Genomic DNA, 144179 nt, shown 5'->3' on the forward strand with positions numbered 1-144179 from the left:
AAAAATTGTGAATGCTGCACAGCTGTTCCCTCCAATGTGTTTTCTTTACCACTGCAACTCTGTCCATCATTGGCTCTAACCAGTTCTTATTATCTTTTGCTTAACCAAGAATTGCATCTTCTTCCCTAGCTTTGAATTTCACCTTACAGGTTATGAATGTAATGCTAACGGCTCTTCTGCATATAATAAGCACAGGAGCAAGGCTCTAAATAATGCAATACTAAGCTCCAGATTAATCCAAAGGTTCCACAACTACAGGTCTGTGACTGAATCTCTAACTCGCATGTGTTTTACCACACCAGTATATCCTGAATAAAGGAGGATACATTTTCATTAGTGATTTTATTTATTCTTATAACTGTGGCTTTGAAGGGAATCTCTTATTAGCTGCTAGTCAGTAGAAATGAACTAACACAACAACCTGTTACTTACATTATGACTAGCCAGAGGTAATACTGAAATATTTCCTTTGTGTGAGCAATTAGAACTCTCCAGTACCTGCACTCAAAACAGATGTAGAAAGTTAATCTGTTAATTAATGGCTTATAATAATCTGTGTTAAGACAGAGCATTTGAACAGAAGACTATCTACTGATTTTTCGCCATATCTCCCTCTCTTTGTAGTCTCTTAGCAGAATGGTTTCCTGCAGATTCTTTGTTTGTTTTTTTTCCAGGAAATTTCTACCTACCTTATCTCAAAGGAATTTTTACTAGGGTCACCTGCTCTGGCTGTATGCTGTTTGCAGAAGTGTGTTTATCCTTATAACACAAGCCTTATTACCTGACCTGTGTCTTTTCAGTTCCTTAAAAAAAAAAAAATAGCATAAAGGTAATAATAATGAAGAACTTGGGTCAAATTTTCAGAAGTGCCAAAGTGATTTAGGGGTCTAAATCCCATCTTCAAAGTGACCTACACAGCCTCAGATTTGTAAAAATATTTAGGCTCCTAACTCACATTGATGTCAATGGGAGTTGGCACCTATATAACTTTGAGGATCTGGACCTTAGGAGCCTAAGTCTCATTGAAGATCAATATGGATTAATTTGCAGGGTTGGGCCCTCTGTAGATGTTTCAAGGAACAAGCACACTTTGTATTAACTTGTTTTTGTTCTGAGAAGAGAGGAGATAAAGCAAAGTAAATAAAATTGGGTGATTGATTCTGAAAAGAAAACAGACAAATATCTTGTGTTTGAGTCACACCTGCCACACCTGTATTTTATGGGCCCTATTTGTAAAAACTGGCTTCCATTTCTCTACCCATTACTATCTGAAGGTGACTTGTGTCCTCTGAATATGTCAGGACTCATCCTTCAGAAAAAATAGAATGTGTACACATGATTAAAGGCTCTAGCATAACACATATATATTTTGCACAGCATGAAAGCAACCTTAGTTTTGGAGCATCCTAGTTTTCAAGTACTTGACTTTGCCACTCAGATATTATATTACATTATAGTAACTTGCTTTTTGTATGTAATATGTAGAGAAGAAAAATTACAAATGGCATGTGAACTTATTTAAGACATTGTTTGACCTTACATTATATCCTTGGTGTAACCTTTCCTTTTTGAAGGGCCATAATCTTTCCCATTAATGGAAGTTCAAACTGTGCCTCCCTTCATTAGCGAAGGACACTGCAATTGGTAGAGGGGGGGGGTTATTTTTATCACTGTCTTTCCCCCAGTGGTTCTGTAAAGGGAAAGTTTTAATCTCTCACAGCTTCATAGGAACCTAATCAGTAGAGGCTGCACAGATGATGTACTGTATCAGCATATGTCCTGACTGCATCCCTTCCCAGCCAGAGCAGACCACTTTAGGGGCTGCACAGGGTGACTACAGGCCCGGCCTCACTCACAAAAAGAAGATTGACAGCTCATAGCATTATTAGAACCCTCCATTGGGCAGACTTTCCACCACCCCAGACTTCCACAGAGTCTATTGTAGCAAAAGCATCGTGGATCAGAGCATCGGGTGATTCCAGCCCACAGACAGCATCATGTTAGCATAGATATTACAGTTCTAAGTCTTCAAGGACAAAAAATATACATTTTCCCATTATGTAACTCATGTGACAACAGCCTAGAGGACAAAACTAATTACCTTGAAAACTGAGTTTGTTTCTTTAGGAGTTAATGTGTTTGGTTTTCAGCCAAGCTCCATCTGACTGTGGATGATTTTTTACTTTCTATGACTGTGACGACCCTAAGTTTTTTCTCTTGGCACAGTCAAAAAATAAAAATAATAGGCTGTCCTCTGCTCCATACTTTAATTTTCACTTTTTAAAATAAGCTTACACTGTTACCAGTATGTACAAGTGAGTGTTTGAATATAATTAATTATATTCTTCTTCTCTTCTTTCTATTTCTCTTCTTCTTCTTGCTTGTCTGTTTGAACGGACTGAGTCAAAAGACACTGAGCTAAATTCAACAGTGATGTTAATCTAGAAAACAGCATTTTTTGCCCACTGCTGCCACTTCTGGGTTGAATTTTTGGGCAGAATGAGGGCAGCTGGTTTCAACAGTGTTACTAAGAATGCTCAGTCTGTGTGAGCATGCTCAGTCCAAACCAAGCAGCAAATCTGGGGGAGCATGTGACCCCAATGTCCCCCCCTCACACAACTTGCCTCTGCTCATGCTAGCTTGAGGAGAGCTAACGCGGGTATAAATAGTAGTGTAGCTGTGGTAATATGGGCAGCGACTGCATGGGTCAACCATGCTGAATACATACACAGGAGGATTTGTACTCAGCATAGCTAAGCTGTGCCACTACTGCTATTGCCTGTGTTACCATGGCTACACTACTATTTCCACTCATGCTAACTCTCATCGAGCTCATATGTGAGCTGGGATCATGCACCTAGCTTGTAGTGCAGTAGACATAGCCTTAGACACATATGAACATTCACATTTCACCCTGACCTTATCTTCTCTTCACTAGACTCAAGGCTATGACTTTTGGACCTGTATCTGGGAGGTACTGAACACCTTCTGGGAGACCTGGAGTACCTTCAGCTAATAGTGATTCCAGAAAGACCTTGCAAGAGCAGGTCCTTTAACTTTCACTGCTTGGGAGCCTTTCAGGCAAGCTGTTCACTCCTCAGTGATTTCAGAAGGGCCCTCTAAGGAAGACATATACCCATTGTTAGTTTGCTGGCCAGAGCAATAATAGGGACATCAGCGGAGTGAGATGTAGACAACAGCACTCACAAGCTGACATTTGTATTGAATGAACCTTTAAAGGATTAGGGATTATGAAACCACAATATTTACAGTACTCTCAAGATCAAGGGAGTGATGTAGGAAGCTAACACTTTTTTTAAACGGACCCTTTGAAAGGCAAAACATGTAGCATGGTGGGAAAATAGCCAGTCTTTAACCCTGCTCAAACGCAAACATGAGTAAAAGAAAACACTGACTTTGGCTCTTGCATAGCTTTTTAAGTACAAGGGCATCATATGGCCATGTATTTTTTCTAAGACAAAACAATTACCGAGGAATCCATATTATGCAAATAACGTAGCAAGCCCAATGATATTACTGGAATGTATCAGAGCAACACATATTTTGCAATATACATTTCATTTTTATTTAAAGAGCAAAGAATCACATACTCTTAGAACTGCCTTGACCAGCTGACTCAGCTGCAACCATTACAACAGCAGAGCAGGGAAGAACTCGCTTGCTCAGATTTTGGTTTCTGTTGTTCTCCAGTCACTGTTACGTTGGGAGATCATGTACACAGGACAGATAAAATCTAGCAGAGCTCATGTACAAAGCCACAGTGAGACAAAGCTTACTTGTCATCTTGACCTTCCTGGTTTATTTATGATTGCATGTCCAGACTGCATTTATCCAAAGTGGAAACATTTAACACTGACAGATTTTTGGGGCTGGCATAAAAGAGCAGAGCTAATCGCAGCCACATACAAGCATAGAATCTGTGCAGGGGTGGTTGAGAGGTGATACAGTCTGTGCTTTGAGCTATCAGAGAAATGGGCTGGATCATTGTAGGAATTTGCTGAGAGGGGATCAAATGTTCAGTTCAGCCGCAGTACCTGCATTTCCCATCCACACGAACACTGACCAGGTTCAGAATGAACCAGTGTGGGTAGAATTGTTTATAAAACTTGCTAAGAGGTGGTGCAATTGGCCACACTTATGAAATAGGACCACTTGTGTGTGTGAGCATGGAGTGTCTCACAACTGCTCCAAGTGATTGCACCATAACTGGAAATGCAAAATTCTCTAATTCTACACAAGCAAGAATAAGAGGAGATAATCAAACTGAAGGAAAGCCACTCCTTTATAGACCAGAAAAGCATTTCAAAAGTGTTCCACTAATTACAGGCCTGTATCTAAAGCTATTTCTGTAAGAATTACCAACAGACTTTTGGATCACCTAGGAGACATCTGGGTGTCTCTTCACATAACATGGAGAATCCCCCGTGATCATCCCTTTCTTCTTTCAAGTAACTCCAAGGAACAGATGTTTTATCTTAAGTCTTCAACATTTTCTTAGGGTCTGTCAGGTCTCTCCAGCTTTCCCTGAACACTTCTTCTGCCCATCAGTGAGGAAGGGCAAGTCTTTCCCCCAAGCACCTTGGTTGAGTCCATGGTCCACAATTCAAGTGGCTTCACAAAAAAAGGTCCTTTGAATGAGCATGACTTTTGTCTAGGAGATGCAATGAGAATTTCTTTACAAATCCTCTAGCCCGTGGCTTGCACCTTTCTACACCAGAAACTGGCTTGATATTTCTTAAATAAACCTTTCCTGTTTCTCCGCAAACAAGGAATCTTTTAGTGCTATGATACAGAGGGACTTCATGATCTGATTTACACCTTGTAAATTTCCAGTTTGTAAAAATTATAATGCATCAATGAAAAAGGGATTTTTCAACTATCTAACTGATTCTACACTAGTACATTAGGTATATTTATCTGGCTAAGATATTTTTAAGCACCTAGCACCTTGGTATCCAAGCAGCAACAGATAACCAGCAGTAGGATACAATGCTAGAAATAAAAGCTTAACCCAGCTATCCACAAAAATGTTTTACACAGTATTGGTCCAACGGAGGAACTCCAAGCAATTTAGGTTATTGCTCACATCATTTCAGGATGTTTTTATGAATACCATCAAATTATGCACAAATTATGTGTAATGTTTATTCTGTCAACTTCCATTTTCCAAAATGAGGAGACAAGGATTTCATTTTCCAAATCTAATCCTCCTGTGTAGAAATGACTAGCTTGTTGCAGACAGGGCAGGACAGAAATTCCAGCTCTTACCTGCTTCTAAACCACAAGCCATAATTGCTAATAAATCTTGAATGATCAAAACTGTAATCTCATTGTATCCTTGATGCAATAGTCAATGGTAGGTCCTTGAAAGTTAAATGGGGTAAAGTGTCCATGTGTTACTCTAGAGATACTTGAATCTTTCTCATTAGCTTCTCAGGGGAATGGCTAGCTTCAATTCCAAGCAGTTCATATTTCAGAGGATATCATTTTGGTAGGAGATTTACAAGAACACGTATACAAAACGAGATGGTGGATGGCATTTGCTGGTGCAAAAGGCTATGTAATGAACAGTGATTACCACGGTGATTTTGCTTGGGGAAAAAAACTGATAGAATCAGTATGTATTATGCCATCAATATTTAATAAGCATGCCTGTAGGAAAACAGAATATTGCATGGGGTTGGTTAGTCCCAAAGTAGGTGTGGTCCACATGTAAACCAGTGTAAGTACACTACTGTCAAACTTGATTGACTAATCCTGCTGTGCAAAGCATCTGAGTAAGTTATTCCATTACTGAGATGCTAAGTGGATCCACGCCTCTACTTATTTGCATGCTGATATTTGGCTTGATTCTAATCAGATTCTGGTCACAATGCAATATTGTGCTAAATGGCTATGCTTATGTCACTCTTGGTGGGTGAATACCTAAGTTGTTACAATAGGTGGCCAGAATTTGTCAAATAATGAAAAAAAATATTCAGCCAATTTATGTTGTACACCCACATACAACCCAGACAAATATAAGATAAATCCATATGCAATTTGACCTACAAAATGTATTGAATAAATGCTTGTCCCAAATGAGAAAAAAAAGTAAGTTAAGATTCACCTTTGACAAAGAGATTTGAATTGAAGAATGCACTGTATAAACAAAGTAATCTTGAAAAACTGCTAGAAGGTAGAGGATAGCCAGACACAATATTACCAGGGACATAAAGGTTTCATCAGCTGATGAATATGGAGACATCATGGAGTTATATCTTTTCTTTATGTCCATCTCCTGGTTTTCTCAATGCCTAGCTGAAATTAGCAATGGGATGAAGAGCAGTAATCCATGCATCTGTGACCTCCAAGCTTGATTACTGCAACTCAGAACTAATAATCAATCTACACACCCTCATAAAGCTCCACCTGGTACAAAATGTAGAAGTCCATCTATTTAGAAACACGGGTCGCTTCTCTCTCTGCAATAACTCCATATTCAATACAGAGTCTAGTTCAAGGTCTTGGTCCTGATATTCAAAGCCCTTCATGAAATTAGTCCTAAATTTTGTTGCTCCACAACCATGTCCTCCCAAGATAGCTACATTGCACTGAAATCGTGAGAGTAACACAGGGGGATTCCTGAGCCTGGGAGACAGAACTTCATGGGCCTGGGAGACAATGGGACCTAGGCAATAGAACTCACTAGCTGAAGAGGAAAGAATGACCATAGGCCAAAGAAAGATTCACCAGATGTCAACAAATATATGGGGAAACGTGCAACAGGGATTTGTGATCAAGTTGGGGTTTGTCAATACAGATTCAAGGTTGAGTGTTTCCGTTTGCCACAGCCCTTCTCAGGGATGTGGCAGCTGTATTGCAGGCTGGAAAGCACCAGCCACAGAGATGCTTTCACCCGTGATGTTTATATTACAATCCTTATAAACAGAGCAATGGTACTGCATTACACCAAGTAAATGGAGGTAGATCATATCATTATTTATGATTAAACACAATTAAAGACTGAAACAAATATGTAAGAATACCTATGCCAAATACCATGCCAACACAGCTCCTAACTCAGGGCTAGATTCAGATCTAGCTTAGAGTCATAGAATCATAGAATTCAAGGCCAGAAGATCCCACCAGATCACCTCATCTGACCTCCTGTATATCCCAGGCCCCCAACACCACCCAGGACCCACATGCTAAACCAAACACCTGAAATTAAACGCAAATATTGCAGCCCTCAGGAGATTAGACTATTTTGTGCCACAGGCAGAGAATAGGTGAGACCGAGGTGCACCAGAACTCAGGCCCCTGAAATGGCAGAGAAATGATTGAGTGAGAGACACCCAGAAAAACACCCAGAAATCCTGGCAAGTGACCTGCACCCACATGTTTCAGAGGAAGGCAAAGAATAGTCACGGTCACTGACAATCTGACTTGGGGGGAAATTCCTTCCTGATCTCACATAAGGCAATCAGTTAGACTCGAGCATGTGAGCAAGAACCAGCCAGCTAAGCACCTGAGAGAAAGAATGCTCAGGGCCACCTCAGAGCTCTGGCCTTCCCCATCCAGTGACCCATCTCCAAACGTGGCCATTCCTGATGTTTCAGAGGAAGGAGATAAAAAAACAAAGCAAATAAACACAAAACAGAATATGTTGGGTGTAGGGGAGGATCCCTTCCTGATCCCTGCAGCTGAGCAACTGAAATGTTGAAGTGTGTGCTTTTAGGAACATAAGATATAAACAGAAAGTGAGCCCAAAGGCTGTTGAGCCCTGCCCCTACCATCACAAGCAATCCTGTCATAGAATTGCACTCATAAATTTGTCCATTTCCCTTCAAACTAATTAAGTTGTTTGCCTCCACAAGGCTGTTCCAGAACCTTACCCCTCGGATGGGTATAAACCATCTTCTCATTTGCAGCCCAAATTTGTTCAGTTAAATTGTTCCAGTTTAAATTAATGCTTCTTGAACACGAATGATCAGAATTTTACACAATATTTCGAACAAGGCCTTACCAGTGCCTTGTACAATAGTATTATTGTATTCTACTTCTCTCTGGAAATGCCTCACCTGATACATCCTGGGATTGCATTTGCTGTTTTTACAATTACATCACATTGTTGGCTCATAGTCATCCTGTGATTGACCCACAAATCTAGGTCTCTCTCCTCCTCTGTTGCTTAAAATTGATGATCCTCCACCTGGTAGCAGAAATTCTTTCTTATTAGACCCTAAGTGCATGATAATTTCATCCCATTTCTGTCACTCTAGTCTTCAAGGTCATCCAGATCTCCCTGTGTAATATTCCAACCCTCCTCTGTGTTGACGATGCCTCCCAACTTTGTATCAGCAGCACATTTCATTACCACACACTCCTTTTTATGGCAAAGTCATTAATAAAAATATTGACTAAGATTGGTTGCAAGACCCATCCTTGAGGAACTCCACTGGTAACCTCCCTCTAGCCTGATAATCCACGTTTCAACACAACCCATTGCCTCTTCCTCTTTACTCAGTTCCTAGTCCACCTGGCATTTATTCCAGCGTCCAAGACAGGAGCTGTGCCCACCCTCTCCCAGAGAAGGCACTAGAGAGTTATCGCCTACTACTGTATCCCATCACATTGAGGACTCCAAAAGGATACCAAGGCAGTGAACTGACCTGAGAATTGGAGATCAGATGTCTTCTTTAACTAATTCCCTTAATTTCCCAAAGTCTGCCCTTTTGAAATCAAAACTCATAGTTGATGAACTGATTTTGATTATCATTCCATTTCATTTAATTGAATCAACTCATGGTGTAAATCAAGAGCAATACCAGTGAAATAACTAGAGTTAAAGCAATGTAAAACTGGTAAAAGTGAGACTCTGCCCATCTGTGTTTGCCATAAGCACTTTAGAAATTGCAGTCTGCTGTCGTTATAGGCCATGAACAGGCAGTCTGAATATAAGATGGAAAGAGGGAAGGCAGCTGATGAGAGCGAGGCAAACTATGTGACATTATATAATAAAGAATGAGGTAGACTGCTGACTTTGGTGGAGATTAACATGCATATTTGCCACTGGAAACTAAAACCAACTATCAATATTGTGAATGGAGATTTTTAAGAGGCTAGCGAGAAGGCTGAAACTAAGCCTATGAGTTCAAATTGAATATACAAAGTGCATCCTGTTTAAGTCTTTATGTCAGCAAGGAAAAGGTGATTGCTTAGCTGAATATGTCTGCTATGTAAAAAAACAACATTCTTATATTACAGTTGCATTTGATCAACACCTAGTTGAACCAATTCTCTTCATAGTGATTTGGCACTCTACCAAAATAGGCAGTGTATTGAGAAGTTATTGTGAAGATATAAAAATAAGTTTGCCAATGTCAAGAAAAATCAAGTCTGATGAGTTTTATCTACTCTGTAACCTAAGGCTATGGTGCTGTCTGTGCAGTAGCATCACTTGGATACTGATCCACAGGAAGTAGGATAATGAGTAGTTGTGATACATTAACAGAAAGCAACCATATGCTAATGATTAATATTTCTTTATCAAAAATAGCCTTTTTAAAAGAAAATTTCATCAAAAATGATGTTCTACATTTTATGAGGTTTATGAAAACTGACAAGCCAAAATTTGTTTTTTTCCCCCTCTTAGCCCATTTCCCCCCTTTTCAGAATGGAAAAGAAGTGGTGAAAAAAGGTGGAGAAAGAGAGGGAAAACTGAAAATCAAAAATTTTAAATAAAAACATTTTGTGAACTAAATTGAAAAAAAAATCAGTTCTGTTTCCACAACCTTGAAATGAGCATATTTTCAAAGTTTTCAAAAGTTGTCATGATTTATTTATTTATTTATTTTCCCCATCTCTACTACCAATATACAAATGGCCAAAAATTCTAGAAAGTGGAATGTATGAAACCTCCTCCTCCTCCTTCTGACACCCCTTCATCGGAGCACCCTACATTTGGGGCTCACCAGAATTTTGAGGGGACAGGGCCACCTGAAGCTGGGTAGAGCCAAGAAACAACCTTTTTAGGTCTCATTAATTCATCCCCAGGGTATATGGCCTCCTTGGCAACCTGAGGATTTTCTGACAGAAAAGCTTTCCAAAATTAATGCTACTGTTTGCAGCATACATTTCTCCGTGACTTTTCCCAGAGAGCAAGGATTAGGCCACAACAACAGATTGAAACCATTGGCAGTGTAACTACTCCGAGAATTATGGTGGGAAAAACAAAATCTGGGCTGCCACTCCAAATATTGGTCCAATAATGCCCTCCTCACAAAAACTCCATGGAAGGCCCAGAAAATTCAGGACAGAGTTTCAAAATGAACCTGCTCGTCTGTTTTTTTCACAGTCATGGGCAATTATTGATGGTAGCAACATTTACACAGAGGCTCAGTGTCTCTGTGCGTACAGTTGGCGACTTATCAGCATGAAGTGGGATTCCATTTGATATAGTCCTGTGGATTTGGCAGGAAGTGTTGTTGCTGAAAGTGGCTATTCCTTGCCAATCACAAATCAGAGCCATCATGTTCATGGAGATTATTTCTGCAGAGTCAAATGGAGAGGAGATGTTACACGCATTCCTTCTAACAAAATATAGCTCAGACCAGCTTGTTTTTCACTGATTTATTGCCTTTCAGGCTCAAAAAGCAGAGGGCATGATCTGGCCCTTTACTTACTCAGCACATGCTCCAAAGCCCATTGAAGTCAATGGGAGCTTGGCTTTGGATCCAGCCCATCCAAACGTATATTTTATACCAAGATATTAAAAAGTTCTCAGAAAATGGCTGTGAGGAAATGCAGTCTGGAGACAACTTCTTTCAGGGCCTGCTCCAAAGCCCATTGGAGTCAATGGGACTCTTTCCAATATCTTCAATGGGTTTTAGATCCGGCCTTTAAAGCTTTTTGTGGCAAAATTGTGGATATGGTATTTCTACTAGTATTTTCCACGGTTTGATATTCATATGCCTTAGGTTAGAAGATATTCAGGATATGCTTTTGACAGAGTATCCCAAATGTACATCAAAATATTTGACATATGTTTCATATACAGCCCAACAATATATTACTGTAAGTACACAGAATTTTTGTGCCCAACATCCCATCTATTTTAATAAATCTATTTCAGGGCTCTCACTCAGCTGTTTGTAGGAGTATTGCATTAGTGGCATCAGGGAAATAACATGAGCCTTTTGAACTAAACACAGGCATCTGGTGAGGTGTGACTAGCTTTCAGTGCAGCCCTTTTCCTTTGCTGCTGTTTACAGGTGAAATAGGAACAGTGTTGTTGGCACTGTAGCTAGCTTAATTGACTCAAGGCAGCTAGTAAGCAAGTGAAACAGAAACATGGCATTAGTTGGTTTGTTGATCCCCTGCTTTGTGATCAGCTTTGATGTCACCCACTCTTGCCAGAATGCTGACAATTTTGTGGGTGCCAGTTCTCCCGGGGACATTGTCATTGGAGGTCTGTTTGCAGTTCATGGCAAAATGCTACATCCAGAAGAACACCCCATGAGACCAGTGATTCAGAATTGTGCTGGGTGAGTAACATTGCAAATAATACAAATGAAATACAAGATGATATCACTGGAACCACTCATGAGCAGACATAAAAAATGCTTGATAAATTGCATTTCTGAATAATTATTTATTAAAAACAGGTTAGTCTTGTGAACCCTCCCAGTAAGGGGGGGAGGGGTGTGCAGAGCACAGAGTAGTGTAATAATATGCTCCCCAGAAGATACTGTGACCAGCTGAACTTGGGGGTGACTCTTCCTCTGATCACCTGGATCTATTTACCCCTAGAAGCAAATGGCATTGGAGGTTGGGGATGAGTAATCTTTTTCATTTCAATTATCATTTTAGCTCTGATTTGTTTTTATTTGCCTAAACAGTACCCTACTGTATTATTATTTATTATCAGTAGTGCCTAAGAACCCTAGTCCTGGACCAGTGCCGCACTGTGTTGGGGCCCTGTACAAACACAGAACAAATAGACCTCATAAAATTTAGAAAATCATTTTTGATTAAATATTCTTTTAAAAAGGCTATCAGTGTAAATAGGATAGGATCTGAGGCTAAAATAGGGAAAGAACAAGTAGTCAAGTTAGATGTCTTCAACTTGGCAGAGCCTGACAAAATACATCCTAGACTGCTTAAGGAACTGGCCGAAGAGATCTCTGAGCCATTAGCAATTATCTTTGAGAGCTCACAGAGGATGGGAGAGATCCCAAAGGACTGGAAAATTATCTATCTATAAAAAGGGAAATAAGGACACAGGGAATTATAGACCAGTCATCTTAACTTTGGTATCTAGAAAGATAATGGAACAAATAATCAATAGTCAAACAATCTATTTGTAAGCATCTAGAAGATAATAAGGTAATAAGTAACAGTGAACATGAATTGATCAAGAATAAATCATGTTAAACCAACCTAATAATCTTCTTTGACAGGGTAACAAATCTTGTGGATGGGAGTGGGGGAAAGCAGTAGATAATATGATATTTCTCAACTGTGGTAAGGTTTTTGATACTGTCTCACCTAACCTGTTCACAGGGCCGGCTCTGGCTTTTTTGCTGCCCCAAACAAAAAGAAAAAAAAAAATCTGCGGCGCGGCTGGAGTGGCAAAGCAGGAAAAAGAAAAAAAAAAAAAACGCAGCGCGGCCGGAGCCAGGGTGCAGGGGGATTCCCTGCACTGCAGACGTGCCCTGGCTAGCGGGGGGGGAGGGAGAGGGAGCAGGAGGAGAGAGAGAAGGGGGGCGGCCAGGGCTTCAGTGGGGCACTCGCCATGTGGCCCTGACCGCTGCGCCGCCTGCCGAGAGGGCTCCGCGCCGCTCCGGTCGACGGGGAGGGAAGGACCTGGGCTGCCCTGCCGGGCTTGCTACAGACCTGGCACCAGCTGGGGCAGACAGAGTGCGCAGCCCACTCCTAGCAGGGTGCTCCCCTCCTCCGCGCTACCGCCCCCTACAGGGCGGCCGGAGCGGCGAACAACAACAAAAAAAAGCGGCTGTGCTGCCCTAGGATTGGGCGGAATGCCGCCCCGTAGAATCTGCCACCCCAAGCACGAGCTTGCTCGGCTGGTGCCTGGAGCCGGCCCTGCCTGTTCATAAGCAAACAAGAGAAATACAGCCTAGACAAACCTACTATAAGGTGGGTGCACAACTGGTTGGAAAACCGTACTCAGAGAGTAGTTATCAACAGTTCACAGTCAAGCTGGAAGGGCATATCAAGGGGTGTGTGCAGGGAGTATCTTGTATCCAGTTCTATTCAATATCTTAATTTGGATAATGGCACAGAGAGTATACATATAAAGTTTGCAGATGATACCAAGCTGGGAGGAGTTGCAAGTGCTTTGGAGCACAGGATTAGAATTCAAAATGATCCTGACAAACTAGAGAAATGGTCTGAAATAAATAGGATGAAATTCAATAAAGACAAATGCAAAGTACTACACATAGGAAAGAATAATCAATTACACAAATACAAAATGGGAAATGATTGCCTAGGAAGTAGTACTGCAGAAAAGGATCTGGGGTTATTGTGGGTCACAAACTGAATATGTTGCCACAATGTAATAGTGTTGCAATAAAAGCAAACATCATTCTGGGATGTATTATCAGGAGAGTTGTAAGTAAGACACAAGAAGTAATTCTTCCACTCTATTCAGGACTGATAAGACCTCAGCTGGTATACTGTGTCCATTTCTGGGTACCACACTTTGGGAAAGATATGTACAAGTTAGAGAAGAGTCCAGAGAAGAGCAACAAAAATTATTAAAGGGTTAGAAAACATTACTTATGAGGAAAGATTGGGGAGGGGGAGGTATTTTTAGGCTGGAGAAGAGAAGACATGAAAGTACATAACAGTTTGTTATAAAGCGGAGGGTGATAAATTGTTCTTCTTATCTACTGAGGACAGGACAAGAAGTAATGGGCTTAAATTGTAGCCAGGGAGATTTGGGTTAGACATTAGGGTAATTAAGCACTGGAACAAATTACCTTGGGAGGTTGTGGAATCACCATTGGAGGTTTTTAAGAATACAGTCTTAAGTATGTATTTTAACAATACATGTCAGGAACGGTCTACTAGGAGTATTATGAATAGGACATTAACAAACAGCAAAATAAATGCATAAATTAGGTAGCTGTTTGAAGTGTGTAAAATTATAATCCATTTTCACGTGAAAAAATATGTATTTGAAATACAAATAATGTGTGTTTGAAACATAAAGTATTAGTTTTTTTCTTTATCATTTATACATTCAAAATGAGATCCTTGAAATAGTATTTTGTTGAATTTCATAAAAGACCCAGGGTGGGATTTTGAAGAGTACCTAATGAATTAGGAGCAATGGCTTTTAATGGGACAAGTGATCCTAACTCACTTAGGTATTTTTCAAAATTCTGCCCCAAATCTATAGCCAGATACTGAAGCTCTTCATTAATCAAAGTTCTCAGTGGGTACTTTTGCTGAATAAGGACTGAGCAAGGATATTAAGATTTGGACTGCAAAAGTGAAAATCATAGAATCATAGAACTGCAAGGGACCTCAATAGGTCATCTACTCCAGTCCCCTGCACTGAGGCAGAACTAAGTATTACCTAAACCAGAGGTGGGCAAACTACGGCCCGCGGGCCGGATCCAGCCCGTGAGCCATTTTAAACTGGCCTGGGGTGCAGGATTGGGGGACGCACCACGGGGCTCCCAGAAGCTGTGGCATGGCCCTGCTCCATCTCCTATGCGCTCCAATGGCCCCGCTACAATGGGAAATGTAGGGGCGGTGCCTGCAGACGGGGCAGCATGCAGAGTCGCCTGGCCGCACCTCTGTGTAGGTGCTGGAGAAGGAACATGCTGCTACTTCCGGGAGCCACTTGAGGTAAGCGCTGCTCAGAACCTGCATCCCTGCGCCTCTCCGCATGCCCCAGCCCTGATCTCCCTCCCGCCCTCCAAACCCCTCAATCCCAGCCCAGAGCACCATCCGACACCCAAAACCTCTCATCCCCAGCCCCACCCCAGAGCCCACACCCTCAACCAGAGCCCTCACCCCCTCCTGCACCCCAACCCCAATTTTGTGAGCATTAATGGCCCGCCATACAATTTCTATTCCCAGATGTGGCCCTCGGGCCAAAAAGTTTGCCCACCCCTGTCCTAGTAGCTGTTTATGACTACAACTTTGTCAGACACAGTGGTTTTCCTGCATGCTTTTTTTTAAAATCCTAGTACAAACCCTCAGTTCTCACTTTGAGTTTTGGGTTCAAAGGAACACAAAATCTGAAAGTGCAAATCAGTTGAAATATTCAGGTGTCACCTGGTTTTGCATCACAATTAGACAAAATTGCAAATTTTGAGCAATTTTGATGCAAAATCATAAATTCATAGATTCATAGATTCTAGGGCTGGAAGGGACCTCGAGAGGACATCAAGTCCAGTCCCCTGCCCTCATGGCAGGACCAAATACTGTCTAGACCATCCCTGATATACATTTACTCTTAAATATCTCCAGAGAAGATTTCACAACCTCCCTAGGCAGTTTATTCCAGTGTTTAACCACCCTGACAGTTAGGAACTTTTTCCTAATGTCCAACCTAAACCTCCCTTGCTGCAGTTTAAGCCCACTGCTTCTTGTTCTATCCTTAGAGGCTAAAATGAACAAGTTTTCTCCCTCTTCCTTATGACACCTTTTAGATACCTGAAAACTGCTAGCATGTACCCTCTCAGTCTTCTCTTTTTCAAACTGAACAAACCCAATTATTTCAGCCTTCCTTCATAGGTCATGTTCTCTAGACCTTTAATCATTCTTTTTGTTCTTCTCTGGACCCTCTCCAATTTCTCCACATCTTTCATAAATTGCTCCACTTGAAATTGATTCCAGCTTCACTTAAAGCCTTGTGAACCTTACAGAACCTTGGCCAAGTGTGGAGATGAAGTAGTCTTATTGTGAATATTTTGTACATCTCTACTTATGATTAAGGGTCTGATCCAATGAGAATCTTTCCACTGACTTCAATGGGCTTTGGATCAGGCCCTAAGAGCATCCACCCAAATGCTATATGGGTTTCAGATTATAGTCTCAGAAATGTTTATTTCCCTAGAGTCTTTTCTCTTTCTGTTTAAGACCATAAGAACATTACTGCTGCCACACTAGGTTAAACCGATGGTCCACCTAGCCCAGTATCCTGTCTCGGACAGTGGCCAGTACCAGAGGTTCTGGGGCACTCAAAGATCAGGGTAATTTTGGAGAGATTCATCCCTGTCTTCCCCTCCTGGCTTCTAGCTGTCAGAGATTTAGGGTTGCCCAAAGCATGGGGTTACATCCCTGACCATCTGGCTAATAGCCATTGATGGACCTATTCTCCATGAACTTATCTAGCTCTTTTTTGAACAGTTATATTTTTGGCCATTACAACATCCCACAGCAATAAGTCCCACAGGTTAATTGTGCATTGTATGAAAAAGTACTTCCTCTTCAGGTGTATGTTAAAGGAAAATGCTTCAAATGGAAAATTATGGCCAAATTCTCAGGTGATGTACATTAGCAGAGAGCTCTGAATTCGACAGAGCTTTGCTGATTTATACCAGCTGAGGATCTGGCCCATTAATGTATATAGTTTGACAATTGAATAGCAAGGTGTATTCTGCTTCTCCATGACATGCAAATTCTTATTTACATTGTATTAATGGTTTTGTGTTGGCTTCCTAAATCTCACATTTGAATGTGACACAAAATAATCTAAATTTAATATTTTCCCCCAAAACCAAACAAATCACACGTAATAACAATTTTGACATTTCATTTTAGTAAATGTCAGGGGCTAAAGAACTGATTTTGTTCCAGCCTTGATTCTGCAAATCTTTACTTAAAGTAACAATTCTGTTTCATGACAGTTTCGAAATTCAAGTGTTTCTTCAGACTCTTGCGATGATACATGCCATTGAAATGATCAACAATTCAACGCTGTTATCTGGAATTATACTGGGCTATGAAATCTACGACACTTGTGCAGAAGTTACAAAAGCCATGGGAGCAGCTTTGAGGTTCCTGGCTAAATTCAATGCTTCCAAGGACACAGTAGAATACAAGTGTAACTATTCAGACTACATACCAAGAATTAAGGCTGTCATAGGTTCCAGCTACTCTGAAATAGCAATGGCAGTTTCAAGGCTATTGAATTTGCAACTAATCCCACTGGTAAGTTTGGGGCAATATTTTCATTTTGAATAGAGGACCAAATTTAGCAATGGTATAAGCAGGCACTGCCCCAGTTGAAATGAATGATAGTTGCACATGCCTATGCCACAGTTGGATTTGGCCCAAAGATTTGTCTGTTGTCGTCAGGAATCAAAGAGGGAAAGTGCTTCCAGTGCTGACACTGCAGTCACTCTCTTTCAGTTATTCAATGGAAGGACATAAAGCAAGAGCTCTGAAGGGAGTTGTTTATTTGCCCTCTAAACCACAGAGCAGTGGTACATGATGATTTGGCCCCATCTGTCTAACTAGAAGGGCTGGGGAAACTGAGGGCCTGATCCAAAGCCCACTGAAGTCAGTGGGTGTCTTACTTGGTCTGGGGTGACTGTGTTAGCGTCTTGTCCTGTGCTGAAAAAAGACGAAGATCTAGTTTGGGGATAAATCTGGAAATTCTCCTCTCCCACTCCGTAGAGCATCCAAGGATTGGTGGAGCACATGGTGCCCAAGCCACATCCTCACTGCAGCCAAATATCCTTCTCCATCCCTGACATGGAAGCCGTGAAACTGGAATGTTTAAATTTAGGCACATGCTTCAGTACCTGCCTTTGGAATGCTCCAGTGTTGCAAAAGGGGTGGAGTTGAGGGCCAAGATCTAGTCCTGAATATACTGCTAACAGTACGGAACACATCACTTTGACTATATGGTAGGACATAGTAATTAGAGAGATGGGAAAAAGACATATAAGATCACTAAATCTCTCCTTCTGCAATGATAGGAAGGGAGCATGCTCTCCAACTCCCTTATTAGGCATGTAACAGATATTAAACTGATCCTAAACTTGATCTTAATCAAAAGGCAGGTTATAGGAACAAGTCATACATTGGCACAGGGAGATGGGAAAGATGACCTAATAGAAGCTTTTCCCATCACTAATTTCTATAATCAGCTAACAACAATAATAGTTGGTATCAACCAGCCTGGTCATCCTTCCCTTGTTGGCAAGTTTGTATTTATTTTTGACAGTTAAGATGCCAAGGAGTACAGGGAATATGTGCAAAGGAAAATCCACAAAGACAAACAGAGATTAAAAGTTACTTTGGTTTAAGTTAAACTTTTCCACTCATAGATATCTGAGTTATATTCCATGGAATCAGTGCATCAACTAGTTATAATAAAATAATAAAATAATAAAATAATAATAATAATAATAATAATAATAAATTTATTATTTATTATAACTAGTTTTATAAAAGAGTTTGTCTCACTCTTTCTGGAACTACACTTTCCAACTATTTGCTACTATTTTCCCAGGGACGTTCCTCCAGTAGATATTAAGATTGTATTTTTTTTTAATTAATTGAAGTTCTGATAAATGAATCTGTATCTGTGCAAACAGTTGTGCCAGGCTTGGTGATAGTGTTGCCCTACAAAGACTAAGGATATCAACAGTTTGAACAGTAACTATTTGAATACTTCAAAAAATTTTGATTAATGTTTTTTTAATAGCAGGTTGATGTCATCTGAACAAAGTTTATCTGTAAAATAAAATGACAGTACTGGCATAGTTGTCATTTCTTCTTTTAAAACCAGATCCTCAGCTATCATTAAGATCGCTCTGTGCCACCAGAGTAGGACAAAGGACCAGAACCGTAAAGGTATTAAGATGCCTAAAGATGCAGATAGGTGACTAGGCACTGTTGAAAATCCCACTAGGCACCTGTCTGCATCTTTAGTTCCCTAAATACCTTTATGAATCTGGCCCAGAGTCCTCACACCAGCCCTAAATAGTCAGCTGATCTTTCCCCTGACATAGAGGAATCCTCAGCTGGCTTTGTATCACCCAAGCCAATTGTCTAGCATACTGGGGAATGTTGGGGACAGCAAAGAGATAGGGAGGAGGGAGGTTCAGGTCATGACAGGGTGGATGTGGAGTGTGATGAACTGGGTGATCCCGGGCTGCTGGGAATGTCTCTGAAGCCCCCAGCCAGCCCCAGGATTGGGGGAGGCAGAAAGATGGCTTAAAGCCACCTTTGCCTCTCCCACGCACAGCTGCATCAGGCTCAAACTTGGCACACCTGAGGATTAAACCTTTAGTACAAAGCACAGCTTTGGATCTCTTGGCATCTACTCAGAATTCACAGTTTCTGTAACTGAAATATTCTGTCCCTTCCTAGGTTAGTCACGCATCAAGTGCTGAAATCCTCAGTGACAAAATCCGCTTTCCTTCCTTCTTACGCACTGTGCCTAGTGATATTTATCAGACACGAGCAATGGCCCGCTTGATCCACAGGTCTGGATGGAACTGGATTGGATTAATAGCCACCGATGATGACTATGGGCGATCTGCTTTGGAAAGCTTTGGGATACAGGCCATGGCGAACAATGTTTGTATCGCTTTTAAAGAAATGTTGCCAGCCTATCTCTCTGATGGCACCATTAATGCCAAAGTTAATCAAGCACTTGAGAAGATTGTCCAGGAAACCAGGGTAAATGTAATCGTTGTCTTTCTCAGACAATTCCACGTGACGAAACTATTTCGAAAAGCAATTGAGAGGAACATACATAAAATCTGGATTGCAAGTGATAACTGGTCAGCTGCCGTCAAGATTACTACCATTCCCAATATCAAGCACCTTGGAACAGTCGTGGGATTTGCATACAAAAGTGAAAACCTTTCTACATTTCATGACTTCTTGAAAACCCTGCATTTGCAACCCACTGAAAACAACATGTTCTTAAAAGAATATAGTGTGCTTTTGTTAACCTGTGCACATGTGGAGGACCAGGATTTGAACAAGTGCATTTCAAATTATTCTCAGGAGAATTTGATCTACCAGGCTGGGATACGCAGTCAGATCTGGAGAGATGATTTTCTGAGGGCCAACATTGAACCAGGATTTATCCAGAGTACTATGCTCGCAGTCCACGCTATTGCATATGCTGTACGGGAGCAGTGCAAAGACAGAGACTGCAAGAATCCTGTTGCTTTTGCCCCCTGGGAAGTACGTTTATGATACTTCTGCATTTCCTCCTCTATGAACAGCATTCATTCCCTAGTTCTTCTTTGTTACCGATATTCACTAGCTGTGCACTTCTGTCCTCTTGTTACTGTGTAACCTACTCTTTCCCACCAGAAACCTGTTCCCTGAATTGAGGCACATGGGTACATGTTTAGTCCTTCCTTCACCACTGCTATGCCAATTTAAACCAAAGTTTGTATACTAGAGATTGGTCAGACATCTTAGATACAATCAGAACAATCTAATCAATCTATTTTTAAGACGTTAAACAGCCACTACTTTAGTATCTGAACATCTCCGAGGTACTAAAGACCCAGAGGCTGCATACCAATTTAACAATATGCAGTGGATGCTCTTGATAGACAGGATTATTAGAGAAGAAAGAAGTTCTTCAAAGCATTTCCCACTTCCTCCCAACATTACCTCCATCTTGCCTGGGTTCAGTTGTCTTTCATCTGACATGAACCTTCACCTGAAAGTCAAACTGAAGCAAACCATTCTTTTGAATGTGTATGTGTTAATCTTGATTTTACATTGGAGTGAATGACAGGAAAAGCAGGCCCTGGTATCTTTGGGATGGGTGAAGTATTCTGCCTAATACCCATCTGTTTTGGGGGGTGGGTGGAGTGGGGAAAGAGCAGGAGAAATCAGACAAATAAACCTGATGTGACCTTTTACCGAAGTACCTGGTCAGGCCTATTCACTTCTACACACTTTTACTGAGATAGTTAAACAAAGGTCATTTAAAAGGCAAACAAACTCTGAAGCACCCTGACCTGTTGTGACCTGTTATCCCAGGGCAGGGCAGGTCAAACCAAGATAGAGGGTTTTTGTATAAGAAAATGTAATGACTTGAAAGGCTGTTAACTTCAAAATTCCCTCTCAGCCCCATCCTGTAACCATGGCATTAGATGACTTGTTTTAATCAGAGTCATAGTTGAAAAATGTTAGAATTGGACATGGATCTGAACAATCCCAGAGCTTTGGGAGAGTTTGGATCTGGATCCATATCTGAGTCTAAACTCTGTCCATCTACCTCAGATACAGCTGAACAATAATGGCTGGCATCAGCCAGAATAAGGTCTGTACAAGAGGATTGTTCTTGAAGGCCTTCTCCATTGCTTGTCAGCAGGACCTTCTCCTTTCCTCATTGTACCAAATTGTCACATGCTGGATAGGCAATAACATGAGCATTTGTGTGATTATATAAAGTAATGATAAGAAAACTGCTTTTAATGTATATACGCCAAAAGGGACCTGTATGATTGTCTTGTTTGGCCTCCTGCCTAATGTAATTCTATGGCCTGTGTTATGTAGGTCATATGAGATGATCATAATGGTTCCTTCTGATTTTAAGATTTTTATGTTCCTAAAAGCAGTATATCTTATCTTTATGCAATCATATAAATGATAAACTAGATCCATTTTACCAAACTGAAAGGAAATTGATGTGTTTGCTTATTTTTACTGCTACAGCTGCTTGAAGAACTTAAAAAAGTAACATTCAATGACAATGAAAAAGAAGTTCACTTTGATGCCAAAGGAGACCTTAACATGGGATATGATGTACTTCTCTGGAAGGAAATCAGTGGCCACATGGTGATCACTGAGATAGCAGAATATGACCTGCAGAAAGATGACTTTATCTTCAAGGATGAGGAGAAAGAAATGGAGTTTCTGAATTTAAAGGTATCTGGAGGACACACTGTGTTTGTACTGTAAAATGTGAAAGTGTTAGTGAACAAAATATGGTTTGGGAAGTTTGTTCCATGCCCTTGCCCTTCTCCTGCAGAATATAGCACTTGGGGTATGTATTTACTATTCTCCTCACATGTACTTAGTATTATTAGTGAAGACTCCTCCCGGACGTCATGGTTCAAATGCTCCATTACTTTAGAGACAGATTCTGCCACTCTGGTTTACTCTGACTAATACCTTGATCTGCGAGTGGTCTCAATTATTTCAATTGAAGCATTGCTGAGATCCAGCGCCTCCTATAGATGCTTTCCTATTGGACAATTTACAAATTACATCTGTCCTAAGACTTCTATTGAATAACTTGATAGTGTGGTTCTAATTTAAAAAGTAATTATGTAGAAAGGTCAACTTCCTATGCAACGCATCTATTCTTTTTATTTATGGTCACTTTAGTGACAAAAATAAACCTTTGTTGCTCTTTGCTTCTACTAGCCTTGCAGAGTCAACACAGCTAAAAGAGAGTGTGCTAAAATTATGTTCCTTCTGGTGCCTTATCGATAGAACTGTTGTCCAACCCCATTGCTGTTTTGGGGGATTGTGTGGGAAACAATCCCAATCAGTTACACCTGGGCAACATTATTATCTTCAGTGGAGTTGCACAGATGACACTGAGGGCAAAATTTGATTGCCCAGCTGTGATTGAACACCTAATCTGATATAAAACCTTTATTACTGGTGATGATGCAAAAGAAAGTACTCAAAGGTCAGATTCAGGGTTAAATTTTCAAAAGCATCAAAATGACTTAGAAGCCCAAGTCCCATTTTCAAAAATGACTTATGGGATTTGCGAAGTTATCAGTTAGAAACTCCCCCATATTTTAATTGTAAAATGAATACATATAGAAAGTATTGAGACAATAAACATGGAGCCCTACAATGCAATGTTCACAGAGTCATTTGTAGGTTGTATTAAAATGCTGTTTAATAGCAAAGAGTTTGATCAAACCGTAGAATGACCCGAGTGATTTTATTTTAAATGGGAGATGTTCTAGTTATGCCTAGTTTGTGTTTTGTTTGTTTTCTCCATAACATTGCAGAAAATTAAATCAACATGCTCAACGAACTGTAGACCAGGGGAAATGAAGAAGGTTTCAGCAAGTCCACACACATGCTGCTATGAGTGTGTGAACTGCCCAGAAGACCATTATACTAATCAGACAGGTAATGAATTATGATCCAAATAAAGCATTTGTTTTATTCATGTACAGTATATGCTTTGGAAATCTGGAAAAAACTTGTAATGAGATAAATATATTTGTCTACATTCAGTGCCCTAAATACACAGGGCAGGAGTATTCAGCACACAACTCAGTTCACAGGGCAGGAGTATTCAGCACACAACTCAGTTCACATTTTTCTTTTAAATCAGTTCTTCCAAAGCTAAGGTGATTAGATGCCCCAATTCACTGGGTTTGTTCTGGGATTGTGAGACAGTCCTGCTACCATATATGGTTCTGTTTAAGGTAGAAATGGCTTGAACCCAAAATCTGGATCCAAACACCCTTGAACTTTAAGAAAATTCAGATCCAGATTCAAACTGACCCTTTATCTAACCTTACCTCTCTAATGGACTGAATCAAACCTCCAATCCAAATAGCCCCAAATTTAGGATCTGATTCTACAACTGGATCCATGTAAGTGGAGGTTTATTGACTTCACTGAGGCACTATTTGGGCACAGGGCATTGATTACGTGGATCCAATGATAGGATTAGGGCCTAAGTTTGCATCTCTGGATCACTTCTCCTTAAAACTAGAACTGGGTCCTCCTAGTCATTCTGCAGTACATCCATTTCAATATAAGTACTGTGAGTATTAGTTTTGGTTACCAAACACGTTTTGTCTATAATGGGAGTACTGTCAGGTTAGGGTATACAATAATATCTCCTAGATGCACGTAGGATGAGGACTTCAATACTGCCTTCAGTACCAATACCTAGTTTTAATAAAGCTTTTAAAAATGGGGAGTGAAGAGTAGAAGAGGGAAAGGAAAAACGTGGTCTTAAGAAATTGTTCAATACCATATGATAGCAACCAGCAGTAAACTACATTCCACCCTCTTTTTATGCTGATCATAGAAACCAAAGCATTTGCAAAATTTCTCTGCAAAGAATTTTACAGATATCTTCAACAGAGCTGTGCCAAAAGGTAGCCCAGTTACAATAAAGTTAGACTTTTAAAGGGCAAACTACAGTAGTGTCTGTCCTCACTATTGTATTTTAAAAAGGTGTCCGTAAAATGAAAGTTACTGTAGGGTATTCAGAAGTTTCCCACACAGTAGAAATAGAATTTCTAAAGGAATTATAGTTCCAAGTATCCAGGAGGTAATAGGTTTAATTTAAAGGATATTATTTTGGGTCCCAGATAAAACAACATTTGTCCTGTTCTAGAGCTCAGAACAAACCCTCTATCTCTGATAATTGGCCTACTTTGGGCTTGCTCAGTAAACTCCACTTCTCTCCTTTTAGATATGGATTACTGCTTTCTGTGCAACAACAAAACTCACTGGTCGCCTGTGAACAGTACTACATGCTACAAAAAGACAGTTGAATACCTCAGCTGGAATGACTGGTTTGCTATTTTGCTAATAATCCTCTCTGGCCTTGGAGTTGTGTTGATTTTTGCAATTAGCACAATATTTACTAGAAACCTGGATACCCCTGTCGTAAAGGCATCAGGTGGTTTAACTGTTTGTTATGTTATTCTCCTCTGCCACTTCTTCATTTTTGCTAGCACTGTTTTTTTCATTGGTGAGCCGAGGGAATTCAAATGCAAAACCCGGCAAGCTTTCTTTGGCATCAGCTTTGCACTCTGCATCTCGTGTATTTTAATGAAGTCACTGAAAATTTTACTTGCCTTCAGCTTTGATCCAAAATTACAGAATTTTCTGAAGTGTCTCTACAAACCTGTTCCTATTGTGGTCACCTGCACCGGAATTCAAGTTGTCATTTGCACTTTTTGGGTAATATTTAGAAGCCCTTTTGTTGAGCAAAATTTCTTTATTCGAAGAGTTATTATACTGGAATGTAATGAAGGTTCTATTGTGGCTTTTGGGGTCATGTTAGGCTACATAGCTGCTCTGGCCTTTATTTGCTTCATATTTGCCTTTAAAGGCAGGAAATTACCTGAGAATTACAATGAAGCTAAATTTATAACCTTTGGCATGCTCATTTACTTCATAGCTTGGATTACATTCATCCCTGTCTATACAACTACGTTTGGTAAATACCGGCCAGCAGTTGAGATCACTGTTATTTTAATATCAAATTATGGAATTCTATGCTGCACCTTCCTTCCTAAGTGCTACATCATTCTTTATAAGCAAGAAACAAACACAAAATCTGCATTTCTCAAAATAATTTACAACTATTCTTCCAAAAGTGCAGGCTGCCTTACGGTTAGCCAAATTTCTTTGGCGTCTAACTGTACAGCCCCCCAGTATCCCATCACAAACTCTTGCTGTAAATCTGAAAAAACCTCTGTGAATGGCACCTGCCACTTTGAAGTCTCCAAACATAGTCTGATAAGAGAGAACGTTCCTCCGAAAAATACCACTGGGACAATATCAAGGAAGAGATTGTCTAGCATATGACTGTGTGGCATTGGAGCAGCTAGATAGGGAAAGAGTAATTTCAGTAAGCCAGCTCTTCTCCAGGTCTCCTGTCCCTTGGCTCTCCCCAAGGCCCTGTCCAGCCCACAAGGGATGTGGTCTTCTAGGATGCATTAACAGCTGCACATTGGCATGACAATTCAGGAGAAGGCCAAAAAAATAAATAAAAAAAACCAACACAAAAACTAATCACCAGCAACCATCACATCCTATCCTCAGGCAGAAAGAGGAGAGTGAAAGTGCTCAGACGCCAGGGTGATAAGTAACTAAAAAGACAGACTTGTATCAAAAAGAAAGCCTTCCCCACAGTTCTGTGTCTGCATTTATTGTCAGTCCCTTTCTCTCCCCCAAATCCTCCCACACAGACTGTAGCTCCCATGCATGAGGAGGGAAGAATATGTCAAGAGAACCTGTCCCAGATTGCTTGTCCAGAGGTGTCATCTTTCTCCAAATAAGGAAACTCTGTGTTAAAACATGAGTTTTACTTACTTCAACACTAAAGAATTCCCCCATCTCATTTGGATAAATCATTCAATGGCTGGGATCAATGAAAAATGTCATGAAAATTTTAGCTTTTATAATACTAGTAAAGAAGTCTTGAAAGAAAAATGACAATGAACTCTTTCTGACACCAAGCAACAGCACAACGTTTGACTGATATTAAATAAGATTGTAAAGAATAGTTGGTTAGTTATGCCATTAACCTGCAAAATTGGAAAATATCACTTTATATTTTTACTTCTATGCAATGGTAGTCCAGAATTTCACAGATTTAAATAGAGGGTCCTGTGGCACCTTTGAGACTAACAGAAGTATTGGGAGCATAAGCTTTCGTGGGTAAGAACCTCACTTCTTCAGATGCAAGAAGTGAGGTTCTTACCCACGAAAGCTTATGCTCCCAATACTTCTGTTAGTCTCAAAGGTGCCACAGGACCCTCTGTTGCTTTTTACAGATTCAGACTAACACGGCTACCCCTCTGATACTTGACAGATTTAAATATAACTTTTGGATAGTGGGCCTCACTCTCACTTATACCAGCATAAATCATAAGTAACTTGAAGACAAGGAAGATCAAAATCAGGCCCATTGATTCCAGTGTCATTTTACTTACATCTCTATTAGCAATCTACTAAACATGATAATAAATACTTTTATATTATACTTTTGTAGTGTTTTAACAGTGTCTATTAAAACAAACCTTTGATTTTTGTGCTAAAATAGGCAATGCAGTATGTTATTTTTCTTATTATAGATCACTTTCAACTATAAGCCTATACAACACAGTGATTTTGATACAAAAATGTGCACTCATTTATAATGAGTGTGAATTATACAGGTGCAACTTATGTACAGGAATGAGCAGTTGTGCGTATAATTTCTGAGCCTGATTAAAAGTATATATGTATATATAATTGTATATATGATTGCTGCTCATACATCACAATGTGGTAAGAATTCTGTTCTGAATGTAAAACATTTTGTATTGTAAATCTGAAATTGCTGGAGTTTAGCTGCTTCTGCAACAGCAAAACTCATGAAAAAGAGAGAGACAAAGCTCATGCTGGTCACTTTTTAGCATCTGGCCAGTCAAAGGCATATATGTTGAAGGCCACTGTAGGCATATATGTATGTTGCTTTCAGAAATTTTAAGACTAGGATGTCTTGAACATATAAGGAAATGGTATGATTAATGTCATAAAATGTATTATTTAAAACAGTGTTTGTTTGCTTTATTTTCTTATCTCTCCCTCGGAACTTTTGCTCAGCTTCGAATAAAAAGAATATTTAGCTCCAATTTATTATTAATTATTATTATTACTTGTATTTCCATAGTGCCATGGGACCAGAACCCTATTGTGCTAAGCACCGTACAAACACAGAACAAACACTGTACGAACATAGAAAGCCCCAGCGCTTTCCACCCATACATATCAGTGTATTTTAGGCAAAATATCATATTGTTTAAAAGCTGAATGTGGTTGAGGACAGGGGCAAGGTGTGGGGGTGGGAGCAGGGGGCAGGCCATGAGGCAAAAACACATTAAACCATAGAAAACATAGAAATGTACAGCTAGAAGGGATTTTGAGAGGTCATCTAGTCCACTTCACTGAAGCAGGACGAAGTATAACTAGACCATCCCTGATGGGTGTTGTTCCAACCTATTCTTAAAAACCTCCAATGACAGGGATTCTTCAATCTTTCTTGGAAATCTATTTCAGAGTTTAACTACCTTAGAGTTTGAAAGTTTTTCCTATTACTTAACAAATATCCCTTGCCGCAGATTAAGCCCGTTACTTCTTGTCTGACCTTCAGAGGACATAGAAAACAATTGATCACAGTCCTCTTTATAACAATCCTTAACTTATTTGAAGACTGTTATCAGGTCCCCCCCCCCCCCAGTCTTCTTTTCTCAAGACTAAACATAAGACTTTTCTCATTTCTGTTGCTTTCTTCTGGACTCTCTCCAATTTATCCATATCATCTCTAAAGTGTGGCACTCAGAACTGGACACAGTACTACTGCTGAGGCCTCACCAGTGCTGAGTAGAGTGGGACAATTACCTCCCAGGTATACATATAGCACTACTGTTAATACATCCCAGAATGATATCAGGTTTTTTTGTAACTGCATCACACTGTTGACTCATATTCAATTTGTGATCCACTATAACCCCTAGATTCTTTTCAGCTGCACCACCTGGTGGTTATTCTCCATTTTGTAGCTGTGCATTTATTTTTTCTTCCTAAGTGAAGTACTTTGCACTTACCTTTATTGAATTTCATCTTGTTGAATTCAGAGCACTTCTCCAATATGTCAAGGTCATTTTGAATTCTAATCCTGTCTTCCAAAGTGCTAGCAACCCCCCACCCCCATCCCCAGCTTGGTGTCATCTGCAAATTTTATAAGCATACTGCCTACTCCATTATACAAGTCATTAATGAAAATATTCAATAGTACCAGACCCAAGACTGACTCCTGTGTGACCCCACTAAATATGCCCTCCCAGTTAGACAGCAAACCATTGATAACTACTCTTTGACTACTATCTTTCAACCAGTTGTCCACCTTATAGTAGGGTTATCATCTTTTTAGTTTTTAAAAAGGAGGACACTCCATGGGGACCCAGCCCCGCCCCTTCCCCACTCTCCCCCTCCCCTGCTTCCCGTGAATCAAATGTTCGTGGGAATCCTGAAACAGGGAGGCAGCAGGTAGGCTGGGGCGGGGTGCGGCGCGGCCCAGTCTGGCCCCCCTGGCTGAGCGGCTCCCTTTGGCGGCTGGCCCGCCCAGGCCAAGAGGCTCTGGCCCCGGCGTCTCCCTCCCGGCTTGGCTCGGGCCCTGGGGCACCGGCTCCCGGCCCAGCACTGCGACCCCGGCTCCCGGCCCGGCCCCGCGCCCCCGGCTCCTGGCCCAGCCCGGCCCCGCACCCCCAGACCCCGGCCCGGCACCGCGCCCAGCCTGGCCTGGCTCCCGGCCCGGCACCGTGCCCCTGGTTCCCGGCCCGGCACCGCGCGCCCGGCTCCTGGACCCCGGCCCGGCACCGCGCTCCCGGCCCGGCACCATGCCCCCGGCCCCACAACCCCGGATCGGCACCGCACCGGCACCGGCCCCGGCCCCGGCCCCGCACCCCCAGCTCCGCCGAGCACCGCCGGCCCTGGCCCGGCCCTGCACCTCCGGCCCCAGCCCCAGAGGCCCCGGCCCGGCCCTGCACCGCCGGCCCCAGCCCCAGAGGCCCCGGCCGAGCACTGCCGAGCCCTCCTTCCCTCCCTATTTTCCCGGACATGTCTGGCTTTTTCGGATTTCCCCCCGGACGGGGATTTGAGCCCCAAAAAGCCGGACATGTCCGGGAAAATCCGGACGTATGATAACCCTGTCTTATAGTAATTCTGTTAAGACCACGTTTTCCTAATTTTCTTATAAGAAGGTCATGTGAGACTGTGTCAAAAGCCTTACTATATCACATCTACTGCTGCCTCCCATCCACTAGGACTGTCAAGAAAGAAATTAGGTTGTTTTGGCATGATTTGGTCTTGACAAATCCATGTTGGCTATTCCTTATAACCCTATTATCCTCTAGGTGCTTACAAATCACTTGTTTAATAATTTGTTCTAGTATCTTTCCACATATCAAAATTAGACTGACTGGTCTATAATTCCCCAGGTCCTCTTTGTTCACGTTTTCAAAGATGGGTGCTATATTTCCTTTCTACAGTCTTTTGGGACCTCACCCATCCTCCAGGAGTTCTCAAAGATAATTGCTAATGGTTCCACGACTGCTTCACCTAGTTCCGTAAGTACCCTCGGGTGAATCTGATAAGGCCCTGCTGATCTGAACACATCTAATTTATCTCAGTATTCTTTAATCTGTTTGTGATGTTATAAGTATAATATTTCATTGAAAGGTGACAGGGCCAGAAAGAGTTAATTAACTCACAGACTGACCTAACCCATGGACTGGTTAGAAAGATATGTAAATGAATAGAGCTTTGAAATGCAAGTCTGCATTGTTAGAGATCTCAAAGGTAGATGTTTGCTCAGGTCTTGTGATGTAAGCAAACAAGTCTTGTCTATTGCTATAACTTTAATTCAAAGATCAAAAAAGGAATATTAACTTTTATGATGATACTTGAGTGAAATAGTATTATTGTCTATATGTCTCTTTGAAGGTTGTGGTAACCTGTATCTGAACTGTTTAATGGATAAATTACCCTGTGCTAATTGCCAGGATGTTTGGAAGGAGAGTTAAGCCTATTGTTTTCTCAGACCGAAAGGCTGCTGGAAATGTATAAGAACCCTGGGACACGATCCTACTTCATCTCAGATCTGCTTTGGGTTTCAAGAGGGGGAACCCTTAAGCCACAAGGATTGAGATCCCCAGTCATTGACTGGAGCCACCCTGAATATGGACATTGGACTATAACCTATGGACTATATCTAAAAGGACTTTTGGCAACTACAAGCTCACCTCTGCTATGTATCTGAACCTCAAGAATTGAATTCAAGTCTGTATGTATATTGATCTTTTAATCAACACTCTCTCTCTTTTCTTTTTTAATAAATTTTAGCTTAGTTAATAAGAATTGACTATAGGGTGTATTTTGGGTAAGATCTAAGTTATAATTGAACCTGGGTATGTGGCTGATCCTTTGGGATTGGAAAAACCTTCTCTTTTATATGATGAAGTAAGATTTTCAGTAATCATCATCATATCTGACAGGTGTGTCTGGATGGAGGCCTGAGGCTGGGTACTTTAAGGGAACTGCTTTGTTTGGACTTCTGAGTAACCAGTGAGATACTATAGAAGCTGTTTTGTGCTGGCTTGGTAAATCTAAGTATTGGAATAACCACCAGCTTTTGGGGTTTGTCTGCCCCCTTTTGTTTGCAGTTCATCCTGATTGAGTGACCTCAGCTGGCTCTCACGGGCAGCACCGTCACACTGTTCTCTCCCTGTTTTGGCTTCTGTTCCTTCCCCTGGGGGCTGTGGGAGAGTTTGGGAGCAATATGTTTTGGGGGGTCATAGTGGTAACATGTCTGGAGCAGGGGGCTGTAGGATTAGCCTAGCGGGGCAAGCATCCATTTTGGGAGGGATGGGGATGGGTAGGGATGTGGCAGATTTTTATGGGGAGAGCATGAGGGAGATGTGGGGCATGGGTGGCCAAAGAGAAATGGAGATGAGTTGTACCCTGATGAACCTCCAGGCTTCAAGCACATACACTGCTCCTCCCTCCAGGATCATTCTCCCTCCACACACATCTCTGTTCCACCCAGGCACTGAATCCCCTGTCATGGCCTTCTGCTCCTCAGCCCCATGACTGCCTCCCTGGCTCCCCAATTCTGTGCAAGGCACCACTTGTAAGTCCAACACTGTAGCTGATAAGGCTTGACAATTCTGCTGGCTATTCTTAGCAGAACTAGTAGAGGATATGCCAAATTATGTTAAGTGATATGTGGAAATGTCCAAGCAGCCTGTCTGGGAGAAGTCATCAGGCCGTACATGTGTGTGCCATGCAGAGTTTATGGAGACTGTGGTTCTTTAACTAGGGGGAGCTGAAAAAGGGGGAGATGCTGAAGGTTCAATTTCAAAAATGGAGTATTTTTAAATGTTTCCTCTGCCAAGGGCAATGTATAATAATAATTAATAATGATTTGTATTCCCATAGCACCTAGGAGCCCCAGTCATGGACTTAGAGCCCCGTTGTGCTAGGAACTGAACAAACTCAGAACAGTCTCTGCCCCAAGGAGCTTACAATCTAAGTATAAGACAAAAGACAATCAATGGGTACAGACGGATAGGTGAGTACAAGGAAACAATGAGTCAATATTGGGGGTGGGATTAGTTAGGAGGGGATCAGATAAATGGAAAGAGAAGGGAAGGGAAGGGGATGAGGTGGACAGGGCAGGGGAGAAGATGGTAAGTAGAGCATGTGTGAAATGAAGCTGAGATGAAGAGACTGTAGGGAGGCGAGAGGGAATGTTGGAGCAAATAGCCAGTCAGCAGAGAAAGAGAACACTCAACAGTTTTGACTGAAGGTGAAAAAGGTCCCTGCTTCTGTGGCTACTGGTTAGAGTCTGGCTGGCATCTCTTCAGAGTTCTCTCCCAAGGCCATGTGGTTTGGGGGGGGGGAGGGCAGGAGAAGGGAGGCACCACCTGGATCCCAGAAACAAACAAACAAAAAACTAATAGAACATTCAGTTGCCCTAGGAAGAGTTAATGTGTCAGTTTTGGAGGCGCATTTCCGCCACAAAAGTGTGAAAAACAAGGATTTTATTCCCGAGTCAAGTCCAAGTCTGAGCACAACCTTACCTATGGAGTTGTTGTCTGTGTGTCAGGCTGTGTGCTGTTTATTTTAAAACAACCTCCACTCTCTTAGTGTGAAAGGACCCTGCCCTTCATTGTCACAATGATAGCTGATGTTTTGGGATGCTTTTAAAGACATGCACTTGTAACAGCAGCAGGAGTTATACACACATACACACCTGCCCCCACCCCTTAAACATTATAATGACCACAGAAAGCTCCAGCATGGAATTTTCATTGCTTGAAGTTAGCAGGACATTGTTCTGTTAGGGGAATGAAAGAAAAGCTAATTAAATGACAAAAACTCTCTTAGCTTATTATAACAAGCCACTAAATAATTGCCATTTGGAGCCATATATAATCACAATACACAAGATCTCTGGGGGGGGAATATTAAAAACAAAAAACCCTTCAAATATACATAATGTATATTGTACAAGTTACATGCTACCTGACTAAACTCTGATTTGGGAAATAAAGTTGACTCAGATACTAAGGCATTTAATGTCTCTTTCCCTTAACTATAGATTGATCCAAAAATAGCTGTCCATGTTGACATGTAGCATAGGTGAGGGCAAGTACTCAAGAACTAGGACATGATCATTCAAAACAGTGCACTGTTATGTCAACAGGACAATACAAGAAAAATTGTACCTTGGGAGCTGTCCATTTTGCTGCAGATCCTAATACCTATTCCAGTCAGCATTTCAGACACAAGGTTCAACTAATGTTACAAACCTGGAAAACTCGAGGAACGCTCCAGTCAGAGTGGATTTTTGTTGTTTCCATGGCCCCCATTACTGCAGGATATGAGCACTTCATAATCTTTGATGTTTTTATCCTGACAATACCCCTGTGAGATAGGAAAGTACTATTATCCCCATTTGACAGATAAGAAACTGAGAGACAAAGGCCTAGATCCTCAAAGGTATTTAGCCTCTGAAGACCTTTGAGGATCTTGACTTAATTGACTTGTCGTAAATCACCCAGGAAGTCTGTAGCAAAACAGGGAACAGAATTGGGTTTCCTTAATCCTAGGCTAGCTCCCTAACTGCTGCAACATCCTTCCAACTGGTGAGTGTCTCAACATGAGGAACTCAATTTTGTCCGGCCTGGGCCTACTTGAACCATCTAGAGCATTCTTAGGCTACATCTACACTACAGGGGGGAGTCGATTTAAGATACGCAAATTCAGCTACGTGAATAGCGTAGCTGAATTCGACGTATCGCAGCCGACTTACCCCGCTGTGAGGACGGCGGCAAAATCGACCTCTGCGGCTTCCTGTCGACGGCACTTACTCCCACCTCCGCTGGTGGAGTAAGAGCGTTGATTCGGGGATCGATTGTCGCGTCCCAACGGGACGCGATAAATCGATCCCCGAGAGGTCGATTTCTACCCGCCGATTCAGGCGGGTAGTGTAGACCTAGCCTTAGTCAGGGGGAGCCAACCTCCCTCAGAAGTCTGAAACAGCCAAAGCCTGTTGGCTTTCAGGGCATGCTACAAAGTACATTTTTTGAACGGAGCTTTTGGGGGAGAGAGATAGTATGGGAAGTGGGGTGACATACTGCAATCTGCATCGTAGAGTCTATTTAATTATGGTTATACTTTATAGAGTTGCTGTTAGTTCTTTATTTTACTGTCTTTAGTGCCCATGTTTTCCAGCAATTGTCAGGGCCACAGTGTGTGGCTCTTAAACATTTGATTTCAGAAACAGTTAAGATTATGCCTATATTTAGATTTATAAGACTCACAGAGAATTGCCTACCTCACCCTCCACCAGTGGAGAAAATTAGGATGAACTGTTTGGTAGCACTTCAATATTTGTTTTAAAGGCAATAAGCCATATTAGCAAGCATTCCAGATGCATTTCAGCAATGTTGATCCTACTTGCTGAACTAGTGTTTTATGTAATTTTTGTGCTGCTGCCATCTAGTGGTGCATTAATATTGTGGTTTTTGTGTGTGTGCTGGACAAGGAAGTTCTAGTACTGCCTAATAACTGTTAAAGTGATCTGCCTCTTTGCTGATGTATTAGAAATATTTTTAATGCAAAATTAAGTTGCATTATTATTGGTGTTGTGCTGCTGTTTGCAGTGATTTCTTTCCCATTTCTTCTAAAATCCACATATATTTGTTTCAGTTGATGTAGAGATATTAATTAGTACTACAAATGTAAATTGTAACTTTTAAAAATACAACTGATCTTCCATAATTTCACAGAATTTAAGGACTGAAGGGCCCATTAGATCATGTAGTCTGACTTCCTGTATATCACAGGACCTTAAATTTCACCCAGGTACCCCTCAAATGAGCCCAATAGCTTGAGCTAGACCAAACTGGTGCGTGCCACAGGCAGAGAATATAAGAAAGCGAGGTGCTACCACTTAGGGTTGCCAGGCATCTGGTTTTCAACCAGAATGCCTGGTCGGAAAGGGACCTTGGCGGCTCCAGTCAGCAGCCATTAAAAATCCGTTAACCCTGGCGGTCATTAAAAGTCCGGTTGGTGGCACACTCCAAACCCCTCATCCCCAGCCCCACCTCAGAGTCCATACCCCCAGACAGAGCCCTTACCCACCCCATGCCCGAACCCCTTGCCCCAGCCCTGCTCCCCCTCCCACCCTCCAAACCCCTCGGTCCCAGCCCTGAGCACCCTCCTACACCCCAAATCCATCATCCCCAGCCCCACCCCAGAGTCTTCACCCCTAGCAGGAACCCTCACACCCCCCACACCTCAACCCCCTACCCCAACCCAGAGCTCCCTCCTCGATCCCAAATCCCTCATCCCTGGCCCCACCTCAGAGCCCACACCCCCAGCCAGAGCCCTTCCCCCACTGCCCCAATCCCATCCCCTGAGCGAGCCTGGCAAAAATGAGCAAGTGAGGGTAAGGAAAGAGAGCGATGGGGGAGGGAGAATGGAGTGAGCGGGGGTGGGGCCTCAGTGAAGGTGCGGGGCAGGGTGGGGACTTGGATGAGGGGTGGGGCAGGGGGCAGGTGTGACGTTGCACTCCATATGCTTTATGGAAGTATGCTTTTGAATATGATGTAACTGGAATATGCTCTATGCGAAAGGTCTCTTGTGAGGTATCATAACAAAGGTTATAAACTACTGAATATGTTCCTCCTATTTGTATGCATGTATCATTCTTGTATCTGAAGCTAGAAATATGAAGTATAAGTCGGAGATCCTATTGTAATTATGCAAAGTGTGGGCCATTAATGGTGGTTTAGAATCTTGATGGTGCCCATTGACTAGGACAATTGGTTATAAATGGTTTATTTACCTGCAAACCTTCCTGTGTACCTGTGGGCCAACCTTGGAGGAATGGAGACTAGGGGGTCTTACAGTGACATGTGACCATGTCACCTGATAATGAAATCAATCTTAATCCTTGTACTTTTCCATTTAGTAGGATGGGTGGGGACCCAGAGAGACAAAAAATTCATGCCTTGTGCCAAAGCTATAAAAGGAGGTGGAGAAGGGCAAAGGGGGCTGCCAGTCATGGGAAAACCCCTGCTTACCACCTGAGAAGTCTGCTGGAACTAACAAGGACTGTACCAGGGGAAAGGATTGGGCCCAGACTAAGAAGGAATCTAGTCTATGAAAGAAGCTTATTGGAACATCTCTGAGGGTGAGATATTATCTGTAATAAGTTTCTTAATGTATTAGGCTTAGACTTGCGTGTTTTTGCTTTATTTTGCTTGGTGACTTACTTTGTTCTGTCTGTTAGTACTTGAAACCACTTAAATCCTACTTTTTATACTTAATAAAATCACTTTTATTAATAAACCCAGCGTATTTGGGGGAGCAAACAGCTGTGCATATCTATCAGTGTCCTAGAGGGCAGACAATTTATGAATTTACCCTGTATAAACTTTATACAGAGTAAAATGGATTTATTTGGTGTTTGGATCCCATTGGGATCTGGTGTCTGGGTACTGGCAACCTGCGGAGCTGTTTTCAGTTAAATCTGTAGCTTTGGGGGCATGGACCAGACCCTGGGTCTGTGTTGCAGCAGGCTAGCGCATCTGGCTCAACAAGGCAGGGTTCTGGAAGTCCCAAGCTGGCAGGGAAAATGGGCTCAGAGGTAATTACAGCACATCAGGTGACAGTCCCGGGGGGTCTCTGTGACTGAACCCATCACAGCAGGGCAAGGGTGTTTGGTTTTGTGTGAGTAGAAAGTTGGCAACCCTACTACCACTGCCTGAGGTCCCTGCAATTATACTACACCTCTTTGCTCTGTCAAGCATTGTAAAAGCGGAAAAGGTAAAAAGTACTTATCTGGAATAAATGTAGAAGTATTTCATTCGAATTTGCATTGTTGAGCCTTGAGAGAAGTGGTGATATCCTAGAAATAGTGATGTATGTGATAGTATAGTATATGGGACATATTGATTCAGCTTTGTATTGAAAAATGAAGATGGTTGTTCCACATCTCTTTCTGCTACAAGCACTGGATTCTAATGAGGAAAGAGATGTAGCATGCAAGTTTGCTAGAGCCAGGGGGCAGATGGAATCAGGAGTGTGGTTTCATTCAGATGCTGCTTTCCAACTGTGCACTGGGTGCCAGAGGACTTCCTAAATTGAGCCAAATGAATGAAAAATATGCAACACTCTTCTGTCCTCCAGCAGTGGAACATATTATTAATTTGATTCAATCAACAGAAATTCCTGGTACAAAAGATCCATGGCAGCTTTAAAAAAAAAAAAAAAAAAACTTTTGCCATCAAAATTCCTAGTGGAAGAGATGCATCATCAGGGCTGACCCGGAGGTCATTTCATCTTGCAATGCTGTTCCATTTGCAGCACATCTGAAGAAAAAGTTAGTTTGTGTGCCCTAAAATGGAGAGACAGAACAAGGAGTAATGGTCTCAAGTTGCAGTGGGGGAGGTTTAGGTTGGATATTAGGAAAAACTTTTTCACTAGGAGGCGGTTGAAGCACTGGAATGGGTTACCTAGGGAGGTGGTGGAATCTCCTTCCTTAGAGGTTTTTAAGATCAGGCTTGACAAAGCCCTGGCTGGGATGATTTGGTTGGGAACTGGTCCTGCTTTGAGCAGGGGGTTGGACTAGATGACCTCCTGAGGTACCTTCCAACCCTGATATTCTATGATTCTGCAGCAAAACATGAGGAAAACTACATGAGGAAATTCTGCAAGGAACTAAATAATGCAAAATCCATGTCACTTCCTCAGTTGCATTTTCAACCCATCTCCAATTTTTGCAAAAGGCACTTGGGCATACTGGGCTGCTCTTTTAGGATGTATGTGAGTTTGGACACAAATAATGTATTGTGCACATGCACAGGGAATAAAACAAAAATCTCCTCCTCCCATCCATGATATAAGGCAGATGATTTCCTGTGCAGGAAGTACTAAACATACTGCTTTCTTTGTGGAAACTATTCTCTGTCTTTTTATTAGGTGAAGATACCACAGGAAAGACACATGAAGCGCTACATTCCCCTCAGGGCCGGCTCCTGTTTTTTTGCCACCGGAGTGCCGCCCCTTGAAAAGTGCCACCCTAAGCACATGCTTGCGACGCTGGTGCCTAGAGCCGGCCCTGATTCCCCTATAAACAGCAAAGTGAAGAAAAAACGCTATTTATGGCACCCTGAAGATTTCAAGAGTTCCCTAAGGTTGCTATCATAAAGCAGCCAGAATTATAACACTCTTGTGTACCAGGGGCTAGATTTTCTAGTCTAGAGAGCTGCACTCAGTGAGGGGAAAGTGGTGAAAGGGAAGGTGGCTTTATGCCGTCTTTGGGTTCCCTCAATTCTGGGGCAGGCAAGAGGCCACTTTGGTCCCTACAGCCGCAGAGCTGCTCTAAACTGTGCCAAGCTGCCTGTTGCCCCAAAGGGACTGACTGTCTGGCAATAGGATTACCAGGACATAGAGAGCTCCCCCTTTCTCCCAGGAATGCCCCTACAACAGGAACTGCATCAGTTCTAGATCATGGAGGAGAAATCATCAGCTGACCAGTTAAGCTGGCTTCGCAGGTTTTTGAAAAGCCAGAGGAGGACAAAAGAGGCACCATAGGGCTGAGAATCCAGCCTCAGGCTTTTAACGCTGTTGGAGCGAAACACTGTGCTGGGAGAGTAAACTTGGGAACAATTTTTGCTATGTTGATCCCACAGCCTGTGCTCTAAAGAACTGTTTGCCATTTGACAAACAGTGACACCTTTTGCCAGTTCTGATATTTTTCCACAGCAGGCAAGCAAGCAAAGCAAGCACAGAAACTCACCATGACCTTCCAAGACCTTTGACAGTAATGAAGCTGCACTGTGATAACCTGTTGAGATAGTTGACCCCTCTCAGAAGGGAAAATTCTGCTGGGAGGCTGCATGAAGCAGCATTGTTGCTATCAGTTACAGCATGCCTGGCACTGCCTCCCTCAGCCACAAACTGGTGGGGTTCCTTCCAGTGACTGAGGGACCTGTGACCATAGGATTCATAGAGTGACAAAGGCAGAAGGTGGCAGAAGGGGTACAATGTATAATCCAAGATCTTTAAGAAAAATCAGTGATGACTTTTCAGTCCTGCAGTCTGTTAACTTTCATTCACAAGACCATTTTTACATGGCAAAGGACTAGAAACATAATTTATCAACATTGAGATTAGCCCTGATATTTTGAAGCTTCGGAAAATTAGCTGTTGGCTTTGCATGCTAATGGGTATTTTACACTGCACTGGTACTAGTTGCTAGAGGCAAGAAGGTGATTTATGAGTCCCTTTTAAACAGAACATCTAAATTTTCTTGTTGGTCATTTCATGCGTATCAGAACATGATGAATTCTCATGTTAGCAAACCCTTTATTTGTGCTGATGTTGGCATTTTCCTAGAATGGCAGCAGTGAGAGTCTATGCAGGGACAGGATCTATTGTTATTTTATTTGAATTGTGGTTGATCTAATGGTGCCATTCAAGAATCAGGCCTCCATTTTTCTAGGCATTGTGCTCACTGGGGCAGTTACTTGCACTTCATGACTGGCAAGAGGGATGTCTGATGTGCAGGCACTGACTTTCAGCCCCCTTTCTCCCTCCCCCCATTTGCTAATTTACAATGGGTCTATCTCACATTGGTGTGAAGTATTTTCTGACCACAGGCCTTTACCAGTGTGTAGCAAACGCTGTTGTTTCTCTCTCCTTCACATTTTGCCAGCCTGGATCAGCCCTCTCAACCCTGGCCCAGCAAGAAGCAAAATCTTCCCTGGTTTCTCGCACGCATCAGATCCAGCTCATCGGAGCAGAAACGAGAGACTTTCTGGGGGCAGCAGTTTGAGGGGGTAGCAGGTAAGTAGTCACACTTCCCGGCCCAGAGGGCAGGCACATGGAGATGGGGCATCTTAATGAGCGAAGAGAAACAGCCCCCTCCCTCCTTCCTGCATAGGAGATGAGAGAAGTGGCAGCAGCATTCCCCAAGGGGTGAGAGGGAAGCACCAGCCACTTGCTTGCTGGACCAGAGCTGCAGCAGCTGGGACTAGCAGTTTCCCATGGGGGAAATTATGGGGCGGGGAGGGCGAAGTGCCTGGGGGCCTGGTGAAGTTCGCTGGGCTGGAGGGAGGAGGCAGATCCCGAGGGGGTTGCAGCCCTGAGCTGGGCTAGCGAGCGGTGTGGGGGCAGAGGCTGGGAAGAGCTGCTGGCGCTCCCCGGCCCGGAGGAGGGGGCGGTCGCAGGGAGGCTGCGAGGTGCTGGAGCTGGTGCCGGTTGCTCTCTGGACTGCAGGGGGTGCGGGGTCCCCTCTCCGCGTTGCCTGCCCAGCCTCAGCCGGCTCGGAGGCGGCAGCCAAGCAGCGCGGTCCTCGCCATGCTGGCGGCAGCTGGGAGCCGCGTCTGCCTGGGCCGGCTCCTGGCCGAAGGGCAACTGCACGCCCCCCTGCTCCGGCCGGCAGTCCGTGGGATCGCGGCCACTGCAGCTTCCTCCAGCAGCGCCCACAACCGAAGCCCAGGGCCCATCAGCTCGGGTGAGTAAACGGGGAGCCCGGGGCTCCCCTGTGCTGTGACTCACAGAGACCCTCTCTCCGCTTCTCCGGCTGGCAGGCTGCTTGCACCGCTACGCTGCACCCTGCCCCAGGGCCCTGGCAAGCCCCGGGGCTCCCCGCTGGGACGTGTCCTAGCGGAGCGTTTGCAGCTCTGCCCAGCGCTCCGGCTCTCACTTCTGCTTCAGGCCAGTAAAGGGTGGGGGTGGGAGAGAGAGAATAAACGCTGGAACTGCCTCGATCCAGCCAACGTTTGGACTCAAGCCCCCAAATTGTACCCTTAACACAGATAACACAGCTACTGCTCCCCTCCCCCCAAATAAAACCACCCTCCAGCCTGCCCCAGAAGGAGATGGCAGGGGCTACCTTTTGATGATGGAGTAGTAGAGGCATTTGTTCTCGATTTTGAGGGCAACATTTATGGAGTTGGGGCCAAAATTTGCCAAGATGCAGCAGCATGATCTGAGCATTTAAGGCAGTGGTAGTGGGACCCCAAGTGGTTCAGGAGCCAAATTGGCAATCAACATTACCCAAAAGAGCTAGAGTAGTGTGAATTCATTGGTTCGTTTAGGCCCCCCCAGCAAAATGACTAAGCACATATTTTACAATTGGTTAATAACACATTAAAAGCATCCTGATCGGTTAATTAAATCAGATGGTTTTTTAATATCATGTCCTGCAAAAAGCCCTAAGAAACACATTGAAGAGCCACTTGTGGCTCCCATGCCACAGTCTGAATATCTAGTTTAAGGTGCTGATGCAGTAGGATGTCCCTGGGGCTGGGTTTTTAAGATGCAGCAGAAACAGCTGAACATGTTCTCATGTTAAACTGTGGAATTTGGGCGACTGGGGCCAAAGTCTTGCAGGATCCAGCTACCAGATCCCTGCTCGAGCAGCTGTCATACACCCAGGCTGAATTAACATCTGGATGGTTTTGCTGGAATGGAAGCAGCTAAACTTGTTCTCTGATGAGGCTTGAGCATTGGGAGTGGGGTTAAAAATTGGCTGGAGGCAGGTGTGGAAATGAGGTTTTACAATACTCATGTGTCATGGTGCAGCAGGGTTTACATTTTTGAGGTGCAATAGGAGCAGGAAGACTTGTTCTTTAGGTTGATGGTACAATTCAGGCACATGGGTACAACAATCAGCAGATTCCAGGTAGATCCAGTTTCTACCCAGATCAACAAGGGTGACCCAAAAGGAGACACAAGCTTTTCAGCTCCACCGAGCTCTTCTTCCACGCTCTTTCAGCAACAGAAGTCGGTACAGTAAAAGACATTACCTCACCCATTTTGTCTCTCTAGTATCCTGGGACCATCTTGGCCACACCACCACTGCAAACATAGAGAACATAGGTGATTTGAGGAACAAGAAAGGTTACTCAAGAGTAAAGGTTAAGGTCTTTACCAGAACAAAAAAAGCCCTGAACCCAGTAACAGAGATGGACCATGGCTAGGGACACTCCCCACCAATCCCATTATCTCTCCAGTGAACAAAGTGATGAGGGGCTTTTCTCTGGTTCATCTTTCAGCTGAGAAGATGTACAAAGTACCTGGTAGTTACAAACCTTCCAACTTTGACAAAAAAATCCTCATGTGGACAGGACGCTTCAAGACTGAAGAAGAGATTCCCTCAAGGATCCCGTAAGTGCATCATTGGTTCCTCCTTTTCAAACTGCCCCAAAAGTTTGAATCTGTCAACGTTTTACAACATTTGAAAGGTCAATGAAAAATTAGGAGACAGACATAAGGGACGGGGAGGTGCTGTTCCCCCTCTTCCTCCGCTTCCATATCACCTCCTCTCTCCCACCCAGTGGCTTCTAGTCTATTAGGTCCCAGCTCCATTTGCACCCCAGGTTGCCATTGTATTCTCACTTGCTGGGAGTCAGGTGGCTGCTGAGGGATAGAATCTTGTATCCTATTGTGGTGGATTCCTGAGACAGAACTGGCTCCTTCATTGAGCAGCCCCTTATTTGTAGCCAGATGCTTATTAGCGGCTCATGACAGAATTTCCAAGAGAAGCCAAGCACATACTATCAAAACAGTTAATACGTCCAAACAAGGCTAGGTGCAATCAATGAGAAGGGTGTTAAACCTTCAATATATGATCTCTGAAATTCGGAAAACTCAAAACACTAAAATATAAGCCAATGGCTAAAAGTTTTCCAGATCTCTCCCTCCCCAAGTTTCCCTTGAGGATTTCAGGTATTTTTAGATGATTTTACAGTTTACAGTTGCTCATCATCATCATCATAAGTAAACAGAACTACGCCCCTGAGCAAGATAGACAGGATTTGGCCCTGAGTGCAGTAGTAGTTTGAGCTTTGGTTGTATTTACAGACCAACTTGTTTATTTGCTTGGTTTATCTAATGTGTAATCAGAGAAAGACGATCAGTAAATGGTATTTTCTGTTTACTGATTACATAAACAAAATATATCTTCTAACTTGTTTGATGTCATCATTTAGTGATCATCCATTCCATACACTTTATTACAAGGCAAGGAAGTATTTGAGAAAGAGGGCGGGAGGAGAGATAGAAGCATGTACTTACTGCCTGTTAAAAAAATACTGTACTTTAAAAGAGGTATTTCTAGTACAATACTGAATACCCTGAGAGTAAGTCTTGATGCCAAAATATTGCTCCCGCACTAACCACCACCAGCGCAGTTCATGTCACTGACAATTCTTCTCCCTTTTCCCTCCCTAAGTAGTTAAATATAAATGTGAAGTTCATGTAACATTAATGTTCATTCCTCAGCCTCATTGATACAAAATGTAACTCATCCACAGAAAATGTACTTTTTATCACCGGCCTTCATCCCTAGTTGGCCATATATAATATATTGGACTTTATTGAGAGAGTTTCAAGGATGACTCCAGGATGTTTCCTTTGTTCCCAAGTTTCATTCCTACTGCAGCTGAGAAAATAAGCAAGAGCATCTCTGCAAGCAACAATAGCCCCAACTTTTGTCTAATATTAATCCCATAGCTGTTCCCTACTCATCTCACTCTTGTCAGAATTTCCTCCCTTACTGAGAAATCCTGACCTCTTGAAGTCAATGGCAAAACTTCCGTGACTTCAACAGGGCCAAAAATTCACAATGTCTTCAGTACAAGAGAGTTATCCTTTAGAGAGAAATAGGAGAGCAATGTAATATGTATTTTTGGAAGATTCAAATGTAAAGCAATTAAAAACAAAAATGATTAGCTATCAAAATGGCCCTTTGCAATGGCAAAGCAAATGTTACATGTGAGTAAAATCTGTTCCTGTAAGATATTTGGCATGAAGGACCAAATCCTGCAGTCCTTATTCAAGATTTGCTTAAACAAATCTCCACTGATTTCAGTAGAAGTTTGGCTTAAGTAAGGATTGAGGGATACAGTCCTTAATGAAAGACTACAGAAAACCATAATTAGATCTGTTTCCTTGAAACAGTGGCAGAAAGCAGGTAGGAATTGGGATTCTGCTTCAGAACAGCTTCAATTAGTGCATTGTGAAATATGATTAAGGCATTAAAGCAAACAAGTAATGCATTTATATTTTGGCTTCTGCTGCTCCAAATGGATCCTAGATTAATAGTTTTATGTGCTAGTCTGGTTTTGATCTCATACCTAATGTGTTTAGCATTATGAAATACAGCTACAGTATCCTCACACTGATGATCAAACCTGCAAGCCCTGACAACCCCCTTGGAGGTGCACTACACCCTCAACTCATAACCCTCATTTACAGTAAGCTCAGTTGCTTGTAAGATCTGCCATTATGTGTGGTGTTAAGTTTTTATGGGCTGAAGGGAAGCACTGCAGGCCCCACAATTTCACTATACCCTTTCCCTTTTAAAATTGTTCTATGTTAAGGTAGATTTTGCAGAGCTTGTTACTAAATGCTTTGTCTGCTAGTAATGCTGTCAGGTTCTCGTGTTTGTGCACTTCACAGGGTTATTTTTTGGAGGGAAGGTGTAAAATTGTAGTCTAAGCTCATTAGATGTAGTTTTCAAAGTCTCTCCTTTCATATAGGATGCCTTTTAGAATGTATTTTTTAAAAAAATGAAGAGCCAATTAAAACTAAACTGAATTTTAAAAGACCATTTAATGCAAAAAGTGAACAGATGAAATTGGATGGCTTAAACACAGCAAATCCTGCATCGTGACAAGGGGTTAGACTAAATCACAGGTTCTCAAACTGGGGGGGCAGGGATGTATTCTGGGGACTGGGGGGCATGAGAAGCTTTAGGAAAGTGGCAGCTGCCGGATGGGCGCCCAGTTCTGAAGGCAGTGCTGTGGCCAGCAGCAGCAAAGTAGTAAGGGTGGCAATACCATACCATGCCACACCTGTGCTGCTGGCAATGACATTGCTTTGAGAGCTGGGTGCTTGGCCAGCAGCCGCCACTCTCTGCTCTGCCTTCAAAGCAGGGTGGCAGTATATGCAGTTGTGTGGCAGGAGGCGGGAAGGAAGTGGCATAAACTACCACAGACAAAGAAGGGGGCACGTTCAAATAAGTTTGAGAACCACTGGGCTAGATGACACTTGCAGTCCTTTCTAACCCTATGATTCCCGATCCTGCAGATGCAAGGGTAATCTTTAGAATACTGTTTCCAGGCCTCGTATCCAGCAGGCAAAAGGGTGAAATCAAACTTGGGAGACCATTTGTGTGTGGTTTGGAGAGATTCTCTGTTTTTCTGCTTCCCAGCATGTATTTAGTGCATGGTCCACTAGTGGTTCCCAATTATTTCAGGAACTAGAAAGCAGAGAACGCTAAAATCAGGAATGCACACATTGAGAACAAGAAGAGAACCAGCAAGTGATGGGGAAGATCTGAAGCAGGGGATGGGATTGTTGAAAGCCAGGATAAGGAGGGAAGAGGGTGTTGGGTTTTTTGGTAGGTAAAAAGCTGTATTTTAATGTAAGTGTGGCAAACACCTTTCAAGGAAAGACCTGTCTATGCTCTATGGAGTCAACAAATCAAACTACCTCCGTCATGGCCAGCACGATGATCTGCTCTTTTTTAGGCACGCAAAACTGAAAGCATGCAAACGTTGCCTGTGCTAATTTAATACCAAAATTATCCTTTTAAAAATAAATGGGTGATACATAAAACTAAAACCCATGATGGTGTGAAACTGATCAGTTTTATTAACATAACCAAATAAATGAAATCCCAGATCTATAGTAGATTGGATACAGTCAAAACTTTAAGCAGTTTTTGAAGTGCTGTTTAGGTATTACAACTAATACATACATCTATTTCGGAACAGTCAAGAGAACGCCTCACATCAAGCAATGTCAGTTCCCTCCTAACAGAGTCCTTTCATATATGTGGAAGTATTTGAAATTCACCACATCACTACTGACCAGTAACTTTAAATGTGGTTTACGCCCTGCTTATCTCAAGCATTACAAATAGTTATAGGAAAGATCAAGAATCTCAAATCCATTTGCATTGTTTACAACTAGAGATGGATTAGGTTCTACTGTGCAAAAGAGTCAACAGTTAGACAATGCCAAGTAATAAATGCCAAGCCCACAATGGTCACATATTAGCAGCTGGAAGTTTATTCCTAGCTATCGGGTATTTAATTTCTGTTAAAAAAAATCAACCAACCAAAGTTATATCTGTGGTGTGCTGAACTAACTTCTTGATGTTTCATGCTAATTTTGTTCAATCCAATTTTAATTGTAGGCCAGAAATGCTGGACATTGCAAGAAACAAAGCTCGGGTAAAAGCCTGTTATCTAATGATTGGACTCACAATTATCGCCTGCTTTGCTGTGATTGCATCAGCTAGAAGGGTGGGTATATTGCCATGTATTTTTAAAAACCAAGGTGATAAGTTCCATTAATATTTACAAGAGATATATAGATCTCTCTCTCTCTCTATATATATATAGATAGATATATACAGTATATAGATAAATTGTCGCTACTGACAAATTTAAATAAAATTTATGTATTTTAGTTAATACTTCTCCCTCCACAAACCTGTATTCATAAAGCACGAGATAAACATTAGCTACTACCATGATGCAAGGTTTTTCTTAAGTGTAATTTAGTGATTCACAGGACACTACTCTTAAACTGATTTTTTTTTTTTTTTTTTTTTTTTTGCAGACTGAACACCATGAGTCCCTAACAAGCTGGAACCTAGCAAAGAAAGCCAAGTGGCGTGAAGAGGCTGCAGTATCAGCAGAGTTTAAGACTAAATAATATTTCTATTAAAAGCTGTGAATTTGCTAGTAGGAGCAAACACCACAAAAAAACAAACAAATGTTATTTGGCATAATTAGTGACTGTAACTAGTTAGCAGACTGCTCTGTTAAATAACAACACATTGGAGCCCAACAATGTTGCACTCAAAAAAATGTTGGGAACGAAGGGAATAGGGTGTCTTTTTCTACATTACACAGAGATATTTTCAGTACTTGCAGCAGATGACCAAGGTCAGTTCAAATCTTTAGAAAGTTCTAATAATTCCTTTTTTGCCTCAATTTGATAAAAAATATGTAACTGTCCACAAAGACAACACATACATCACCTACCCTGTCCTGAAATCTCTTCCTGTTAGATTTGATTCTGGAGATTTTTCTATCGACACAAAATTATATTACTGACAAGAACCACCATTTGAAAACTGTTATATATTAAAGAAATTAAAACATACTAAAAAAATTGTGCAAGCCAAAAATCATTTAAATACTAGGGAAGCCAGTGACTATGTAGTTGGAAAAATTAATAGCATCCCTACAGTATCTCTGTTGAATCTCGTTTACTAGACCAGGCTGAACTGACACAGTTTACTTATAGTGTTGTAGCTATGTCAGTACCAGATATTAGAGAGACAGGGTGGGAGGGGTAATCTCTTTTATTGGCCCAACCTCAAAAGCTTGTCTCTCCCACCAACAGAAGTTGATCCAATAAAAGGTATTACCTCAACCACCTTGTCTCACTAAAGTTTATACCTCACCCACCTTGTCTTGCTAAAGTTTACTTAGTTCTTTTGCAAATAAAACACAATAAGCAGCATTTTAGTGTCTATAGACTTTTCCTCTGAAAACTCTTGGGAAGTCCCATTAATTTTGCAAATGAAAAAAGGATGGAGGATGGTGATGGTCAGAGGCATGGGATGCTTAGAGAGGAGATATTTTCAAGGCTAGTTTTAAAAGTCACTTCATGCAATATTTTGTTTAACCCCTCTCCGTAAAGCTGATTTTTCTAGCATGGCACACTATTATATAGCATGGAAGTCAGCCACAGTTTTTACTTAATTCAGCTCTTACATTAGTATAGAGATTGTATTTATATTTGCTATTTTCTAAGAATCAGGACTAATTTTAGAATACTAATGAATACACTCACCACTGTAAAATAGCTTTTATTAGTTTTTGTATAGTATTCTGAATTGAAACATTCCATAATATTGCATACTTTTCACGTGTTGGTTTGTAGAGATACACAATAATGGGCCTCCAGTTTGGATTAAAAGATGCACGATCACTCTACTTAAAGTCAATATAGGCATTTTAGATTCATACATTACATAAAACCATAATGCCATGAATGAGAATGAAAAATTTCTCATTTAAGATTTCAATTAACCTTTGCACTGGTTTCGTGCTAAGCAGCAGGCATTTTACCCTGCATATCAATTTGAACTTTAAAAAAAAGTCTCACTTACAAAAATTAAATCATAAGATTGAAGACAAAAACCCAACTGAGGTAATTGACCATGGAGGAAAAAGGATAGTGCATCTTTTACACATAGACCCAGTAGAAATCATTTTTCCAAACTTGTTCTACAGTAAAGTTATTTCTGCACCAACATTATTACTATTTTTTGTTTTCTTCTTCTGATTGCTGCTAGCAATAGTGTTTAAAGGAAATACTACAAAATTAAACAGCAGTATGAACAAAGTTCTGAAAGACAGAAAGTGCTATGATAAAAATTCAGTAGAAAATTAGTTATGATTTAGTGTCCAACAGTTTATGAAACTAAAACAGATGTGGCATATTTGCATAGATTAACTCGTCAGAATTCAAATTCAAACAGAACAAATGGTACGCTATTTTGAAAAACACTTGTTTTTTGGAACAAGCTGCATAACTAAAGGGACACTTTAGTACTTTGTCTATTATTTAAACAAAACCCCCAAACTTGTAATAGCCTTTTAGATAAAACCAGTATGGAAAAAAAATCTAGTTAGCAAACACAGCCCCTGCTCAATCCCCCACTCCTAAATGCTTTCCACAGCAGAGATGATTTTTTTTCTGTCAGTGTCATTGTTTTCCTAAGCATCACTGAAGCCATCAGTGTCAGTTCTGACAACATGTTTTGTTAACTTGTGAAAACATTCTTATTCCATGATCATTCATTAACAATAGCTATTTAAAAAAATAGTGTTCCCAGTGAGACTGGTGGATTTTAGATATACGTACACGTAGCAACATGATAGGATAATACCAGATTTAACAATTTTAGGATTAACCAAATGTTGAGATTAAATAACTAGTGTCCCTTTCAGTAACCAAAGTCCATCAATTTTAGTTCCTATTTACACTAAAAGCACTACTTTGAATATACCAGAGGCATGAATTTGTATTTACATACATAAAGTGCAGTCACTTTAACCACTCAGACATACACAATAATATATCCACAAAAATGAAGTAATCCTCTCAAATAGTATAATACTTGAAATCTCCCCCCCCTTTCTTCCATTTACAAGTCTTAATTAGGGGTTTTTTTTTTTTTTTTTAAAGTTTAGATTTGGCTTAACTGAAGAGGCTTATAAACGTAGTGTCTACGGGGTCCTCAAAATAAAAGCAGGCACAGCTGGCTTATGCAATATCAAAACAATGTTTGCAAGAAACAGTGGAATACCCTGTTACCTGAATACTTATATGATTATTCTTGCACTAAAAGAACAGTGAAAATCATAATTTAACCAGTAATCCTGTAAATTTCCAATATTATTACCCTGAACTTTAAAGAGACGATGCAAAAAATGCCAGTAAAGTCTCAAACTATCATAAAAAAGGGTACAAATACAATTCTCAAACATAAGAAAAATTTGGCTCAGCATTGTGCACAGTATTCAAACCTGCTGTATATTATACAAATCTAGGCTTAAAGTGTTTGCTAAATCTTTCATTATACAGAATTTGCAAAGTAACCACACTCCTATATTCACTCCTTTCCTCATAACATACCTTTTATTTCCAGGAGAAAAATTTCAAATGAGGATGAATTTTTTGAATTGCATCTTGCTACTTTAAGTATGTTAATAGTCACAACCGACTATTAATCTTATAAAATCTGCTTCAATTCTCACCTTGAAATTACTACACAATATATAGTGCTTTAACAGTCTCAAAGTGAAACACATTATGAATTTTAACTGAAAACAGTATTTGTACATTTTATAAACAAGTTTAAATCCAGAACACAGTATATAAATGATACCATGCTCTAATTTGGATTTCTCAGCATATCAACATTTTGTTTAGTGACAAGCACGCTACCATGGGAAGAGTGATTTTAACTGTTGAAATTTCAACTATTGTACATGGTTCAAATAGTTTCATAGCTCAAAGAAGCTTTCACTATTATTTCAACACAATATTTGACTAATATATTTAACCACAATTATACAATTTCATTAATCCAAATTCAGACTGGCTACTGGTAAGTGAGATCAAGCAGTGTGGTATAGACATTTTGAATATACAAAAAAAATCTAATGTAGATTTTCAAAGCATACAGAAGAATTGTTTCAAATTCTTAGATATATTTCTTTTGGCGGGTAGTAGCAAACAGACATTAAGTGTTTTAGAAATTAAATATTTAGCAGACATCTTCAGATTCATTTTGGTGTTCATATACTTAATATTTACAACAAAGCAAACCTTTTTCCTTCAATCAAATGGAAAAGAGATTGTTTTCCCCCAGTTGCAGCAACACTATGGATTATAACAGGGCACATTTCTACAGCCTTGTCTAAAACAAAGAAAATGGAGACATCTGACTTAAAAAAAATTCAAAAAGCGGTAGCATATTTGGTTAAAAATACAATACGTACATACAGTCTAAACTTTGTTTAAATAAGTAAATGTTTCAAGAAAGGCAAGTATTGCAAGATTTGTCAAACTTTTATATTGTTACCACATTTTAATATGGAGATAGTCACATAAACCATCTCCCCTATCATTTACAACTGCGCAAATTACCTCCTTTCTCATTTACAATTACAACATCCCTGTGGCAAACTTCAGCAACTGCTTACACAGCAAAGTATTTTATTTGTAGCTTACCTTTAATGCTGTTTAGCAGCTTGAAATAAGGAGCCAGCATCACATGACCACCCAGCTCTCTGCTGATTACAACTTGAAAACCACATAATGCAGAACAGCTTTTTTGTCACATATTCAAAGCTACATCTGGTATTTAAACAGTATATACTTAAACAAAAAATCTGCATTATGCTTTTAAATGTTTTATAAATATATTTCACTGGTCTATGCTCTATGCAAAGTATAATGCATAAAACTACATTTCACAATTTAAATAAATATTTTTCACATTCTAAATTTAGCTTTTGACAAGCTCATCTTTATTCATGCTTTAGTTCTGAAGCAACTTTTTTGCTTCAATATAGAGGTAGATTTGATATAGATTGGGCATGTCAAGTTTACTGCCAAAATGCAATTGCCAACAGCTTTACTGCAGTTGCAGAAATTGCATGAAAAATTCAGAACCACTACCTAAAATCCTACTAAAGTTATTATTCAAGCTTAACCATTCTTGTTAAATCACATAAGCCTTTATATTAGACTTGATTACTCACAGAGTTAGTTTTCTGAACATATGAAATACACACAAATACAAAAAAACCCCAAACCAAAAAACACTGAATGAAAAGTTGTATCTAACAGAAAAGTATAACAGTGCACTGGCTGCTTCTTTACCTGTGTTCTGCCAAACACATTCAAACCTCTCCTCTAACTTTGGCCATGAAGAGGAGACCCCTGAAAAGTTACAAATGTTCATATTTTTGCCTTATCTTCACTTTAATAGTTATAGCTGAAACCCTTCCATTGGTGCTTCCTGCTGCTGAAACACAAATTGCTGCTGACTCTCATCCACCTGAGGTGCAATACTGGTATCCTCTTCTTCCACACCAAAGTAATGTTCTATAAGTTCGAAAGCCTTCTGGTAGATCTCTTGGTTTTCATGTCTTTGAAGAAATTCAATTTTATCCAGTCCTAAATTTAAAAACAAACAAAAAGACATGCTCTAAATCCAACAGCTCCAAAAGATTTAAAGGTGAAGTACAAAGCCAGGATGAAAATAGAGTTAAGCACATAAATGTGTTTTGAATACTACCACTAAGTTGTGTGATGAATGAATCAAAGAATTAGGTTTTAATATTAAATATATTGGAACTTTCTAGTTTAAGAGAAAAACAACCCAGATTGAACCAATCTGTAAAATCACTGATATACATTAGCCCTGAGTATTCCAGGATTATTATTTAAAAACAAGGTGCATTTCTTCTATGCCAAATACTCCCAACAGCCTGACAAGAGAATGTATCAATCATGTACTTACAGACTTAATTTTTCTTTTACCTTTTCAGTTCAATTTGACAGTTTATAAACAATATGAAATGAATGTGAAAAAAGCAAAATAGAAGGAGGCTCAAATATCTACTTAACACAGAATTAAAAAATATTAGTATGCAATATTGATTCTGAAAGCAGGATGATTTATGAAAAAAATATGCCAGCGAAGCCCCCCCCATATCCCTATTTCCATGTTGCAGTTCCAAAAGAACTTAGCTTCCCTCCTCCAATACTCAACAACTCTGGCTTCTGTCTAACTTTATATTTCCCTACCTGTGGTGACTAAGGGAAGTCCAGTGGCTTATTCTTGCCCTTTTTTAAAGGGGTGAATAAAGAAAGGCTGAAGTATGGACACAGGACAGGTGGAAAACTTGTAATGTTTTTAGACAAGTTTCAATCTTTTTGTGGTGTGAGGGTGTAGTTATTACATCTTACGGGCTGTGATTAGCCTATTTATTGCTCTCCCATGGTTGACAGGTATGTTTTGGAACTCAGCCCGAAAGTGCTATTTAATCCAGTTATTTTCCTCTGCCTCTCAATAGTAAGGGCTGAAGATTTTAGGCACAAACCTGACAGCCAGGGCAGAACAAATTCAGCTTAGGTCCCTTTAATTCTCCCCATCTGATTAACATTATGGGGCCCAGAAGTTATTCTGCTTCCATATTAGGTTGTCGAGAGGATTCCGTAAAGCTGCTTCATCTTAAAAGCCCAATTCCCAACCCACTATCCAGGTTCATTGAAATCAGAGACTTTGCTCTACAGAAAAATGCATAATGGAATATCTAATCAGGTATTCCCCAGTCACTGAAGACAGGAGATTCCCCCTAAGAATTATTAGCCTCCTCCGAAGCACAGAGAAGCCTGCATAGATTTTGTAGTAGAGCAGCTGCAAAGACTAATTTTGCCTAGCCAGGTCCTTATGGAAGAGATTAGTTTTCATAATAACATTAAATCTATTTTTACCACTAACTTTGTGAAACCAAAAGTAATCTGCCTAAATTTCATAGATATGACCTGATTTTACTTTTGAGTTTCTGGCTTACTAACGTTTGGTACTTTAAGAACTCTTCTTTGTTCTGTTCTGCCTTAAATTAGATATTTGCTGAATTTTAACTCCAGCATATTAATTTAGTTTGGTCTGAAATATGGCTAGAAATTGGTATGGCAAATAGTAGGTCCAAGTAACTTGTAACTATGTTAGCTAAGTGTTTTACATTATTATCCCTTTTCAGTTACAAATAAGGCAACTGTAAGCACACAGCTTCACAAGAAATAATTGCTTACCATATGCTTCCTCTATAAGGGCACAGTAAGGATTAATGCCCATTCCATTTTGTTTGGATTCTTGCTCTCCAAGACGCAGAATATTTTCAAGTCCATTCAAAGCCACCTGCACTATTTTGGAATCCATCACAGTCAGGAGATCACAAAGAGGCTTAGTACAACCTAATGCTACCAAATACCTTTGTAATGATGGAGGAAAAAGAGGGGGGAAAAAGAAGGACTGATAATCAAGTACAACTTTGACACACCATTCTTCTATGGTATTGAATTCTGCTAAAAACAGTAACTAACCTGCTGAAATAAGAGCATTTCTATAACCTATGAAGGCAACCTTACTCTGAAATACAGTCAAACCTTTGTTTATCCTAATGGGACAAGAATACAGCAGTTAATCTTATAACTGATGTCTGGATTATGTAAAAATTTTCAATCCCTTTTATACATGATTCTACCTTGTTCTAAAAACATGCATTTCAGACACTTCTGATTATATAAGAAAGTTTCTCCTGTATGTAACAGTATGATGCAACATCCTCTTTTCTCGAATCAAGAGTAATATGTAATGGCCAAAGCTCTAGGCAAGTCTCTTCAAAGAGACAAGAATGTTTTTTTCAATTCAATATCAATCCATTAAAATATGAACAGAACACATTTAAATAATTCTGAAAATCAGCTACCAAAAAGGGAAGGATGTTGTAACTACAGCAAAGGACTGGGATTCAGAGGATTGGTTTCTATTCCCAATTCTGCCACAAACTTCCTGTGTGACTGTGGGAAGTCACCACCTTTGTGCTTCAGTTCCTACTATATCAGTAAAACTAAGACAGTAATGCTTACCTACATCACAGAATTGTTTGAAGTTTAGTTAATTATGTTCATAAAGCACTTTGAAATCCTCAAGGTGCCATTACTTAAGTGCAGAGTACTTAAGAGGTAAGCTCTGTGTGACAGAGATCATACCTTTTTCCGTGTTTTGTAATGTGCATTTATGGCACCAAACAAATATTTAACTTACAATCAAAGTTTCAGGAGGAATCCACATCACATATTCTATCAAATCTCCAAAGTTTTATTTAAAATAAAGGGTATTATATTTTTAAATGTTAAGTTATGAGAACAATTTAAAAAAAAACAACCTTATTTTTCTGGCATTCTGATTAGAATATTTAGCGGCTGTAGTGGTGCAAAATGGTTTAACTGTTTCCAGGAAATATACAAGTACTTAGCACACTTTTGGTTTCATAAAAATAAGCCTATTTTTGTGGCACTTGCCATTTTTGCTTAAAAAGGACTGTTTACAACACAACTATAGAATTAGTTACCAGGGTAGTCACATATTATCAATAAGTCCTTTAAACTAATAAAAATAATTCAACTAAAGGTATTCAGATAAACCAGAAAAATGTTTGGTTCTGTTCCATCACTAAAGAGATCAAAGCTATTTTTCCAAGTCAGACCACCATAATAATACAGATGGTTATCTGTGGGAATACCCTAGTAATTACAGGCCTGGCTTGACATGAGTAATTAAAAATGGGTGAGGCCTCATTTGTTGGGAGACAACATTGGGGAGGTAAATGGATCAGCAAGCTGGCAACAGACAAATAAATAGGTCAGTAAGCTAAAACACAGAATGTCTGTAACTTCCTAATATAAGGAGGGAGGAGAAGGGTGGGTGGGGAACACCCAGAGAACCATTTACAACAGACAAGGTACGCCTGGAAGGTAAGATGAGGTAAAGAATATGTCACATGTGGACAGAGCATGATGCACAGAGATTTGGGATTGATTTGGTTCTTACAAAATAACCAAAGGCATGCAATATATAGTAAATGCAATGTAATGTGTAACTGTATATAAAGAAAGAGGTTTCTATGCAACTTTGGATGCATGGTATGCTCCTTACGCACCCCCTATGTTTAAGTCTCATCAACTCAGCATAGCTGAGCATTTCCCGTATGCCAAGTAAAGATACACAAGTGACAAAAATCTGGAGTCAAATTGAGTTCTTGGAAAGCCGAATGGAAAGAAGTCTCAGAGAGAATCCCAACAGTAATTAAAGTAGTCTGAACAGATTCAAAATGATTAAGCTACATTTTGCAGCTGTAGTCAGATGTTTATTTAAAAACAATATTCTTGTTAAGTTTTATGTAACATGACTGCCTGAACTTGGAGTCAAGAATATATTTTTTTAAACGTCTCCCAATAAATAGGCATGACCCCAGTTTCATGTGGCTGTAATACACCCTAGACACACTTGCTGTTCATAAACTGCTCAAATTTTGCTTTGACAATATGACATTAGCAGAACTCTTTGTGGGGGATTATTAACTTCAGTGTTCAGAGCTTTCACAAGGGTGAATTTCACTGAGTGAAATTACAGTATTTCAGCTGTACTGCTAATTCAGTTGCATACTGTGACAATCAGGGTGCAGACACAGACACATTAAGGGAAGAACGGGGGGGGGGGGGGGGGGGGGGAGAGGATTGAATCCCAAAGAATAAGCAGTTGAATCAAATAATTATGTATAAAGTTTGTGCTATAAAAGTATATTGCGTGAGGTATTTTATGAAAGCTTGTAATGTTCTGAACTTTATAGTCATTACGAATTACATATACGTATAATTACGACTTTTTTGTATTTGTGTATAAATAAAACAATGTTAATAATTTATGCTGCAACATTCAGCTCCACTTCACAGTGGGGCAATAGGCAGTCAAGCAGGGAGAAGCTACCTCCACAACCAGAGATTAGGTCCAAGCACCTAGCATTATACAACCCAAGAAAAGCCAAATGATGGGCCATTAGATTTAATGGGAAGACAATGAGACATCCCAGCTAGAATTTCCCCAATCTGCATAATCCCCAAACTCATAACAAAACAAACCCCACCCCCGCACACACACTTTCTAAAAAAGAAGGGGTTTGAAGAGTATCCAGAAACTGAGGGACAGTCATTTGGCAGGTGCTGTCCATGAAACACTGGATTAGGCCTAGAGGGTACACTGGGAAACTGTTCAGAGGCAACAGGTAATTTGTATTAGAAAAGGGAATCTATCTAATTTGCTAGTCTAAAGCTTGAGGTTGTATCTTTGTTTATTTTCTGTGTAACTTGTATATGTTTGCTATTCCTTACTATTTTATCCTTGAAACTGTGATTTCTCTCTATTAGGTAAAAAGAAGAACAGGAGTACTTGTGGCACCTTAGAGACTAACAAATTTATTAGAGCATAAGCTTTTGTGGACTACAGCCCACTTCTTCGGATGCATATAGAATGGAACATATATTGAGGAGATATATATACACACATACAGAGAGCATAAACAGGTGGGAGTTGTCTTACCAACTCTGAGAGGCCAATTAATTAAGAGAAAAAAAACTTTTGAAGTGATAAACTTTTGAAGTGATATTTTTAAAATAACAGAACACCACTAGCTGTCACCTTCAGCCCCCAACTAAAACCTCTCCAGCGCATCATGAGAGATCTACAACCTATCCTGAAAGATGATCCTTTACTCTCACAGATCTTGGGAGACAGACCTGTCCTCGCTTACAGACAACCCCCCAACCTAAAGCAAATACTCACCAGCAACCACACATCACTGAACAAAACCACTAACCCAGGAACCTATCTTTGTAACAAACCCCGATGCCAACTCTGTCCACATATCTATTCAAGTGACATCATCATAGGACCTAATCACATCAGCCATACCATCAGGGGCTCGTTCACCTGCACATCTACCAATGTGATATATGCCATCATGTGCCAGCAATGCCCCTCTGCCATGTACATTGGCCAAACCGGACAGTCTCTACGCAAAAGAATTAATGGACACAAATCTGACATCAGGAATCAAAATACTCAAAAACCAGTGGGAGAACACTTTAACCTGTCTGGTCATTCAGTGACAGACCTGCGGGTGGCTATATTACAACAGAAAAACTTCAAAAACAGACTCCAAAGAGAGACTGGTGAGCTAGAATTGATATGCAAACTAGACACAATCAACTCCGGTTTGAATAAGGACTGGGAATGGCTGAGCCATTACAAACATGGACTCTATCTCCCCTTGTAAGTACTCTCACACTTATTATCAAACTGTCTGTACTCGGCTAGCTTGATTATCACTTCAAAAGTTTTTTTTCCTCTTAATTAATTGGCCTCTCAGAGTTGGTAAGACAACTCCCACCTGTTTATGCTCTCTGTATGTGTGTATATATATCTCCTCAATATATGTTCCATTCTATATGCATCCGAAGAAGTGGGCTGTAGTCCACGAAAGCTTATGCTCTAATAAATTTGTTAGTCTCTAAGGTGCCACAAGTACTCCTGTTCTTCTTTTTGCGGATACAGACTAACACGGCTGTTACTCTGAAACCTGTCTCTATTAGGTAAACCCTTCTTTTACTTTTACCCCAAACAGGTGTCCGGTTTGTAAACTATGTTGAGTGTGTGAACTAAAGTAAGATGTGTCTGGGGGATTGGTGTCACTGATGAAACAGTGAGGAAAAGTCCGAATGGCTGGTAGCAAAGAACTCCGAAGACAGATTTGAAACTGGAAGGGATGTTAGTGTCACCCTGCAAGGAATAACTAGGCGGTGGAAGCCAGGGTGAGATCTTGTGCTTGTGGACAGGCTACTGGTGTCAGGGGTCTGAACCAAAGCTGCTCAGCATAAAGGCACCCCAGGTTACAGGGCAGAAGGTGACAGAGCCCTGTAGTGGTCTGGGTGATCCCCAAAATTTCACACATACTTTATACAACCCATTTTCTAAGTTGCAATAAAAAAAAAATCACTGTATAAAAACAACTAGTTCCAAGAAGACAGCTTTATTTTTAAGAATTTATTGTGAATTTTGCTAGAATCCAATTATGGGACTAAGAATTTTCTCTTTAAGAAAACAACATTTGAGGTCAAAGAGAAAGGTAAGTGGCAAAATACTTAACTGTGTCTCAATTCACTGGATTATTTTCAGATGAACACTAACTGAATTTCACATATTAATACTCCTCTGAATCAACTTCTAATTCATTACCTTATCTGTTCAGGAGTACCTCCTGATGTTGCATTAGTGATGGCCCATGCTGCTTCTTTTCTGGTGCGAAATTCAGCTTTCTGAAGAATGTCAATCAATATTGGAAAAATATTTGCATCTATAACAGTCTAAAACAAGACACAGTGACATTATACAATAGGCTTTAAATGGTAACAAAAACAACCAAGCTAATATAAATGCGAGAAAGAACATTAAAGATGTTTCCAGAATAGAGAATACCACCATTCAGTAGAATCTGTCAGCCAATCCTTGTTTATTTTGAAATTATTTGTTAAAGATATTCATTCTTTAAGAGTGTACCAATCAGCCATTGTCTATTAACATGTGAAGATTCCAGTGCACACTAGTTTATATTCAAGAAGGTCCTGGAGTATCTTTCTAAAGAATATTTTACTTATAGATTTGCCTCATGATGAGAATCTCAGAAGTTATAGTACAAAGAATAGTACCTTTTGAATAAGGATGTTTAGATTGGGTCAACATATTTAAGACCCTGATACAGTCCTGACAAAATTGATGAAAATCTAGGATTTCGATTTGAAGTTAAAACTTTGAATAAAATAATTTAGCCTCAGCCAGACCAACCAGCTTGGAGAGCTTTTGTGACAAAAAGGGCTTGTGTTCTCTTCAAAAGCCACATTTCTACAAATGTATTTAAAAAACAAAAAAAACTTAGAAGATGCACAACTACACTCAGTCCCCACATTAGGGCCACTCAACTAATTACAGAAAGCCATTAAAGGAATGTTGGCTGTAAGTTGTAAATGAAAATCTGACAATTTAAAATGGTGTATTGTCATCATAATATCTGAACACTTAGGCTAGATGTCTGTGGGATTAAAAATATGCAAATACATATCAGGCTGATTATCGTTGTGCAAAACAACAAAAACAAGTCTTTCACAGGTTTGCTAGTTAGTAAAGATGTATCTTTACACTGCATACTGTTCAACAAATTTGTTTTTTGAAGTTACACTAAAATTGCAATATCTTAATCTGAAATTACGAGGCTTTTCATGGTGAGAACTAGAGCTGCTTGGAAAATGGAATTTTTTTCCTGTGGAAAATTTTGAGGTTTTGAAATTAATTTCCATATCAAAACAGGATGTAAAAATATTGAAAAAACTTCACAAAACAACAACAAAACCCCAGAAATTTCAAATCAATAAGGTTTAAATTAAAAATGTTGTTTTGAATCTACAAGTCTACTTGAAACAACAAAACTGTTTTTGATTGTGCCAAAAAAGAAAAATAAAATATCAAAATAGACATCTTCCCACAGAAAATTTTGATTTAAATTAAGTTAAATTTAAGTCTTTCACTGAAGTGAATTATCTACATGCTATAATGCACCGTCTGCCACATCAAGCTACTTTAACATGTATTCAGTTGACAGAATTTATGAATTATGTTAACAGAGATTAACATAGTAACTTGGGAAAAACAGCAACTGTCATATTAATACTGTTGAAAAAATATTGTATAAGCTTCCTTTGCATCTTTCATGTTTGTCGAATTTAATCATGTCCTTTTAATATAGAAATAGCATTTAAACTCAATTTGCTTTTCAATAACTGGGAACAACAGACCCAGTACATAATTCTGAATGTTGCATATAAAAATCCTGTACACCCCCAGAAGACTTCCATACTCTGAGTCCATTCTGTAATACACACTTTGTATATTTTTTGCAAAGCTCCATAAACATTTTTAAGCACCGGTCATTTAAAACTTTGTAAGCAAGCACTTGCACGTAAATATTCTTTGCAAACAATAATACTTAGAACTTTACATCTTTTAAATCTTCAATTCACTTTATAATCATTAACTAATTATCAGTCCCTTTAAAAAGTCAAAACAGGAATTGGTATCGTTAGCACAAAAACAATGCAGATATTCACATGGTTTTATTTTTATGTAATAAGTTGTAAACTTAGATTAGAATTTCTAATAAGCACCACAAAGGCTGGGAAAAACAAATATAAAACTCCAACTAGAACTAAAAATCAAAATGGAAGGGTAAAATATGTTAGCTACATTTTTCCTTCCGAGAGAAAAGCATTAAGTGCTAGGTCGGAAGAAGATGGTTAGATTACTAACATTTCATTACCTGAATCTGAGCTCTGTTTCCTGCAGTAATATTAGAAACAGTCCAGCATGCTTCTTTTCGAATGGATTCCTTAGGACTACTCAGCAAATGAAGGAGACAGGGTAATGCAGAGCAATTTAGAATTACCTAAAATAATTTGAAAGTTGAAAATTTCTGCCTATACAACATAAAAAGGTACAGTTCACAGTTTACAGCTGAATTCAAAACAGACAGGCTTTATAAGAATAGTTTAATACTTTATAGCACCTATCAGATACTGTATTCCAAAATGAAGGTGTTTAATGACAGCATAGTGCCACAAAAAGAGAAACAGATAATTTGGTGATTTGGGGAGAGGTGCAGTTGATTAGGCCAAAATAGGAAAGCTGTTATGGAGGGAGGGGAAGGACCAGCTGAAAGACTAGTATACAAATTGTTATATAACTTAGGTGGGCAACTGTATGCCTACTTTACACTAAAGTTACTGAAGCTAGATCCAAAAAACAAATAAATGCACATGCCAATGACAAAAAAAAAAAAAAAAGGCAGAAATAATGGAGGTACCAACCCCCCCCCCCTCCAAAAATGCTCAATGCACAAATAATTAACTATTAAGGTCCATATTCTGCACTCAGTTATGCAAATGAAACTCCTACGGAACCACTCTCTTCAACTTTTGTGGCCCTATCCTATCCTGATTCTTCTTCTGCCGCCAATTGATGCTTCAGTCTCTTTTAGCAGTTTATCTTTCCCTCCACCTTTGTGCGTGCATTTCCCTCTGCTTGGTCTTGTCTTTTACTTATCCTTTGGGAAGGAATGTACTCCACAGATTCAATAGCTATATGATGGCAACTCAAAAATCACTCTTCACACCTGACCTATGCAGTACCATTAATTCAATTTAGACACAGTTTCTTGTTTTTCCTCCTAAGTCCCCCATTTCTTCCTCCTTCCACTACTTTTGACAATATCTCCATCTCTCAGGCCTTTACCTTAAGTCATTTGACTCCTCCCCTTTCTTTTGACACATCCAGGCTGTCACAAAATCCTGACACTTTCTATACAACACTTTAGAAAGCATCAACCTTCCTTTCTATTCCATATGCTTAAAGTTTTGTCCAGGGCATACTCATCTCCAGTCCTGATTACGGTAATCGCCTACTCTCTAGCATCCCTGAAACCTATCCTGTTCCCCTCTTGTGAGTCCAAAACTGCAGTGATCAAAATTTTATTTCTAGCCAGCCTGTTTACTCTCTTAATCCACAGTGCATTACAGGACCTTGCCATTCCATTTAAATCCCTCCTAAAAATTTACTTCTGTGAGGCCCAATAAAATCACATAACTATTTAAATCAACCCCCTCTTCTCTAAGTCTTTTAGACAGTAAGCTATTTACTAGCTATTTAAAGCAGGGAATGACTATCTGCACAGCCTCAAATTCAATGTCATCACTTGACTAATCTTTAGGAAACCTTGTACAAGTGGGACCACAGGTTCATGGACAAATAATTAGTGTACCACCTAACTACTCCATTCTTGTATTTATCAGTTGCAGAGTTTCCATACAGGAAACTAAAGTGTTGGTTAATATAAAACATTCGTCTATTGCTTGTGATTTATACGGTTCATACTGAAGTAGAAGCCATAATTACAGTCCACTTTGATACTTCTGTATGAAGTTTTTATGGAGAAAGAGAGGAAGTTTTGAATCAGTTCGCATGCGTCTAAGAAAGAAACTAGAATGGCTACAAAAGACACTTTGTCCAAGTGGGTTATTATATAGATGACTCCTATTAATAATTACTGAAAACGTGTTATGTTAATACCTGGGAAGAATAAAAAAAAGAGTAACATTTTAAAATGGAATACAGTATTTTACTCATAGAAGTGGAATGACTAAATTAACCTTATCCTCACAGCAATTACACTGGTCTACAATTTTTGAGAAGTCGTCTGCTTCAGAGATAAAATGTGCTATTTATTATGTATTTTGATGTGCTGAATTCAAATATGACAATTAAAACAACTGATTGGCTACTGTTTCTAAGATATTTAAGTTTTTACATTTTATGTCCATGTATATTGTGTAGATAGTAGAGTTTTAATCATAAATTGTAAACCTAGGTCTTTTCATGTGTTTATGGTTGCTTTACATGATAATATTTCACCTGTCCTGTTTATGTAACACTTTAAAAATCAGCAGAAGAGTTACAGAAATAAAATTTACTATGAAACAAAAGGCAAAAAAACTATTATGTACATAGTTTAGTCCTATGCAGTGTCTACTCGGCACTTCTTGGCTTGTCTCTTGTATTCATTAAATGGAGCATCTCTTGTCACTGTCCAGCAATAGTCTGCAAGCATTGATGGGCTCCATTTGCCCTGATAGCGTTTCTCCATTGTTGCAATGTCCTGGTGAAATCGCTCGCCGTGCTCGTCGCTCACTGCTCCGCAGTTCGGTGGAAAAAAAAACTAGATGAGAGTGCAAAAAGTGTATCTTTAGTGACATATTGCAACCAAGGCTTTTGTATGCCTTGAGGAGGTTTTCCACCAACAACCTGTAGTTGTCTGCCTTGTTGTTTCCGAGAAAATGTATTGCCACTAACTGGAAGGCTTTCCATGCCGTCTTTTCCTTGCCACGCAGTGCATGGTCAAATGCATCATCTCAAAGAAGTTCACGAATCTGAGGACCAACAAAGACACCTTCCTTCATCTTAGCTTCACTTAACCTTGGAAATTTTCCACGGAGGTACTTGAAAGCTGCTTGTTTTGTCAATGGCCTTGACAAAGTGCTTCATCAGACCCAGTCTGATGTATAAGCGTGGTAACAAAATCTTCCTTGATTCAACAAGTGGCGGATGCTAAACACTTTTCCTCCCAGGCTCCAATGACTGTCGGAGTGGTCAATCTTTCTTGATGTAGTGGAAATCTCTTGCATGACTATCCCATTCGCAGAGAAAACAGCAGTACTTTGTGTATCCAGTCTGCAGACCAAGCAAGAGAGCAACAACCTTCAAATCACCACAAAACTGCCACTGATGTTGGTCATAGTTCACGCACCGCAAAAGTTGTTTCATGCTTCATAGGTTTCCTTCATATGGACTGCATGACCAACTGGAATTGATGGCAAAACATTGCCATTATGCAGTAAAACAGCTTTAAGACTCATCTTTGATGAATCAATGAACAGTCTCCACTCATCTGGATCGTGAACGATGTTGAGGGCTGCCATCACACCATCGATGTTGTTGCAGGCTACAAGATCACCTTCCATGAAGAAGAATGGGACAAGATCCTTTTGACGGTCACGGAACATGGAAACCCTAACATCACCTGCCAGGAGATTCCACTGCTGTAGTCTGGAGCCCAACAGCTCTGCCTTACTCTTGGGTAGTTCCAAATCCCTGACAAGGTCATTCAGTTCACCTTGTGTTATGAGGTGTGGTTCAGAGGAGGAGGATGGGAGAAAATGTGGGTCCTGTCACATTGATGGTTCAGGACCAGAAGTTTCATCCTCTTCCTCGTCTGACTCAAGTGAGAATGATTCTGGTGCATCAGGAACTGGCAGTCCTTCTCCGTGGGATACTGGGCGTATAACTGATGGAATGTTTGGATAATGCACAGTCCACTTTTTCTTCTTTGACACACCTTTCCCAACTGGAGGCACCATGCAGAAGTAACAATTGCTGGTATGATCTGTTGGCTCTCTCCAAATCATTGGCACTGCAAAAGGCATAGATTTCCTTTTCCTGTTCAACCACTGGTGAAGATTTGTTGCACAAGTGTTGCAGCATATGTGTGGGGCCCACCTCTTATCCTGATCTCCAATTTTGCAGCCAAAATAAAGGTGATAGGCTCTCTTAACCATAGTGGTTATGCTGCGCTTTTGTGATGCAAAAGTCACTTCACCACAAACATAGCAGAAGTTATCTGCACTGTTCACACAAGTACGAGGCATCTCTGCTCACTTTGGCTAAACAGAAATGTGTCCCTTTGCAAAATCAAACACTGACAAATAAGAGAGCACGACACTGTATGATTTCTAGCGCTGATCTAGGGCAATTTGTTCAGCAGAGTGATGTAAGCTTCGTTGTGATTGCATCATCCATGACTTCTAGGAATAACAGGATGCAATTCATATCATGTATGACGCAATACCAGCTTCAGATTGTATCATTCATTGTTTTGCCTAAAAAGCAAGTACTGTCCAAACCCAGTCATAGATTTATTCATAGATCCAGTCCAAGATGTGTTTTAGTCATTTCCGGTTTAAATTGAGATCCCTTTCCTTTATAACTCACTTATCCTCCGCCATTCCCAAGTCAAGGGTCGTATATCTTGAAATAGCATATCTTGAAAACTAGAGCCAATCAACAATTTTAAGCATCATTTTTGTTCTCAGTGACCCAGAATTAGTAAAGTTTGACTACATTTATTTCAGAAGCATTTTGGCTGTAGAGCAGTGTTACATGTAAAAGTCCTTGGCCAAAATTATTAATATCTTGCCAGACTGGTAATACAGAATGTGTCTTCATTCTTATATGGCCCCTTTCACTACAGTATCTGAACACCTGTTGCTAGACAAATGTGAATACAACTAATAGTCTTGATCAGTTTCCTGAATAGCAGAATTCATTCCTACACCAAAAATATTCTATGTTCTTTTCCAAATTAGCTATATTTCTCAAGTTAGAAGTTGGTCTTACCTGTGTTTGAATATCATCACCAGTCACAATATTTCCAACTGCTCTTAATGCAGGAGACACCACCTTGTAATCATTGTGCCTAGAGACAATACAAATGTTAAACTGCTTGAGGCTGCCAAACTTTATACAATAACTACAGTTGGAGGGTTTAGGCTTCTGATAGGATTTAAACTTATGGCCATGGCAACAGAAAGCCATCTCTTGCAATCTTCCACTGTTTGGCCAAATTCTCCTCCATAGCCGTTAAGTCCAATTGATTATTTCCCTTTGGAAGTTGCAACAGTGATGGTCTGTCACAGAGAATGCTATGTCTACAAATCAAGGATGTGAATGACTTCACCTTGCCTGAATTTCACAGAATAACTGGGCCTTTGGGAATGACAATTCAGTGAGCAAAATTCCTGAAGTAGCCATCTAGCCTAAATAGAGAGGCAGTGAAATTGAAAATCTCCCCCTTCCTCCAACTAGTTTTTTGGGAGGCAGACTCCCTTCTGTTCTCACAAACCAGTAGCATGGAGACACCCCCGCTCCCCCCGCAATTACCAATTAGGACAAGAGTCTACTGAACTGTCCTTCACCAATCATGAAAGAAAAAAAAATGTCTAACACTCTCTCCCTAAAAGTATACTAGCCATCTATTCATAGGGAGTAGTGCTGAATGAGCAGCTCAGGGATCCATACTCTGCTATTCTGCAGTCTCATAGTGCAGAGTGGTTTTCTGTTTTTTTCCCTCTTGGCAGACTATGAACTGTCCACCTAGTAAACTGGGAAAATGTGAAAAATAGCACAAGTCTATTTCTGGGATTTATGCACCCATTAACTGTCTATCTTTCTGCTAGTGGACCCCTTAAGTTTAATATTACTAGCAAGAAAATAAATACAAAACTCAAAAACTGAAGTTTTCAGGACAGTTCATGTCTCAAGCACAATCCCTTGCTTTCCAGGTTACAAGTGCTGTGGAGGAAGCATCTTTCACTAGCAACCTAGGAAAAATTCAAGGAGCTGATCAAGCCAGAAGTGGCACTGAAAGGCTTCAGATTGAAGCTATGTCCAGTCCTCCTCAACCAAAGAGACAGGCACTTTACATGGGCCATAAGAGAGGACAGAAAAAAATGGAGTAACCCTAGAATAGTGGCTCTCAACCTTTCCTGACTAATGTACCCCTTTCAAGAGTCTGATTTGTCTTGCATACCCCAAGTTTCACCTCCCTTAAAAACTACTGGGACAAAAGTGTCACAACACACTATTACTGAAAAAATAGCTTACTTTTTCATGTTTATTATAATTATAAAATAAATCAAATTGGAATATAAATATTGTACTTAAATTTCAACGTATCATATATAGTGCAGTATAAACAATTCATTGTCTGTATGAAATTTTAGTTTGTACTGACTCAATCAGTGCTTTTTATGTAGCGTGTTGTAAAACTAGGCAAATACAGTATTTAGATGAGTTGATGTACCCCCGGAAGAGCTCTACATTCCCGATTGAGAACCACTGCCCTGGAGGACAGTCCATCAATACTGTAGGCCCACAGTCTGAGCTCATGTTCATGTTGGCAACATCCTAAAATAGAGATTTGACTAAAGGCACTTACATAAGAAGTTCCACCAATCTTCGACAGACTCCAGAATCAATAACTGCTTGAATTTTATCATTGGGTCCATCTGAAAGGTAAGAGAGGGCCCAACAAGCATCTGCTAATACATCTGGGTCACTGCTAAATAACAGTCTTGATAAAACATTTAAGCAAGGAGCAACCTAGGTTAAAAAAAAATTATACATGATTAGATGTTTCCTCTATTTTTTGTTTTAAAATTTGTTTTCCCTGTGCTAACAGAAAAATGTGAATTAAATTACATGGTCAGATGCTAAGGATGATTGATAAACCCAAATCAGAACTCTGCAGAAATTACCTTTACTTTATCACTCAGTCTGCTACAAAGACATTGCAACCATGCAGGAATGCTAGTCTTTGCATGAAAAGGAAATGATTTATTGTGTGTTTCAGAATTTATTAATCAAGGCTTGCTTTTCAGCCTACCCACTTGAAGGAATTACATTATTATAATCACTTTACAAAAAAGGATCATATGTTTTTCAGCTGCCCATATACTATGGAGTTTTACAGAACCAAGCCAGGCAAATTTCTTCTGATCTCAGTTCCCATTCACTTGCAGTCTCTCTGGGCAGAGCTTGGAACCCAACCTCCTCCTATCACCTCTACATAGCAGTTTGTCTGATGAAGAGGCCAGTTTTAGCCCCACCTCACCCCTCATTTTTCCCCTCAATGGTTAATGTTGGGAATACTGGGTTCTTTACAGGAATTATTCATAGATTCATAGATTATAGGACTGGAAGGGACCTCGAGAGGTCATCGAGTCCAGTCCCCTGCCCGCATGGCAGGACCAAATACTGTCTAGACCATCCCTGATAGACATTTATCTAACCTACTCTTAAATATCTCCAGAGACGGAGATTCCACAACCTCCCTAGGCAATTTGTTCCAGTGTTTAACCACCCTGACCGTTAGGAAATTACGAGTCCTTTTCTCTTCAGCTGACAGTTGCTACACAATTCTGCTTCCTCTACCTCCTTTTAATGCTGCTATTGTGATGGGCAAAGGAACTACTCTGAGTAGCAGTTGCCCAGAGAAGAGAATAAGTAAGTAGCAAAGAGCATCCTTGTTCCACGCTACCAGAAAGGGCTATTATTGAAGGCAGCATCTTATAAACTGGAATAGCAAGATGGGGAAACTACTCACCATTTTGTTAACATCCCCCCACAAGAGTAAAATTAAAGTAGCAAATTAATTAATTTTCTCTATGAGAAAAGTTATGCAGAAGGGAAAACAGAGAGGCTGAGCAATTCACTTACCCAAGGTCACAAAAGCCAATGGTAGAATTGAGACTAAAATCCAAGAGTCCTGATCTCATTCCCCTCCCCTCTTCCAGAATACCCACTGATTTACTTTAATTAAATAAACTATTTAAAAGCTTTAGGATAATGATACAAAAATGTTCCTCATTTACAAACAAATATTTACATTTCAAAGATGGATTGCCTTTTCAAAGTTAAAACATCACCACATTAATACTATTCTGCTGAAGAGCTATAGCAAAATACAAGAACCTTGTTTCCTAGCAAGATACTGCAGACCAAGTTGATGAAAAGTTAAGTGACACTTTTCAACTACTTTTAATAGTTTATTCTCTTGTTTATAGAAAGCATGATAAAAGATTAACATAGCTTATGTAGACACACTGGATTTGGTTTGGTTTTCAGATAGCTAATGAATCAATATTCTTCGCACTTGCATTAAGGTCAGCAGAAATGCACAAAGCTCTGCATATAATCTGGTAACATCTACATTTTCTGTTGTGTCACACAAAATGGTGACTATTTATTGGTGAAGACTTAATTGAAATCACGCTCAGAATGAGGAGAATAGATAATATGGGTCTACTGCAAACATGTCTTCTCATAACAAAAAATTCTTTACCCCAGAGACTGACTGAGTTGACTATAAGAAGATTCTTCTCTGTATGAGAACACCACATTACAAGTGTAGTGCCCCTTCAAATTTTGTAAGTTCCTTAAAAGTGAAATATTTTGATACCTTACATACCTTACTAAAGTCTGGAGGTGGATTCTTGCCTCTACAGAGGTTTGAGAGGGCCCAGACTGCATTTCTAGTTGTTGTAAGTCTATTTGAATTTGTTAACAATCTGCCAAGGAAAAGAACAAATATCACATTAAATTCATTACCAAGGAGTGGTATTCCCTTGTTTTCCTAGGATTCTTAATACTGTCAAAAGTCTAGAAATAATTCCTATCTCCCTGCACTAGTTTAATTCCTTTCCTCTCGCAAACACTGATTTTTGCCTGCTTTGAAATATTCTCATGGCACAGACCAGTTTAACAGATTATGTGGTTCACAAGAGATACTTCCCCTTACACTACTGTATAGCATCTCTCCCCTCATTCACAATCACATAACACTGCGGTGGCAAGTACAGCAACTGCTCACATGAAAAATAATAGGAAGGTAATCAACTGAGTTTCTTGTAATGCAAGATAGCAGCTGCTAAAAGGAGGAGCCAGGAACAGCAAGTGGGAACCTTCCTTATTAACATAGGTATTTTCATTTAAAGGAACACATTCAGGTTAAGCTATTTTTAAAAAGATTGCTACCTATGTTACTAGAATAATTTTTTAAATCTAAATTTACTTTTTAAGCATTTAAGTTTGAAAATGGTAAACAATGCTGCGATATTTGGGCTGCAAAAACTGGGAAGGAATGGATAGACACGTTGTTCTGTGTTTAACATTTTCAAGTTGTCTGTAAAGTGCTGAGGTTATTTATTTTAACACATCGTTAGAGCTCCTCTACACTTGAAAGTTTATTTGGACTAAAGTAGGGTACAAATTTAAAGCACAACAGCTATTCCTGAATAACTCTATAACCCAGGAACCTCTTGGTGCCAACTGGTTGGGGGCATAAGGGTGCATAGTTTTACAGGGATCCCTATGTCACATATATTCATAGTAAGAAATTGCAGGTGGCATATGAGATGTCTACTGAGAGGCAGTAGCTCACCAGTCGTCAAAATCATGAGATTTATGTATGGATAATATTTAAGAAGTTCTATGTAGGGCCCTACCAAATTCATAACCATGAAAAACACATCACGGACCATGAAATCTGGTCTCCCCCCGCAAAATCTGGTCTTGTGTGCTTTTACCCCATACCATACAGATTTCACAGAGGAGACCAGCGTTTCTCAAATTGGGGGTCCTGACCCAAAAGGGAGTTGCACGGGGGTGGTAAGATTATTTTAGGGGGGCGGGGGGGAGGGTCGCAGTATTGTCATCCTTATTTCTGCACTGACTTCAGAGCTGGTGGCCAGAGAGCAGCAGTTGTTGGCCGGGCACCCAGCTCTGAAAGCAGCGCCCCAACGGCAGCACCGCAGAAGTAAGAGTGGCAATACCATACCGTACCACCCATAAATCAATTACAAAATCCAAACAAATTCAGCCTAGCTATTCCAAGTGTTAGAACAGATATAGGTTTTTTTATTTTTGGTGTTATTGGTCTAAGAGATTGTCATTTTTGCTTTACTATCTACATTCAAATATTTCCTATAAAAAGTATAAAAGCCTATGTAAAGTTTTTTTTAAATGCATGCACACACACACACACACACAATAACTGGAAGTGTATGGTTCCCATTCTCTAAAACCGTATGTTTTACTTACAATATTAGCTTAAACACTTACTCCAAGAGTGGTGGGAGTATTCTACAGTTTAAGACAAAGTCTCTGCATTCTGCGTTGTCACCAGCAATATTACCAAGAGCCCACACTGCCTTTAGAAAACAAAGTGCTAAAGTAAGCTAATATAAACACAATAAAAGTTTCTCTAAAATACTTTTATAGCGTAGACTATACATTATGTATTCCTCTCATGACAAATTCCTATGATGGAGTCAAAATAGCTCATGATTATAATTATTACCTGAACAGTCCAGAAAAGAAAATCCTCATTGTACAACTTTCTCAAATCAAACTTGTATACTTGATAAATTACACGCAAGAAAGGGCTTGCTAGCCTTTTAGCCAAACTTTATAAAGGCCATATAGTTGTACAAAAATCTCAAACACTTGAATAATTATATCCGTAAAGAATGGTATTTTATAATGTGAATATGCTTACACCAAAAAAAGATATCTGCATTTTCCCCGCAACGATAAAAATTTCGTATTTGCATCCGATCCGCGATCTCCAAAAATGGTCCATGGATATCCACATCCATGGAAATAAAATGGATATCAGCAAATTTGCAGGGCTACATCCATATGCAATTAAGGATAAAGTTCCCTTTGGCTAAGCAACTCAATTGCACACAGCTATTTACAATGGAGTCATTATAAAGGATGTGTTAGATCAGGAACTATTATTGCTTATCATTTTTCAGTCACTCCAAAATGAGCTAGGCAACTTACAAACGAGTAAATGACAGTCCCTGCTCTGAAATGCCACACCATAAATTCAGCAAGACACACTGGGGTGGAGGGAAGAAGTTGAGAGGAAAGATAAGGGAAACAACAAGATCATGTGGTAACTCAAGAAAGAATATGGATATCTTGGTGGTGAAGTTATTTTATTTTCTCTATTGCTATGCCTTAAGATCCCCTCACTTCTTGCAAACATCACAACAGAAAATGAGTTTTTAGGAGGAAACAGAATGAGATAAAAGATGTAGGTTGGCGAAAAGGAAGCATAAGGGGCAGCACAGAAAAAAGGCAGACATTAGTCAGACGGAAAAAAGGAGCATACAGTGTGGAGCCTTATTTTTGTAGTCATAATAAACTAGTACACAAATTCTATTGATCAAAACTTTTTAAACCATACACAGAGGAAACAGAAAAAGGACAGTTATTTAGAAATTACAAAAACACAAATATGTACCTGCTCCTGTACATCTTCATGTTCTGAATTAAGCAACTTAATAAAAACTGGAACAGCTCCAGTCTCAATTACTACTTTTGTGTGTAGAAAAGTTCCAGATGCTATATTTGTCAAAGCCCAAGCTGCTTCAAACTGTTGAAGGAGAAAGACAAACAGAAGTCATTAATGGGAAAGCAAACATTAAACAGAGTAGATTTTATGTATTTGGAATTTTTATCAGATTATCCAATTAGATTTTTCTTCTCTGATACTAAAATAAAGCTCTCCATTACTATGCTTTTACAAAGAAGAAAGTCACTAGCATTAACTAAATAATCTTAGCAAAGGAACTTGGCTTGATTACATTTTCTACACAGTTATTCCTGATTCACTGTTCCTAATTTAATTCCATGCGTGGACAGTCTTATTCTGGAATAAGACTGTCCATACAGGGAGTTAAATTAGTAACAATTCCATGTGCAGTCAAGCTCTTAGGCTTTGACAACACAAGCAAATTGCACTGATTTAACTGAAGGTGTCATTAAATCAATTTCGTTCAACTGATGCAAACCACTGAATGGACACCAATTTCAGTTTAAACCAGGTTTAGCTTAAAATTAATTCTGGTGCTACTTTCTTAGTTAGACAAAGCCTTAGGCCTGGTCTGTGCTACAGAGTTAGGTTGATAAAAGACAGCTTATGTTGACCTGTGTGTCATCGTGTGTCTACAATGTTCCTCCCACTGATTTAACTTGCCCGCTATGCCGACCAAATAATTCCACCTCCGTGAGAGGCATAGTGCTTAGATCAACATAGTTAGGTCAACATAGCATCCTCATACACTCTGCATTGCTTACATGGCCTGTTGCTGTCTTTGACAGCCCAAGGTCCCCACAATGCCCCACTTAAGTCAGTGTAAGAGCTCCAGGTGAGAACACGCACCACCGATAGAAGAGCATAGTGCAGACACGAAGAGACCATTTAATTACTGCGGTGGCTGTAGGTCGACCTATCTTAAGTCAACTTAATTTTGTAGTGCAGACATGCCCTTAGTCTGGCTTTCCATGTGGCAAGAAGTGTTGGGCGGAACTAGGTGTATTCTTATTGTTTGTTGAAAACTTCGTAAAGATTTTCTGGAGGGGCCAAATAGAAATTTTTTGATTTACCATTTTTTCCTAATTTTCTTTTACAAGATTTGTGAATGAAGTTAATGGTCACAAAAACATTTTCAAACCAGACGGTGTTGACAGGTGCTGTGTCAGCTTGCTTACACATCTATGTCAATGCCTCTGATATTCCAGTTTGAGGGCTCTCTTGAACTGAATGCCATTCACACAGAAGAAGGATTTGATAAAATGAATATAGGGAGACTAGCATGGAAGTCTCTTAGGGCCAAGTCAGGATTTCTAGTAAGTGGCAATAAGCTGGCATCTCATGCAACTGGAATACAAATCCCTGATGACCACATATTACTAAATCCAATTCTAAAGCCATATTCTCCTCAGTTTGTTTTCTGAGGTTTTTTCCCATTCCGAAACCTAAGTCAATATCAGTAATATTCACTCACTTGGAGAGTGCAATTCTCATTCCTCTCTAGAAATTTCACAAACCTCTGCACAACTCCTTGTTTCTGTATCACTTCATCTATAGGTGGATTAGGCTCTAGGGGAAAAAAGAAGGTTATTTGCACTAATGAAAATGAAAGGCAAGAGCTTAAATTACATCATAAATATAAGATTACTGAGCACAGTTCTCAGGAAATTCCTGCCATAATTGTAACCTCAAATAAAATTAGTTCCCTCATTCGTTATCTTAGGACTTGTTTGCACAGGGGAAAAAGCCTGAAATAGCTAATTTGAAGTAGATTAACCTAAAGTGCACAAAGACACTCTTAGTGCAGAATAAGAGCATCGACATGGGAAGTTAGTGTAGAAAAACGATTGCACTTTAAATTTACAACCCAGCTGTTGGAAATAATTTCCCAAGTTTATTAAGGTTTACTACTCCTCAGTTTCCACACAAACATTCCTTTATTAGTTCCAAAGGCCACTCGGTGTGTGTTTAATACAAAATATAAATATAAGCATATACACCCATATTCTATACCAAGCAACAATATAGTCATAAGCATTAGCCAAATTACTTACAACAGGTCCAGGCCAGGGAGACACATTCCCATCATGGGATGATTCCAAAGTGGTAAGGAAAAACTCAGACAAAGAACTGCTAAACAACCTTGCTTTTTAGACACAAACAAGTGATGTCATTGCTGGTTACTGGATTTTAACTAAAGTCAGCTCAAGCAGTTTAGGACACACTGAATTCAAGCTCTCTCCCCTTATCTCACTTAGCTATATTTCCCCCTAGCTATTGAACTGAACATTTCTAACTAATCATTTACCACACCTGGTGCCCAATTAACCACGTTTTCTTTATTTCTATTGCTTAGCCCAAATCTTAAATAAGATAACATTTGTATTTTCAGGGTTACTAGATGTTTAACAAGCAATTCACTCATTCTGGTCACATTCTTCGGGCCTATCACTTACGTCAAGATCCAAACTCAATTTAACTTACTAAGGTCAAATGTGAGACTATATTCCTTCACTAGCTATTTTCCTTTCCTGTTATTAGCGTCCCTGCTGACAAGCACTTAGATACAGCCCCACTAACCTACTGTAGTGTATTAAGTACCTTACTGTGTATAACCTGTGGTAATATGTCAAGCCCCCTGCGTGATGGCCTATAATCAGCTCATTGTAACACAGTTTACTCTGTACCAATCTTTCAGGGCAATGTCATCAAAGTAATCAGTCTGAGAAGTTGCTTTTAAGTATTCATTACTTCTTTTTGCTAGCTAATAGCAATTATCTAATAATTATTTCTGCTAGATAATAAATAGCTGTACAATGTACTATTCATAGCTATGTATTCAAAATTGAAGAGCCACAAGCAGGCACCTGGTCTTAAGCTGCTGTTAGGATCCCAACTGCAATCCAGAGAGAAGTCTGCTTTTCAAGCAGATCATTGTTCAGCTAAAACTTATCAGAAGACTTATGCAACTCACCAATATCCAAAAAATAAAATCAAAGCAATGAAGATCCAGAATCACGAGATGAAAGAAAATAACTCAGAATCCAGTAATAGTCAGACTACATATACAGCTTGTTAAAACTCACAGCCTGATGTGCTAATGTCATTCGACCACTTCCTTTTAGAATGTTTCCAAATGTCAGAGTCTGAAATTTTGTCTACAAGTTGTGCCCTGGGGGCTCTTTACTTGAATAGTAGATTGTACAGCTATTTATTATCTAGCAGAAATAATTATTAGATAATTGCTTAAGGGAGACCATCAGTTTAAAAACTACACTTATCTCAATTTTCTATGAACTTACTATTGTTACAGATAACATCTAAAATTACATTATAACAGAGGTTACAGGGGAAAAAATATATATATTTTTCCCTTTTGAATTTTTGTATCTGGCAGCACATTCTGTACAGTCCGTTTCAGCTTCGGCGCCAGCCAACCTCCCGGCCTCAGAGGTAAAGAGGGGCACGACCCTGAAAAGTTTGTGGACCACTCCCCTAAAGCACGACAATTCATATCCATCCCAAATTTAGTTTTAGTTATTCTTATCTAATGTAACTCTGAATGTTTTCATAAATCAATATAAAAGTCTAGGTTTTTTTCAATCCTACTAAGCTCTTGGCTTCAATGATACATCGTGGCAACAACTTTCACAAACTAACTGCATTTTGTGTAAATATATTTCCTTTTATCAATTGCTATACCAATAAAGCAAGATATCCAAAAATCCAGCTGCAACTTGTAGCTACATATTATAGTTTGTACTACAAAAAATAAAGTATTTTATAAAAATATGCTCAAGACTGAATACTTTAATTTGGAAATCAAATAGGAATAATGCAACAGGAGAATACCAAAACAGTAATGGTTAGATAGATAGATACTTTAAATAAGTAGGCATAAACATATTGAATATGGCTTCCTAATAATTTCAGTTTTCTAGGCTTCTTTTGGATGTATAATTATTTAAATATTTATAACATTTGACTCACTTTTGTTAAAGATCTGATTATACAGAACAAGTCAATTGTGTATTATGTTCCATATAAAGGAACAAATCAACATTAGAGATAGAGGACACTATGGTATCAGCCACAATCCCAACTACAATAAACTGGAAGTATATTTTAACATTAGCAGCTGAATCAAAATTGTTCAAGGAATTCAAGCATTGCAATGAGCACTGGTAAGTGTGCAATCACTGCCCTAGCTCCCTTTAATCACAAAGTCCTTGCTTTTGTTGCTTTATCTGAAAGACTTAACATTACAGTAATGAATCTTTTTGTGTTTAGCCATTATGTCCAAATGAATGTGACTACTCATCTGATTTAAACATAGCTAGTAGCTCCAGACAGATCGTTTTTTTTAAAGTTGCAAATTTAAGATATATAAATTCAATGTGACTAATATTTGTTATATGAACATAAAGCAAGCAGCATAAAAAAACTAAAATGCTGATTTACCTTTAGAAAGCAGTTTTCTAAATTTTTGTGTTGCTGTGAGCTGTTGATCAGGATCATCTGAGAAAATCATCTGTACCATATCAGCTGTAATAACTTCTTCCTAAAAATGTAAAAATGGTATCTTGTTTGCAATTTTAAGCACATTTGTAAAAATACTTTAAATGTATTTATGTATTACTTACTTCTGGAATAGGTACAGTAGAGCTGACATCAGGATCCTGGATGGGGCTTTCTACCATAGACTCTTCATTTCCCAGGAGAGAAACATTTCTGCGTTTAAATAACTAAAAGAAAAACGTGTCAAATTTTACATTGTTCTGTGTTTTTTTTAATTTATGGGATAGATATGCAAAGCATATAGAGAGATGAACTGCTACAGATTTTTTTTTTATATAAGTTTGAAGAAAATAAGTTTCCAAAAGCAGTCATCAAAACCTCTCACCAATTCTCAGAAACTTCACAGAAAGTAGTGGATCATATGAAACAGTAAGGCATATAGATTAGGATGAGTGATAGTAATGTCTCAATTTTCAAAAAAACCCTGAATTTTAACAATGACTGTATACTGCCTCTCTTCTTCTCCCCAATCACTCATGAAACTGGGGATCTTAAAAAGAAGTTTTAGGAACTTAAAGGAAAAACCCAAACACCCCTGCAGTATTTGTAATCCAGAAAGAGCTAATGTACCTTAGAGCAGGGGTTGGCAACCTTTCAGAAGTGGTGTGCCGAATTTTCATTTATTTACTCTAATTTAAGGTTTTGCGTGCCAGTAATACATTTTAACATTTTTAGAGGGTCTCTTTCTATAAGTCTATAATATATAACTAAACTATTGTTGTATGTAAAGTAAATAAGATTTTTAAAATGTTTAAGAAGCTTCATTTAAAATTAAATTAAAATGCAAAGCCCCCTGGACCGGTGATGAGGACCCGGGCAGTGTGAGTGCCACTTGATTAGGACACCGAGGGTCCATTCTTCTGACACTTCCTCCTAGTCCATGTTTTGTTGCACAGCGAACAGATGACTGATTCCACGTCTTCACCTCCATATTTAAGCATTTCAGAATGAATGCTGTCCAAACCAGGTGCCTTGTTGTTTTTCAGCTTCCACAATGCTTTTTTATTTTTTTTTTACTTCTTTGATATTTACCTCAGATAAACCATTAGACCTAGATATAGATGTATCATTGTTAAATTCCAGTCTTGTAATTGTTCTGGTTGGTCTTTGAAGTATTCCACCGCTCTATTTTCTTGTTCAGTCTGTGTTTTCAAAATTTCTCCTTGTTTCCCTTTCACTGGGACACTTCTTGAAACAGTTAACAGGATATGGATCAAAATTCAGATCATGTAGACAGTTCTTGTATCGTTTCTTTCCCATGCTTCTTCAGCTTCACTAGCCTTACTTTCTATCCAATTTCGCTTATCTTTTTTGCATTGTTTCTTTACTGCTTTGTTTTCTTCTTTTGTCTATAATTTTCCATGTTTCTTCTGAGATCCACTGTTCTCTATTGTTTCCTCTCTTTCTACCAATTATCTTTTCAGCTGCTTCTAGCATAGCTGTTTTGAAAAAAATCCCAGTATTTTTCCACTTCGTTTTCTTCAAGATCTTTAAGGGCCTCAAACCTATTCTTGACCTCTATCTGGTACTCTTTTCGTATCCTGCAATCTTGTAGTTTCTGTGTATTGAATAATCTGAGTCGGTGTTCTTTCTTTTTAAACGCTTTAAACTTCAATTTGATGTTTGCTTTCAGCAAATTGCGATCTCTCCCTATATCTGCTCCTCTGAATACGCGTGTTTCTAACACTGATGTTTTCCACCTCTAACACAGATATAGTCGATCTCATTTTTTGTATGGACATCTGGTGAAATCCATGTCTTTTTGTGCATATTTTTATGTTGGAAGGAAGAATTGCAGATGCTAAGATTGTTTTCAGCACAAAATTCAAGAAGTCTTGTGCCATTGTCTTTCGTTGTTCCAGTTGTATGTGGGCCAATGACTGTTTCCCAACCTCTTCTTTCATTCCAGATCTGGGCATTAAAATCTCCCATAATTAGGACAAGATCATGGTTTGGTATTTCTTTCATTTTCAATTAGTTAAATTCTGTATGGAATCTCTTTTTGTCCTCTTCATCTGCATTGTTTGTGGGAGCATATGCCTAGACCAAGGGTCGGCAACGTTCAGCACGCGGCTCGCCAGGGTAAGCACCCTAGCAGGCTGGGACAGTTTATTTACCTGCTGACGCGGCAGGTTCGGCTGATCGCGGCCCCCACTCGCCGCAGTTCGCCGTTTGTCTTTTTTTTTTCTAAGTTATTTTTAGCCCTTATAGAAGCAAAGGTTGCCTTGAAAAATGAACCAAGTGCAAATCACTGCTCTGTTGACTTCCTGAATGTTCAGATAGCCAAAATGATAGTTCTGAGAGACATGAACTGTCCCATCTATCTTAGTGTATTTCTCACACTTGAAGATGACTATTTAAATTTCAACATTAACTATTACATTGTAGATCAGGGGTCGGCAACGTTCGGCACGTGGCTCGCCAGGGTAAGCACCCTAGCGGGCCGGGCCAGTTTTATTTACCTGCAGACGCGGCAGGTTCGGCCGATCACGGCCCCCACTGGCTGCGGTTCGCTGTCCCGGGCCAATGGGGGTGGCGAGAAGCGGCGCGGGCGAGCGATGTGCTGGCCGTGGCTTCTCGCCGCCCCCATTGGCCCGGGACGGCAAACTGCAGCCAGTGGGGGCCATGATCGGCCAAACCTGCCACGTCTGCAGGTAAATAAACTGGCCCGGCCCGCTAGGACGCTTACCCTGGCGAGCCGCGTGCCGAACGTTGCCGACCCCTGGCCTAGACTATGGTGCACTTAATGTGCCAAGAGTGGACTCTAGCGGCCAGTAGCTTATCTGATATTGGTTGCCAATTCATAAGTGATTTTGCAGTGCTATTCATGATGATTTCTACACCTCTCTCATGTTTGGTTCCACCTGAATATAATATTGCTTTTTCTCCAACTGTTATCATACCTTGATCTTTCCATCTAACTTCACAAAGTCCTAGGATGTCTATTTTATATCTATCCATGTCTTTGATTACCTGTGCTAATTTTCCTGCACTATTTAGAGTTCGCACACTCTAGGTAGCTATGGATGTACTCTTTTTGGCCGTTACATATTAGATAAATTAAATTACTTTTTAATTACATAGTAACAGACTAAAATTAATATACATTGTTTTAATGCAGTTCACTGAGAAACTTTAAAGAAAAAAAGACATTCATTTCCAAACTGACATCACAACAGGTCACTACCAAAATATAAAATATTTACCATCATCACCTGAATATACCTAGCCTAATATATTAGCCTCCTGTATCTGTTTATATATTGGAGATACATCAACCTCAACTGTAATATTTATGCTTTAGCAGACTGTTCCTAATTTTTTTACATGTAAACAAAATGTCTGCTACTGTCTTGATTTTCTTCTAGAAACCAAACTTTAGTCTGTATCCGTAAACAACTACAGTTACTGAAAAATCAGTCCGTTTATATGAATATTATGTATAACTAAATCTTTATGAATGGAAAGCTCTCAATTGACAACCACGTTTATTACATTTTATGGTTAAAAACCTACTTGTTCTTCTCTTTTTTGTTTCCGAAGCTGGATCCCATCCTCTTCTCTCCGTCTGCGCATTTCTTGAGGATTGAGTGCATTGTTCTTGTAACTTTTCATTCTATAATTATCTTTTCCTGGACTCGCCATTGTGTCTATAACAAACAAACAATGGGATTTTTACCCTCCAAAAATCTGTATTTTGAGAGACATAAGTGCCTTCTCTTGGATTATGAACCTTTGGGGCACAGGCTGTGTTTTCCTATGTTTGTGGGCAGGACCTAGCCCATTTTGAACACTGCTAAAATACCAAAAAGAGAGAATATAGTGACTTAACAGCAGTATTTTGTAAACTCTAGCTTAGACTATTGCAATGCACTCTACCCAAGATTAACCATGAAGGGCACTTAAAAGCTGAAAAATGAAGCTGCCAGCCTTATAAGGAAGGTGAGCTGGAAAAAGCATATTACACTGTGAACCAACTGCAAGTCTCCTTCAAAATGAAATCTGAAGTGCTGATTATTGCCACTAGTAACATAGTTAAAATTTCTATTGATGTGCAAAAAAAAAATTAAACCCCACCCTCATCTCTTAGCAGCAACCACTCTGCCAAAGGGAATTGAAAGGGATTGATATTTATTACTGAAATAATCAAACAACACTGAACACACGCAAGGTGGTCTGCTGAGTAAGGTGGTACCTTTTTCACACAATTAAAAAATGCATCTGAAAAGTGACTAACCACCCAAAGGCACCACGATAAGCGCTCATATGTGGAATTCTTTCCCACCAACAATAAAGCCCAAGTTTCTCAAGAACTGTACAAACCTCTTTGCCCAGGCTTTTGCTAATTAATGTATTCAGGCCACTATCAAGTTTCCATTTTTCTGCAGAATGCTGTTCATTTTGTAACCTCATCCCTCCACCCACCTGGCTGTTTTGTCTATCTGTTGCATCCTGACACCTAGATAATAAACTTTCTGAGACAGAGACACAAAGTGGGTGGGGCAACATCTTTTATTAGACAAACTTCTGTGGGTGAAAGGGACAAGCTTTCTAGCTACACAAAGCTCTTCTTCAGTTCAGTACAGCTTGAAAGCGTCTATCTTTCAACAACAAAAGTTGGTCCAATAAAAGATATTATCTCACCCACCTTGACTCCCCAATATCCCAGAGCCAACGCAGCTATAACAACACTGCATATACCTTTGAGACAGCCACTATCATCTTTGCTATTTGGCTGTACAGGTCCTGGCACAATGACACCCAGAACGGGGTTTCTAGGCCTACTGTTATACCCTGATCTCCCCATCTCAGTCCCGTCAATTTGTGGTGTGACATGGGTTTGCCTCGAGATGTATTTCCTAATCCAGTTTCTAATCCAAACCATCTGAAGTCCACCCAAACTCTCTGGTGAGGGCAAGTGCCACTAGAAAGCAGACAGCAAAGAGGCCATGTAACTGAAATAAAAAGGGGCAGGGGAGTTACATTCCAAACATTCCGGAACTGAAGCCCCATCTCTGACCTGGGACGAGGAACCATCCGAACGCAGGCGGGGGTGGGGGGAAGAGACCACGCTCCGGGTCAGGGCCGGTTCTCAGGTGCCGGCCACAAGAAACAAGCAACTACGACCAATGCGGGGCTGCACCCGCTGCCCAGCCCCGTCCCCGGCCCGGTCCGCCAGCTCCGCGGAGAGTCTCCCGGGTCGCCCTCCTGTCACCTGCCCGGAGACCCAACTGCTGGGGACGCCGGCTCTCGCTGCGCTGAGCACCCTCGACGGGCAAGGAAGGGCGAGAGTCGGAAGCGAGTGTGACGCTGCCGCTCCCAGCGCCGGGGCGCTACGCGGGAGACGATGGGAAGGGCCCGATCCGCCGCCCCCGGGGAAAGGTGACAGGCGCCACCGAGCTCCGCTACTGGCACCCGGAGCCCCGGCCGGGGCGGGCGGAGACACCCCGCTCCCCTATTGCCCTCTCACCCATCTATGCGGCGGCGGCGGCTCCGCTTCGCCGGAGGGCAGAGCAGCGCCCGGAGAGGTTCGCAATTCAAAATGGCGGCCTCAGCCCCGCCGCCGAGTCCCTCCTTCCCAGCAGGCTTTGCGCGCCGAGCTTGAGCGAGGTTGAGCCAGTGACAAGCCGGTGGCGCCTCAAAACACTACAAGTCCCATCATGCACCGAGGGGCGGGCCTCGGTAGCAGGCGGGAGGGAAAAAACAATTGACCCTTCCAAACCGGAAGTTCTCGAGTCCGGGGATAGGGCGATGGCTCTAGTGATGTCATGACGTCAGGCGGCTGAGCGACTCCTACCGCGCATGCGCTGCGCTTAACTTGAAGTTGAAGCAGAAACGAAACCTGCGGGTGAAGAGGGGAAGCGCTGATTAACGGCAGCCGGCCCGGCCCGAGTTGTTGATCCGGCCCCTGGCCTACCCGCGCCATGCTGCTGTGCGAGCTTTGCGGCCAGGCGCTGCGCACGGAGCCCGAGATGAGGCGCCATCTGCTGCGCGCGCACCTGGAGCGCGAGCCCCGCTGCCCGCTCTGCTCGTTCTCCGCGCCCGGCTACGACGAGCTGCGCGCTCACGTGGACAGCGCGCACCCCGAGCCGGGGCCGGGCCCCGCCCCCGCGGGCGGCCCGCCCCAGTGCCCCTTCTGCGGGGAGACTGGCGCCTCGGGCCGGCAGGTGGAGGCGCACGTGAGGTCACGGCACGGCCACCTCCTGGACCCGCCGGCCCCGGGTGAGTGCGGGTCCCCGTTCTGCAGTGTCTCCTCTCAGGTAGCCCCAGGGCTCTGTGTCCCTAGCCTGGCTCCGCACGCCCCAGCACGGGTCTGAACAGCCAGTGAGGCAGCGAGAACCATACACCCGAGCCCTCCTGTACACACGGCTCGCTACGCGCCCGAGCTGTGCCGCACATACGCCTGTCTTTAGCAGAGTAGTATCAGAGCGTTAGCTGTGTTAGTCTGAATCTGTGGCTTGAGGCAAGTGCGGAAGTTGCCTGCCTTTTTGTGCCGGGTGTAGCTATGTGTAGCCTACACTCCGCCCCACGTGTGGACAAGCTCTTTGCAATTAGCTCACACAAGACAGGCTCCCCTGCCCAGTGCTCCTGCATCTGCTTAACTATGGCTGAAGGCACCATGGTGCCTAAAGCTAAGCATGGGCATGACTGAGGGCCACGGGTGATGTGTATGTATCCGAATACTAAGTACAACACTTATTGGAGTTATAGTATTGCTTAGCCATGCAAAAATGTGGCACACATAATAGTGGCAACAAAGGCTAAGGATTTTTGTGTGACAGATTAAATTACCTTTCTATTTGATTTATAAACTAATAACAAAAAATATCCAGAAATTGACAGAGTAAAGTGACATATTTGACTTGAAACTATCAAGCTATTTATGTACACTTAATGCTTGAGACAAAAAAGGCATTCAGCTTGAGGAAGAGGGCTGAGAAAGCCATAGGAGCTGAATTGGATGCAGTGTCCCGCATGAGCCTGGGAGAGAGGAGGGACAAAGGTGGAGAAGACAATGAGCATCCAGAAATCCTAGTCTTAATTTTAGTGTAGTCAAAATGCTATGGTGTAGTTAAAAGTTGAGATGGAGTTCTATTCTGAACACCAATGTTCAGTTTCTTGTACCTTCAAATATGTTTGTCCTGGCATCTCAGCCAGGAAATGATTCTTTTAAGAGTGTTTGGAGTGACTATAATACATTAGTGTCTTCAGTTTTAGAAAGCTGTCCTAAGGAACAGTGATACGTTTACATGTTATAAAACAGGGGTAGGTAACCTATGGCATGTGTGCCAAAGGTGGCACATGAGCTGATTTTCAGTGGCACTCACATTGCCCGGGTCCTGGCCACCAGTCTGGGGGGGCTCTGCATTTTAATTTAATTTTAAATGAAGCTTCTTAAACATTTTAAAAACCTTATTTTCTTTACATACAACAATATTTAGTTCTATATTATAGAGTTTTAGAAAGAGATCTTCTAAAAACGTTAAAATGTATTACTGGCACACGAAACCTTAAATCAGAGTGAATAAATGAAGACTCGGCACACCACTTCTGAAAGGTTGCCGACCCCTGTTATAAAGTCACATTTTACGTATATTCCAATGTCCAGTCAATAGCTTCAACTGTGTATATCTCAAACTGACGTTTGAGAGTATGGTGAGCAGTGGGAGCTGTAAGCATTTCAAGGTCTGATGTAGTCGGTTGTTTCATGGCTGCAGGATTTGCCATATAACCCATCTCTTGATGCAGATATGAGCTTTAGAATCCAGCTTTCATTTTTATCTTTTTTTTTTTCTAAGTTATTTTTAGCCCTTATAGAAGCAAAGGTTGCCTTGAAAAATGAACCAAGTGTAAATCACTGCTCTGTTGACTTCCTGAATGTTCAGATAGCCAAAATGACAGTTCTGAGAGACATGAACTGTCCCATCTATCTTAGTGTATTTCTCACACTTGAAGATGACTATTTAAATTTAAACATTAACTATTACATTGTAGATCGGAGTCGGCAACGTTCGGCACACGGCTCGCCAGGGTAAGCACCCTAGCGGGCCGGGCCAGTTTTATTTACCTGCAGATGCGACAGGTTCGGCCGATCGCGGCCCCCACTGGCTGCGGTTCGCCTCCCGGGCCAATGGGGGCAGCGAGAAGCCACGGCCAGCACATCGCTCGCCCGCGCCACTTCTCGCCGTCCCCATTGGCTCGGGACGGCGAACCGCAGCCAGTGGGGGCCACGATCGGCCGAACCTGCCGCATCTGCAGATAAATAAAACTGGCCCGGCCCGCCAGGGTGCTTACCGAAGGGTGCCGACCCCTGTTGTAGATCATTCCAGCAGAAACATTCATCTAATGTGCGTATCTCACAGTTCTGAACTGTATTCCCTGTTTCCACAACAGCCCCTTCTAAACTGTCTAAACCTGCAGCTTCACTCCTGACAAATTCTACAGTACAGTTGTGTACCATTACTACAAAAATTTGTGGTAGGGAAAAAAAAAAAGAAAACATAATGACAGCATTAAATGCTAGAATTTAATAAAAATAAGATGGGGGGAGGCGCTATTATTCTGATTGTGTATAAGATAACTACATCTTCCATTAATTTTACACACATACACACACACACTCACTCTCTCTTGCAGAATTCTAAAGTGCTGCATACTTTTGTTGCTGAATGTAGGTACATGGAGCATAAGAGGCCTTGTCGCTAATAGTTACGATTTTTTACTCATGGTAAGCATAACTCATTGCCATTTTCCTTCAACAACAATGCTCCATTTATTAATTCTCATATACATTGAGTATGTCCCAAGAAAGGGAATTGAGAAAGGAAAGTGAATTTTTGTAACTCTGTAAAACTATTTTTGGTGTTAACAACACATTAAAATCAAAAGAGTGATTAAAAGTTCTAAGAAAAAGTCTTTGTCAAAGATTCGTCACAGTGTCCTTTCTATGTAAATGGAATAAGCAATTCCCCATTCCAGTCTTCTGGTCCTCCAAGGAAACCTTTAGCAAAAACAGTAGGCAAACATAATATATTTTATATTTCTAAGTTTTAAAAAAAAAAAATAAGCAGGAAAAATCTCTTTTGGGTGGCGTAGGGAAACTTCCCACCTCTTTTATACATCATAAAGCAGAAAAATTACCAGCTGATTTGTTTTTCCTTTGCATGTTGGTTTCACAACTGTAGGGCTGGACGCGTGTTCTTTTGGAAACATGGGTTTCTCCCTTGACAGCAGACATTTCTTTCTTTTGCTTTTGAATGGATGTTTCAAGCTAAACATCATCTCTCTGAAAGGAAGAATTGGTAACAAATTCTGATCATTGAGTTAAATGGGGCAGGATATTATGCTTGATGAACAGTTATTTGATAGAAAAAAAGAGAATCCCTCCACCAACAGACTTGTCAGAGCTTAAGTGGGAAGAGTTTAATTTTCTTAACATACAAACTATCCATTTTAAGAGTATAATTACTCTGTACATTTCATTGGGTTATCCAGTAGGAAATTCTTTTGTTGTCAATACAAAATTAATCACTGTTGTCAACTTGAACATCCCTATCAGAATATATACTGTCAACTGTTTTTTTTTCTCATATGAAATACCAAATAATAGCATTGTTCATCACATTTAAATCAGTTCTTCTTTAAATACAGGAAATGGTCAACAGCTATATGAATGTCCAATGTGTGATCTTGTCTGTGCAAACGGTCAGATTCTCCAGGAACATGTTGACTTGCACCTAGAAGAGCACCGCTTTTCAGAAGGTACATGAAAAGATCAAAACTTGGTATTGATCAAAAGTATTTTAAATTAGTTGTCTTTCATTTATATTTATTTATGGGTACCAAAGCAAATCAAGAAAGATAGTTTGAACTTCTCAAGCATTTGTCTAGGTTTGTACAAGAAAAATTATTACTTTATTAGGCAGATGCCACTATCAACTCTGAACTTAAGGTTACACTAAACTTTAGTCAATAAGTGAGAGGTAAAACCCTGTAATTCCCTTTTACAGGTCACTTTCACAAACTACACTTAGTGCAAACCATCACAATTTATTTTTTTATGGAACCACTAAGCAGATGTAGTGTACATATTAGGCAAAATTAAAGCATTTATAATGAGACACTTTAAAAAAACTAGCCCTGCTTACCTTATGTTTTTTCCAACTCCCTAAAACATATCCATACACACTCATGCTCTAAATTTCACATATGTAGGTTTTCTATGGTAAAGTCACAATTCTTTTTTTGCCAAGAGTGGGTGCTGGTGCTGGTTGACCAGTTACTTCTGTCCTCTTATATGGGCCTCTCTGGCTCCCTAGCTCTGTATCCTTCTAACAGATTCCCATTCAGTCCCTGACACCAGGTTTCTTGTTTCTCACTTTCAGTCCATGCCACCCAACCTGTCATGGATCTGATAAAGTTTGTCTGCGGGAGTCCTGGTCTTTTGGAACTAGTAAGGTCCAACAGATTGGAGCTCTTCTCTAGCAAACTAAAGGAGAATTTTTTCAGACACAGAAGATGCCTCCTTGGTAGCATTTACGAGTGCTGTTTGTCAGGTAACAGTGCCCATAATCTTCCATAGCATCAGATCACACCTACACCAATTCTGTTTAAAGTTTTTTGTTAATAACTTAGTAAAATAGGGGAATTTTTTCCCAAAAAGAGTTATCCTATGGTTAAGTTCACTCAACTGTATTTCCTGTCAATGCAATCACTAAAAAACAAGGAAATACTAGTTAACTTCCAGACAAATTCAGTTCACATGCTTTATCATCCAGACATAACCCAAATCCACAGATGCCTTAGCTTCACAAGAGTCCCTTACAGTTCAATGTACACTTGTCCAGGGCATACCCATCCAGTTCCTCAAAATTGAACTCTGCACACATCCTAATGCCTGCTTTAATTCTTTTGTTGTCAGTATACAGAAAGCAAACATTTTAACCTCGGCATTCACCATTTCATCCTCTACCCAGCTATGTGTATGCAAACACATTGCTATAGGTAAATATATATTTTTATGTCAACCTATTGAAACGTGCATGCATCTTCTTTTCTTTTAAAATGATACTAGTAGATATAAATGTAGGTGGAAGTTTAAGTGATTTGGAACTGGCTCAGCAGCTCCAGAATGAAGAAGACAGACAGCAAGGATTAGAAGAAGCAAGACGAGAAAGAGAAGAATTCCAAAAACTGCAGGTACTGTAAAATTTTTCCATGGCATCCAAACGGTACCACTGAAAAATTTTGCAACCACAAACTGAAAACAAGTATCTTGGAGTTGTGTTTGTGCATTCTCACTTTAGCATCTCACATAACTCTTTATTTGTATCTTGCTATTTTTCACATTTTTTGTCTGGTAATTTCCTATGACACAATTTGCTAGCAATATAGTAATAACAAACTGAACAGCTATAATAGAAACTTACATTATTTTTATTTTGATAACTTCATATTATAATTCAGATTAGTTTGAGTAAGGTGAGACTTGGAACCTTTCTCCATGAGTGCTAAAATAGTCTTGCTTTTCACAGTTATGTATATCTGTGATAAATATTGTGCAGGCAGAACTGAATCTGAAATGATTAAATTTAGTAGTATCCCAGATGTGATGTACTATTGGTGCAGTGCATTTTGTACCATATGAAGAGAAAAATCATGCTTTTCTTATCTATAGTGTAAGAATAAATTCTAATACGTGGCTAGTGATGTAATAAAAAGCAGTCAAGCTCTGGCTTGGAGTAGGTTTGAACATAGCTACCATGTATCTAACTCAGGAAATTCTAGTCAAGCAGCTCTATCAGCAGGTCATACTTTATTGCTTCAGTCATTACCACATCACTGTAAACAAATTTTTGACCAATGAAATTTGAGTATATAAAAAGAAAAAGCTCAACTGCTTTGATTGGCTGAGTGACCTTTGTCAGAATCTCACTACAAAACAATAAGCTGGGGAAAATGCTTCTATTAGGAAGTCTCTAATAGGAGTGTCATGTTGAAATTCAGAGCTGCCTTTGTGGGAAGGTAATGTGGTCTTGGAGAAATGGGCAGTTTGGGAGTCAGGAGGTACTGGGTTCTAAATATGGCTTTGCCACTGACTTGATGTGTGGCCTTTGGGCAGGTCATTTCACTTTTGTCTCATTTTCCCCAACTGTAAAATGTGAATCATCTCCCAAGGATATTTTGAAAATTAGTTAGTTAAATATCTATACAGTGCTTTGATTATGCAAAGCACTAGATATATGTTAAGTATTATTATTTAATTTTATTTATTTGCAATAAGTAGCTATGTCATGTCTGTGTATAGTAACTGTCACATAATAAAGTATGAATGTAAAATTAATTCCTTTGAGAATGGGAGTTTGAGAGGTCCAAATTCAGTAAAAGCTTATGGTAGGCTTTATTAATTTAAATAAGCATAAAAATTTCAGTAATAATATTCATGTGTTGCAATTTATTTTTGTATGCTAGAGTCCAATAATAATCAAACACTTTCCTCAGAAAGGTGCTTTCCGGCAGACTGATGTTATCAGTTCAAGCTTGACATAGCTGCAGCAGAGCACAAAATGCCACATGGCAGAATTAGTTCCATGTTAAGAGCATTTCCAAATCATTGTTTATTTGTTCAGAACAATACCTGTTAATTGCATTCTTTTTTATTCACAATGATAATCAGCAGGAAGAAACACATTAAAATTATTCATATTTTGTGCTCAACAGAGACAATATGGATTGGATAGTTCTGGAGGCTACAAGCAGCAGTCACTAAAGAACATGGAACGGGAAGTAGCTAGGGGAAGGATGCAGCCTTCTGAATATCATAAGAGAAAAGCTGACATGATGGAATCTTTGGCTTTTGGTGTAGATGATGGGAAAACAAAAACCTCAGGTCAGTATTTAACCTGTGTTGCTGGAGGAGCATGGATCCTTTCATCTTTTCGGCTCAGATTGATCAAGACCAAAAGTTGTCATGATGGCATTGCTATGACTGCTACTGTTCTTGTTATTACTCATGTAGTTGGTCTTCTCATTCTTTCTAGTTACTACTATGTAGCTCACCTCCGTTTCTGTATCATGTATTTAATTAGACCGGTGGTTCTCAACCCATTTACCATCATGGGCCGCATCTAATACTACCTACACGGCCCTGAGGATGTCACATGGGTCGCAGCTCTGTGCTGATTGGGCCACAGGTTGAGAACCTGAGCTAGATAGAGAGGGGTTCCGTCTCAATTCAGGGCTGTTGGATATCGCTAGCTACTTGTACTATCTTTTAATTAGGTAGAGCCCAGCATATTCCTGACTTCTTGTTTAGTCCCATCTTTCTTCGATCGATGGCCCTAAAAATTTGGAATCTAGCTGTCTGGTCTGTCCATTTGGCCCTCTGCCTGCTTGTCTGGATAACACATGATCTAATAGGGTTTCCCCTACATTTTCAGGTCTTTGTTTTGCAGTTGAGTCACTTACATTTCTGTTTGTGTTTGGCAGGGTCTCAGCTAATTCCATCAGGTTCTTTATTTAACCTTCCATCACTAATAACGTTCACTTTCTCCTGAAGACAGTGTAGTGCTTGCTCAGTGGCCCAGGTACAGTATGTACCAATGATATAATGTAGCGAAAAGACAGCATACTCAGCTGTATTTTTTCCTTAACACTTCCCTGCATTTTATGCCACTGAAAGTTTATCCTACTGGCAGCTTTTGTTTTCTAGCAGTGATTCTTTTGGTGACAACTTCAACTTCAACTCTCCTAATTGGAGAGCACAGGAAAAGATTCTTCAGTGGTAGATGTTTACTTAGTATCTAATTCAGATAGCATTTAATATGCTAAAGTTTAGATCCCAAGCTACTTCCAGTATGTTAAGTGTACTAAAAATTACCAGTGCCTTTTAAAAAGGCATTGAAAATCCTTTCATTTTATTTGCCTGCCAAAACTAGAGTTCAAGGTTTTGTTACCTTAGCTATAGTTGGCAACTAGTGCTTACAGAAACTTCAATTCAGGCCTTTGATAGTTAAAATTTAGCTTTTAATTCCACCTGCATTAATTGGAATTAACAAATTGGTCTTAAAGACTTGAGATCGTAAAGGTGAACTGCAATGCTTTTTAAACTTTAAGGGGTAATGTTTATGGCAGAACAACAAATGAGGCAGTATATGGCCTTTGGGCACTTAAATGCACCGGTGAATGCAAAGCTACTTCCAAGAATTTCCTTGCTGCATAACAATAATAGACTTGACATGCCACAATGAGTGGCTTTTCTAATTTTTGAAAGTTTGAGTTCTATGCCACTGTTTTCTTGGACATTACTTTGGGGGATGTTGCTTGGTGAGTAATTATTCAAGGACTGCCTTAAAAAGTGAGGGTCTGGAAGAAGTGTGAGAGGATTACCGATAGTATCCATAAGGATGTTCATGGTTGAAAAGGGATAACATGATGGGGATAGAGTGTTAGCATTGTCTGTTGGAATTACTTGTCATACAATTAGTAGTAATTAGTCACATCCCTTGTATCACTTCTGTAGTTCACAATTGACCAATTATACATATGCTGTTATATTTTCATGCAGTGATGCTATATTGATCTTAGAAAAGGCACTTGATGTGGCTGCAACAGAAAAGCTCAGCCAGATTATTAAAATATATGAGAAATATGTTGATTCATCAAGTTATGGTATGTGGGAGAGAAATGAAATGGCCAGATTGTCTAATGTCTGTACATGACCTAAGTTCACGATTTAACTGACTGCTATATGCGTATTCATCAGTTCTGACCTGTGTTGTCTTTTTGATTTCTCAACCTGTTCCTAGATAAAGAGAACCTGCCCCTACAGAATATTAACTTGTGCATTGTGTAGGCTTAATATTTATATTCTAACTTTTAGGAGTCATTGAAGCACTGTGCAGGTACTATCAAAATGAAATCAAAGATGTAAGGCGTGTATGGCTTTCTACAGGAGTGGATCATTTCCATTCATCTTTGGGAGACAGAGGTTGGGGTTGTGGCTACAGGAACTTTCAAATGCTGCTTTCTTCATTATTGAGGAATGGCATGTATGACGACTGTTTGAGAGGTATGTACAGTGAGTTACCATTTTGAATGTTAACTTCTGCATACAACATTCTGATTAATTAGAAATCAAGGAGTGTAAACTTTGTGATACTTAATAGGTTAGTGATATCTATGAAATACTTTCTTTATCGTTAGCAGGTATTCTACAAATTTTCAGGAACAAATTTGAGACAAGAAGACTGAATACTGAAGGAGACCCAACTGAAATTAATATTTTAGAGTAAAGAGCTAGAAATAGAAATGTATTTTTGTAACACACTAAGGCTGTTTGATTATCTGTCATTCCTGTTTTTATAAATGAAACACTGATTAAGACTATGGCCTGGTCTACACTGGGGGGGGGATCGATCTAAGTTACGCAACTTCAGCTACGTGAATAATGTAGCTGAAGTCAACGTACTTAGATCTACTTACCGCGGTGTCTTCACTACGGTGAGTTGACTGCTGCTGCTCACCCATTGACTCTGCCTGCGCCTCTCGCGGAGCTGGAGTACAGGAGTTAATGGGAGCGCGCTCGGGGATCAATTTATCGTGTCTAGACTAGACACGATAAATCAATCCCCGTTGAATCGATCGCTGCCTGCTGATCCAGCCGGTAGTGAAGACATACCCTTAGTTGCACTTTTAACAATAAGAGACTGCTTCAGTTTATGGTATCAGCAACATAAATGTTACTTTTTTTATTTCAGATATTACTTTAATTCCTTGTATTCCCAAAATTCAGTCCATGATTGAAGATGCTTGGAAAGAAGGTTTTGATCCTCAAGGAGCATCTCACTTCAGCAATAGATTACATGGTACCAAGGCATGGATAGGAGCATGTGAAATTTATTCTCTGTTAACCAGTCTCAGGTTAAAGTACGTGAAGATTTTCAATAATCTCTTAAGAATAAGGGATGTTTTCGGTTCCAAACTAAACATATTGAGCAGTAACACATGATAGTACACTATGTTGTTTGTCTAATTTTATAATTATAGAGCTAATAATTGACCACACTTGTATGTCTCTTCTCTTCACATCACCTTTGAAGGTGGTGGAGGTGCCAAAATTCTTAGCCTATACGTATGCTGTGTTTTGTATATCTGCACACTCAAACCAATTTAGGCCATTGGTTTCTTATTTTAAATTCCTTTCCATGAGAGTGAGAACCAGGCACACTGCTTTTGGAGCTGTATAACTTATGCAACTTCATTGGCTTTAAACTTGACTGATCTTTAAACGCACATAAGACTGAAGCTTGGTCTAGACCAGGGGTAGGCAACCTATGGCACACGTGCCGAAGGCGGCACACGAGCTGATTTTCAGTGGCACTCACACTGCGTGGGTCCTGGCCACCGGTCCGGGGGGCTCTGCATTTTAATTAAATTTTAAATCATAGAATCATAGAATATCAGGGTTGGAAGGGACCTCAGGAGATCATCTAGTCCAACCCCCTCCTCAAAGCAGAACCAATGAAGAAAGGAAGCTTCTTAAACATTTTAAAAACTTTATTTACTTTACATACAACAATAGTTTAGTTATATATTATAGACTTATGGAAAGAGACCTTCTAAAAACGTTAAAATGTATTACTGGCACACGAATCCTTAAATTAGAGTGAATAAATGAAGATTGAGCACACCACTTCTGAAAGGTTGCTGACCCCTGCTGTAGACACTTATCAGAGGGATAGCCGTGTTAGTCTGGATCTGTAAAAAGCGACAGAGTCCTGTGGCACCTTATAGACTAACAGACGTATTGTAGCATAAGCTTTCGTGGGTGAATACCCACTTCGTCAGACACTGTGTACCTTACAGTGGCTGTTGGGGCTCACAGCTGTAGCTGTGAAATTGACAAGAATGTCAATTTCATGGCTGGTAGGCACCATGCTGTGAAATTGAGCCCAGTGGAGGGCTTACAGTTTGTCAATTTCACAGCTACAGCTGTGAGCCAGGCTGCCCTGCACTGAGAGCCCAACCTCTCTGTGAAGCTCCTAGGTGGAAACCAAGCTGTCCAGGCTGAGAGCCCTGTGGAGCAGAGACAATAACAGCATGAAATTGGCAAGAATGTCAATCTTACGGCTGTGAAATTGAGCCCAGTACTAAGCTCACAGCTGGGGCTGTCACCCTGAGGTGCATGGGGGCTCCAGGTGTGAGCCCCTTGCGGCTGTCAGTGCCCCTCACTTGGCTATCAGTGCCCCAATTCAGTTGGTGCAAGTGCTCCTGGTGTGGATGTGCTTCATCAGCAAAAGGAGGGTAGTATGGACACCAACAGCCAATTGAATTACTTTGGTGGCTGTAGGGTGACCTAAGTTAAGTTGACCTAATTTTGTAGTGTAGACAAGCCCTTAGTTAAAGCACCACACAATTTGTGAATCTGCATAGAACTGCAGGCAGTTATTCGGCTTAAAACTTAGGGCATGTCTTCACTATGGCGCTAAATCGGCACCACTGTCAATGCAGCAGTGTCGATTTAGCAGTCTGGTGAAGACACAATAAGTCTATGGGAGAGCACTCTCCCATCAATGCAATTAATCCACCTCAATGAGAGATGGAAGCTATGTCGGCGGAAGAGCTTCTCCCGCCGACATAATGTGGTGTAGACACCGCATTAAGTCTGTGAGTTACATGGCTCAAAGGTGTGTGGGTTTTTTATACCCCCGAGCAACTTAACTTACATTCACTTAAGTGGCAGGGTAGACAAGGCCTTAGTAAAATTCCATACCGCCTATGCATAAAACTCACTTTAATTAAAGCTTCACATTCATTAAAACTTTCACAGCCACTCTTCCTAATTGAGATCTAGTCTTATGAAAAAAAGTTTTAAGTGCAGCTATTGATTTGCATGTGTCTCAATTTACTACTCAAACTTAAAATATGATGTTGTCCTGTCACTTTGGATAACTCAAGGTGAAGGTGAAAGGATTTTCATAAACTCCCCAAATTATCTTTGAGCTGAGACTAAGGATGGAACATTTGTAACCAAAGGGATAGGTTTTTTTTCCCAGTTTTGGGCAATAGAAATCACATTGCTTCTTAAGTATAGCTTTTGCTCTAGTTGTAAAAAAATTTTAGGCATAATATGAAGGTATCTGGCTGAACTGTCATCAGGCCATTCCAGACCAGCAGGGTCTGTGGTCTGTTTCTGGTTCCACACAATTATGAAACTACTGCTAGTGCTATTTTTGTAAAGGCAGTGATAAGTGTATCGGACATTTCAGACTAAAGACTAGGCACTACAAACCATTCAAACAAAAAACCTGGACTTACTATAATACTCTGAGTTTTTATCTTAAATCTCCTCTAGGTGTCAAATCATTGACTTTCACAAGCCAACTGGCCCCTTGGGTACACACCCTCGTTTATTTGAATGGGTTTTGAGCTACTATTCTTCAAACAGAGAAAGTGGTACAAAGGTTGTCTGTACCCCCAAACCACCTATCTACATGCAGCACCAAGGTCAGCATAATCTGTACTAGTTTCTTGATCTCTTGTATAGAATTTTATTATATTTGTATAACATGGTACTATTTCAAATGACATTTCATATTCTCTGCCTCCTTCATCCCTGTATGTAGGAAGCTTCCCAATTTATTTCCTGTTAATCTTATTTGTTGTAAGTAAAGAGAAATATATAAAATAAGATTCCCATCAGATTAAAATTGTTAGTCGACTGAAGGCCAGATTTGGGGTTTGAACTGGTTGATATCAAATTTTCATTGGCAAATAGCTTGTCAAATAAAATGTTCTCATTCTTTACTTGGCCGAAGGACTTGTAGCAATAAAGGGATAAAAAGTCATAGTACCTGATGCGAGTTTTTAACTGTCATTATTTTGTTTTGAAATTAGGGCATAGCCGTACTATTGTTGGCATAGAAGAGAGGAAGAATAGAACATTATGTTTACTAATATTTGACCCAGGATGTCCATCACAAGAAATGCAGAAACTGTTAAAACAAAGCAATGATGATACCAGTCTCAAACTACTTCGGAAATTTGTGGGTAGCTTAAAAGATAAGCAGTACCAAATAGTGGCTGTAGATGGCGAGCTCTCACCAGAGGAGAAAGTTGTAAGTATTCAAGAAAAGTTTCTGTACACAGAAACATAATAGAATTAACCTTTTGTCTTAACCACTCTGGATATATACAGTTGATAATCTGGGTGTGTTGTGATCTTTTTTTCATCTTTCCTCACCCCACACTCCAGCAAAATACCCCAAAACAAAACGCCCATCTATTTATTCTTCACTAATAAAAGTAAGATCTTTAAAACACTTTAGTACATATTCTTATACTCATGTGGTTCAAGTTCTTGTAATTCTAATTAAAGGAATATTCAAATTAATATTCAAAATATATATACTAATTCTACTATTCTTAAAAACAGTTTCCTAAATCAGTTTTGTGAAGCTTGCAGCTTTGTGTATGTACATAATACTTTACATGTATACAGCATTTTCTCCAAAAGAAATACTGAGCTCTTCTCAAAAACAAAGAATACCATACCCAATTGAAACTGCAAAGAGAATTTAGTTAGATCTTGTCTACACTAAGATTAAGGCTGTAGCAATAGGTTATTGTTTTATATGTAAACCAGTGGGGGATGAGACACACATCACCAGCATGTTTCACACTGGTATTGGCTGACAGCAGAGAAATATAGTCTCATGACGCCTAGGTTCACTTCCTGGTTCTGGAAGGGAGTGTACTCAGTGGTTAGACTAGACTGTTTTTCCCTGTGTCTCCTGTCTGTCCCTTTCCCCCTCTCCCTCTGCTGCTCTTCATCCTTTAGGTCCATTCCCTTGCCCCTCTGCATTCCAGTCAGGTTGCTTTCTCCTGTATCCTGCCCAACAGTGGCAATATTGATTGCTTAGGAGACACTGTCTCTGCTGAATTCTATTGCCAGACACAGCAGTTCTCAGAAGTGTTGGCGGAGCAATTACAGGGAAAGTTCTGTTCAGTCCATGCAGCCGTATACTGATCATGCTTCAGCCCAAATCATAGAAGTTTAGGGTTGGGAGAGATCTCAGGAGGTCATCTAGTCTAAACCCCTGCTCAAAGCAGGACCAACCCCAAATAAATCAACCCAGCCAGGGCTTTGTCAAGCCAGGCCTTAAAAACCTCTAAGGATGGAGATTCCACCACCTCCCTAGGTAACCCATTCCAGTGCTTTACCATCCTCCTAGTGAAATAGTTTTTCCTAATATCCAACCTAGACCTCCCCCACTGCAACTTGAGACCATTGCTCCTTCTGTCATTTGTCACCACTGATAACAGCCGGGTTCTTTGGAACCCCCCCCCCCTTCAGGTAGTTAAAGGTTGCTTTCAAATTCTCCCTCACTCTTCTCTTCTGCAGACTAAATAAGCCCAGTTCCCTCAGGGTTTCCTCATAAGTCATGTGCCACAGCCCCCTAATAATTTTTGTTGCCCTCTCCTGGACTCTCCCCAATTTGTCCACATCCTTTCTGTGGGGGGGACTGGATGCAGTACTCCAGATGTGGCCTGACCAGTGCCGAATAGAAGGGAATAATCACTTCCCTCGATCTGCTGGCATTGCTCCTACTAATGCAGGACAATGTGCTGTTAGCCTTTTTGGCAACAAAGCAATATGTTGACTCATATTCAGCTTTTTGTCCACTGTAATCCCCAGGTTCTTTTCTGCAGAACTGCCGCTTAGCCAGTCGGTCCCCAGCCTGTAGCGGTGCCTGGGATTCTTCCATCCTAAGTGCAGGACTCTGCACTTGTCCTTGTTGAACCTCATCAGATTTCTTTTGGCCCAATTATCCAATTTGTCTAGGTCACTCTGGACCCTATCCCTACCCTCCAGCATATCTACCTCTCCCCCCAGCATAGTGTCATCCACGAACTTGCTGAGGGTGCAGTCCATCCCATCATCCAGACCATTAATGATGCAGTGCTCCATGGATTTAGAATTCTAATAGGCCTCTGCTGAGCACATCCAAACAAATTTTTCAGAGGCTTATAACTTGGCCAAATTTGGGGTGAACTTTTTGGGCAATCATTCTTAACAAAAGACACATCCTTGACACCAGGTGCCCCCCCTCCACATGAAGGTGCTAGACCTTCTCAACAAAACAGTTATATGAATTTTTTAGTAAAGGTAAAATAACTACTTCCCTAATCTCATTCTTTCAGTTGAAATTTAAACCGTCAGCCTAAGGTAGACACCCAGCATGGAAAAACTTCAGCGTGAATGTCTAAAGTTTGGTAAAGTTATAAGCAACTGCAAACAAGGTTTATAATGGAAAGAAATAGGTAACTTTAACTCTAGGTTAAAGTTGTTTAATACTTCAAAAAAAATTATAACTAATTTATAATACTGTTTTGAAATTACTTAATAATGCTCACACTTACATAAAGTATATGTTAAGTGATATTTTTGTTCTCTGAATGCATCTAATTTTTTTTTTTTTTTTTTAAGGTTCGGTGCCAGGCTTCTCAAGTGTTCACAGCAGCGAGGATTCCTTAAAAGAATGGCCTATTTGCTACTGTTCTCTGGAACTCAGTGGATGTGAAACTTTAAATGCATTTAGACAGCTTTTCAATCATCTTATTTATAATGTGTTAATATTTTTCAGCATCTTTAATTATATCTTGCCAAAAAAATGTTTGTCCTGCTAATTTTTTAATAAATATTTATAGGCTTCATGATTGTGTACTCTATACTCTGCAGGAATATAAGGTTGGGCCTTATGTTAGCCCTGTAGGATAATAAAGTGGGGAATCTGGTCAATTTACTGGAGTATGGAAGATTAGAGTGACTTGCTCTGGATGGGAATAGTACTACAAGGTTGTAACTGTAATGTGTCACTGCTGTATGACTCATCAAGGCTCTTATTTACTCTTCCACCAGTTTTTATTAGTATCCATTCTACCACCCTTTCTGTATAGGAGCAACCCTATGGGGCTACGTGTATCTATGTTATTTATAACTGCCTTAACAGTTGCAAAGTTCTTGTTCTCCTATATTCATGATGATGTCTTAGAGGTGAGGAGTTGTACCATATGGTGAGGGTCATGCACTGTACATGTGGAGCTGCTGCTTCAACATGAATCAATGTTGCAGAAAAAAAATTCAAAGGTGGAGCTCAGAAGCGCTAGTAAAATTGGAGCAAAGGATTAACGCACAGCTGGCACTCCTTTCAAAAGACGTGTTGGATGGGTTCCAGTCCTGCCTCTAGGGCCTTGCCTAATACGAGTGTTTCACGGTCCGCTTTATTCAATCGTGGTGTGACGGCGCAGCTAGTGGGGTGCTGACGGGAGGGGCAGTATTCCTGCAAAGAGCTCTGGGTGGCTGGACTCTGACTCGGAGCCATATTGTCCCGTCCCCGTGCAGACAGTGAAGGGAAGAAAGAGAGGGGTGATCTCAGCATCCCCCAGCCGTGCTCCAGCGCCAGGGGCGACGGGCCTGGCGTGAGCTAAGTGGTGTCTCCAGCGCAGGGGCCGCTCCCCTGTTGTAAGCGGGGCGGGGCGGCGTCTAGCTGCAGGCGGGGGAGACTCATCCGGGCCGGAAACTTCCGGCGTGTCCCCAGCTGCATCGAGGGAGAGTAGAAGGCAGGGGCGGGATTTAACCGGGCTGCAGTGGCCGCGGCTCTCCCCGGCTTGTGGTGCAGCCGCTCCGCCTCTCGGCCGACTCCGGCCAGCGCCCTCCCGCGGCGGCGGCATGTCCGGCGGCGGGCGGCTCGCGGGCCGGGTGTGCCTGGTGACCGGCGCCTCGCGGGGCATAGGGAAGGGCATCGCGCTGCAGCTGTCGGAGGCCGGCGCCACCGTGTACATCACGGGCCGGCAGCGGGAACCGCTGGTCCGGGCGGCGGCGGAGGTGTCGGCCCGGGGCGGGCGCTGCGTGCCCGTGGTGTGCGACTCGTCGCGGGAGGAGGAGGTGGCGGCGCTGTTCGAGCGGCTGCAGCAGGCGGACGGCGGGCGGCTGGACGTGCTGGTGACCAACGCCTTCTCCGGGGTGGATGCCATCGCCGCCCAGCTGGGGCTGCCCTTCTGGGAGAGCCCGGCCTCCTTCTGGGACCAGATCAACAATGCGGGCCTGCGGGGCCACTACCTCTGCGCCCACTACGCTGCCCGCCTCATGGTGCCAGCCGGGCGTGGCCTCATTGTCGTCATCTCCTCGCCCGGCGGCCTGCGCTACATGTTCAACGTGCCCTATGGCGTGGGCAAGGCTGCCTGCGACCGCCTGGCCGCCGACTGTGCCCTCGAGCTGCGCCCCTACGGCGTGGCCTGTGTGTCGCTGTGGCCCGGCCTCGTCCGCACTGAGGCAGTGCTGGAGGGGGCTGAGGGCTCAGGCCCGTGGGTCGTGCAGCTGCAGAAGATGATTGGCAATTCGGAGAGTCCAGAAGTGAGTTGCAAGTGCGTGGTGGGCCTGGCGTCCGATCCCGCCATCATGTGCCACAGCGGCAAGGTGCTGCTCACCCCAGACCTCGCCCGCCGCTACCGCTTCCGTGACGTGGATGGGAGACCTGTCTACAACTACGTATCAGTGCGCAATATTCTCGTGATGCTGATGCCACGGCTGACCTGCCTCTTCCGCCTCATCCCAGAGTGCGTCAGCATACCCAAATGGGCTCTCACACTTTACTCTAGCAAATTCAGTGTCTACCCGCCCCTGCAAACAGCCCCCAAACCTGGAAAAAATATTTGATAAATTAATAATAAAAAATGTGCCTGTGATGTTTTTGAATTTTCTGTTTCTTCGTTTCTTTCTGAAAATGTGTCTTGGAGTTGAAACTTTCCCCTCTGATGCCCAGCGAGTCTTCAAAAATCCTCAAAGCTGGCTTTCCCCAGAGCTTATTCCTTTTTTGGTGAGGGACACTCCCTGATTTGGATATTAATTTTAAGGTGGTGTTTATAATCTCTCCTTCTGGGGAGGAAGGGTTTGGCTGAGTGTTTCAGCGAGCTTTTGAAATCATCTTCAAAGTTTTGCAATAATTCCTGCCTTCGTTTGCTCCCCATGGCCAAAGAACAGCTATTCATGCTAGTTCCCCATAATGCGAAGACTATAGAACTTTTATTTAGTATATAACCGCTTATCCATTTCCTGGAAAAAAATTAAATTCAGATTTAATCCTTTGCTGTTTAAGAGTTTCGCATTAGAATGCTTTGGATACCCATAGATTTTGGAACAAATCTATCAACTGTGACCCACGTGGTTCCAGGACATACTGGTTTAGCAGAGGAGTTCTTACAGTACATAATAAAACAGGGATTATGTCCTGGTTTCAGTATAATTGGCTGATTGACCTTCTTACTGCCTGTAGCGGGGTGGTTACCCGCTCCTGCCCTGAAGGGTTAAAACAGCCCTGGAGGAGGGCTGTGGAAGGGCAAGACGCCTGGGCTGATTGGGAGGAAGCAGGCTCAGCTGGGGCCATGCCCCAATCAGGGCCCAGCTGGCCCTATAAAGGCTTGAGCCAGGAGCTCAAGGAGAGAGAGAGAGAGAGTGTGTGTGTGCGTGCGTGCGTGCGTGCAGGGAGAGAAGGGCCTGGCTGCAGGGAGCTTACCAAAGTGCCTAGAGAGGAGCAGGGCTGGGGAAAGGCCAAGGGAGCCAGGGAGCTCCGGCCTAGGAAAGCCCCAGGGTGCAAGTCTAGGGTAAGGCCGAAGGGGCACTTGGGTTGCAGGAGGCAGCCCATGGGTAGGCAGAGGCAGCAGGTCCAAATCCCTTTGCCTGTGATGAGTGGCTTATACTGCAGTCTGCCCCAGTGAACGGGGGCTAGATGGAGACTGGGCAGTTGCCAAGACTGAGGTGAAGTGAGGATGGTGTGTGAGGGTTCCCCTGGGAGGGGGAGACCCAGAACTGTGAGGCTACTGCCAGGGGGCAGCACCCAGAGAAAGGGGCACAAGGGTCCTGAGAAGGACACAGGGTCAGTGGCAAGGCGGATCACCAGCCTGCAGGGGGTGCTCCGGGAATTAGCTCTTCTAGCATCCTGGAAGAGACCAGCAGGAGGCGCCGCAGGGATGAGTCCTACACTGCCCCACAGTCCTGACATTGGGCCTTGATGTATCTTCCAGGTGTAGGCTGTTAAGATAAAAGGAAATGTCATTTACAGAAATTGTAAAATTAGTCAATAGAATTTCTGGGAAAAGCACTTTACTGTAAAATTTATTCTGGTGATGCTACGACCTGGTGTCTGAGTTTGAGATTGCAATTTTACTCAGAAAAGTGACTGAAAAAATAGTATTGGGGGAGTTTTATTTGTGTCTCAATTTTTTTATCCATATACTCAGTTTACAGATAAAGTTCTGCTTTGTTTTAATAACTGCTACCACTGTAAACTCAGTCTGAGAATTAAGCGCTAAACTGTATTTATTAGCTTTCAACTGGAATCAAGTTTCTTCAAATCAAATTATTATCTCCCACACCCCTGTGTAATCTTCTGTTATCAGTGGGATTGCACAAATGTGACTGACTGGAAGTTTGGTAATAATTCTGTTGATGATGCACATGTAATCCTTCTGTCAGGTGGAGCTGGCAACAAGAAGGGCTGGGTTCATTATCTAGGAGTTCCTCTTGACAATACAAAACAGAACGGACTTCAGCTCCCACCCAGTAATCTGGGAAAATTTAACACCACCCCTGGTCGTGTCTAAGAAGCATTACTTCCCTACTCCCAAACACGGAGGATTTATCTACACTATAAAATTAGGTCAACTTCATTTAGGTTTACCTATAGCCACCGGAGCAATTAAATGAGCTGTCATTGTTCACACTAGCCTCCATGGGCAGCGCGTGACTCCTCCATTTGGGGAGGCTGTGCACGCCCGGACCGTGGCCCTGCCTCAAGGACCACCCCCGCTCACTCTCTTTCCTCCCCCCCACCCCTCGAAGTCCTGCCCTGGCTCCACCCCCAGTTCCGCTTGGCCCCCTATGCCTGCCGTTCGTGCCTCTTCACCCCCTCCTGCAGGCCCCCCTCCCACTGGCCAGCTGGCTGGCCGCTCAGGTTTTTTCCCCTTCACTAATTTGTATTTAGTTTTTGTAGATACTGCCAGACTGAAACAGGCACCCTTAATCTTTTCTTGGCTATCTGTCACGTGATTAAGCAGGAGTTTGAAAGAAGGAGTGTCCTCTTACCAGTCATAGAGGTGTGAAATTAAATTAAGGGGCTGTGAATTCCCCTTCACCAAAACTAGTTCATCCTCTGAAGGTCTGATTGGTGGGGGGACAAGGAAACAGGAATTGGGCAAAGAGATATCAGAAAATTCTTATCCAACTTCCTGTGGCAAGGTCTCCAGGGCAGAAGAGGGAGAAGGATGCAGGGGTGTGAACACCTGGTGGTTACCACTGCTGCAGGGATACAGCAGGACTAGAGTCAGCTCTGGGCTGGGCCTTGAGCATGTGGCTGCAGTGAGCCTGCACCATCCTGTACCTGAGACTCAGCCAGAGCCACAAAAGGAAGAAGAACCCAGATCGATGATTGAGAGGGGTGGTGTGGGGTAGAGTGTGGTTGAGTGGCACAGGTCTGTAATTGCAGCTGTAGAGGAAGAGCAAGAAGCAGGACTGTCACAAACTTGTGATCATTGGATGTAACAGGGAAATCTTGAGTAGGAGTAGAGAGGCTATTTTACCTCTGTATGTGGACCTGATGCAACCGCTGCAACAGTTCAAGAAGGATGGTGAGAGGGTTCAGAGACAAGAATGATTAAAGGACAAGAAAACATGCCCACCACTGCCCTATAGTGACAGACTCACAGGACTCACTCTATTTAGTGTAACAAAAAGAAGGTTAAGGGGTGATTTGATCACAGTCTGTAAGTACCTACATGGGAACAAATTTGATAATGGGCTCTTCAGTCTAGCAGACAAAGATATAACAAGATCTAGTGTCTGGAAATGAAGCTAGACATACTCAAATTTATTTTTTTTAACAGTGCCGGTAATTAACCATTGGAATGATTTACCAAGGATTATGGTGGATTCTCTATCCTTGACGATTTTAAAATAAAAATTAGATTGTTTTTTAAAGAGCTATGCTGTAGTTCAAACAGAAATATTTTGGGGGAAGTTCTATGGACTGGGTTATACAGGAGGTCAGATTCGATGACCACAATGGTCCTTTCTGGCCTTGGAGTCTATGACCCCACAGCTGAGGGGTTGATGAGAGGACCAGATGCCGGGGGAAGCCAAGACACAGCAGAGAAGTCTGGGCCAGTACTGGAACTGTGTCAGTGGGTGCCAAATACAGCAGAGTCCAGACTTGGCATGTGTGTTTGAATTGTTCAGAGACAAGCTGGGGTGGTTTGGATTCTGAAGAACACAAGCCAAAATAGGGAAAGATCATGTTAAAGAATAGTTAGTTGTATTCAAGTCATCAGGGCCTGATGAAATTCATCTTAGGGTGCTTTAGGAACTAGCTAAAGGAATCTTGGAACTGTTAGCAATTATCTTCAAGAACTCTTGGAGGATGGGTGAGGTCCCAGAAGTGGGGTCGGATTTACACCTTATGCACTCTTAGGCTCTGCATCTTCAGCACACACCCCTTCCCCGCCTACAGCTGACCTTCATGTTTTCTGTAAAAAAATTAAACTTTTAACCCACTTTTAACTTTTAGGCACTCGTAGAATGCCGGCACCCCCAGACATGTGCCTAATTGGAAATCCAGCCCTGCTCAGAAGACTCGAGAATGGCAAACATAGTACCTGTGTTTAAAAAGGGGAATGAATTTGACCCAGCGAATTATAGACAGTCAGCCTAACTTTGATACCTGGAAAGATATCAGAGCAAATTATTAATCAATTTGTAAGCACCTAGAGAAAAATAGGGTAATAAGTAAGAGCCAACATGGATTTGCCAAGAACAAATAATGCCAAACCAACCTAATTTCTTTATTTGACAGGGTTACTGGCCTGTGAATAGGGGAAGCAGTAGTTGTGATATATCTTGATTTTTAGTAAGGCTTTTGACACAATCCCACATGACATTCTCTTAATCAAACTATGGAAATGTGGTCTAGATGAAATTACTATAAGGTGGGTGCACAACTGGTTGAAAGACCATACCCAAGTAGTAGTTATAAAGGGTTTGCTGTCAGTCTGGGAGGGAAGAATCTAATGTGGTCCTGCAAAGGTCTATCCTGTATCCAATACTAGTCAATATTTTCATTAATGACTTGGCTAATGGGGTGGAGAGTATGCTTTTAAAATTTGAAGATGACACCAAGCTGGGAAGGTTTGCAAGCACTTTGGAGTACAGGGTTAGAATTCAAAATGACCTTTACAAATTAGAGAGTTGGTCTGAAATGAACAAGATGATATTCAACAAAGGTAAACGCAAAGTACTTCACTTAGGAAGGAAAAATCAAATGCACAACTATAAAATGGAAAACAACTGGTGAGGCAGTAATATTGCTGAAAAGAACCTGGTGATTATAGTGGATCACAAATTGAATATGAGTCAACAATGTGATGCAGTTGTGAAAAAGGCTAACATTCTGGGATGTATGTAAGACATGGGAGGTAATTGTCCTGCTCTGCTCATCACTGGTAAGGGCTCATCTAAAGTACTGTGTCCAGTTCTGGGTGCCACATTTTAAGAAAGATGTGAACAAATTGGAGAGGATCCAAGGGAAAGCTACGAAAATGATAAAAGGTATAGAAAACCAGACAAATGAGGATGGCTCTTGTAAAGAGGACAGTGACCATTTGTTCTTCTTGTCCAATCTTCAGTGGACATGAAGTAATAGGAACAATCTGCAGCTAGGGTGTGGCACTCTGTACCTCAAAGCAGCCCCCTGAAACTCCCATATTCACCAGTGTCATATAATTGATATGTTTTGTACAAAATATGCCTTGGGAGGTATCATTTTAAAAGTCTTGATCTCTTGAACATTAATATCCTGTTGGATTGTATGTGTTATCGTTGTGCGGGGAGTTATGACGTTTTGCTATGTATGTGTTACTGAAATATGTTGTGAAGTTGGGGAACACCTACAACCAGCCTTTCAGGTACAACAATGGAGTAGTCAGATGTGCTGATGGCCCATTGAAGAGAATCTACTATCCCAGGAACTGTATACAATGGACACTTCTCGGAGAGGTCATGTAGACAATGGATTACATGACCCACGTCATAGCAAAAGATCTTTACAGAAAGCTGGAAAAGTTGAAGCTGGAATAGTGAATGCTGACATTTAAATGATCACCACTAGGGAATCTGAATTAACACCTCACTGAGATGAGTGGGGCAGTTCAGACCTCTTGGAGCTATTGTTCAGGGCTCACAGCAGATTCACACAGACATCCCTGCGTTGGTTACACTCTGTTCATATTTCTGCAATTGTAACTAGAGATTTACTCTTAAAAATGAAAGCTGAGTCTCGGAAGAAGAAAATAGCTTGAGAGAGATATTGGTGTGTTGTACAGCTGCATACTGATCAATTTGAACCCTAATCACAAGCAAAGAACTCATGTTACACAAGTCCATACTTCCAAAGAGCAACAAATAATGACGGGTTTCACATGTCACTATTTTCATCCAATTTTCAAATGTTCTTCTCTACAAGCAGCTAGAATTTAACTGCAGTTCAACAGTATTGATAGCATATGATAAGTGTTTGTTTCAGATAATTCTTGGATCTTAAGAGGTAAATCCAGAAATAGATTTTTGACAGAAGACTTTTTTTTTAAATTTAAAAGAAAATAAGTATTACAAAAATGTACCAGAAACAAATTTCTCTCATTGGTTTAATGTTTGAATTTCATGTATTACACCTGAGTCAGGTGAGGTAATATCTATTATTGGACCAACTTGGGTTGGTGAAAGAGACAAACTTTCAAACTATTTGGAGCTCTTCAGGTCTGGGAAAAGTACTTGGAATGTCACAGCTAAATACATGGTGGACTAGATTGTTTAGCATAAATAGTTAGCACATATTCTAAAGGACCATTTAAGGCAGTGGTTCCCAAATGGGGGTTCGCAGAACGTTACAGGGGGTTCACCAGAAAAATTTCACTAATGGCAGCCAGAGGACCCCGGGCATTGGAGGCAGCAGGTGGGACCCGATTGCAGGGCAGACAGCCCGAGCCCCAGGGAGAGCGGGGCTGGGCAATTTGGGCTGGCAGCCCGAGCCCTGGCCCCGTCAGCAGGGGAGCCTGCAGCCCAAACCCCAGCGCTCTGATCAACTTTTGGCTGAGTGTAAGAAGCGAGTACCCCCTTCTAGCAGAAAAAGCTGCTGCAGTTTTGTTACCATTTTCAACAACATACTTTTGCGAGAAAGCGTTTTCCTCCTATGCACATCTGAAAACCAAACACAGAAACAGACTTAATGCCGAACCAGACCTGAGACTTTATCTTTCTCCAGTGGTTCTGGACTTCTAAGAGCTATGCAGAGCAAAGCAAGCACATCCATCACGCAGAGGAAATTTAAACTTTTATTCATTTTTAGGAGGGGGTTCATGAGATTTCACAATTTAGTGAAAGGGGTTCGCGGGCTGTTAAAGTTTGGGAACCACTGATTTAAGGTGAAGTGGCCCATTAACACCCCTGCAGTCCTAAGACAAAAAAGGGAGAAGTTAGTGGGTTACCAGTTGTTGTAATAAGCAATAAATCCAGTGTCTTCTCTAGAAAAGTAACGAATTTAAGCTCCCAGGCTCATCTTTTGAAGGTGTGCAGGTTTCCTTTGAGGATGAGGGCTGAGATTTAGAGTGATCATTTTGTGAAAAGGGTTCAGCCACAGGTGATAGGGTGTGTTTGTCTTTTTTTTATTTTTCTGTGAGTTCATTCAAGAGCCACCTTGTCTGTCTAATATCCTGGGTCAGTGGTCTGGTCCCAGGGATCGGCAACTTTTGACACGCGGCCCGTCAGGGAAATTCACTGGCGGGCCGGGACGGTTTGTTTACCTGCAGCGTCTGCAGGTTCAGCCGATTGCAGCTCCCACTAGCCTCGGTTCACCGTTCCAGGCCAATGGGGGCTGTGGGAAGCGGTGGGGGCTGAGGGATGTGCTGGCTGCCGCTTCCTGCAGCCCCCATTGGCCTGGAATGGCAAACCGTTCAACCTAAACCGCCTTTGCTGCAATTTAAGCCCATTTCTTCTATCCTCAGAGGTTAAGAACATCCTTTTTTCTCCCTCTTCCTTGTAACAACCTTTTATGTACTTGAAAACTGTTATCATGTCCTATCTCAGTCTTCTCTTCTCCAGACTAAACAAACCCAATTTTTTCAATCTTCCCTCATAAGTCATGTTTTCTAGACCTTTAGCCATTTTTGTTGCTCTTCTCTGGACCTTCTCCAATTTGTCCACATCTTTCCTGAAATGGGGCGCCCAGAACTGGACACAATACTCTGGTTGAGGCCTAATCACCGCGGAGTAGAGCGGAAGAATTACTTCTCGTGTCTTGCTTACAATACTCCTGCTAATACATCCCATAATGTTTGCTTTTTTTGCAACAGCATTACACTGTTGACTCATATTTAGCTTGTGATCCACTATGACCCCCAGATCCCTTTCTGTAGTACTCCTTCCTAGGCAGTCATTTCCCATTTTGTATGTGTGCAACTAATTGTTCCTTCCTAAGTGGAGTACTTTGCATTTGTCCTTATTGAATTTCATCCTATTTACTTCGGACCATTTCTCCAGTTTGTCCAGATCATTTTGAATTTTAATCCTATCCTCCAAAGCACTCGCAACCCCTCCCAGCTTGGTATCTTCCGCAAACTTTATAAGTGTACTTTCTATGCCATTATCTAAATCATTGATGAAAATATTGAACAGAACCAGACCCAGAACCGATCCCTGCGGGACCCCACTCGTTATGCCCTTCCAGCATGACTGTGAACCACTGATAACTACTCTCTGGGAATGATTTTCCAACCAGTTATGTACCCACCTTATAGTAGCTCCATTTCTCCAAAATGATAATCAGACTTGAGAAATCACCAGACCGGGAGCATTCCATGGAGAGGTTTTATCTGGGAACTTGGGAAGAGTAAGGTTTCATTTTCTATTTAACCAAGCAGAGAGAGAATTACACTGGAGATGAGGATTTCTTTTTTAAAAAGGCCATGTCATTTTATAAACCAGTAACACAGAAAATGGAATTAAATGCTTGTTTAAAGGAGCCTTAATGTTTTCCAGGGTGCACAATCAGCAGTTTACATACTTACATTTTGGATGTGCCTTGTGTAGCCAATTGCTGCACATTGGGTGTAGAATGGAGCGTGTTACTGCATTTATTAAATGGTTTAAAAACAACCCATCTAAGATATACTTGGCATGTATTTCAGAAAAATTCTAAAAAGATATATAAAAAACAACAAAATATCAGAATACATTTGAAATCCTTTTGTAATTTTAAAATTTGAGAAAAGTATTGCCGGTAGAATTGTCAAAAGGAGTACTGTGGGCCAATATAAAAACACAAGCAGAAGGGAGATCAAACTTTCAACACTTTTTGTTATCAAGAATATACCCCACTGACCCCTCCAAGTACAGATGCTAATTCAGCAAAGCACAGGAACCGACTACATGGCTAACAGGACTAGCCTTCCTGCTATGCTAATTCAGAACAGGGAAAATAAAACAGCTCAGTGCCAAGGTATAGAGGGAGAAGAGGAGGGGACCCAGGACAGAGCCCTGTGGAATCCCCACAGACAGTTGTCAGGTTGATGAGGAGAATCTTCTGAATGGTGGAGTGACTGGAGAGGGAAAAGGACTGAGTCACAAAAGCTAAGAGAGGACTAGATTTCAAGAAGAGCCTGGACAACAAACAGGTTAAGGAGGTTGTGCAGTTTGTTCTATTTACTCTCAAAATGGAGCAAACTCTGCAATCTTTTTTTTTTTTTTGGTCCTTATGTCAGTGAAATTCAGCTTAGTGTGCAGGGCCAATAGCAGGCCTGCTAAACTATTTAAGCCGCAAAGCAGGGAAGGTGCTGGCAGAATGGCCAGGGAGGTGGCCTGTGGAGTGAGTCTCTGACTCAGTCTTGCGTGCAAGGGCATGGAAGGCTGTTGTGGAGGCAGGCCAGGGAAGGGATTAGGGTCTGTGATTAAGTGGGTTCAGTGGCCCTGTGCAAGTATGTCAGAAGGGCTGTTATATCCGTAGTCTAATACGGGGTTGCCTGATCTCATCTATACACTTACTCATTGTAAAGCCTAGTCATTTGGACTTTAGGATGGTGATGAAAACATGTGGGACTCTCTATATGTGGGGTAGAATGTAGGAGGTAGTCCAGGGGAGTGGCAGGAAGGTTTGTGGTTGTCCAGGCCTTCACTGCTGGAAATAGGCCCCTGGACTAGAACCCAGAGTAGAGGGCAGGCCTAGGGTCCCCTTCCAGCCACTGAGTGAGTTGCGCAATTTGGGCAGTGAACTTGGAGGCTGTCCGGGATCATGTGTCCTAGCCACTGAGAGAGTAGCCCAGCCAGGCAGTGGACTTAAGTCCTGTCTGGAATGGTGAGGAAGATGTAGATATTACCCCAGAAGGAGAGGACTCTTGTGATTTGGCCAGAGGGCTAAGCCACAAAGATGAGGCATGGCAGCACGTGAGACACGAGAGGGCCGCAGAGTGAGAGAGCGAGACGACAGACTGGGGAAGTGCAAGAAGAGGGTGGTAGGCAGAATGCTCTAGGGATTCGCTCTATCAGGAGGAGGCACCACCTGCAGTGAGGAGAGGTCCCTGTGATACTGTGCCCCACCTATTTAGAGTATAAACATCTAAGAGTAGGGACCAACTCATAGTATCTGTGTGTACAGTGCCTAGCACAATGGGGCTCTGAATCTTAACTGGGACTTCTAGTGTCACAGGTATAAAAATACTAATCTATGCACTTGATTTCAGTGTCAGTTCTTTCTGAAGCTCTGCCCCCAGTGAATAATCTTCACCTGTACATCCTCCAGTTCCACTTCCAGAGCGACAAAGAAGAAATAATGAGCTCTAAAATATAAGCAGCGGTTCCTGGAGGAAATATAGGATGGGACAAATGGAGATGAAATGTGCGACCCTGCGGTTTGAATTGTTTCCCTAGGCTGAGGGCATTTCACACACCAGTGGGGCCTTGCATTCCTCCATTCCGTTCTACAAGCGACCCTCCTATCCCCCTCTATTTCAGGACCACTGCAAACCCTCATTCTTCTCTCCTTTCCAGGCCAGGGGCTTGGGGCTCTCTGTTCCCATTCTCCACGCCCCCCCCATACCAGGGTCCACCATTCTCCTTTCCTCCACCTACGATGAGCATCTTTGAAATTCAAAAAAACTGGCACCCCGCCCCCCCAAGGCAAGCTCACTGCAACCCCAACCACAAGGCAATTCTGCAAACCCACTCCCCCTTTCAACAGCCACTTATAGTATCTAGAGAGATAACAGGTAGATAAGATTGATAACATTGCATAATCAGCCTCACTCTTGTGTGACTCAAACCTTCCCCCACACACGTGAGGTGCACTTGTGTTTTGGTGGGCAAACAGCTGCTGTATTTTCAACAGTTTTGATCTGTTATCACTTAAACTGCAGAAGTCGGAACACTGCAGCATCTTTAGCTGGACACAGAAACTTTTAACATTAGATATGCCAGTATATTGTTGTTTTGTCCATTGGAAATAGGTGTCCCTCTTTATCTTAGCTGCTACAGACATTCTGTTTCCAGCCTGCTGATTCATTTTCCTCCCTATTCCTGTCATCCAAGAAATAAGGCCTCATCCATGTCCAATTACTCATGTCAAGCCTGGCCTACAATGCTACACATCCATTACAAGACAGGAAAATAATTTAAAACACTGCAAGCTCTTAATCCCCCATTTGATGCTACTGCAGTATTTGATTTATCGTGCAGTGAAGGCTTTCAAGTGTTACAAAAGAGAATTTGAGCCAAAGGTCATGCTCCAGTTGAGCCCTGAGATTATTTGGCAGTGCCATTCCCTCATCATTTCCAAAGTAGCTTGCGGTTCTCTTCCACTGCCAAACCAGCTCTGGGGTTGCCAGCTTTTCGAAAAACAGCACGGCTTTTCCCATGGCCTTTTTGAAAAGTATGTGTGCACCTTCTGTGCACACACGACTCTAGCGTGGTCCAAACCAAACGCAGACTGCGGAAGCGAACATCAGTTATCAGTCTGGCTTTGATCCTCATCCCCTTTGCTATGCACCCCCCTTTTCGACCTGTAGGCTGTGGAAATGAAGTTAATAACTAGGCTGACTGTCCTGCACCCACCCCCTCGTAGATGCCTTTAGTCCACTAGCAGCCTGCTAGTGCTGCACCTTTGATCTATTCTCTCCTTTCCATCATGTGGTAAGATCACCTCCCTGCTAGCACCCACAGGCCCAAGTATCGTATGCCATGTAGGAATCATTTGAAAACATCTCACCACATCAAGCTCAAACCAAGACTGGGAAAAAGCCTGTGGGAATGGAATTCCAGAACTGAGGGAAAAACATGTTAGCACTGTTGACATGGATACTACAATTTGAACAATAACTGCTTGTCCTTGTCATCACCCAGTGTGAAAATCAGGCCCCTGGTGAGTGCTGAAAATTAAGTCCCTATGTTTTCTTGGCAATAAAACAAACAAATAAATAAATAAGGAGTATTCTGTGTGAAAGAAATTAAGGCACTTAACTAAGGTATCCAAACTTGAGAAGAGTAGAGAGAGAATTGCTCAGGCTTCTGCCCTGTCCCACAACATGGTAAGAAGAGGGCAGCTGGTAACACTACCAATAAATTCAGAAGTAGATAAAAGGAAATCCATGGAATCACAGTAGCAATACCACAGAGAAGGTTGCATGAAACATTCCATTCTATTTGTTACCCCTTTCACAGCATTTGCAAATTCCTTTTGGCTTCAAATTTCTCATACTATCTCCTATCAGAAACGAGGGAGAAAGTGAAAGCTTTGAAGCACCATCATGTTGATTTTGATGCTGTAGAAGGAGTAGTCACTGATGCTGTACTAAAATTTTTAAATGAAAAATGTCTGCAACAGCCAATAGCTCCCAGACGTAGCCTTGATAGAAATAGGCAGGCTGGCAGCAGAGGAGCATGTTGTTTAGTCTCTATTATTGGGATTTTGAATGTCTCATATTCATTCTTTTAAGATCCCACAACAATGGGTGCCACGTAAGCTATTGTTGTACAAATGCTGATAAGGGGGTTACCAATTTGTCCACAGTGCTCCAGTTTAGAAACCTGCTTTACAGTTTTGACCATCTCTGCATTTGAACCATTCAGCTTTCCATTTAAACTGGACTATGCAAGGACACATTTATTACTGTCGCAGGATGACTGTAATTAGCCTGAAGAGGACTGACTGCTCCAAGATACGCTGACCCAGGGAAAGGAGAAACAGGAATTTGTGTCTTGGGTGGCTAATGGCAGCTATTGCTCTTGTCATGATTCCATTAGTTTTATCCTGAGGCATGTCTTTGGGATCTTGCATAGGGGATTGTGTAACTTGCTTTGACAAAGGGAATGTGTTTTCTCTGTTGTCACAACTAACTTAAAATGGCCCGTACTCACCTTTTTTATTACAAGCTTGTTGCCTATTTGACTGAAGGACCAAATAAGACCTTGTCTTAATCATTGTAACTGTCTGATTTATGTCGTTACAGCAAGGGAATTCTGGGGTTTCCCCCCTTTGTGTTCAGGTATCTCGGTTTACATAATTTAACCTACAGTTCTGAGGTGTTGACCTCTTGCTGCTGCTGTAGCTCACTACAGTGAATGAAGGGTGGAGCAGCATCTTTTATCTCTGAAGTTCCCCTCTTCTGTGGATTTGTCAGTCCCTGAACACTATGTTGTGACCAAGTGTGTTTAGTTCTATTTAGCAACCCCAAACTGGGTCTGGCCGGGAAGGCTGCACAATAGCTCCCCGCAGCCTCGCTCAAAGCAGCAACTTGCACAGTTGAGAACACAAAGACCAGGGCCTCTCTTCACTGGACATTTGTCCCTTAAATCAGTATTTCAGTTTTCCATAATGGGAGCCCGCTACCTACACCATTGTTCTTGGAAGACCCGGACATATTGTTGCATATGTAGAGATGTCTTCGTATCTCTTCCCAAACATACACACACATATTAAGTTAATCTGGCACAGTTCTATGTTGTATTTGTGAAAGTGAAGTGCTAATAAAAGCTGCTTTCCCAGCAGGAACAAAATATTATAATCAAATGAAATCACTTCTGTTGTCTCTTAAAGCAGGCCAAGGCTCGGGGTGAGAACTCTCACTCCCTGGGGAATGATTCACAGGGCAGGAGCTGTCTGCGTGGGTGGCTCCTGGTTCTGCTGGCCCACTTTTCCCTGGCAGCTTCTGCAGTGAGCTGAATTGTTTCACTTCTTGATTTCCATACATAAATGAAGCGGGTCAGCTGGAGAAAGTGCCACTGGTGGCATTCTCCCCTTTCTAAGTAGACAGGGGGATGCCTGCAAGTGGGCAGGGCTCTAAAGTTCTGCTCAGTATCAGCCTCCTTCTCCTCAGGTGGTGCCCTTGTATCCCTGATTCTGTGCTCATTGCACATGCGGCAGCCTGTCTACATTCATCACCATAAGAAGTGCAGCATTAGCCAATTCCCCCCATGCTGCCTGCCTTACTTTGAAAATGCTGCTGGTTTGCAAACATAAGAAGGATGAGGGGGATGAAAACAAGAGGCATCTTGAGAATTAAAGCATTTGACACTAAGTCTCACAATTCACAGCACGAAAAAATCCCAGAATGCATACAGAACAGTGGCTGAACAGAATGCTGAGCGCTCATAGTGAAACAGCACCATGCTGTGAGGCCACAAAGATGGGAGGCAACATTAGGGTTACCATACGTCCGGATTTTCCCGGACATGTCCGGCTTTTTGGGCTCCAAATCCCCGTCCGGGGGGAAATCCCAAAAAGCCGGACATGTCCGGGAAAATCGGAGCGGGGCCGGGCTGGGCCCTCCGGAGCCGGGCCGGGCCGGCGGAGCGGGGCCGGGGGCTCGGGGGACGGGCCGGCGGTGCCGGGCCAGGCCGGGGGCTCGGGGGACGGGCCGGCGGTGCCGGGCCGGGGGCTTGGGGGCCGAGCCGGCGGTGCCGGGCCGGGCCGGGGGCTCGGGGGATGGGCCGGCGGTGCCGGGCCGGGCCGGTGGCTTGGGGGACGGGCCGGCGGTGCCGGGGGCCGGGCTGGGGACCGGCGGTGCGGTGCCGGGGGCCAGGGGTGCTCGGCCGGGGGCCCAGGGGCCGGGCCGGGGACCGCAGTGCTGGGCGGGCCGGGGGTGGTTGGCCGGGGGCCGGGCCCGGGGCCGGCACCCCAGGGCCCAAGCCGAACCAGGCTGGAAACGCCGGGGGGGCAGCCTGGGCCGCGCCTCCTGCCCCCACTGCCCCCCTTACCTGCTTCAGGCTTCCCGTGACTCAAATGTTCGCGGGAAGCAGGGGAGGGGGCGGAGACTGTGGGGAGGAGGCGGAGTTGGGGCTGGGGGCGGGGCCGGGGCCCCGTGGAGTGTCCTCTTTTCGGAGGCACTAAATATGGTAACCCTAGGCAACATTGACTTGAATGCGGGATAACAATGCGGTGTCTATGAACTGATCAGGGATCCCTTGTTGCAGATTGCTGAAGGCAGATAAAACCCCCCACAAAGTACCAAGTTACAAACATAGCCATGACCTAGAAGAGTTGCTGTAGTGGTAAAGGTCTATGTGTTAAGGGCCTAGGTTTAACCCATGAAAGTGGTAATTACACACACTCTGCTTGGTAATATTTAAACTGTGTAATTAGGAACTAAATTTCATAATAATTGCTCACTAAATATTTTACAAAAAGATATGTGTGTGTGTGTGAATATGGTATAGTAAACGATTTTCTCCTTTTATGAATAAACTACCTGAAAGTAAGTGGACATATTTTCAAATCTATAAGATTGTGGATAGATCATTTTCACATAATTCATCAGGGACAAAAAGCACAAATAGTTTTTCCCCTTCCATTTCATCTGTCTTCCTTAATGATGCTGCTAGTATGAAAAAGTTGGAATGAAAGTTAAAACTACAGTACTATCATTTGAATAGTTTACTGTTGAGTTACAGTATTTAATTCAGACATACTCAGGAAATTGGAGTCATATTACCATGTTTTTATTCAGACATTTTGAACTCTTTTCACATTTCTAAGAATTACCCAGTTTGGTAATCTTTCACTAGTGGTCAGCCTTCAGGTCAAAGGTTGGAAGAGATCAAAAGAAAAAAAAAAACACCCCCTTAAAACTCCAATCAGGTTGCACACCAGCTGTAAAGAAAGTATTTTCCTGTTTCCAGGAGTGAATATCAGTCTTGTTTATCAAGTGGAAGGCAGGAGTGTGGGCTTGTGTCTTGGAGCAGCAGAAATAGAGCAGAGAAGGTAAATATTATTTTATTACATAATATATTAGTAAAACATTTCCATTGGTAAATCTGTGAATGAATTAAATATCGTATAAGCTTCCGCAGAGAACTGTATGCATTGGAAATATTTTCCATCACTGTTCTTTGGCAATAAGCTGAGTGGCATGGGAATTTGATCCTGAAATGCTTTGTGTGTGTGTGTGTGTGTGTGTGTGTGTGTGTGTGTGTGGTTATCTAACGAAGAAGTCACAACAACAGTGTGTGTGAAAGAGGTGACTGGTGAAAGTAAATGTAATTTAAGCCATCATTTGTTTTACAATATCAGCATGATGATGGAGTTTTTAACTGGTAGTTGATAGTTTCTGCTGTGTCAGCAGAGGTGGATGGAAAAGTTAAGGGAGAAACAGGTTTGTGTACGAGTACAACTGTTGCACCTGGCTGGCCTGATGTCATTCTACACATCACTGTTGGAATTTGGGATTTGTAGAAAGGTTGTAACTCCTGTACTGCTGCATATGAGTGACCGCCCTAGACCAGCCCTTGTGCAGTGTCCATCAAGCTGAAAACTTCTGTAGAGCTTGTAGTGCAGCCTGAAGGGTAAAAGGAAGTTGAAATTTTTTACATTGAAAAAAAATGCAAGTAATAAAATAAAATTAGCAAGGGGGCTGATTGCATTCAGAAAGCAGGAAGGGGAAGAATCTTCAAGGTAACTGCAGCCCTGCTAGGTGAGAGCATATCATTCATTGTGTTATTTTTCTAATTTATGTAGTAGAATGAAGTTTGTTTTATCTTATGACCCAACTATTTTATCACATGGTGCTCTTCCATAGACACATCTAACTGTAAAAAAACAAAAAACAAAACAAAAAACAAACAAAAAAGATTATTCCTCAATCTGATTTAAAAGCTCCATTACTAAACAGGGAGATTAGCAGATTCATTGGGCAAAACCAAAAATATAGTATCAAATTGAACATTTTGAACATTTTATGGGGTCCCCAAGAGAGAGGATTCTCTGGGCACTGCACATTGGTATGGTTCTGCCCCTAGTGTGCACATGGGAAGCAAAATGATAAACTCCCCAAGTCTGGTTCTTGCATGAGTAGATGAAGCTGGTTGCTCCCCAGATCTTCTTGCTCATAGGGGCCAACTCCGTGGGTGCTCTGGGGCTGGAGCACCCATGGAAAAAAATAGCAGGTGCTCAGCACCCACCGGCAGCCCTTGATCAGCTCCTCCTCCTCCGTCTCCCGCTCCCCCTCCAGCCTGCTGTGGATCAGCTGTTTGGTAACGTGCAGGAGGCACTGGGGGAGAGGGGGAGGAGTAGGGGCAGGCAGAGGTGGGGTGGGGGCGGAGGAAGAGGCAGGGCGAGGGCTTGGGGGAAGGGGTGCAGTGGGGGCCAACCCCGGAACTCAGGATGTCAGCGCCTCTGCATAAGCTGCCTTAGGTGGACCTAACTCTGTAGTATAGGCCAGGCCTAGAGGTGAAAGTAAGGTGGTACGGGGCGATACGGCGTACCATTAAAAAGTGGCCCCCAGTCTGTACCCAGCTGACTTTAAAGCGCTGCCACGGCAAAGGACCCATTCCGCCTTTTGGTCCCACTCTCCGGCCACTGACAGGGGGGAGGCGAAAGGAGCAGCTGCCCCAGGCTGGCGATTTAAAAGGGCCTAGGGCTCCTTTAAATTGCTGGTGGAGCACTGGTGGACACGGGCCAGGTAGCGCGTGGATGGGCTGGCTGGGGGACGCAGACCCTCCCAGCCCCGCCACTTCTCCCCGAGGCCCTGCCCCTTCCGGGGGCCGGAGCTGGCCCCCGTACCGGTAAGTCTTTGCCATTACCTTCACCCCTAGCCAGGCCGAAGTCATGTCACTGAACTCACATGCGGGGGAGGGATAGCTCAGTGGTTTGAGCATTAGCCTGCTAAATCCAGCATTGTGAGTTCAATTCTTGAGAGGGCCATTTAGGGATCTGGGCCAAAAATCTGTCTGGGGATTGGTCCTCCTTTGAGCAGAGGGTTGGACTAGATTACCTCCTGAGGTCCCTTCCAACCCTGACTTTCTTGAATTAGTCTTTTTGAGCCTTGTATGTTGTCTAATGACACTAACAAGGGCTTTTCCCCCCCACATACTTACTCTTCTTTGTTAATTGTATACCACAAAAAAATAAATCTATTATTGGAAAGCCTTAAAGAGAGAGACCTGGGTATTAATTCACTTAATCTGATAAACTACATGGAGATTTCTTAAACCTGTTCCAACTCAAATACTGTAACTGACATACAAGGTGAAATCCTATAGAAGGTTATTTTAATCCAATTTTATTGTCTCTCTACTGTTGGAAGGATGTAGCCAACAGGGCCGGCCCACACCATTTTGGCACCTGAGGCGGGGAGCTCAAATGATGCCCCATCGCTTGGGCCAAAACTTTGAAAGGTCTCAATTCTGCCTTCTTCCTGTTCTACTGCTCTCATGGTACTGCTCTGCTACCTACCTCTATAAAGGAGAGCTAACAACTTAAAATGCCTCGTTCAAAAATTTTAAGTAACACATTTGCTGTTCAGGTGTTTGAAAGTTAACTTTTCTTGTCTGCACAGTAAACACTGGCATTTTTATCTGTTTGAATAATCGAAGTGGTGCTTTCCGTGCCTTCTTGGTGGCAAAGATTTGAACTGCTTCCTGAAGGTCCACTGTCTGGGCCAGCTCATAGTCTATTAAAATGGTTGCAAGGCCGATCAGCCTCTGTGTCATTGAGGAGCGTAGATGTGTTTTTATTAACTTCAGCTTGGAGAAGCTGCGTTCTCCACTGGCAACTGTTACAGGAAGTGTTAGAAGTATGCGCAGAGCAACAAAAGCATTTGGAAAGAGGGTGGTCATCTTATTTGTGCACATATATTCCAGAATAGCCTTTTGAGTTGCTCCCGCTGAAATGTATCTTGAAAGGGCTTTCAGTTCATCACCTAAATGACTCGCATCAATATCATGCATGTCATCATGTATCAACATTGTCACTAGTGCCCTGTATTGCTGGTGTAGGTCTTCTTCAGCTATAGTGAGGAGTTTTGGAATATCATACAACATCCCAAATATACTGCTGTGTTCCTTGAGCTTCTTCTTCAACTGACTGTATTGCACAATCTAGCACCTGGTTAAAGAATTCAATTTGAATTGTTGTTTGGGGGTCTCTTATAGGATTATCCCATGTAATCAAAATGTCTTCTTCTTCGGTGACTCTTGTATTCTTGAATGGGTGGGGAAATAGCTTCAGTGTGAAGTTCCTCTGCCAACTTCTGTGCACTCTTCAGAATGTTTTGAAGTCCCTCATCTGAGCAGTAAGACTGTAGGTATGACTTTGGTTTGTCCAGTAGTTCCATTGCTCCAGCTATATCAAGGTCAACACCTTGGAGTCTCTTGCTTACAACATTAATTTCAAACAGTATGTCATGCCACAACACTATAGGGTGACCAAACAGCAAGTATGAAAAATTGGGACACGGGTGGGAGGTAATAGGCACCTATATAAGACAAAACCCCCCAAAATCGGGACTGTCCCTATAAAATTGGGACATCTGGTCATCCTACAACACTAAGCCACACAGAAATTTGAAGTTATGTATGTTTCTGGTGATTCCATTTCCCTCTGCCACTGTTCTCCCACAAACAGTTCCCGTCATAGCATTATCCTCTATAATGGCAACTGTGGCATCATCTATCTTCCCAATTTGGTGTTTGATAGGCTTTATCACCTCCACTCGAGAAAAATACATAGATGCTTTGAATTACATTAAAAAATTCAGCAGCCTCACTAGAAGCTGATGCTGCATCACTGACCACCAAGTTCAACGAATGAGAACTGCTCGAGGGTTTAACTCTGGGATCCATGTCTGCACTCCTCTGTTCGTTCCTCTCATGTTGGTGTGCACCATTATTGTAGCCCTGACCTCTCATGTCAGCTATCGCAATTCCGTATCTTCCAGCTTTTTAAGAAGCACACTTGTCATACCAGCTCCTGTAGTATCATCAATGACAATAAATTCTAAAAAATGCTCTCTGACAGTCACCATTGAGGGACATTTTCACTAGGTTTTGTTGTTGTTACAAACCGCATTAAAGTCATTTGTTCCGTATGGCTGATGTCAGGTGTGCAGTCCAGAATAACAGAGTAATATCTTGCTGACTTCAGATCTGCCACAATTTTCTGTTTGACTTTTGTTGCCAGTAACTGTATGATCTCATTTTGAATTGTTTTTCCAAGGTAGTGGTGTGTGTACATTTCTTGGGTGGTGACTCTTCTTAGATGCTCCTGGAGTACAGCATCAAACTCAGCCATCAGCTCCACAATTTTAAGGAAGTTTCCATTGTTTGGCACATACAGCTGATCTGAAGTGCCACGCAGTACTAGGTTTTGGGTAGCAGGCATTCTCACAATGACAATGAGCCTTTTCAGAACATTTTGCCAGTAAAGAGTCTCTGATGCAATTTTCTCTTGATGCTGATCATCTATGGTGGCTGTGACAGAGTCGGTAGCTCACCGCTGTGGTGCCTCCTCCTGGTCGTCTCGGGGAATTAGTTCGAACCAGTAGAGCGCCCCCTTCGGGTGGCGTCCCGCCTGTCGTTTCGCCTTCGTTAGGTGCACGGACTTGCGTTGCTCCCAACGTACGGCGTCCTCTTCCAGAACACTGTCCTCTGACAGTGTCCCTTTGTCCATTCACACCCCCTTCCGGGGGGGTGGGTGGTTAATCAACAGCCCCACACCTTCAAGCCCGATCCTTGCAGTCCCGGATCTGGCGTGGTTCCAGTTGGCCGCTCCCTGCAGCCTATGGCTGTGCGTAAGGCACCAACGCACACACAAGGAAAAAGGGCAGAGGGGACTCAGGCCCGCCCACTACTCTGAGTCCCGGTCCAGAGGCCCTCTGGCGACAGTCTCCCTGTCTTCCTTCTCCTTCCTCCCCTGGCTACTCCTCTGGACCGCTTCCCCAACAGCCCTTCTCTACGCTAGGCCTCCCCCTCCCAGGCCTGCCGCCTGACAGGCTATGGAGTAGGGCCTTCTCCTGCTCTCTCAAGCTGGCCTGCACTGCGCTGTCCGTGGTGCTGGCCTCCCAGCTCTGGAGACAGACCTTCCCCTCTGAAGGCCTAGGACAGATTGACTGCTCTCACTCTGAGCAGCCTTTTATGTGGCTGAGCCGGGCCCTGATTAGCTGACCCCAATCTGCCTTCTGATTGGCTCCCAGTAAGCCCTTCCCTGATTGGCCGCATGTCTACGCAGGCGCCTAGGCCTGCCGCAGCCCACACCCTCTGGGTGTGGGGCAGCCGCCCCATCACAGTGGCCTTTAACCTTAGTCTCATCTTAAGCTCTTTCCACCTATGGAATGCTGTCTGGTGATTTGCTGCCTTCTCATGGCATGCCAGATTTCTAGCCAGATTTTTCCAGTCCTTTGTTCCTGTAGAACCCAATGTGGCTGGAACATTAGACTGGAAGAGTTTGCAACAAAAACAGTATGCAGCATTCTGGGGTTTTGAGTACATAAGCCATTGCCTCTCCACTTTGTCACCATTGGGGATCACATCATACCAGTAATGTGTTGGATGGAAACTTCTATTTTCATTGTCTTTGGGGTACATGAAGTTTTTCACTTGTTGTGGCCCATGCAGTACAAGGAACCCCCCAGGCTACTGCTCAAGTGGGTCCACAGTCCTGGATCATCTGGACTTAAGGAATTAAACTCAGCAGCAGCTGTTTCTTGCGCCTCCACCACACTCTCTTCTCTGATCTACACTTTTCTTCAGGAATATGGTTACATCCATTTGAGATGGAGATATGGATGCTGCAGTAGCTGCCAGGTCACCTGCACTCTGACTAACTGGAAGATCAGGCATCTCCTCACCACTCACATCATCACTGGGGCCGGAAGACTCACCGTGAACATTTGTGTCTATGTATCTTAGGAGAGCTCCTTCCTGCTTAGATAGAAAAGCTTCCTTGACTTTCTTTTTCTGAATGCTGCCCCAAAGAGGTGTTTTCTTCTTTCCCTTATGACTGCTGTTCTGTGCCAGCTATAGTGGCTTTCAACACTCAGTTGAAGGGGACTAATAAGCTGGATGGTAGCAGGGCCTGAGTAAGGGAAGATATCAGCGTCTTAAGGGCCTAACTGGCTTCTATTACTTCAGTTGACTGCCTGTTCTCTGCAAGTCGGTTCAGGGAAGCAGCAGGAAACAGGAAGCTCCCTGAGGAGCTGTTGTTAATCAGTCCAGGCTCCTGGGGGTGCTAGAAAGGTACAGAAGGGGCTCCTCCTCCTCCTCTCTCTCCCTGAAGCTCCTGCTGCTTTCTGTTATTCCCTCTCACCTTTTCTCCTGCCTGCCTGCCTATTATGTCTCTTGTGCCCTCCTTCCTCTACCTCAGCACTCCACCATCTCTGTGCATGTAGAGCAGAGAGAATACATATACACCAGCAGACACAATTTTCTACACTCTGGGTCCTAGTGGCGCCCCCAACCCCGCCACAGTCTGGCACCTGAGGCGGCCGCCTCAGTTCGCCTCATGTAAGGCCGGCCTGGTAGCCAATATGCTCCACAGGCACATATGTGGCATGATGTCACTATTTTATAAGATTCTTAACCTGTAAATCATAGTGGCCAAAAATAAAATTATCAAAGAAAACTCTTGAGAGGAAATAAACTTCCTCTCCCTCCCTCCTATTTTGCTGAACTTATGTTACTAGACAAGAGGGACTGGGAGAAATATATTAAACAGGGAAATAGGAGAGAGAGAATCAGAAATAATATGATGGGGTCAACAAAATACCAGCCACAAAATTAATTGGAATGCAGCCTCTGGTTGTGCACAAGGACTAAGTTATAGCTCATAGAAAGCACTGGATTTTGTGGTGAGCTCCTTGAGTAGCTCTGATTTTAAGTGCCCATTACATAGATTCTGTGAAGTTAGATAATTCATTAAAGCGGTATTAGTGCCTAACAATACCAGACACTTGTACAAGAAAATAACTCAAAGACAATGTATTACACAGCACTTTTAGCTGAAAAAGATATTCTGTTCTCATGCCAGTCCCTAAAAGTGCCATTTCTATACTGTCATTCAGTTTGCTGTTTTTGTTAATATACATTTTGCTATCAAAAAGGGATCTCTTTTATGTTGTAGTGAATTTTTTTTCCTGAAGGATAGATAACACCAAAATAAAAATGATATTAAATTATGTTTTCTAACCTGCAGATTCTTGACATAGGAGTGAAACAGAATTAACAATGGAGCCATCAGAAGAATTTTTGTTCAAACATAAAGGATTTTATTTCCAACCAGACCTTGTTACACCTGAATACATAGATTCACTGGAGGATTTTGAAATCAGAGACAGTGATGTATTTATTGTTACTTATCCAAAATCAGGTAAGATTGATTGCTTGATTTGCTTTATCTGACTTTTGTCTGAAACCTTAATTGCCCCTCCCACCCTGCTTCTTGACCACCATTATGACCTATTTTGGTGGTAGCAGTTTAAAATCTTTTACCTGCCAACATTTTATTGGAGACATTATCTCAGTTTCATCCCTATGTTTAAGCAATGGCAGAAGGTTACCTCTAAGCATTAATTTGCAAAGTATCAGGGGGTAGCCGTGTTAGTCTGTATCCACAAAAACAACAAGGAGTCCGGTGGCACCTTGAAGATTAACAAATTTCTTTGGACATAAACTTCCTTGTTATAATCTGCAAAGTATATTTGAACTGGGCAAATATTGCCAAAAGGTGTTCACAAATATCTATTTGTTTCTGTAATAGACAAATATTCTTATTCACCTTTGTGTAAATATTTATGTCAGCAATATTTTGGAAACAGTACGTTCTTGGAAGGGGAAGGTGGTGTGAATGCTCAGACTAATGAATTTTCACACAAATACAAAACCTCAGACTGCACTGAAACAGCCATCTCCACTGCCAAAAAATAAAGGACAATCCTCCCCCCCCCCCAATCGATCCCAGTCCTCTCACAGACAATTCAAGCTGAATTACCAACGTCATGTACTCAGGTGATCAACATTTTTGTTCTCAGACTTCACAGTATATATTTTCTTAAAACAAGAATAGCACCTCTTCCAGCCTATGAGGTTTGAGAATTACTTGCAGCTGAAGTTATAATAAAGCAGAACCAACTCCTCTGTGACAAGCTCAGAGAGAAGGACTCTTTACCTCATTGTATACTAAACATTGTAACACAGCTTTTGACACTGACCAATTCTGGTCCTAAAGAACCCTTGGCACTTCTTAATAGAGAATTCCTTGTATCGCTGAGATGTCATGTAACATGCACAGAAAGGACAGACCAGTGTGAGCCTTCTCCATGAGGCCTGAAGTAGCACTGGTGTTCTTCCACTGCGGGGGTGGAATAGGGGTACTTAAAAACTCTCAGAACAACAGTATACAGGGTGCTTTGGATAGGGCCAGTGAATCCACTGGTTACTACTGTACTGGACAGTCATGTGGCAGCACTGAGGCTACATAAGAGGGAGAAAAATAGTCTGTAGTAATTAGGGTGACCAGACAGCAAATGTGAAAAATTGGGTCGGGGTAATAGGAGCCCATATTAAAAAAAGCCCCCAAAATCGGGACTGTCCCTATAAAATCGGGACATCTGGTCACCCATAGTAATCACTGTTTCCATGGGGAACCTGAATACCCTAGGTAAAAATATGTGAAGATTTAGTTATTGACCAGCACATAGATAGATAGTATGGGTTTTTTAAAGCTAAAATGTACAAAAATATAATGCCGTTTGGATTCCCATCCCTGCTGCATTAATGGACTCCCTTTAAGACAAATTTTTGTACTTCATTTATAATGTGAGATGAGACCGTTTTGAAGAGATTTTGATTATGGCAGATTATTACATGACATTACAAATAAAATTAGCATCAAAGCTGTTTCAAATAAGGCTATTTTCTTTCCCAGGGACTGTGTGGACTCAGAATATTTTGAGCTTGATTTATCATGAAGGCCATCGAGATGGAACAGAAAATATGGAAACAATAGACAGAGTCCCATGGCTGGAGTATAACATACATAATATGGATTATGTCCATCGTCTATCACCTCGTCTCTTTGCTACTAGCCTGCCTTACTATTTAGTTCCAAGAGATCTGAGGAATAGGAGAGCAAAAGTAGGTGATACTATTTTTACAATTTAATTAACATTACTCAGGAAAACTGGTAGCTTTCACCAATAAATCAGTCTAAATCTTCTGGGCCAGACTGTCTGTCCTCCCACAACAACCCTTCCAAAAGCAAATCTCCCCTGCATGGGGTAGGGGGTCACTTCCTCCAAAGCCCCATTCCATGTCCCTAGACCCAGCCAAAGGGGGGAAAACAAGTTCAATCAAGACCTCAGGACTTCAGTGTCCAGTTTCAGTGGAGATCCCATTTTTCATGGAACTGCTGTGCTTGGCCTCTGAAACGGAGCTGCTTCTTCCTCACCATGACAGCTCCCCCTAAAAGGGGCGTTAGTGATGGGTTATGATCATTACAGTCTGCATGTTATATTGTAGGGTTACCATATTTTGAATGTCCAAAAAGAGAACACTCCACGGGGCCCTGCCCCCGCCCCAACTCCACCCCTTCCCCAAAGTCCCCGCCCCAACTCCGCCCCCTCCCCTGATTCCCGCGAACATTTGATTCGCGGGAAGCCTGAAGCAGGCAGCAGGTAAGCTGGGAGGGGGGTGGGGGGAAGAGGCACGGCCCAGTCTGGTCCCCCCAACCGAGCGCCTCCCTCCGGCCCCGGCGTCTCCAGCCTGGCTCGGCTCAGGCCCTGGGGTGCCGGCCCCGGGGCAGCCCTGGGCTCAGCACCCCCGGCCCACCCAGCACTGCCGTCCCGGCCCCGACCCCGGCCCCCGGCCCAGCACCGCCGGCCTGGCCCCGGCCCCGGCCCCCGGTTCCCGGCCCAGCACCACCGACCCGGACCCGGCCCCCGGCCCAGCACCACCGGCCCCCGGCCCGGCCCCCGGCCCGGCCCCAGCCCCCAGCCCAGAACCCCCGACCCCGCACCGCCGGGCCCGCCCCGGCCCCCATCCCAGCACCCCCGGCCCCGCATGTCCCTATTTTCCCAGACATGTTTGGCTTTTGGGGATTTCCCTCCGGACGGGGATTTGAGGCCCAAAAAGCCGGACATGTCCGGGAAAATCCGGACGTATGGTAACCCTATTATATTGTAAATTACAGTGTTTTTGTTGTTGTGGGGCATGTAGCTATGTGACTGTAAGCTCTTATGTTATCCATGTTTTGCGTCTCCTGCATCTTTAAACATCAGGAAACTTCTTGCTAATGATAGGGGTGTGGACTGTGCCAGATGTAGCTCAAGAGGAAGGATCTCCCAGGGTCAGGGATTCGCACCGAGCTCTCTCTCATGGAGATGGCTGCCCCGCCCTGCTGTGTTGCTTTCCTTAATCTAAACAGACAGTCATTCACACCGAAGGTGTGCGGTGCTGGCCTGTGAGAATTGCCTTGTGGGAGCGAAGCCAATCTCTTACATTGCTACCCGGATCTCCCATGAAAGTTGGCATGTGCTGTGCACCCACTTCCCCAGGAGACTCCCTTCCCAGTCACCCTTGCAGCTTCCTTATCTCTGTTGCAGTAACACCTATGATAAAATGAGCAGATGCGTGTTGCAGAGCTTGCACCACATGAGCTCCATCAGTGCAACCTCTCAATCAACAGGAACCTTCCTCCTGATTTGCTTTATAGCTCAGCCCTGTTTCCCATGCAGAAAGAGTCCTACAGTTACAGGGACAGTAAAAGTAAATGGAACAACAACATCTCCTAAGCTGCACATAGCACAATTTTAACTACAGACATTGGAAAATCTTGTATTGCTTATGTATATTTTACAGGGCTCATGTAGATTTTCACAATTTTAAGAATATGTTGCTGGTGTAGGGAGTTTTTCTCTTTATGGCTTCTGGCTGGCTGTTCTTAGGCCTGGTCTACACTACGGGTTTAGGTCGGCTTTAGCAGCGTTAAATCGAATTAAGCCTGGACACCTTCACACGACGAAGCCCTTTCTTTCGAGTTAAAGGGCCCTTTAAACCGGTTTCTTTACACCACCTTCAACGAGGGGATTAGCGATAAAATCGGCCTTTGCGTGTCGGAATTGGGGTAGTTTGGATGGAATTCGACGTTATTGGCCTCCGGGAGCTATCCAACAGTGCTTCATTGTGACCGCTCTGGACAGCACTCTCAACTCAGATGCACTGACCAGGTAGACAGGAAAAGACCCGCGAACGTTTGAATTTCATTTCCTGTTTGCCCAGCGTGGAGAGCACAGGTAACCACGCAGAGCTCATCAGCACAGGTAACCGTGATGGAGTCCCAGGATCGCAAAAGAGCTCCAGCATGGACCGAATGGGAGGTACGGGATCTGCTCGCCATATGTGGAGATGAATCAGTGCTAGCTGAACTCCGTAGCAGTAAAAGAAATGGCAAAGTATTAGAAAAGGTCTCCAAGGTCATGAAGGACCGAGGCCATAACAGGGACACACAGCAGTGCCGCGTGAAAATTAAGGAGCTACGGCAAGCCTACCACAAAGCCAGAGAAGCAAATGGAAGGTCCGGGGCAGAACCGCAAACTTGCCGCTTCTACGCGGAGCTGCATGCCATTCTAGGGGGTGCAGCCACCACTACCCCAACTGTGTGCTATGACTCCGTCAATGGAGAAACACACAGGGAAGAGGGTTCGGGGAATGAGGAAGATGAGGATGGAGGTAATGTAGGTAGCTCACAGCAGCAAGGAAGCGGAGAAACTGGTTTCCCCAACAGCCAGGATATGTTTGTCACCCTGGACCTGGAGCCAGTAACCCCCGAACTCACCCAAGACCCTGAGGGCACACAGGAGACCTCTGGTGAGTGTACCTTTGTAAATATTACACATGGTTTAAAAGCAAGCGTGTTTAATGATTAATGATTAATTTTCCCTGGCAATTGCGGCCAGTACAGCTACTGGAAAAGTCTGTTAACGTGTATGGGGATGGAGCGGAAATCCTCCAGGGACATCTCCAGAAAGCTCTCCTTCATGTACTCCCAAAGCCTTTGCAAAAGGTTTCTGGGGAGGGCTGCCTTATCCCGTCTGCCATGGTAGGACAGTTTAGCACGCCAGGCCAGTAGCACGTATTCTGGAATCATTGCATAACAAAGCATGGCAGCGTATGGTCCCGGTGTTTGCTGGCATGCAGACAACGTCCGTTCCTTATCTCTCTTTGGTATCCTCAGGAGAGTGATATCATTCACGGTCACCTGGTTGAAATGGGGTGATTTTATTAAGGGGACATTCAGAGGTGCCCGTTCCTGCTCTTCTGAACAGAAATGTTCCCTGCTGTTAACCACGCGATGGGGGGAGGGGTGAAGTGATCATCCCGGAGAATCGGGTGTGTGTGTGGGGGGTGGTTTACTTGGGTTTGTGCTGCATGTTAACCCGGAAACCGCAGCCCCTCCTTTTACATTGAAAACCCATTTTAAATGGCCAACCCAATTCATCCTTGATATGGGAAATGCGCTGCTGTTTGAAACCATTCCCACATGTTAAGAAGGTTAAAAAAGCCAAAAGACTGTGGCTTACCATGGCTGCCTGCAAGCCGAAATCTGTTGCCCGGCACTGCGTGAGTGATCTCTTATACCAAACCGGCAGGCAGAGGAAAAATGCGACCTTGTAATGAAAGAGTGTACCCATTGTTCTCTAAAATGTGTCTTTTTTAGCCACCTCTCCCTTCTCCTCCACCAGCTGCAAATGTTTCTCCTTCACAGAGGCTAGTGAACATTAGAAAGAGAAAATGGAAGACACAGGACGATATGTTCACGGAGCTCCAGATGTCCTCCCATGCTGATAGAGCACAGCAGAATGCGTGGAGGCAGTCAATGTTGGACATGAGAAAAGCACAATATGAACGAGAGAAGAGGTGGCGGGCTGAATGGTGGGATGAAAAGAGCAAGTGGCGGGCTGAAGATGATAGGTGGCGTCAGCTTGCAGACAGAAGGCAAGAGTCAATGCTCCGTCTGCTGGAGCATCAAACTGATATGCTCCAGCGTATGGTTGAGCTGCAGGAAAGGCAGGAGGAGCAGAGACTGCCGCTACAGCCCCTGTGTAACCAACAGCCCTCCTCCCCAAGTTCCATAGCCTCCTCACCCAGACGCCCAAGAACATGGTGGGGGGGCCTCCGGCCACCCAGTCACTCCACCCCAGATGATTGCCCAAGCATCAGAAGGCTGGCCTTCAATAAGAGTTAAAGTTTTAAAATGCAGTGTGTCCTTTTCCATCCCTCCTCCCCAACCCATCCCAGGCTACCTTTGCAATTATCCCCTACTTGTGTGAGGAATTAATAAAGAATGCATGAATGTGAAATAACAATGACTTTATTGCCTCTGCAAGCGGTGCTCGAAGTGGGGAGGGGTGGGTGGGGTGGTTGGTTTATAGGGAAGTAGAGTGAACCGGGTGGCGGGGGGGTTGGAGGGTTCATCAAGGAGAAACAAACAGAAGTTTCACACCGTAGCCTGGCCAGTCACAAAACTGGTTTTCAAAGCTTCTCTGATGCGCACCGCGCCCTGCTGTACTCCTCTAACCACCCTGGTGTCTGGCTGCGCGTAATCAGCGGCCAGGCGAGTTGCCTCAACCTCCCACCCCACCATAAATGTCTCCCCCTTACTCTCACAGATATTGTGGAGCGCACAGCAAGCAGCAATAATAATGGGGATATTCTTTTCGCTGAGGTCTGAGCGAGTCAGTAAGCTGCGCCAGCGCGCTTTTAAACGTCCAAATGCACATTCCACCACCATTCGGCACTTGCTCAGCCTATAGTTGAACAGGTCCTGACTCCTGTCCAGGCTGCCTGTGTACGGCTTCGTGAGCCATGGCATTAAGGGGTAGGCTGGGTCCCCAAGGATCACGATAGGCATTTCACCATCCCCAATGGTTACTTTCTGGTCCGGGAAGAAAGTCCCTTCCTCCAGCTTTCGAAACAGAGCAGAGTGCCTGAAGACGCGAGCATCATGTACCTTTCCCGGCCATCCCACGTTGACGTTGATGAAACGTCCCTTGTGATCCACCAGGGCTTGCAGCAGCATTGAAAAGTACCCCTTGCGGTTTATGTACTCGGTGGCTTGGTGCTCCGGTGCCAAGATAGGGATATGGGTTCCGTCTATGGCCCCACCACAGTTTGGGAATCCCATTTCAGCAAAACCATCCACTATTGCCTGCACGTTGCCCAGAGTCACTACCCTTGATATCACCAGGTCTTTCATTGCCCTGGCAACTTGGATCACAGCAGCCCCCACAGTAGATTTGCCCACTCCAAATTGATTCCCGACTGACCGGTAGCTGTCTGGCTTTGCAAGCTTCCACAGGGCTATCGCCACTCGCTTCTCAACTGTGAGGGCTGCTCTCATCCTGGTATTCTGGCGCTTCAGGGCAGGGGAAAGCAAGTCACAAAGTTCCATGAAAGTGCCCTTACGCATGCGAATGTTTCGCAGCCACTGGGAATCGTCCCACACCTGCAGCACGATGCGGTCCCACCAGTCTGTGCTTGTTTCCCGGGCCCAGAATCGGCGTTCCACGGCATGAACCTGCCCCAGTAACACCATGATTTCCACATTGCTGGGGCCTGTGCCTTGTGAGAGGTCTATGTCCATGTCAATTTCCTCATCACTCTCTTCGCCGCGCTGCAATCACCTCCTCGGCTGGTCCGGGTTTCGCCTTGGCATGTCCTGGCTCTGCATATACTCCAGGACAATGCGCGTGGTGTTCATAGTGCTCATAATTGCCGCGGTGATCTGAGCGGGCTCCATGATCCCAGTGCTAGCTATGGTGCCTGGTCTGAAAAAAGGCGCGAAACTAGTATCTGACGGACCAGGGGAAGGAGGGAGGGAGGGCGGGCCGAGTGACGACATGACGTACAGGTACAGGGAATTAAAATCAAGAAAGGTGGCTATGCATCAGGGAGAAACACAAACAACTGTCACACAGAATGGTCCCCCCAAAGATTAAACTGAAAACCCTGGGTTTAGCAGGCCGTTGATTTGACGGAGGGAGGGGGAAGCAAATGAATACAGAACAAATCTATTTTTTACATCTTAAGACGACGGTGCATCATGACTGATAGCCCTCGGCATCTTCTGGGTGCTGGGCAGCAAATACTGGGCGCTTGGCAGTTAGTGTACTACGATGGCCTTCAGGCCTATTGCACGATCTGCTGCTCAGGGAAGACTCTGCTAATGTGCGATTATCCAACTTGTAATAGGACGGTTACCAGTCGTAATACACCATCTATTGCCAAAAGGCAAAAGGCAAGGGGCTGGTGCAATGCAGCCCTACGGCTGCCAGCCCCACAGCTGCCAGCACCCAGATCGCCGATGAAGGCTACCAGTCATGCTGCACCGTCTACCGCCAAAAGGCAGTTAGCTGCTGCTGCTGTGTAGCAATGCAGTCCCACCGCTGCCGGCACCCAGATGACATATGGTGACGGTGAGCTGAGCGGGCTCCATGTTTGCCGTGGTATGTTCTCTGCACAGGTAACCCAGGTAAAAAGGCGCGAATCTATTGACTGCCATTGCTCTGACGGAGGGGGAGGGGCCTGACGACATGTACCCAGAACCTCCCACGACACTGTTTTGCATCATCCGGGCATTGGGATCTCAACCCAGAATTCCAATGGGCAGCGGAGACTGCGGGAACTGTGGGATAGCTACCCATAGCGCAATGCTCCGGAAGTCGACGCTAGCCTCGGTACTGTGGACGCGGTCTGCCGACTAGAGCACTTAGAGCATTTTATGCGGGGACACACACTCGGCTGTATACAACCGATTTCTATACAACCGGCTTCTATTAATTCGACCTAATTTCGAGTGTAGACATACCCTTAGTGTGCACCACCATATAGCTTAGCTGTCTGTGTGGTTTTCCAGAAATTCTCAGCTCCAAATTGGTTGAGGTGTGCAGCAATGCATGTTAGCATTACTTTTTAAACATTGTATCCATTACAATTCTCTAAAAATATCTCTAGCTGCAATTTTTTTGAACGAGCAGTAAGTTCAGGCTTACTATGATTCACGTTTAAGGATATGTTTTTCACTGAAATACTTTATCAATATACCAAACTACACGTAAATAAGTAACTACTGCTGACTTAACAGTGTTTGTATTTAAAAGGACCTCAAAATCAAATCAATTTATTAAAGTTTAAATTCTTTTCAGATAGTACACCTGTAACTGCACTCCCTGTTAATTTTTGTGTAGTTTATTATCACATTTCCCATGATTTTTTAAATGTTTTTGCTCCTCTCTGACTCTGTGAAAGACCCATGTAAACAACTGGAAAAAACTTGAGGACCTGATTCTAAGTACACTAACTCATGTTCCTAACCTTACAACAGTGAGTGATCCCATTGAGGTCAATGGTACTATCACCTTTATACAGTACACATGTGCATGAGGGTCTTTAGAATTAAGGAAGTGCAATAGTGCCACTGAATGTACAGAAAATGCTGGCAAAGACACACAAAAAATCCCATTCATTTAAATCAGGATAAACTATTTACTAAAGTACTTATTCTAACCCTTTTCAGATATAATGATTTTAGCATTACTTGCAGCAATAGCAATTTTATAAAACCACCGATTTTTAGGTTAATTGTGTCCCTTTGATATAACTGAGACTGTCACTCTTTTTACCTTGCAGGTTATTTATGTAGCCAGAAACCCGAAGGATGTTGCGGTTTCCTATTTTCATTTTTCCAAGCTTTCAGTCAAACTTGAGACAATACCAGATTTTAATATTTTTCTGGAGAGGTTTTTAGCTGGGAAAGGTAAGGTTTCATTTACTGCTAAAAGGCCAAACCCTGCTCACTGACCACAGCCTGAATAAACTATCTGAGTGGATAAATTACTTAGATGGAGGAACTGGTCAAAATCCTGGCCCCCACCTCACAACCTGGGGTCTAAGGTTGCAGTGAATGCAATATCATCCACAAATCATAATAGAGATTTTGTGCAAAGGTAGTCCAGGGGAGCTGCACAGGCACATGCATTGCACCAATAAAGTGCAAGTTGCCTCGTGTATCTCAATTGGGTGTTCACTCTGAAACCTAACAATGAAGATTTCAATACATTTCAACTCCACTTAGGTGCTCAGATAACACAGGTGACGAGATGAGGATGAGCGCTATGCAAAGAACACACAGAAGTAGTTTTCTACTGTTAATTTTCAGGTTTAGTTGTTTTCCACAACTGTTATGCCTATCCGGCAATCCCAAACCATTACTTATACCTTCCAAAGAGCCAAAAGACTCAGCTGTAACCTATCTAGCTCCTGAGTTCTCTCTTAAAATCTCTGACAATGCAATATTCTCACTAAGGCAGCTTATGGCACACTGAGAATTTAAGTACATAGTAAAATAAATTCTACACATTCTTCTATTATGATAATTAGTGAGACTATCTCGTCTGCATAGGATCTTTTGGGCCTGAATCCAGCCTATTCTCCCCTAAACTTTGAATCCACTGCCTCTTTTGTCCTGTGTAGAATCACACTACAGATGATTTCCCCTACAATAGAAAGTAGTGTGACTCCTCTCCAGTTATTAACGTCAGTGAGATCACCCTTTTTAGGTACTCTGCCAACGATTCCATGTTTTCACTTGTCAGGAGGAGTCTCTTCTTCCTGAACTTAGAACAGTTCTGTCAGTTTTATTAGGGTAGTGGGGTCAAGTTCTTTTAGCTCTTGTGCTGTGATTTGATCATCACCTGCCATTTTGTTGTTTTTCAGCTTCTTAATTGCATCCTGTATTGCTGACATCTCTGTGGCATCAATGTTAATGCCAAGTAGATAATGTTCACATGTTTCATCAATATCTGGTGTTGAGCTGGGACTGAGTCTGTTGAGGACTTGTCTGAAATGCTCTGCACATCTGTCGTTCTGTTACACCTCAGTTGTAAGCCTTTTTTCATCTTGGCTTTTCATTGGCCCATTTCCTGTTTGAAATGTCCACACTTTTCACTGCGTTGTCTGCTTTCTTGTACTTTTCCTTTGCTTTTTGCAGTATTTCATTTGTCTTAGCGTTCAGGAGTTTTCCTTTCAGTGCTTTTCTTTCCTTGTTGAGATGCGACGTCTCTTGGCTTATCCAATCCTTGCTCTGTGTGTGCTGATACCAGGCTGTGACTGCTGCAGCTTGAATCACGTTGTCTCAGACCACTGTGCAGTTTTCTTCAGGTCCAATTTCTATCTCACCTTCCTCTGCCTCTGTCAACACCACAAATCTGTTCCATAGTTCACGTTGGAATTTCTCAGAGCACACTTTTGTTTTCATATTATTGATTTCTTTGCCGCTTTCTGTTTAAAGTTGGTCTTTCTCAGTTTTAATTTCAGTTTGGCAATGCAAAGATTTTGATTGCTCCTGTCATCTGTAGCTTGATGTGCCCATGCATCCTGGACAGATGACGTGAATCTTGAACTGATGCCGATGCAATTGATTTCTTTTTTTGTTTTGCCATCTGTCAGATTCCATGGTTCTTTGTGTATGTCTCTAGAAGGGATCAGGGTGGTTGCAAGTACTAAGTCAGACACCAAGAACAATTCAGTGAATTCCAGGTTTCCTTGATCATTGATATCATTGACTTTCAAAAGGTATTTGACAGCCTGCATGGGCATACATTGTGGAATATTCTTCAGTCCTGCGAAATTCCAGCTAAACCCATCAACACCATACCGACCACATACAGAGTTGCAAGGTTGCTCTATAAGAGTGAACAACCTGACAACAGAGTGGTTCATTGTGGACAAATATGTGAAACAGGGCTGCATTTTATTTTTGCTGTTGTTTAGCATTGCCATAGACAGGCTAATGAAGATGTATATTAGTAACAGAAAACCTGGTATCCAGATGGCAAAAGGCTAGAAGACCTAGACAGAGACACTACTGAGCAATACCCTGGAAAAGCTACAAACAGAGAAAGACAACTTGGCAAAATCTGTAGGTCAAACATGGCTCAGAATCAGTTACAGACAACCTTGAAATTCAGATGTCAAGCAGTAACTTCATATTAGAAGGCAAAAACATCAAGAAAGTGGAATAATTCATCAACCTAGGCAGCACCATTTTAGCCAACAGGAACATCAAATATAATATGACATCAAGGTTAAGAAAAGCATCCACCTAATTCACTAAACTCAACAACATATGGACATCAAAGATATACAGCACCAAAGCAAAACTGAGAATTTTCAACTCAAACATCTCTGTGATAACATATGGCTGTGATAGCTAAAGATCTACTAAAATGTTAAACAGAAAATTAGATGCCTTCGAAAATAAGTGCCTACCAAGATTCCGGACATTAGATGGAGAGACGTCATCACCAATAAATATATCTGAGAAATCACCAGCCAGCAGCTTATTTCCACTAGAATTAGAAGGAAGTATTGGACATATATGGGGCATGGGCTTCAGATGCCAACACAGAGTCCCACATGAAGCTGGCAAGTGGAAACCAACTGGGTTAGGAAATGAGGGTGCCCAAGAGACCTTAAAAAGTACCCTTGAAAGGGAGGGCAGAATAGTTGATCATAACATCATCGAGTAGATGGAAGTAGTATCAAATGACAGAGAGGAATGGAAGAGATTAGCTTCACCATGGGCATCAACATTGACATGGTTATTTTGCCTCTATATTTGGCACTGCTGGAATACTGTGTCCAGTTTTGGTGCCCACAATTGAGGAAGGGTGCAGATAAATTGGAGAGGGCTTGGAGAAGAGCCGTGAGAATGATTAATGGAGTAGAACATGTGCCTTTTAGCAATAGACTCAAGGAGTTCAATCTGTTTAGTTTAACAAAGAGAAGTTTAAGGGATGACTTGATTACAGTCTATAAGTACCTATATGGGGAACAATCTAGCAGAGAAAGGTATAATACAATTCAATGTCTGCGAGTTGAAGCTAGACAAAGTTAGACTGGAAATAAGGCATAAATGTTTAACTGTGAGAGTAATTGGCCACTGTAACAATTTACCAAGGGTCATGGTGGATTCTCCATCACTGACAATTTTTAAACGAAGAATGGATGTTATTCTAAAAGGTATGTTTAGCATTTATTTGGGAAGTTCTATGGCCTGCGTTATACAGGAAGTCAGACTAGATGACCACAATGGTCCCTTCTGGCCAGAGAATCTTTTAATCTATGAATCTATCAATTTAATTCTAGGTTTGTGATCACTAATCCATCAAAAGCAATGAAAAATATTATCTATAAATAAATAATCCAGGACATAAAAGCGAAAATATGCTGTGCTAGGTGAAAGTACCATTCTGTGCTGCCAGTGGAAGCTAGAGGTAAAAGTAGAATGTGTATTGGTTATCATGTAATGGTCTGTTTTTGGAAAAAAACAAAACTTGTCCTCAGATCCCTAGATAAGAAAATGGACTTGGCTTAGCCTTTATATCATGTTTACGGTGAAAGATAATCCAGTATAAGGCTGTGAATAAAAACAGGAACTGGAATAAAATCTCTGTGAGCCCACATTTTCCCCCCAACAGCAGAGGGAAGAGAAGCTGAAAAAAGGAAGTCTGATCCATCGATTCTGAAGCCATGCTTGTGAGAGTATTAGAATGCAAAAATGTTAATGACTGAATGGTTTTTCTGTTTGAGATCATTAACGTTTATTTCTATAATTTTTCTCCTTCATAAGTACTGGCTGGCTCCTGGTTAGATCACGTCACAGGCTAGTCCACCCACAGGGATGACTTCAATATTCTCTTCCTTACCTTTGAGGAGATGAAGAAGGTGAGACTAGTCAATGACTTTATATCTGAAAGAAACAGTAAATACAATGCCTCCAATTTTCAGTCTGATTTTGCCACCTTTACTCACATTGAGCTGTACTTTACTCTGTGAAGAAACTCTGTGAAATCAACGAGAAAGGCACTTTGGTCTCATTGATTTCCATGTGAGTCCTTCTCAGTGTGAGTAAGGGTGGAAAAATCAAAACCGTAGGGTGAGATGTTCAAAAGCACCAAAGTAAGTTCGCCGCTTAACTTCTATTCATTCAATACCACATAGAAGCCTAATTCACTTAGTCACAAGAGGTTTCATTTGCTTCCTAGTGACGAATATCTGCTGCATGTGAGTACAGTTAGAAAAGATAATAATCTTGCTTTACTTCATTTCTTTTTCTGCATAGCAGGATGGCAGCTATACAACCCATCCCACGAGGCATCCTAAAGGGAAAGGAGAGGTTTTGTTACATTTTAGAACTTCTCAAACTGCTTTTAGAACTAAAGATGTTTTATCAAAATGTCATTTTTTGCAAAACTGAAGATCTTCTTGTAATTTTTTGTGAAAAATGAGATTTTAGTGCAATCTCTATTCAAAACTAGGTTTTTAGTAAATAAAGTATATTAACTATTTTGATGTTTTCAATAAAGATATCTATGTGAAATCTTTGAAAAGTACAGAACACTTCAAAATTTCAATTTTTGTTAGAAACTATTTTTTTTATTTTTCTACCAGCTCAGCTAGCTTTTGACTCCTTAACAACTTCACCTAGCTTAGCAGAAGTCAGATTTAAACTACTTTGAGTGTCCATACATGGGTTTGTTCTGGTTGAACTAAATCAATTTTAAACTGATTTTAGTCACACTTTATACACAAGATCTGGAGTATCTGAGTGCACCTCTTAGCTAAATAAATAGAGATGCAGCAACATCCTCTCTGCTGACTTCAGCAGGAAGCATGTAGATAATAGCAGCAAGGCTGATTAACCAAGCAAGGAAAGACCCTTCCCACTAAGGGGTCCAACTCCTGATATATATATTCATAGATTCCAAGGCCAGAAGGAACCATTGTGATCATCTTGTCTAACCTCCTGTATAACACAGACCATAGAACTACCCCAAAATAATTTCTAGAGCAGATCTTTTAGAAAAATATACAATCTTGATTTAAAATTGTCAGTGATGGAGAATCCACCACGACCCTTGGTAAATTGTTCCACCCTCACTGTTAAAAATGTAAATCTTATTTCCAGTCTGAATTTGTTTAGCTTCAACTTCCAGCCCTTGGATTGTGTTATCTTTCTCTGCTACACTGAAGAATCCATTAATAAATATTTGTTTCCCATGTAGGTAATCAAGTCACCTCCTAACCTTCTCTTTGTTAAATTAAATAAGAACATAAGAATGGCCATACTGGGTCAGACCAAAGGTCCATCTAGCCCAGTGTCCTGTCTTCTGACAGAGGCCAATGCAAGGTGCTCCAGAGGGAATGAATAGAACAGGTAATCATCAAGTGATCCATTCCCTGTTGCTCATTCCCAGCTTCTGGCCAGCAGAGGCTAGAGACACCATCCCTGCCCATCCTGGCTAATAGCCATTGATACACTGAGCTCTTTGAGTCTGTCACTGTAAAACATGTTTTCTAATGCTTTAATCATTCTTGTGACTATTCACTGAACCCTCTTCAGTTTATCAACATCCTTCTTGAATTGTGGACTCCAGAACTGGACACAACAGGGGTCCTTCTGCTTCCAAAATAGGTTGCCAAAGATAGACCAAAATACAGAGAGCCAGAAAATTATGACAACCCTTGTCTTACATGGTGCTAGCAGTCACAGAAATGAGTCTTTTCTCTCTTGATTAGGCCAGGAGGATGGGTTGGCTAATGATGAAGGAATTTGCAATGGCTTAACTTGCTACTCACCTGTCAGTTTTCAATGCTGCTGTAGCCTCTTACAGTGAATTAAAATCTTGCTTATGAAGTAATGTAGTAAGACTGAAGGTCCCAAATAAGAAATCACCTTTATGCTTTAGTGCTATATCCCTATGCTCAGTTTCCTTTATTTAAGTACACCTCTACCCAGATAAAACGCTGTCCTTGGGAGCCAAAAAATCTTACCGTGATATAGGTGAAACTGCGTTATATCGAACTTGCTTTGATCCGCCAGAGTGCTCAGCCCCCCCCCCCCCCCCCCGGAGCACTGCTTTACAGCGTTATATCCAAATTCGTGTTATATAAGGTCGCGTTGTATCGGAGTAGAGGTGTATCCCATTATCCTTTACTCTATCATTTTATTTATTTAGTTCTTTTATTTTCCTAATTTGGAAACTGTTACTTTGAAATAATGTTCATTTCAGGATCTCAGAGGCACTGTGCTGAAAATCTGCAAATTCTTAGGAAAGCAGCTAAATGAAAAGGAGCTGGACACTGTTGTGAAAAATGCTACATTTGATAAAATGAAAACTGATCCCAGGGCAAACTATGACTTCATGCTAGGCAGTCTCCTGGAACGAGGTAAAGGACATTTTCTTCGGAAAGGTAAGGCAGAAACAGCCAAATCTAATAAATATTTAATCCTGCAGATCCTGGCACAGGACGTGTTGAAGCTAGCTGCCTAGGACTTCCAATCACAACTTTCCATCCCCAGGAAACAATTGGCTTCGGGGCACTAAGACTGTTGAGTGAGGGTGTATCGCTGTGTAACAATGCACAGACACCACATCTCACAGATTAAAAGAGAGCTGTGCTACTTTGCTCAATGCAATATCTTAAATGTTTACCGAGCAAAGTACTGCAGCTTTCTTTTGATCTGTGAGAAAAAAGTGTCAATATTTTTAAAAAATGTTCAATAAGGTCTCTTGGAGGGTAACATTCATTTTGTGTCATTTGTAAAAGGGAAGGGTCTTCTTCAAGAAATTAAAACATGTGAACATTAGAGAAAATTGAAAGCATTTCTGTCTAGTGCTTCTGAGAAACTTCACACATGGTGGGCATCTGAACTGATTTTGTCTCTACAGCTTCCAGGGGATATTTAGAGTATGAAATTAGCCAAAGAAATAAAATCTAGGGGACAATTCTCGTGGCTGAGAGGAGATGGATATTTTTCATGTTTTAGCCCTTATATGGGAAAGTCGTGAATAGATGTCAGGGGTTTGTGGCCTTCTTATACTGCGGAATAGGAGCAGGACTCAGCTAGATGGTAGTGGGCACTTTGGTATGGAAAAGGTAGAGAACCACTGCCTACTGTTAAGTACAGCATTGCGTGAAAAGTATGTTCAGAGAAGCTCATATTTCTCTTAACAGTCACTACTTCCTATTGCCAATTTTTCTTCTAAAATTTGCAATGAAATAAATCAGCATAGGAAGATAACTGAGATGTATAAAACCACCTGTGCCTAAAACAGAATTAGTGACATTAATTTGACCCAGTATTTCTAGATAGTTACACTGCAGTCAAAGTTAGACTGAGAATGAATTTGGGCCATTATGGTTTTCCCCAGGGGCACTGCTGCATTTCACAAAGAACACAATCATAGTTTTTGCCAGTGGCATGTGTTTTATCAGAGGGGCAGCACTCTCTGATAAGGCTGCTGACATCTGTAACGTGCATGTCACATCAATAAAACATTTGCCCAGCTAATCAAATGGACACTAATGGGTATATTTCTAGTGCCGCGAAGGATAGATGAGATGTACAACTTCAGTTTAAAAAAACAGGAGGGTGTTTTTTACTGTAGTTTGCCCACACCTTCAGGAGTGGAAATATACCGCCAACGCCCTAGAGAGCTACGTTCTGGGGAGATGAGAGAGGAAGGAATGGAGGAAAAAATGAACTGCACCCAACTAGCAGCATTCACAGCCTCTTACCTGCACAAGCGATATTCCAATTATAATAAAATGTCCAAGTGGCAGCAGAGCATCTAACCACCAATTCCTCTTCTGTGTCTCCTGCCCCAGGGACCGTTGGAGACTGGAAGAACACAATGACTGTGGCACAGAGTGAAAGGTTTGACAATGTTTTTAAGGAGAAAATGAAAGACCTGTCTTCCACGTTCAGCTGGGATATTAATGAGGACATATAGGCTGGTTTCCAGTTGGAAAGAGATGAAAGTGTGCTAAAGAGAATGAAAATACATTTTTGTCTCCAGAGTTCATAAAAATCCATCATTCTGTGCACATTAAAGATTTTAAAACTGCAAAAGTGTTTACTTCTTACACCCCAGTTCTAAGCTATGAAAAGGTGTTACATACTGTCATGTTCTGGAGCAATCCAGGCCAGTCAGAGGTTGTGTCCCCACATGTCCTATAAACCTGGGTTTCTTAACTGCTCTGAGGCGGTGGCTGACAGCCTGGACACCAACAGCCAGCAGACAAACATGCAGTGTCCTGAGCGTCTGCTCTGCAGCCCTGGTTCAGCGCTCTGACCCCAGCCACCTGCCAGGACACAACAGCCCCACTGTAGTCTCGGTCACCCAATTACCTCATGCAGCGGTGACCCAAACACACTCCCGGTCCTGAATTTTCCCCAAACTGCTTTCCAACATCTAGCCCTTTCCTGGACCATTCAGAGAGATATTAAGGTTCATTTGTTCCTTTAAAGATACACTACCCAGCAGCTTACCACATGAGTTAATATTCACTTTAAATCAAACACAGCCACTGTAACCCAAACACCCCAAGTGTAATGATTCTGAGAAGCAAACTCTTCCCGAAGGCTCTGAATCAGAGATTGACAGGAGGTTACTAATCCTTTGCAGATCCCCTCGGCACCCATCTGTCAGAGTTTGCCTAGGAAGAACACCACCCGCACCGCTGTTTAAATATAAACGTTCCTTTAATTACTAAGGGAGAATGCAAAGGGAGGAAGGAAAGGGAGCAGGGCTGGTGCAACCACTAGGTGAACTAGGCGATCGCCTAGGATGCCAAGTGGTTGGGGGTGTCCGAGATTTTTCCTCCCTCCCCTCCCTTCCCCTCACACAGAGTGTGGCGTGGCTGATTGGGCACCTGGACCTGATTTAGCTGCTCCCATTGGCCTCTCCCTCTCCCCCCTCCCCTTGCCTCAGTGTCACATCACCAGCACGCTGCGGGAGAGGGTCTGTGGGCTCGCAGCCTGTTTGTTTTGGCTCCAGCAGCTGGAGCGGCATGGTGGTAAGGGGAGTCTGGGGGGGCTGTCAGGGGGCGGGGGGAGGGTTGGATGTGTCAGGAGTTCTGGGGGGGTCTGTTAGGGGGCGGGAGTGTGGAGAGGGATTGGAGCAGTCAGGGGACAGGGAGTAGGGGGAAGGTTGGATGGATCAGGAGATCTGGGGGGGTTGTGGGGGGCGGGGGGAGGGTTGGATGGGTTGGCAGTTCTGGGGGGGTCTCTCAGGGGGTGAGGAGTGGTTGGCTGGGGCGTGGGAGTCCCGGGGGCCTGTCTGGGCGTGGGGGTGTGGATAAGGGTTGGGGAAGCCAGGGGACAGGTAGGGGGTAAGGTCCTAGGGGGGCAGATAGGGTGGGGGGTCTCAGGAGGGGGCAGTCAGGGGACAAGGAGCAGGGAGGCTTAGGTAGGGGGTGGGGTCCTGGGGGGAGGTAGGGGCAGGGGTCCCAGGAGGAAGCAGCCAGGGGACAAGGAGGGGGGGGGTTGGATGTTCTGAGGGGGGCGGGAAGTGGGAGGGAGTGGATGTGGGTGGGGCTCTTCCCCCCCCATCCTCTTTTTTGATTGTTGAAATATGGTAACCCTAAAAAAGCAGTGCCCTGGCTCAGCAGGGAGGAGCCGCCTTCTGGAGGCACTGGAGTGCCAGAGTGTCGGCTTGCAGGGGTGGCGAACCCCAGCCATGGAGGAGCCAGCACAGCACAGGGGGGCAGCAGCCCTGCCAAGACAGCAGCATCACTAGCGGGGAGCAGCCACACCCCATGCCCAGGCTGCGGCCTGGCGCACCCCCCTTCCCCCAGGGGGCTCCGGCAGGCTGCAGCAGTTGCATGTGGTCGGTGGCCCCCGTGTGCTCCACGGCTCCCCCCTCACCGTGCTCGGGCTCTGCGTCTCCTAGGCATGTGAGCTACCGGGGCGCAGGGCCCTAAGCCTACTCTGGGACGGGCAGCAGCAGTGGCGGCTCACACTCCCGGGAGTCACAGAGCTGGAGCGTGGCAGGGGGGAGCCGGGAGTCGCACGGGGGCTGCCACCCGCATGTATCCACTGCAGGAGCCCCCGGGGGGTGGCGCCATGTGGGTTGCAGCGCGGGCAGGCGTACCCCCCGGCTTACCCCTCACCGCGCATGGATGTGTCCTAAGCATGCACAATTTAACTAAGGAGCCTCATTTTCCTTTACACCACAGGTTGATTTTGATTAAAAGTAAAGCAAGTTTATTTACCCATCATATGTGGATATTAAGTGAGTTCAAGTACAAAGGATAGAATTAGAAATGGTTATAAGCAAATAAAAATGAAAAGCACTTTCTACAGACTAAGACTTAACAAAACAAGTTACAGCCTCTCTTCAGGATAAGATTCTTATAACACAACCTTCAAGCAAGATGGCTGACCACCCTTCAGGTCAGGATCAGGATTTCCCACAAAATCCAATGTGCTTGGTTCCTTTGCCTTCTTACATGAAACATAACTTGGGGTTCTTCTCCCCTTTCTTTTATAGTCTAGCGTACCTTTAATATGAATTCTTTTGAAGGTTACCCCTCAAAGTAAGTCGTAAAGTTTATTCAAACTATGAGAAAGGTAACATGGAGTCTCCTGGCAAAGGAAATTCCATGCTGATTTCTTTCCCTGCTGGTGTTTGCAAAATGCAAATTGATCTATTTCCTGCTATCTCCTGCTGCTGTAATGCTGTGGGGTTAGCTTCTCCCTTTGTTGGCTTGGTGGTCTTGTTTACCTTCTGTGTAAATTGCTTTCCCATTGTCTCTTAATGGGTGACAGAACCACATTCCTTTGTCTAGGGTGGAGTAGCTTCAGCCCTGCCTGGCAGACACATTTTGGTAACATAATTTCCAAGGTGTTTGTAATTTTGAATTTGTCCTCCGTATCCACATCACACAATAATATTATTGATCAGTATATGTGATGGGGTGTACCAACCCCGCACTGGTCCAGAAAGGGTTAACTACTCACTTTGGGCCCAGAAGGCCACGCCCTCTCGTCCTTGCTGGGCATGCTCCAGTTGGAAGCAATATATGAAAGGGAGCAGCTCAGTTCAGTCAGGGCTGGCTGATGGAGGAGAATGGATGCATGTTACAGGCTCCTGTCAGGAATCCAATCGAGCCCCAGACTATGGAGGTTGGGCACCCGCAGAGGATGAGGGAGATGGAAAGCCACTTGCTCTGGAGGAGCTGCAGGATCCAGAATCAATGGTAGATAGGAAGCGGTCCAGAGAATGTGTCTATTGTTTCCCTGGGACCCTGGATCAGGACCTGGTGGAGTAGGGCAGGCCCGGGTCCCCCTACCCCTCCCTGTGCCTAACACTAGGCCTTGTTGCTCTGAATACTAGGGCAGCTGCATAGACTGGCCACTAGGCATCACTGCCCTGAACACAAGAGCAGCTCTATAGACTCTGGCTGCTAGGCCTTGCTACCCTGAAGGAGAGGAGCCACATTGACTGAAAGGGGGTGTTTTCCCCCTTCTTTTGCCCCTGATGGCCTGATACCCTGCGACAGTATGTTATTAGCTTTTCATTGCTATCTTACATGATACCTTCTAGACACAGGTTATGACATTAGTGAGTTGGGGTACATTCCATTCAGCTGGTCAGGCCAATTGAAACTCACTACCAGATACCAATGTGCCCTTTGCTGTCTTGCACTGGGATGCCGTTAGGGTCACACATGCAAAA

The 144179-nt window shown here is 42.2% G+C and overlaps 5 protein-coding genes and 1 pseudogene across 8 annotated transcripts; 5 read left to right on the forward strand and 1 right to left on the reverse strand.

Moving 5' to 3' along the window:
- Positions 1-11355: 11355 nt before the first annotated feature.
- GPRC6A (G protein-coupled receptor class C group 6 member A) lies at positions 11356-26403 on the forward strand. Its single transcript, XM_054023500.1, has 6 exons — positions 11356-11549; positions 16896-17199; positions 19372-20199; positions 21694-21906; positions 23013-23136; positions 24443-26403. The coding sequence occupies exons 1-6, from the start codon at positions 11356-11358 to the stop codon at positions 25564-25566; spliced, it is 2787 nt and encodes a 928-aa protein (XP_053879475.1). The 3' UTR covers positions 25567-26403.
- Positions 26404-40064: 13661 nt separating this feature from the next.
- FAM162B (family with sequence similarity 162 member B) lies at positions 40065-47376 on the forward strand. The gene is made up of 4 exons (XM_054021379.1): positions 40065-40339; positions 41886-41997; positions 46037-46145; positions 46465-47376. The coding sequence occupies exons 1-4, from the start codon at positions 40183-40185 to the stop codon at positions 46558-46560; spliced, it is 474 nt and encodes a 157-aa protein (XP_053877354.1). The 5' UTR covers positions 40065-40182; the 3' UTR covers positions 46561-47376.
- A 333-nt stretch (positions 47377-47709) lies between these two features.
- Positions 47710-81808, reverse strand: KPNA5 (karyopherin subunit alpha 5). Its single transcript, XM_054021370.1, has 14 exons — positions 81709-81808; positions 79755-79888; positions 76304-76405; positions 76122-76221; positions 73135-73229; positions 71589-71720; positions 70397-70485; positions 68745-68844; positions 66714-66877; positions 65114-65192; positions 60429-60554; positions 58298-58425; positions 53257-53435; positions 47710-51612 (listed from the first exon to the last, which is right to left on the reverse strand). Exons 1-14 carry the CDS (start codon positions 81710-81712, stop codon positions 51425-51427), a joined length of 1620 nt encoding a protein of 539 aa, XP_053877345.1. The 5' UTR covers positions 81713-81808; the 3' UTR covers positions 47710-51424.
- A 255-nt stretch (positions 81809-82063) lies between these two features.
- Positions 82064-97955, forward strand: ZUP1 (zinc finger containing ubiquitin peptidase 1). 4 transcript variants are annotated; one of them, XM_054021374.1, is made up of 10 exons: positions 82426-82460; positions 84914-84966; positions 85890-86000; positions 87313-87437; positions 88959-89127; positions 91120-91308; positions 91997-92165; positions 94594-94745; positions 95136-95356; positions 97729-97955. In XM_054021374.1, exons 3-10 carry the CDS (start codon positions 85919-85921, stop codon positions 97774-97776), a joined length of 1155 nt encoding a protein of 384 aa, XP_053877349.1. In that variant the 5' UTR covers positions 82426-82460; positions 84914-84966; positions 85890-85918; the 3' UTR covers positions 97777-97955. The 4 variants fall into 4 exon arrangements, with proteins under 4 accessions (XP_053877346.1, XP_053877348.1, XP_053877347.1 ...); XM_054021371.1 differs by lacking the exon at positions 84914-84966 and having other exon boundaries at positions 82064-82460; XM_054021373.1 differs by lacking the exon at positions 84914-84966 and having other exon boundaries at positions 82064-82460; positions 91192-91308.
- Positions 97956-98532: 577 nt separating this feature from the next.
- DHRS1 (dehydrogenase/reductase 1) lies at positions 98533-99996 on the forward strand. The gene has a single exon (XM_054021375.1). It carries the CDS (start codon positions 98971-98973, stop codon positions 99955-99957), a length of 987 nt encoding a protein of 328 aa, XP_053877350.1. The 5' UTR covers positions 98533-98970; the 3' UTR covers positions 99958-99996.
- A 22809-nt stretch (positions 99997-122805) lies between these two features.
- LOC128833454 (amine sulfotransferase-like) lies at positions 122806-140450 on the forward strand (annotated as a pseudogene).
- The last annotated feature ends 3729 nt before the right edge of the window (positions 140451-144179 follow it).

This window comes from Malaclemys terrapin, chromosome 3 (genome assembly GCF_027887155.1).
Source record: "Malaclemys terrapin pileata isolate rMalTer1 chromosome 3, rMalTer1.hap1, whole genome shotgun sequence".
Lineage (NCBI taxonomy): Eukaryota > Metazoa > Chordata > Testudines > Emydidae > Malaclemys > Malaclemys terrapin.

Bases quoted from the DNA above. Each gene is read 5' to 3' on its own strand.
- GPRC6A (XM_054023500.1), top strand. From the start codon at position 11,356: ATGGCATTAGTTGGTTTGTTGATCCCCTGCTTTGTGATCAGCTTTGAT. The intron at 17,200-19,371 runs GTAAGTTTGGGG...GTCCCTTCCTAG, and splicing joins ATTTGCAACTAATCCCACTG to GTTAGTCACGCATCAAGTGC. The intron at 23,137-24,442 runs GTAATGAATTAT...CTCTCCTTTTAG, and splicing joins CCATTATACTAATCAGACAG to ATATGGATTACTGCTTTCTG.
- FAM162B (XM_054021379.1), top strand. From the start codon at position 40,183: ATGCTGGCGGCAGCTGGGAGCCGCGTCTGCCTGGGCCGGCTCCTGGCC. The intron at 40,340-41,885 runs GTGAGTAAACGG...TTCATCTTTCAG, and splicing joins CCCAGGGCCCATCAGCTCGG to CTGAGAAGATGTACAAAGTA. The intron at 41,998-46,036 runs GTAAGTGCATCA...TTTTAATTGTAG, and splicing joins GAGATTCCCTCAAGGATCCC to GCCAGAAATGCTGGACATTG.
- KPNA5 (XM_054021370.1), bottom strand. The intron at 73,230-76,121 runs GTAAATCAGCAT...TTTTTCCCCTAG, and splicing joins TAGAAAACTGCTTTCTAAAG to AGCCTAATCCACCTATAGAT. The intron at 70,486-71,588 runs GTACATATTTGT...TGTTTTCTAAAG, and splicing joins ATGAAGATGTACAGGAGCAG to GCAGTGTGGGCTCTTGGTAA.
- ZUP1 (XM_054021371.1), top strand. From the start codon at position 82,163: ATGCTGCTGTGCGAGCTTTGCGGCCAGGCGCTGCGCACGGAGCCCGAG. The intron at 82,461-85,889 runs GTGAGTGCGGGT...CTTTAAATACAG, and splicing joins CCTGGACCCGCCGGCCCCGG to GAAATGGTCAACAGCTATAT. The intron at 95,357-97,728 runs GTAAGTATTCAA...TTTTTTTTTAAG, and splicing joins TCTCACCAGAGGAGAAAGTT to GTTCGGTGCCAGGCTTCTCA.
- DHRS1 (XM_054021375.1), top strand. From the start codon at position 98,971: ATGTCCGGCGGCGGGCGGCTCGCGGGCCGGGTGTGCCTGGTGACCGGC.